At 33.8% G+C, this 125578-nt stretch overlaps 12 protein-coding genes and 1 long non-coding RNA gene across 16 annotated transcripts; 7 read left to right on the top strand and 6 right to left on the bottom strand.

Annotated features, from left to right (window-relative positions):
• The first annotated feature begins 8412 nt into the window (after window positions 1-8412).
• Window positions 8413-10690, top strand: LOC130623057 (uncharacterized). Its single transcript, XM_057438561.1, has 2 exons — window positions 8413-9426; window positions 9508-10690. Exon 2 carries the CDS (start codon window positions 9974-9976, stop codon window positions 10688-10690), a length of 717 nt encoding a protein of 238 aa, XP_057294544.1. The 5' UTR covers window positions 8413-9426; window positions 9508-9973.
• Window positions 10691-29571: 18881 nt separating this feature from the next.
• On the top strand, window positions 29572-32935 carry LOC130624055 (uncharacterized). Its single transcript, XM_057439621.1, has 5 exons — window positions 29572-29792; window positions 30352-30408; window positions 31263-31470; window positions 32446-32588; window positions 32756-32935. Exons 1-5 carry the CDS (start codon window positions 29631-29633, stop codon window positions 32792-32794), a joined length of 609 nt encoding a protein of 202 aa, XP_057295604.1. The 5' UTR covers window positions 29572-29630; the 3' UTR covers window positions 32795-32935.
• A 1644-nt stretch (window positions 32936-34579) lies between these two features.
• LOC130624344 (transmembrane protein 116-like) lies at window positions 34580-47599 on the bottom strand. 3 transcript variants are annotated; one of them, XM_057439933.1, is made up of 14 exons: window positions 47442-47599; window positions 44453-44534; window positions 44221-44264; window positions 43637-43700; window positions 42458-42604; window positions 41541-41651; window positions 39364-39419; window positions 39126-39197; window positions 38963-38996; window positions 36284-36364; window positions 36160-36205; window positions 35623-35715; window positions 35347-35444; window positions 34580-34988 (listed from the first exon to the last, which is right to left on the bottom strand). In XM_057439933.1, exons 2-14 carry the CDS (start codon window positions 44492-44494, stop codon window positions 34773-34775), a joined length of 1104 nt encoding a protein of 367 aa, XP_057295916.1. In that variant the 5' UTR covers window positions 44495-44534; window positions 47442-47599; the 3' UTR covers window positions 34580-34772. The 3 variants fall into 3 exon arrangements, with proteins under 3 accessions (XP_057295916.1, XP_057295915.1, XP_057295917.1); XM_057439932.1 differs by lacking the exon at window positions 47442-47599 and adding an exon at window positions 46762-47424; XM_057439934.1 differs by lacking the exon at window positions 47442-47599 and adding an exon at window positions 44679-44865.
• Window positions 36823-40177, top strand: LOC130624347 (uncharacterized). The gene is made up of 2 exons (XM_057439936.1): window positions 36823-37523; window positions 38392-40177. Exons 1-2 carry the CDS (start codon window positions 37142-37144, stop codon window positions 38910-38912), a joined length of 903 nt encoding a protein of 300 aa, XP_057295919.1. The 5' UTR covers window positions 36823-37141; the 3' UTR covers window positions 38913-40177.
• Window positions 47600-47815: 216 nt separating the features above from the next.
• On the top strand, window positions 47816-56036 carry LOC130624348 (uncharacterized). The gene is made up of 5 exons (XM_057439937.1): window positions 47816-48344; window positions 48689-48768; window positions 51769-51931; window positions 54218-54364; window positions 55711-56036. Exons 1-5 carry the CDS (start codon window positions 48137-48139, stop codon window positions 55776-55778), a joined length of 666 nt encoding a protein of 221 aa, XP_057295920.1. The 5' UTR covers window positions 47816-48136; the 3' UTR covers window positions 55779-56036.
• Window positions 56037-57231: 1195 nt separating this feature from the next.
• LOC130624346 (uncharacterized) lies at window positions 57232-65518 on the bottom strand. The gene is made up of 8 exons (XM_057439935.1): window positions 65501-65518; window positions 63333-63446; window positions 61634-61783; window positions 60282-60449; window positions 59526-59621; window positions 58975-59148; window positions 58319-58411; window positions 57232-57542 (listed from the first exon to the last, which is right to left on the bottom strand). Exons 2-8 carry the CDS (start codon window positions 63420-63422, stop codon window positions 57396-57398), a joined length of 918 nt encoding a protein of 305 aa, XP_057295918.1. The 5' UTR covers window positions 63423-63446; window positions 65501-65518; the 3' UTR covers window positions 57232-57395.
• Window positions 65519-69318: 3800 nt separating this feature from the next.
• Window positions 69319-74560, bottom strand: LOC130624343 (CD2 antigen cytoplasmic tail-binding protein 2-like). Its single transcript, XM_057439931.1, has 4 exons — window positions 74339-74560; window positions 73017-73185; window positions 71612-71803; window positions 69319-70118 (listed from the first exon to the last, which is right to left on the bottom strand). The coding sequence occupies exons 1-4, from the start codon at window positions 74423-74425 to the stop codon at window positions 69568-69570; spliced, it is 999 nt and encodes a 332-aa protein (XP_057295914.1). The 5' UTR covers window positions 74426-74560; the 3' UTR covers window positions 69319-69567.
• A 935-nt stretch (window positions 74561-75495) lies between these two features.
• LOC130624341 (uncharacterized) lies at window positions 75496-76949 on the top strand. Its single transcript, XM_057439929.1, has 2 exons — window positions 75496-75894; window positions 76003-76949. Exons 1-2 carry the CDS (start codon window positions 75627-75629, stop codon window positions 76947-76949), a joined length of 1215 nt encoding a protein of 404 aa, XP_057295912.1. The 5' UTR covers window positions 75496-75626.
• A 22-nt stretch (window positions 76950-76971) lies between these two features.
• Window positions 76972-79985, bottom strand: LOC130624342 (uncharacterized). Its single transcript, XM_057439930.1, has 2 exons — window positions 78410-79985; window positions 76972-78121 (listed from the first exon to the last, which is right to left on the bottom strand). The coding sequence occupies exons 1-2, from the start codon at window positions 78771-78773 to the stop codon at window positions 77361-77363; spliced, it is 1125 nt and encodes a 374-aa protein (XP_057295913.1). The 5' UTR covers window positions 78774-79985; the 3' UTR covers window positions 76972-77360.
• A 1422-nt stretch (window positions 79986-81407) lies between these two features.
• LOC130623451 (SH2B adapter protein 1-like) lies at window positions 81408-89393 on the bottom strand. The gene is made up of 8 exons (XM_057438940.1): window positions 88707-89393; window positions 88101-88202; window positions 87432-87538; window positions 86547-86638; window positions 85249-85371; window positions 84149-84268; window positions 83118-83335; window positions 81408-82664 (listed from the first exon to the last, which is right to left on the bottom strand). Exons 1-8 carry the CDS (start codon window positions 89283-89285, stop codon window positions 82314-82316), a joined length of 1692 nt encoding a protein of 563 aa, XP_057294923.1. The 5' UTR covers window positions 89286-89393; the 3' UTR covers window positions 81408-82313.
• A 145-nt stretch (window positions 89394-89538) lies between these two features.
• On the top strand, window positions 89539-96393 carry LOC130623455 (uncharacterized). The gene is made up of 3 exons (XR_008981139.1): window positions 89539-89840; window positions 94933-95034; window positions 95137-96393. It is a non-coding gene; the product is annotated as an uncharacterized LOC130623455 (long non-coding RNA).
• On the bottom strand, window positions 94316-101639 carry LOC130623454 (aldo-keto reductase family 1 member B1-like). Its single transcript, XM_057438942.1, has 6 exons — window positions 101538-101639; window positions 100919-100974; window positions 100482-100842; window positions 97125-97314; window positions 96587-96723; window positions 94316-94625 (listed from the first exon to the last, which is right to left on the bottom strand). The coding sequence occupies exons 1-6, from the start codon at window positions 101538-101540 to the stop codon at window positions 94398-94400; spliced, it is 975 nt and encodes a 324-aa protein (XP_057294925.1). The 5' UTR covers window positions 101541-101639; the 3' UTR covers window positions 94316-94397.
• Window positions 101640-103977: 2338 nt separating this feature from the next.
• On the top strand, window positions 103978-124543 carry LOC130623447 (probable cadmium-transporting ATPase). Of its 2 annotated transcripts, none has more exons than XM_057438935.1 (8): window positions 103978-105918; window positions 118826-119468; window positions 120277-120524; window positions 120756-120941; window positions 121328-121599; window positions 122334-122655; window positions 123023-123229; window positions 123419-124543. In XM_057438935.1, the coding sequence occupies exons 1-8, from the start codon at window positions 105895-105897 to the stop codon at window positions 123887-123889; spliced, it is 2373 nt and encodes a 790-aa protein (XP_057294918.1). In that variant the 5' UTR covers window positions 103978-105894; the 3' UTR covers window positions 123890-124543. The 2 variants fall into 2 exon arrangements, with proteins under 2 accessions (XP_057294918.1, XP_057294919.1); XM_057438936.1 differs by lacking the exon at window positions 103978-105918 and adding an exon at window positions 113330-113631.
• The last annotated feature ends 1035 nt before the right edge of the window (window positions 124544-125578 follow it).

Below are 125578 nucleotides of genomic sequence, written 5' to 3'. Positions count from 1 at the left end.
AAAACAACCGCATCAAAATTGAGCAAGTGCACTACATGTAAATAATTATCACACTATAAATAGACCTCCACGTTAAAAATATAAATACACAAATTATGCATTAAAAATAGTCAGTACAAAATGAATTCATGCGATTAAGTTTGCACCAAATTTCTGGACCCTTTTTTAAAACTGAAGATATTACTATTTTATTTTACGTTATATATGCGATGATACCCTTTCAATATAATATAATTGATTAGCTGATTAAAAAACTGATTTCTGCAAAGACCTATTTAATAAAAGTTAACCAGTGTATCATCTCGCAATGACCCTGTCTTAGTTTTCTACTTTAAAAAATAAAAAAACAGTTAAAGTTTGCATAAAAAATTCAAATATTAAAATGTCCAGGGTAAATGAAAAATCATGCATGACAAAAAAGAAAGTAGTAAATAATGCAGAAAAAAGATGGATGAGACAGAATGGGAGTTAAGCATACTAGGTACAAAATTATGCTGATGGTGGTGATACGAGCTAGCGATAACACAGAGTGAGTTCTGGACATAGTGTTTCTGTCAAGCAAGATCTGTGTTTTCATTTCAAACTTGACTTGTGTTGAAAAAAAACATTTTATCGAAAGAAGCAATTAGTTATTTTTCTTTTTCAAGACAGCCTTCCTGAAAAATATATCTGTTACAAAATAACCTATTTTTGTTACTGTTTTTTTTTAAAAGGAAACTTTTTTTTAAATAATCATTTACTAGTTAAATAACCTGTGAAAAATATACTTGTTCAGATAGGGGGCCAACAGTTGATGGGGACATATTTTATGTCGTCAATGACGTGATCATATTAAAAAAATTTTTTATAAATTTCTTATTATCAATTAGTTCACCTATAATCAATTAAGGAGACACGTTTTTTTTAGATATTACAACTTGTATACAAAGTTTTAAATATGCCCAGGTATCCTACCAATTGGAAGCTATCAAATAGCAAAGACTTTTGTTTTGGAAGTAAGAACTGAAATGTAGACTTCAGAATCAGGGTACCTAATATTTATTAAGCTTTTGTTCTTATTTTTATTTAGTATAAGCATAAAAGACATTTTGACAAATAATTCCAGGCTAATCCACAAAGCGATTATTTTGTTTCTAATTACGTTTTACCAATTCTCTGTACTTGTACATAAGTCATCCTTGGGAAAAAAGAGACTATTAATGTCACCACGGCCTGGACATAAACCCTAAAAAAAATAGTTAAGAAAAAAAAGCAATAACAATAAGTACACATCTGTTATCTTACTCACACAAGTACACATCTGTTATCTTACGAAAAAAAAATAACACAGCCAACAAAAATTTGACCGTCGGATTTAGGACGGCGTCCTATAACATTCTTATGCGTTTCTGAAATAAGTGCGGAGGTTTAATTTCAGTGTGAAAAAATAAAAAAAATTATTCTTATCAGATAACTTAAAACTAAAATATTATAGTAAACTTGATACACTAGTTGAAAAATGGAAATCTTGGTGTGTTAGAAGAAGGGAAAAAGAAGCTGAGGAAAAAAAAAAAATAGTAAAAAGTAAAAAAACGGATTGAGTTTGACGACAGCGCTGAAAGCAAATGTGATAGCTTAGATGAAAAAGCTATGATGAGAATGAAGAGCAGGTGGATAAAGGGACAGAAAAAGAGATGACTGAAGATTCGAGTGATGAGGAAAGTGGAGGGATAGTGGACGAAGGTATTGATGTAGAGTTGCAGCTATTTTGAAAATCGTTAATCGCACCTGAAGAAGATGTGCCAAAGGAAAGACCCATCTTTACATTTGAAAGCACTCAAACAGTTTGTGGAGTAAGGTGCACACTTTTTACTCTACACTTTTTACCATAGAATGCTATAAACTGCGCATAAATTATCTATCGTGAAACTTAGTTGGCTATTCATACTGTAACCTAATTTTACGTAACACAATACGTAAATATGTTAATTTATCACAATTTACTCTCAAATCACATGTAAATACATTGGAGTTCAATAAAGAACCTGTTCAAAGTCGGTAAAATTATGTATATATACATTACTTGTCTCATACATTACCATTGCTTTCTATGAACTCCAGATTTTCAGAACAATATTGGTTCCAGCCACTGTCCTGGGCAAAGAATCATGAAAATAACGCCAGCTTGTTAAAAAAGTGTGGAATAAAAAAGTGTGGAACTTATGTGTGAATTAGGGTTTAAAGTGCATTAATTATTCTGCACAAACACCCAAAAATAGAATATTGCATTAATAAGCACTACGGAAAAAAATTAGGATTGTCACTAACGCAAATTGAATGAGTTATATACATGCTTAAATACTACAAAGTATTCCATGAAAACCCCAATATTTTGCACGAATTTATTCTGCAATATTGACAATGATTTATTAGTAACTTTTAACTCAGTTCATACTACAATTTTATTTTTGCTTTTCCTTTTTTAAATGTTTTTTTCTTTTTATGATCAGTCTTTATCAAAACATCCAGCGTCAGCATTTTCAAAAAATTAAGCAAGAGAGTAAGAATAAAGCTTAAAAATACTGAAACATTCAACGAATTTGTTCAGAAGTTCAATTTTACATAAAAGGATTTGTATCATAGAAATTTCTAAAATTTTCTAGATCAATTTCAAAGACATCAAGTTAAAGCTTTTGTTTTTTTGAGAATAATATATGTAAAATATTTCACTAATTTTTTTATATATAGACAGTTTTTTTATAAGAACATTGAAATGGAAGAAAGCCTTCTAATGTTTTTAACGTTTTTAAAATGCAGCCAGTAAGGTATGTGGTCACGTTGGCTTATTGGTGAATTTATAGTCAGGGTTAGGTTTGAGAAATTAATTTCTGTTTACTGGGTTAGACTCATTTATGTCTAAAAGTGGGTTTTATAAGTCTACACGCTGGATTTTAGGGTACAGTAGTTTAACAGTTATGTTAACTCAGGCCTGAGGGAGGATGTACGTTCTTGTACGAAAATTAGGTGCAAGCGAGTTTTCCACTTTTGCCAAAATTTCTTTAAATTAAATTCCCACCAAAATTATTATCTATGCTTAGGCCGGAAATCTCAAAGCCATTGGGCTTCTTGTTTAGCTTAAATTCAGTTAAGTTAAATATGGAAATTGTATCAATGCTATAAAATTGTCGTAAAATGTCTAAAAAAATAACAAAGAAATAAGTTGAACTAAACACTTTTAAAAATTGGGGTAGGTTTGATATTGCTAGTTGGAAAAGGTAAAAGGTGGGAGAGGAATAGTAAACTTTGTTTGCTGTAAAGTTTGTGCAAAGCAAAAAACAGAAATCATCTCACAATGGGAAGAAAATGTGAAAACAGAGGTATTAGCATTCATAAGCAGCACATGTGGTAACAAAATACCAGGTAAGAAATTTAAGAAGTGATGAATGCTTGTTTTGATTATATTTTCTCTTTTTTCTCTCTTTTTTTCTGACATCAGGTTAATCGGCATATTAATCAAGGCAGCAGTCAACAAATAGCTATTTCAACAGAACAAAGCAAAGCAGCAGTAGATTGGGTAGCAGTAAAAAGCGCTTCATTGGGAACATCAACTCAAAAATAGTCGGAATGTGTGATAGCATTACTAGAAAATGTCCCATAAAGTTATTTCAGACAGCCTATGAATTGGTAATAATATCAACTTTGGCTCAACATGGGTTAATTCAAAACTTTGGGGAAAGTCCAAAAATAAAACAGAGTGAGATTAATAATGTATAATCATATTGTATAAATTTTTTGTAATTGCAAATAGCGAGTGATGATTGAAACTCTTGTTGTTTTTCTTTGTCTTGACACAAAACATCTCAACTTCGTTCTCAGGTTCTATTATCCTGTATCAACATATTTCTTTGTGCATCTTGCTGAGTGCTGTCGTAAATTATCAAACTATGCGAACAAATTCTAAACGAAATACCAGAAGGAAGTAATTCGTGTTCGCCATGCAAAACAACCTTCGACGCAGTCAAAATGATGATGAAGCAGCAACAAGAGATGAATACCGTATTACAGGTATTTTACAACTTCTGTATTTTGGTGTTTGCATTGTTGCTTTTTTTTTAAAACCGTGTATAAGAATGCACAGATTTAATTTATTCTAATAATTAAAAATAACTTAAAGAACAATCCCAGCCTTATAAATGTTCTTTTAAAAAAGGTGTATATTATAATAACCTTATTTTTTTTAAATTTTATTAGGAAGTTGTCCTCTCAATGTCCTATATGAAAAGGGATTTGGCTAAAGCCCTGGGTGAAATGTCCAGCACAATTGACTTTAGTCTGACAATATCAATGCCAGCTAAAAATAATAACGCCGCACTGTGTGTTATTTATTCTACTTTTCATATCAGATTGTTTTATAATATGGCTGCCGAGAAAGACACATATAAACTGAAAAATAAGAAATTACCAGACAGTGATGAGGAGGTGAGATAAACAATAGAGTGCGGAATCGTCGATATTGCTGATATAGTTTGGTTGAGTAATTGTGGATATCACAGTCCAGATTCTTAATGTTATATGCTGTTGGAGACAGCCCTTGTTTATATTAACTTGTGTAACTATTGCTGTGCTTCTGTTGATATTGATTATTGTATCTTGTTTGTTTATATGGGTTGTATACTTTTATGGTAAAACAGTTACAACAGAGACTACTAGTGGTATTCTATTCAACAAGCACAACCACCTAAGCAGCAGCAACAAAAACAAAAACAAATCATTTTAAAAAACCAGAAGCCGCATTATCAAAAGAGCCACGGCCACAACAGGAGGAAACAAAAACACAACAACAGCCAGAAGTCACTTTAGGAGCACCACCGTCTCAGCAGCAAGAACAGCAACCACAAAACGTCTTTTTAAGGGATGACTTTGACATTGTATTTCCAGATTAGCCACCTAAACCAGCTTTGCCGCTCAAACTAAAAGTCACACCAAGGATAATGAAGAAGATTTCTACGGTAGCGGAGAGAAAGGTAAAAACCGTTTTCGGAATGAACAAAATGGTCAACAGAGAATTAGTTCGGAAAGAAGCTTTAGAAAAAAAAAGTAGAATGCATAAAACAGACTGTTTTTCAACACTTCGATGTATCACAAACCAACCAAAAATTGACTAGGGCAGGCGAAGTTTTTCAGAAAAACAATGTGTTTTGACTTTGTATCTTTTTAGTCTTACCAGAACAAATTGTCCCTACCATGAGTGTTTGCTCCTTTCTTTTGTGTCAAGTCATATTTTTTGACTCTTTCTGCAGTATTTAAATTTAAAAAACAAAAAAACGTCTCAGAGTGTTTTGATGTTTCAAAAACATCAAAAGTTATATTTTTAGATTTTTTTCTTTCTTAGTTGCTTTTTATAAGAAGAACTTTTAAAAAGTTTTGCAAATTAAAAAAAATGTTTCGATGATAAAGAAATATTATATATTAAAAGTTTTAAAAAATAGCAGCATTAGTTTTTTTAAAATATTTAGACCATTAGATTTGTTTTTTTGAAAGAGGTTTGAAATAATCTTAAAATATATTGACGATTTAAATCGTGTTACTTTAAGTAGTTTCATTGTTAAAAAAAATAAAGAATCAATGGCTTTTGCGTTTTTTCTTCTGCAGAGTATCGTTTATAAGCAATGTTCTTGCTATGCTTTTGTTTTTAACACGAAGCAACTATTTTCGTGCAATTCGAAAGGAACTCGCTATGTTTTTTAATAAAAGCAATTATTTTTGCAAGTTGAGCATATGTATACGCTTACAACTGGACTGTATTGTATTTATAAAATTGTAAAAACTTTAAAATGTTTTTCTTATTTCAGGACATGAGAACAGCAAATCAGCTGAAGAGTTTAATCATTACATTGCGAATGCAGGCGTCAAAAAAAGTACAGTAATTAAAATACATCACACATCTCAATAATTTACCAAATAAAATATCGTTATTGGCACTATCATGGCAGTAACTAACCTAAAAACTCAAAAACCATGTTTACAGAGATAAAAAAGTGTGGACAGTTCATATTCATTTTCACATTAAAACACATCAAAATTTTTGACCTGTGTTACCTTTAAATGCACCCACACTGCAAATTTTAGTTTGTTCAGAATTAAGTCCTTTAGCACTTTTGGTTCGTATACATTAGGTTTACCTTGCATAGTTCGGGTGGCTTCTAGCAATAGACCAGATCTTACAGGTTGCAGAAGTGTTTAGTCTCATTTGTCTGTATAAAGGATCTAGGCCCACACTAAGGTTTTGATAATTAATATAACAACACTGCACTAGTTCTTCAAATGTGCCTGCAGCTCAACATTTATTATTTATCTGTCAGCTCAACAAATTAATAACCACTTAACATACTATCAAGCCTGAGCACAAGGACCTCCAGTTTAAGTTTAAAAAAACAAGATAAGGCCAAAGCCAACAAATGATACTCCATATTAAGAACAAAATAGTAAGTAGTCTACTAGTCAGAGACTCCTTAACATAGACCCAAAATTGCGCACAGCAGAGCAGTGGCTCAAAATCGGTAAGGAAACACTTACACTTACTGCTTTTTCTATCAAGATCGCAGCTATGGGAAAAACAACATGTGGCATTGCTCAAGATTTGGGTGCACATTGTCATAATGGCACTACTAATAAAAACAATTTTGCAAGTCAGTCTTCTTAATCTGCAGAGCCCATCATGTAGGAAATGAAAACCTGGACAACCCCCGATTCTGATTTAGAGACAAGTGTGCCAAATAATTTTTAAATTCAGGATGAAGAACCCTAAACACCAACAACAACAAAGTCAAAAAAAAACGTTCAACATCAAAAAGTAAACATTTAATTACACAAAAGAAACATCGTCTCAAGATGTTCTTATGTTTTTTTCGTATAATTATACAAATGCTACGAAGTACTTCGTTTCGTTAAACGAATGTCATACAAAGTGCTTCTTTTAAAATAAAAAATATAAATGAAGTTTACAGGAACTTTTTCAATATATGACACAAACTTAAACAAAGTTTTTTTATCATACAAAAATAAATAATACGAACTTTGAACGAAGTAAATTGCTATACGATCTTGAAACGAACTTCAAAAGTACAGGTGTAATTGCACCGGTACTTTTCAATAGGAAACCAGAAAAAAAAAAGAATCAAACCAAGATTTTTTGACATACGATAAGAAATGATATAAACTTTAAACAAAGTAAGTTGCCATACAAACTTAAAACGAATTTTTTATTTTTTTTCTCGCTTTTTTTTAACTCTTAAATTTATTAATGAAGGTAAAATTCAATTTACTTATTTTTTAGATAAAAATAAAAGACGAGGAAGTCCAGGCATACACAAGAAATATCCGGAGATAATTACTTGTGTCAAAACATTGATAGAACAAGGTTCTGCTGAAGCTCACTTACGCCACAGAGACAGTGTTATGTACACAAATGGGCTTTCTTTAAATGATATCAATATGCACGTCAAAAAAACTTTGGGTATAACTGTTAGTTGCCACACCATTCACAGATTAATGCTTCCACCCCCAAAAAAATACAGCAAGTAAAAACTATAAATGTCTGATAGACGCACGTGTTCCTGCAAAAAAAAAAATACAAAAAAAATACACAACAACTTTTATTTCACTTGTTCTCAAGTTCGCATTGTCAACAAAATGGGATATCTTTGTAAAAAAAACACACTTGTGCTGTCTGTGGACAATAAAAATAAAGTTGATGTGGGTATTCCAGCAAACGGCAGGCGAGCGAAAAAACGCACCTTTCATTTGGTTAGTGAAGCACCAAATTATAATGATTATGATTTTCCAAATCCAAATTCAAAGCATGTGCCTGCTGGCTACCAAATACTAAAGGACTGAATACAGCGGAGTCGTTCTCCTTCTCCTGCAAAGTAAATTAATAATAAACTGGCCGCGTTCTGGAAAACTTCTGGTGCAGTTGTATCCGTCACGTGTTATTGAAAGCACCAATGTAATGCACGTTAACCACATGATAAATTTGATTGAAAAATAAAGAAAAATAAAAGAAATTATTATTGTTGTGGCGATTGCTGACGAAGGCCCTGACTGGTCAGTTAAGAACATTATTACTTCATGTCTATGTCTTGCTGTGGAGAAATCTTGAGCTCGACACATTTGTTGTACAATCATATGCACCTGGTCACTCAAGATTTAATCCTATTGAGAGATGCTGGTCTTACCTGACTTACAGGATCTCAACAGTAACTTTGCTAGATGATATTGAAGGAGTAACACCACATCAAAAAGACGTTGAGGGGTGGATGAAAGTTTTGAATAGAGCTGCCAATTTATGTGCTCGATTTTGGCATAATAAAACCAATTGCGGATTTCCCATAGGTGTGGGAACATTTAAAAGTGACAATCTACTGGTATAGTTAGTGCATCTAATCGTTGCGCACCGCGAATCGTTGCGCAGGGGAAGAATATTCACCAATTGCATGGATCCCCTGCACCTATAAAAGCTGTTTATGATATGAAACGAAGTGAAAATGATCTGGCTTTGAAAATAATACAATTTCAACACTTAACAAACCGGCATACTTTCAGAAAAACAATATTTAGTACTTGAAATGAAGAAGTGATTAAATAAATACTTCCACGTGGTCCCACGAAACTTTGTCAACTAGCTTCGTCGGCCGCCATCTTTAAAATGTTTTTTTGTTGAAATGACGCAACATAGTCTCGATTACCCATGTAAATAGTTATTTTCATGTAAACCCGTGGCCGAATTGAGAAAACAGCTGCGCAATAATTCGCGTCACAATCCGCTTGTGGGTCACATTTTATTGCGCACCCTTATGCAACATCCTACCAATAGGGTTTGCTATATAAATAGTTTCGAATGGCGCCTTTTTTTTGAATTCGAAATTGAGCATGAATGCATCAGATTCATTCCTAAACAAAAACAGTTCAGGTACAGACGTGTTTTTAAAGTTGTTAGTCATTTTAAACGTATACAAGGAATTTAATTGGTATTTTAATTACAAACATGCCAAATAACAAAGTTAAGAGAAAGATTGAGACTCCGTGGACAGAGGATGATATGCAGAAAGCATTGGCGTTATATAAGTCTTCAACTTCTTCACTCCGTTCTATTGCGAAAGAGGTATATAAACATAACCTTCGTCAAAAGTACGGGGGTGCAAGTTTGATAATAGGGCAATAAGTTTCATTATTTCTCCTTGTTTTTTTTATTTTATATAAATTTCTTTTTAGTGTAAAGTTGCTGAATCTTCGCTTCGCTTTCGCTTAAAGAAGGTAGATAAAGGAAGGTCACTTTCCAAAGCTGGTCGAAAATGTGTGTTTAGTGAGCAGGAGGAGATCGAATTGAGAAAGTGTATCGCTATAGTTTGTGAAAACGGATTCAGTCCAACATTAGTGGAGATACGAGTAAATATTTCATAGTACACTTTAATATAATTCATCTTGTTTCCTTGCTTGATTTTATTTATCAAGTTTTCTTTTTTTCAGGAGTTAGTGAAGCAGTACGTGACTGTCAATGACATCAACACACCATTCGTGTCAAATCGCCCTGGAAGGACTTGGATGAAGTTATTTATGAAGAGGAATCGACTTTCTCTGAAAAAAGCATCAATGATTTGCATTTCGAGAAAGTCAAATACTGCCAACCCTTTCGTAATTTACGATTTTTACGACAAGCTAGAGGGGATTTTGAAAGCAAATCCTGGAATAAAGCCAGAAAATATTTGGAACTGTGATGAGTCTGGATTTCCTACCGACCCCGCAAAATCGAAGGTAAGGTTTGACTTAGTAATTATTCTTTGTCTTAATGCAACGACTTTTCATAACTTCCCTTCTGAGTATTAACAGGGTATATATATATTATTTCAATATGCTTCCTCTTTAGGTGATAGGTCCAACAAACCAACCAGCGTTTAAGCTATCATTTGGGGCCAGGAGGGAAAATATAACAACGATGGCTGTATGCAACGCTGCTGGTAAAGTTCTTGACCCTTTTATCATATTTCAAGGTAAAAACTTTCAGTCAACTTGGAGAGGCGAAAATGGTCTACCAAATACATTTTACGCTGTCATACCAAATGGATGGATGGATACAATCACGTTCGCAGATTGGTTTGATAAGTTTTCTGACCAAAATGCTGCTAGACCAATGTTGTTGCTTTATGACGGACACATGAGTCACATTTCCATACCAGTGATCCAGAAAGCTTTGGATCAAAATATCCATCTGTTAAAGTTCCCACCACACGTTACGGATATACTTCAGCCCCTCGACAAGCGCTGTTTTGGGCCACTAAAACGATCCTGGGAGAACTTGCTGAACGAAAGAATTAATCGTTTTGGATTGGTGAAAAAGGTCGATAAACCTGAATTTGTCAATCTTTTAGCCACTGTATGGCATGAAGGAATGAACGAGGGAAATGTAAAGGTAGGTTTCGAATCCACTGGAATCTGGCCTCTCAACCGCGAGAAATACGATACTTCTCGCTTTGACGTGCGACTTGTCCATCGCTATGATGAGTGGGTTGCTTCGGGAAAACCCTCCCTTGACTGGACAACCTGTAACAGTGGAAAAGACGCACCAAAAGCAGTCAAAAAACCTTTGACAGATAGTAATGTAGAGTTCGCTGTAGATAACACATCAACAGAAACCAAAATATCGACACCTTAAGCAAGTGGGTCGAAAATGTGTAGCAACAATACTCCTACAGAAATTCATTCATCAGCTAAACATTTTTCTAAACAAGTGATGGATACTATTGGCCCGTTCCCCTTTGATGCTCCATTAGGTTTTCAGTGGGTACCCAACGGCTGGAAGCTTGAACCAGTGGCATCAACACCAACACCAACTACTGCGCCAATAGTAAATAAGTCGTTCGAGGAGCTTTTCTTAAACAAGATCAAGCCTATGGAAAAACCTGGTGTGAACAAAAGACGCAAAATTAACTTGGCTGCTACTGTAGTTAGCGATGCAGAACTTCTGCAAGAAATTCTTAACAAGAAAAGCGAAAAGAAAAACAGTAAAAAAAAAGTAAAGTTGCTTAAAAATAAGGAAGGAGAAGAGAAGAAAATAAGTGGGGCGAAAGTTAGAGGACAAAAGAAAGATATAGAAGACCAAGATGATGACCAGGAAGATGAAGATCAGAATGAATTTGATGGAAAATTTGACCCAGGGGAGGAAAGTGTGGTTGAAGAAGAGGAAGAGGAGAGCAGGCACTAATCTAGAGCAAAAGAGCGTCCGGTATTCGGACGCTGCCCTATAGAGAAAAAAAATCAGAAATTTTATTTTTCCCTGAAAACCTCAAAAACGAGGTCTGGCCAGGGGTGGGGCGATACAGAAGCAATAAATCCCAAGATTTAGTGCCCTTTTTCTGATATGAAGTGCCCTTTTTTCACTCACGGTGCCCTAAAGGAAAATATACCACAGCGTCAACAATCTTCACGTAACATATACTTATCTTCGCGAAGAAACTTGTGTGCGCTGCCATGTTTACATTTCGTGAAAGATTTATGCATAATATACTTTGTTGTAATTTGAGTACAATTTAAGAAAGGGACTGTGGTCAGTATTTTGCTAATCACGCAATCATTGTTTCTTCGTTCGTTCATAATGGTACCGGCAACGGCGTAGTCGGCGTGACTGTTTCGTCGACTATCGTTGATGGTTGTGATGTAGTTGGGCTTGTGCTTTGTGTTTCTAAATGAATACTAATGGAAACAAGTACTGATGAGAAGAAACAACTTGGTTGAATGTTATCAAAATAAGCCTGGGAAATGCTATATTAGCCATTCTAGAGCGTTCACAAACCCCAAATTTTTTTTGGCCCCCAACCATGGTGGGGGCCATTTTTTCCACTGCCCTTTTTGTAAGCATAGGTACGCTGCCTCCAATTTCTAGATTAGTGCCTGGGAGAGTGAGTTGGAAGAAGATGATGACGATGACGAAGACAGCATGTCAAAAGATGAAGGAAACAAAATTGAGCCTCCTAAAGATGTAGAAGATGCTCTGAATAATATCATATTCAAATCCTGGGCTTCACTACAGATCTCGGCAAGTGCAGAGTATTTCGAAAACGAAGAGATTTACTATGCGGTAGTTTATATTGATCCACGACGAAGAAAATCAATGTTCGTAGGAAGAGCATTACGGCAGTGGCGTCAAGATGTAAAGGGGACAGTTCAAGCGATAAGTTTTGATTTCTTAAAGCAGAAAACAGTTGACCTCGATGACAACATTTTTGAAAAGAATCCCATTGATGAAATAGATCAGGATATCGTGCCAATTCACCAAATAATCGCTGGACCGTTGCGAGTGGTATCTCTGTCCACGGCATCATATCGCTCTAAGAGAAAGGTTGAAGTGCATGACCATCAAGCACTTCGAAAATTATATAGTTTGGTCCACAAGCTGGACCTCCAAGAACATTATAATTTATTTTTGTGTTCTGAAAATAAAAATAATTAGTTAGCTTCTTTTCTGGAAGTTATTCCATTTAAACTGTCTCGTTTTCTGAACTAACAAAATGCTTTGCGCGATTAACGGGAACGAGGTTGATAAAACCTGAGGACTGCTGAGAGAGTTGAATAGTTTCTGCAATCATGATAATTGCGTGTTCAAGGCATGTTGAGAACCTGAAATAAGAAATAAGAAATACATAATATTGGTCGCAAATGATCACAATTACTTGCGCTGCCGGCCGCAAATAGTCACGAATAGTTGCGCAAGTGCGCAAAAATATACGGCAAGTGCGCAACAATTTGTGATTCTGGACGGAAATCATTGCGCACGCTGTCTTGCGATAAAAAACCGGTTTCGCTAAGTTTTTGTGGGATATCGAGCGATTCTGTTACTTGTTACATTCGCCACTTCTATTTTTTATCATATTTTTTGTCGCATCTTCGGTTACGCTACTGTTTTTCGAAGTTTTACGAAAATTTTCTATCAAGTGCGCAACGATTAGATGCACTGACTATACCACTTTTAAAAAAAATGATTTTTCGAATGCGTCTAAGAAGGAATGAAACCCCTGGTTATTCAGAACTCGCAGAAATTTATTCCTTTTCGGTCAGACACGCTAATCGTAAAGCATACCAGTTAGAGTTTGTGAAATGCACTGACAAATCATGCAGTCATTGCTCCAATTAGCCAAAGCGTCATAACCAATTTTTGGACCTAATACGTTTGAGAGTAGCTGTCTGATTCCCGAAATAGCAATTTCCGTAAAGAGCATTACAAAATACAGTTAGCACAGTTTGTTATTTTTATTACAAAAAAATAAATAAAAAAAAAATATTTTTACCTATTCACCAATAGAATTGTGCCTTGACAGGATAAACAAACATAAAAAAAACATGCATGCAACCTTAAAAACATATATAATCAGCCTTCATAGTTGCAACGCGTAACAAAGTCAAAGTTGTTATTATTAAAAAGAATAAAAAGTTTGCATTTTATACAAAATTTGAAATCTATCCTTAAAGTTGAAGCTTGGTTTATTCTTAAAATATTCTTTACTTTTCACCCGTTTTACATCCTCGATATTCTTATAGGATATTCTTGAAGAAAAACGTGAAATAATACGCAATGATAGCCAAGCAATATTATTTAAATTTATTTTATCTGATTTAAGTGGAAGCAATATTTTAAAACATATTATTTAATCTAACAAAATGAGGTTTTTTTTTCAAAATAAGATGCAGTGACAATAGTGCAATAAACTTGTAAAGATCAGTTCCAAAAATAGTGTGACATTTTTTTTTTTTCTAAAAAAGGCCAAAAAATTGAAAATGTGCATAAAATTGACTTACTTGGTTATTTTAGCCTAAAATATTTATCACAGGTAGAAATAGCCTATTTAAATTGGTGTATGGCTTAAAAATTGCGATAGAGGTGCTATTTTTTGACTTACTACAGAAAATGACTAGGTATAGTTAAAGTAAGTCAAAAACATTCACATTACATATTTCTTTAAAATATTCATGGAAACTTAAACCTTATACCTTGACATATGTGCAAATATATAAAGGTGACCAAATTTTTGGAGGGAATTGTGCTTTTTCTTGACTTACTTTTCAACAATTATTTAAGACCCTAAAAATTAAAATATGTGCATAAAATTGCCTTACCTGGTTATTTTAGTTTAAAATTTTTTATCACAGATAGAAGCAGCCTATATAAATTGATTGATAAGTTTGAAAGTTGTAATAGAGGTGCTATATTTTGACTTACTACAGAAAATGACTAGGTATGGTTAAAGTAAGTCAAAAATATTCAAATTAAGTTATTATTTAAATTATTGCTGGGAACCTAAACCTAAGACATAGTTTAAGAAACAAAATAATATAATAAAGTGCCTTTATTTGACTTACTTTTGGTCAGTTTCTATGAACCACTAAGCCTAAAACTCAATCCCCTCCCCAAAAAAAAGATATATTTGTTGTCAAACTATGTTATGAAGTACTATCGGTATCTGGGTTCATTAATGAAATTAGCTTTTAGGCAACACTAAAGGTGCTTTTTTTTTAACTTACTACAGAATATATACAATATGCTCAAAAACTAATTAAAACTATAAATTCTTGTGAAATAAAACAAAAATTCATTAGAAAAAAGATAAGGATCTCATAGTCACTTATCATAAATAAACAAAGAGTAAGTCAATAAATGACACATGCATTTGGTCATAAAAACTTATTTTTATAACTAATAATTAAAGGTTCTAGCACTGATTTATCACTAAAAATGTTTAAAATTATCAAAAAATGTTCCACAAAAATAATAACAGTAAGTCAAATAAAGTCACTTGTATCTTTAAAACATTGTGTGGTGGCCTTAATAGTAGACAAAGTAAGAAGTGTGCAAGAAAAAATATAACCAACCTATCAAGTATTTTGTCTGCTATGGAAAATAGAAAGTAAGTCATATTTTGGCACATATAACCTTAAAAGTAAGTCAAAAATGATCACTCACTATTCACTTTAACCCGTCCAGGATAAAATGACAGAATTTTTCCCTTAAAAAAACTAAAGTAACATCTTATAATTGCCCATCCTAGTGCAGCTATGTGGTAAGTCAAATCCAAAAGTAAGTCAAAAAAAGTCACTTGCATTACCTATGCATAAAATGAAGTAGAGTAAGTCAATTTTTATTGCTCCTTCACGGCCCTATTGCTAAAGTACGTGTCCTGAGTTTAACACCAACCAAAGTTTGATAAGTCAAAAATTGTCACTTCCAGCCTACTTTAAAGTCAGAAATTGAAAATGTCACAAAAGCCTTCTTTATTTTTGGAAGTGATCTAAACAAAAAGTTTTTTTTATGATATAAGACACGTAATAACGTGAATATTTGTTAAACCAATTTCGTTAATGTTAATTTCGTTAATTAAAGTCTTTATTAAAAAACATTTTAATATAAAGACCTTAACCATCCAATTAAAATAAACAAAGTTCGTATAACAAAACAAACTTTTTAGTGTAGAAAAAATTTCAATATAAAGACTTTATTTTTATAGCTAATAAACAAACTTTGTATAAGCAAATTTTTGTATTAAAAATAAAATGATACGAAAGATTTAATAACTCGATACAAAGTTTTTTATACGAATTATACGAACTTTGTACTAACATTTCGAGACGATCCCTACGTATATTTGCTGTGCATGTGACGAAGCGTGAAGGAAACATGTGCATTCCTAGCCAATCCAACTTTCGCTATTGCCCTGAAAATAGAGACAGGTCCAACCTGCAGTCAGAAATTGACTCCCTCTGTCTAATTGGTTTATGTTCCCTCAGAATAATTACATAAAGTGTTGTAGTCTGTGGCTACGCTTTCTAAAGAAATAATTATATTACGCACATTTATTATATTGTGGTGAGACTGACTTTTTTAAACTGAGCTAATAAATCATTACTTTCAACACGGCGACATTAGCAGATGTAACAAATACCGTTTCAAAAGCACTGGCTAGCTTAAAATTTTTTATCAAGCCAAAGGAGTTACAGGCTCTACTAAATGTGTTAAATGAAGTAGATACGTTGTGTGTGTTTCCTACGCCTTATGGAAAAAGTTTGATTTATCAGTTGTTGCCATTTGTATGTACCAAGTTGCGTGTAGCTGCATCTGGTTTTAGTTGTGTCTCCTTTAATTTTCCAGACAGAAGTTTAATTAGCCAAAGCAAATTCTTTGTCTGCTTGAGATTAAAGGCTTCCAAGTTGGATATGTGTTTTTATGAAAAAACTTGTTGTGGAGAGTACAATATTCTTTTGGTACACCAGCATCACTGCTCGATAATTTAAAGTAGAGAGAATTTTTATCAAGTAAATATGTGGTGGATAATGTTGTTTGTCTTGTGGTGGACAAAGTTATCAATGTTATGTTTATACAAATAATTGCTAGTTATATCTACATTTTGATTTTACCAGTGTCAAATTAAAGCTAAAGAATCAAATCATTTTCTATTTAGGAGTGTAGCAGTGAAATAATGAACCGTTTTGTGAAACACTTGGTAAAATTAGAGAGATCAGATCAATTTGTTGTCAAAATTTGTCATTACATAAATGAAATATAAAGTACATACAGTAATTCATGGATATAAAAAAGAGAAGGATACACAACGAGAAAAATTCTATTTAATTCTCGTTAATTCGAAACATTTTTTGCGTTTGTCGGTATATTTTTAACGAAAATAATAATTAAAAATAATCACCAACAATTTAGCTGGAGTTTCCTCTTACTGATAGGGCTCTCCCCTACAGTAATTACTACAAACTCAAACTCTTATTCAGAACAAAAAATATTTGGGGTACAATGTAAAAAATAAAACAATATTTTAATATTTTTGTGAGGCATGATTCATGTCATGCTGAATTTACTAGTTGCAACAGTGTAAGTATTTTACGAAAACTACAGTTGTTCAAAGCTATTCTGACATTTTGTAAGTAGATTAATATTTATTTTATCTATTGGCGTCAGCAATTTTATCAGAATTAAAGTCTAGCCCAAAATATAACAGTTTAAAAGCTTTTTTACATTTTTCCAAAAGAATTCCGAAAACTGAAATTATTAAAAGCACTGAGTATTACAATCACTTTTTCGTTTAAACATGGCTGCCACTCAAATAACCTTCAATTTATTTCATTATTTTTAGGTACTTTTTACATTTATGTAAATAAGTCATTGTGTAGAATTTGTAGAATCGAATCAAATTTAATTGAAAACAAAGAAAACACTCAACCAAAAATTGATGTACATGACACAAGGCTACCAAGACAGATAAAGAATAAAAAAATATGACTTTTTGCGTTCATATACTTGTGTATTTTTATAATGGTTTTACAGTAAAAAAATAGTTTGTTGATAGTCCTGTAGTCTGAGATTACAGGCGCTTTCTTTTACAGCTTTTATAAAAGTAAAAAGGTCAATCTCATTTCCTCAGCCTTTATTGGCTTCATATGTGTTGCGTTGTAGATCGATGTGCATATTTTACATGGCTAGCTTATTTCCAGGAGGGGCCATCGCTTAGATGGAGAGTCATAGAGTATTTAATGTTCATTTTGAGCTACGCAGACCCAATTAGTAGGGCCAATGTTCTACTAGACAACACCATCCAACGGCCCACACAGTGTGCCATCTCCTCAATTTCCCTCACATGGCTTAGGTAAATGCAGGGCTATTTTAACATTCACTAACCCATGTTGAATCGCCATCAAGAGGCTGTCTCTGATATCAAAGTGAAAAAAGTCTATAAGAAACCTTCATATATCAATGAGGATGTCATCAGGCATTTAAATCTCAAAACTTTCAAATTCATTGCCATTTTAAAGCAAAATTATATTTATCTCAGTGTTCTTATCCATTTCATATTCTGCAAAATAACTTTCTTTAAACTTTTCAGCAGCCAGCCATTGTTTTCTTCTCGTAACAAACTGAATTGTCATGAAAAAAACAGCAAATTACTACTTACGCGCGTGATTTAGCTACGCTCCCATTGCCATATGTTATTAAATATGCCATTTATGAACAATCGGGTTTGTTATAAAAAAAAATCTAATTTATTTTAAAATTGAATTGAATAGACTAAACATGCATAAAACAGAGATCTGATGGCATTGTATATCTTTCTCCACTTAGTATATCTATGGGTAATTCAAGCAATGTTATATTTCCGATAATGGGCTATTATCTAACTTAACTTCGAAAAACACAGGGGTAAAACATTCTGATATGGCCACAAGCAAAATTGGAGAAATTATGAAGCTGTTTGGTAATATTATAATGGCAACTAAAATTAACATTATGTGAAGAGGGGGTGTCATTGTCAAATAACCAAAGCATATATTGCTGCACTACTATACAACCCTATACAGTGCTGACACAAAACCACAAACCACACAATTAGAAATTAATTCATTGACTATTGCGACAAGTATTTGTCTGTATCTCTTGTTGTTCACACGAAGCCATAGAGTCATATCACCAATATTGCAATCAGAAACAATAATGGAGGTCTGTCCAGATATGATACAATGATGATTCGAAATTAAAAAAATGATCTCAACAAGATCAAGAGATAAGTACACAAGTGGGATGACAAAGAAATATTCATGGTACATGAAAAATTATAGTTTAGCAGTCAAATGATTTTGTCTGCTGTTGTTATCTTTGGATTACCAACCACCTGTACACTGTCAATTATAAGGTAAATTTGTATATACAAACAGGATGGCACACATGTTCAGCAAAAAAGAAGATGAACTATGTTATGAGTTTGAGCAGCTAGAAAAAGGGAGACTTTAAAAAATAAGCATGCACTATTATTGAAAACTTTATTAAAATGTTGATATTGTGATGATAAAAATTGCTTGTTTAGGCTACCCTTGGATAGCTTTAGATCATTGCAAAGTTATTATTTACTAAAGTTATGAATTTACTATGCATCATTAAGGATAATAAAAAAACTGATAAAGCAACATTAAATAGAAATTCCCCCACCTTAACTCAGATACGTAAATTCATTGCATGCTGACTATGTTTTATACATTTACCTCAAAACACTAAATTTTTTATGGCTTAATAACAACAAAAATCCTAATCATAATTATAATTTGTATAAATCAAATAAGAAATTCCTTACTCTACGAATCATCCAGTAATACAAGACTTTTTAATCTGGTTTCTTTAAAACTGTCCTTCTTTGATTTTAAAACCTCCACCAGCTGGATTACAGTTATTAGTTTTTTTCTTGTTAATGAAATGTATGAGATTTTTTTAATTGACTAAAATTGACAATTCATCTTGCGGTAAAGACTTTATTAGATATGTTGTTGCAGCCATGTTAACACATGAAAATTGAATCAGGTTGTTGAATAAATATTTATTATTCCTCTGGATATAGCACCTTTCACCACAGTGATTGAACATTTCAAACCCATAACTTTGATTTCTAATCATTAAAAAACTTCAATTCTGTTTTTATTGCTCTTGCCAGATGGCAGTGAAAAAAACGAAAATCTTTTTGTGAGAAGCATTGGAAGTACCGATATCTTCTACTTGACAGATCTTTTACCTATGAAAAGAAGAATTGCTTAGTTATTGTTGCGAAAGGGAACAATAAAATAAAAAACAATGCACAATAATTTGGATGAAACAGATTCTTAAACAAAGAGAATGATTACAAAAAAATTTAAAGAGACACTGGCAATAAAAAAGAACAATATAGAATTAATAAAGAAGAAAGAAGAAGTCAATGCATTAATGAAAATGTATTTTATGAAAATATATATTAAAAAAAATTAATTATATACTTGTTTTCAGCTATTATCATGATTATATTTTCACCATAAATTTTAGATATATATACTGTACGATTAATTGCTGTAGTTCCCAATAAAAACACAAGCATGGAGTAGAAAATTTATTTCAATTTTGTAAGAATAAACTGAGGATCATTTGGCGGAGTCAGGTGAGGATGCTAGGTTGGAGAGAAGATATTGTCTTAAGCTCACGTGCGTGTTTCCAATCAATTCGCTCTTCTCCACTACATCTGGAGCTCTTCTCCTAGTAGTGTTTTCTGGTTAACTAATCTCTCAATCACATCCGGGGCTCCTCTCCTGTGATTCCATTTCTCTATCATACCTCACAAGAACCTACTCTCTATGAGCTCTAGCTTCTTATGCATTTCACACCTGTTATTAACCTCTTAGTGCCCCACCACTGACTGTCAGCGGTGCATCCCCCTGCTATTATTTCCCCAGTCATCTGTCCTGCTCGTGTAGGGGACTGTGGTTCATTTCCTCGCACCTGTACTTAATGCACCATACTCTGCCAGGGGTACACGCACATCTCTACACTTTGTGGCTGCCCAGGGCAGCCCAGCACCCCCAAATTTCCCAAATGAAAATTCATGATCTATGAGCCAATATTTTTGAAGAGAACTACGACGAGATAATTCAACATGCCATAACAGGCTTAATAACTTGACATGAAAAATAAAACTACATGCAAGTGCCTATAAATTAGCCTTTTACAATTATATAAAGACATTATAACGCAATTATCAGAAATTGACATCCCACAACTTAGTCACCTGATAAAACGAACAATGGACCAGCTTTAGCCCCCCGAAATAACAGGTAATTTCTTAAAGCTTTTACTGGGCAAAATTTCTGTGCAATCATTGCAAGACGAATTGTGACACCTTTCCTAAATGGATCTGTTTTGGATGCCTTGATGGTTAGCTTTACGATTGTTGCAGAGGAAAAAAATTCAATGTCTGAAGGTGACAGGTGAATTTTAGGATCATTTTCGATGGTGTAAGGGGTCGTCTACAAATTTCGTATGATAATTTATACGAATATATACGAATTTAATTGCTTTTAATTCGTATAAAAATCGTATACAATTCGTATAGTGTTAAATAGTTATACGATTTTTAAAAAGTCTAATACGAATTTTATACAATTTTCATACAAATTGTCATTCGAATTATATTCTCTTTCATACAAATTTTCATACGAATTATATTCTCTTTTATACGAATTTTCATACGAATTATATTCTCTTTTATACAAATTTTCATACGAATTATATTTCATTTTTAAACTTGTAAAATGCGATCTAAAAAAACATTTCTATCGCCGTTTTTAGTTTTAAAACTTTTAAAATGCGATCTAAAAAAAACATTTCTGCCGCCGTTTTCCATTTTTAAACTTTTAAAATGCAATCTTAAAAAACATTTCTATCGCCGTTTTTCGTTTTTAAACTTTTAAAATGCTATCTTAAAAAACATTTCTATCGCCGTTTTTCGTTTTTAAACTTTTAAAATGCGATCTTAAAAAACATTTCTATCGCCGTTTTTCGTTTTTAAACTTTTAAAATGCGATCTTAAAAAACATTTCTATCGCCGTTTTCCGTTTTTAAACTTTTAAAATGCGATCTAAAAAAACATTTCTATCGCCGTTTTTTGTTTTTAAACTTTTAAAATGCGATCTAAAAAAACATTTCTATCGCCGTTTTTCGTTTTTAAACTTGTAAAATGCGATCTAAAAAAAACATTTCTATCGCCGTTTTTCGTTTTTAAACTTTTGAAAATGCGATCTAAAAAAACATTTCTATCGCCGTTTTTCGTTTTAAAACTCTTAAAATGCGATCTAAAAAAACATTTTATTTTGAAACTCATATACGAATTTAATACAATGTCAAACGATTTTCTTTTTTTTAAAACCATACGCATCTAATTAAAATCTCATACGAATTTTTTGTTAAACTCGTACGAATTTAATTTAAAACTTATACGAATTTAATTTAAAACTTATACGAATTTTTTTAAACTCATACGAATTTAATTTAAAACTCATACGAATTTTATACGATTTTAGAAAAATTTCATACGAATTTAATTACTGTATGGCAAAAGAAAATTCGTATAGCATATACGAATTTTTTTGATACGAATTGCTACGAATTTTGTAGATGACCCCTAACAAATTCGGATACAAGCAAAAACCCAAAAAACACGAGAGCAGATCACAATGCTTTGTCATGACAAGTAAATGTAGATTCATGAATAAATTTTAACATTTCATGCAGATGAACGGGTGTAATAGGCAATCTCGTAGTGCGGGAATGTGGATTGCATCTGCGGATACCTCGCATAACGTAAAATAATTTAGCCATTGAAGATATGTTTTCTTTATAGCCTTGCATCTTGCTATGATATTGTATGCCAGACAAATAGACTTTATGGTTGAGAATTTGATGCGATCTTCCAGGTACGACACAAAAAATTGTAAAGTTAACTCTTCAAGAGGAAACATAGGTACCATGACGTTTTGACAATAATTCACAGACTTTTCAATAGATTCCAAACAGATGAAGGAATGGCTGTGGGACACCTGTCTGCTTTCGTGCATTCTTTTTTGAAATTGCTTACCTGCAACCGAGAAAGTAAATCTGCATAAATATTAGAACGACCTGGGACATGACAAAGCAACAGATTTATTTACAACAGTACCTTGAGAGGTAAAAAAGAATAAGTGACATTTGCACGAGCCTGTGTGCCAGATTTGCACAATAGCTTCATTGTCTGTGCCAAACACCACCTCGTTGTCCGTCCAACCTTCTCCCCAACAAAACGTAGCTATAACAATGGCTAACAATTCAAGGAAACTGATGCTATAAGTGCGCTAAGATTGAAAGGGCAATAAGAACCACTGGCCATTATAGTATCCCCCTAGTCCTACTCCTGAGGCATCAGTGAACAGGTCAACTTTGCTAGACAAAATGGTGTTTGTGTGAAATAAAGCAACCCCATTCCACGATGGTAAAAATTCAAGCCACCATTCTATGTCTTTCCTAGCCTCTGCACTAATGTCGATCTGATGATGCAACCTATCCACTTTGGTGGACAGGTCAATCAAACGTTAAAAAAAATTCTGCCGCTCTTGACTACTTTGCAAATGAAAGAAAGTGACCCTATTAATGATAACAAATCCCTTTCTTGCATTTTTTCCTGCCGTGCCATTTCCTTAACTCTGACATGAGATTGCAAAATTTCTGATGAGGTAATCTCAGAACTAAATTGATGGTGTCAATTTCAATACCGAGATAAGTGATTACTTGTACTGGTCCAATAATTTTATCTTCTGCCAGAGGGACACCAATTAATGAAAATGTGTGGATAATGGCATCAACAACAAATTGGCATTGAGATTTAGTGCAGTGAGCTGTTATAAAGTCATCAAGATAGTGTTTTAAATTAGTAACAAGTATAATAACAATTAGAATCCATGTTAGTAGATCCGCAAAGTTGTTAAAAATGAAGGGTGAGGATCTTCCACCAAAAGGCAGAACAACATTATAATAATACCTGTTTTTCTATAGGTACCCCAAAAGATGCCAATCATCGGCGTGTACGGGACATAACCAAAAGCCGTGTTTTATGTCTAATTTAGCCATGTAGCAGTTCGGGCCTAAAGATTTTATGAGATTGACTGCTTCATCAAATGATGAGTATTGTACAGAGAAGTCTTCCTTGCTTATCCTGTCATTGACAGAGAACCCTCTGGGGGAAGATAGGTCAAGAACTACCCAGACAGTGCCATCTTTTTTAGGTGCTGCATCCAAAGGAGAACAGTGTAAGTTATCCAACGGCTTAAAGTCAAATGGTCCTACAGTGTGGCCTCTGTTTAATTCCTTTAAAATTGCCTCATCAACTAAATTCTCATAAGTAAAAGCAGATTTGTTATTTCTTGTAGCCGAGGTTAAGGGAGTGTTCTGGCTGCATCCTAACCTAAATTTGTAGGTAAAACCTGATACAATGAAATCTACAAGATCCCTGTTGGGGTGGCATAACAAAAACTTATTTAGAACCTGAACCTTAACTGGTGTGTGCACAAATGAGGGTATGGGGAAAAAATTAGTTGGGACCGAGCTTAGAGGACCTGGATGGACAAAAGATAACAGGGTGGTTCTTCTGACAGAAGTGGCAACAGTGGGAAAAGGAACAGTTTGGTCGGCAAGGAAGTGCTTTGTTGAAGAAAAAGCAAGCAGGTCTGTCTGGTGGCCATGATTTGCTTGGGACATTCCAAAACTGTGTTGATGATTCTGCTGGACCAGTGGATTTATTGGGGCATTGCGCTGCAAAGTGCCCAGAGCCCTGACACCTAAAGTGGAAGTGACTTTGTGAACAACGTTGATGGCTGAGCACCCCTAAGATACATATTAAACAAGGTGCCCTGACACCTAAAGCACCTGCCTAGCCTGGATGGAAGTGACTTTGTGAACAACGTTGATGGCTGAGCACCCCTAAGATACATATTAAACAAAGTGTTGTCAACCACTTCACATCTGCTACTAGCAGGGTTGTTGGCCAGTTGCATACGATGCAGTTGATCATATTTGTACACAGAAGAGAAGACATATTGTGAAGCAAACTGGGTTATTACGGTTTGATACATCAACATTTGATGTACAAGATTGGGTTGAAAACAAACCACACACCTCAAATAATTTGTCCATGCTGACACCCAGGAGTTAAAATCTTTCACTCTCCCTTTCCCAGTGGTCTTCTGGGCTAACGAAATCCTAGGAGTACTCTCCACATTACTGATGTTAATGTCAAATTTCCCACCCTCACCCATCATGGGAAGAGAAGCACAGGAAGACGCAGCAGAAGGTGGCAGAAGAGAATCAAAATTAATGTACTCTCCCTTCGTAATCTTTTCTACAAGATGTTTGGGGATTGGAGGCAAACTAACAGTGGTATACATGTCAGAGTTAGAAGTCCTAGTACCTGCATAGAATGGAGCCCAATGCGAGCATTTTCGGTGACGTCTTGAAAATCAATCTTCCCATCTTCACCATTATTTTTGTTGGTAAGTGATGCCTGCTCACCGGCAAACGAAAACAAAGATGGCGCTTTGGCAGTGGGCAATGGCGTTTGACTTGACGGCAGAACTTTGTCAGGTGTTATAATTTGTTTTAACTCATGCCTTAAAAATATTTTTATGTCGTTTGAAAATTTATGTAAGTTAATATGAGTTTTCGTAGGTTTGATAATCCTCCTATGTTTTGTTCTTAATGTAGTGCTTGCCGCTCCATTGCTTTGCTGGCTTTCTTCTGCCATTTCACCACTGCTTTCCATGATGTGTTGTCCCTTGCCAATTTGGGAATAGTATTGTCAAGGCTAGCTTCTGGACGGTCATAATTTGGCAGAGTGCTCAGACAAATTTTTGAAATAATGCTTGTGCCATAGTCATATTTGATAGTCCTTTAACTGGCATGTTGTGTGAATTAGATATCAAAATTAAGGATTATTTACCGAGTTTGGCCCATTCCTCCACTGTTCGCATTTGAGGCTCCCTCACAACATCAACAGGCTGAAAAAGTTTTTTCTTACCGCTTCCTTGATTACTTTTCTTTGTAGACATAATTGCTACAACCAACAGGATGAGGGGTAGCAATGTCCAAATACGAAAATTATTTCAGTTAAGCAAGTTATTGCTACTACTGGTGAGAATTATTATTTTTCATAACAAAGCAGAGCTTCCTTGTTATACCAGAGAATTAAGTGCTGAAACTCATAAACTCAGTTTGAAATTGCACAAAAACCACTCAAGAGACTTTAAAAAGCATTAGTAAATTTCTTCTAAATTTTTTGCTGAATTAATTAGAAATTGCAGAAATCACACAACTCTTGCTACAGGAATAATTCATAGAGGGAAGAGTTTTTTACGTAGAAAAACTTTCCTAATGTAAAAATAATTTTTTGTTTCTGTAATTGTATACTGTCCGTATTACGTAAATGTCTAGCTTTTGTATTGTGTAATATGCGATTCTACTTTTCTCACTAATGTTTTTTATTTACTGGAAACACTGTATGGCTATGACCTGGTATCTTCTGCTGAAGTCTAGGATCTACCTAGTACCAATATCACCAGTACTAAAACTTAGGTGCTTTACATTTCCAGGAGGGGTCATTTTAATTAGAGTCCACGCGATACCAGACAACTCTGTGCAACATCCAATGGTCCATACAGCGTGCCATCTTCCCAATTTCCCTGGCCTTCAGCACAAAGTGCAAGAGTTATAACCAATAAGACCGTCATCAAAAATATGTTGTGTTCGCGTCCTCCAACCGACTAAATTTTGGTAATAAAAACCCGAGTCGGTACTTCGGAAAAAGACATGGAAAAAATTTCGCGAAATATTTTTCAAAAGGAAAATTTTTTTTCTCCAGAACTTATTTATTTATACAAAATTTACTAAAACTCACAAAAATAAATTTTGGTAAAAATTAATTTCTTTAGGGCACTCCTGTGACTACTGACAATTTACAGGGCAGCGAAAAATGTTCTACAAACGATATCGAGTGTCACTATACTGTCTTGGCCCTGGGAACAAATTTGCTTATTCTGATCTGAAAATCCCTGGAAAAAATACGCCTGACTGCCCGACTGACTCATTTTTGCGGTGTCTTCAGGACGCGAACACAACATATTTTTGATGGTGGCCTAAGCTACATACAGCTTGAACATAAATAAGGTTACGCCTTGATAATAAGATATTAGCGCAGTGGGGTTTAGCGCAGTGGGGTTTTAATGCATTGTAATTTTTGTAATCATTCATTAAAAGATATAAAAAAGACACCTATATTAATATGAAAACTGGAAAATATTTTATAAAAAACACCTTGTGGGCTTTCCAACACAGATCCTCTTTGTTAATTCACTTCACTAAATTTTTCTAATGTTGCTCCTCCTTTTCAGCAATTAAAAAGGCCAATAGCTAGCTAGCTAGCAACATGTGAGACAAAAGTAGGAAAATATTTTATCATAAATAGGCTTTGCGCGGCCCATTCCCAAGTATTTTTTCAAAATTGTTTTAAGAGATAGATTATAGTCAAAACCATAAAGTTGTGGAGAGTGGAGTTGCCATTATCACTGTATAATAGCTATAGCTCTGTTTGAGTGCTGTTTGTTTAGATAATGACGCAATAAGAACAATAAATGCTAAGCTGGCTAAACTAAATTGACCCGAACTGCTGTTAGACACTGAAGCATACGAGACAATGGTAAAAGAGCAGGCTTTGCATAATTTTAATTTACTCTATCTTAGCAAGTGCACTGAAAAGTACGTACCAACAACTGCAATGCAAACGCACCACAACTCACCTTATACACGTCGTTGTGTTGCAGATTTTATGAGATGCACAAAAATCTTCATTCTTTATACCTAGCTAACTCCATATCTGGATATCTGGGTTGCATATATCCAATGAAAAAATAAAAAACAAAGAAGTGTCAGGGCCAAAATGAAGCGAACTTTCTTTCACGGTCGCGGCTGCCATTTTCGTATGATCTTTACATTTTTTACGCCCGGGGCGTTCATTACCAAACCACGTTTTGAATCCATGGCACAGAGCCCGAGATTGAGATCGATTAGTGTTTTTTTATTACTTGTAGAAAGATATGTTGCGTTTATTAAAATCGATCGATCGTTGTTTTTTTTTTTTTTTTTTGCACACTTAATTTTGCATAAATTCCCTCCCTTCCGTTTATTGAATCTTCAGTTGAATCTACACTGGCCTGCCCTGGCTGTTGTTATTCGGGGGTAACACTATGTGGAAAAGAAATTGAAACTTTTACCACGCTTGTGACGCATGGATGCAACAGTAAGGATGATTCAGGGCAGATGTTATAGTCAAGATACTTGGCCCATCCACCCCCAGTTCCGGAGTTTCTTTTGTTGTCGGGTTGTCAGATTATAAGGGCTTATTTATCAGGTCCATTTGGTTATAGTAATTCAGTCGACGTCTTTCTGTATCAGAACAGACATAAAGCAGTATTACTATATAAGTTGCACGTCGTGTGTCGGGTCAACTTATCCCGGTTCTAAATTAAGACTTTGCCTGTTCATTCCTTGTTCTCTTCCTTGCCCTTTATTTTGGGCAGCTACTTTAAATCAACTTCTTCTAGGACAGCTTAGGAAGAAAGACCGAGATGGTTCATGCTGGGTAATGTTGGGTAGCCGAATTCTTCTTCTTACTAAAACATCGGTGCACTCTCATAACAACCCACCTTTAGTGGTTAAGGTGGTCTAACTGTGCCGAACTTAAAACGTTATGATTACAAGCTGGATATATTACCACTACACCATCTCCGCATCTCCGCCTTTGAATTTAAATGCACGCTGTGCATAAAAAAACTAGTAAAAGTTAGCAAAGATTATTTAAAATTATAAAAGTAAAAGCAAGATAAACCCGCAAAACTGTAGTAAAGAAAATTTAATAGTAACGCAACAACCATGTTCCCAGCGCTTGTTACGTTTTATTCCGTTTTTGTACCAGTTAAAAAAAAATTCGAAAGAGCATACTTACCTTTGGAGATTTGTGCTTTCTTGTTAAACTGTGAAATTTATTTAAACTGTACCAAATTAAATGATAAAAGACACTGTCACAAGGAAAACTTCCAAAAAGGTTATCTGTGTTAAAGTAAAAACTAGAGCGCGATATGTGGAATTTAAGTTTATATTTTTTAACGTACTTATAACTTATTTTAAAACGATTGCTCAGAAAAAAATAAGAGACAAAATAAAACAGTCTCGTGTCCGAAACACATCTTGTGAATATATTGTCTTTCAAAGATTTTCGAGAAGGTCAGTGGACATGTAAGATATGGTGTTTAAGTGATCTAGTTACCAGAATCCTTTTTACGTCTTTGAAGAACTGAGTTTAGTAATAATATGAGCTAAGTTATTATAGGCGTCTAAGATAAAAGTCTTGGAGACGAGATTGTCTGTGCAATGTTTATATGTTTTATCCTGGTATTTAAAAACGGTACAAAACCAAAAACGTAAATCCATTCCACCCAACACCCTACAATTAATTACGGAAGAATAATACTCACTTTGCTGGATTTTAGACGTCAACGCCGCCAAATTGACGTGGCTATATAGTGGTTACTAAGCAATGTATTTTTGCCACTGGTTTCACTTATTATCTATATTATACCCGTATACGTCTCCGTCCGTCCGTCCGTCCGTCCGTCCGGTAGCTTAGCTGCGCAGGTAGCGAGACGCACGCAATGCGGTATAAAAAGGACGGGCGAACCCGTGGATTTTTCCAACGGCTAACGACTAGTTAAAACATATTAGATGTGAAAACAAAAATGGTTAAAAAAAACTTTGAGTGGGATAGATATAAATCGAGCAAGTTATGACTCATGCTAAATTCACTTTATAAAATCTGATAATCAAGACGCAAACAGGCATTCAAATTAGCCTTTGTTGTTGTCATGGCTACGAAAATGCCAAAGCTTTTTAGTAATTAATTCTCAATTATATTTTTTGTTTAACATAATCCATTCTCACAACGGGCATTATATTAAGAATAGTCAATGCATTGTGAGACAAGCTAGTAAAGAAATTTTAAAAATACTGGTTTTCATATAGTTATAGCGGATCTCAACAATAACAAGGCTACAAAAAAGATCCCCGTGAGAACCAGGTAACAAAAAATGCATTTTTATTTGTGGCTGTTATAAGACTTATGAGTAATGTCGATTTTGCTTCTCAATATGATGATGACAGAAGACGAGTGAGCTGTTAAAACAAAATGACGATTTTACTGCATAAACAAATATGCCAAGCGACTTGTGTTCTGGCGGTGTTTGCTTCTATTGGAGCAACCGCTGCGGTTGTCGCCGGATTTATTAATTTGGGTACTTTTCATGGAACTTCGTTAAAGGACTCGGTTGCAATATGGTGTGGTTTACTGGTAAGTAACTTGTATTTATGTTGACAAATTTTTTTTGTAACTAAATCACAAAATCCTGATTCTTATATTTCGCTAAACGCAAAATTAATTATAAACGCCACTTTTCCTGTTTTATCAAATATATAGCAAAAAAGTTATACGGAAACACGACCGTATGTAACAACCGTTTTTTGATGGGGTGATGGTAATGGGAAAAAGGAAAAACAAAATGGTATATTTCATATTTAAATTAACACATCACATCATTCACAAAATTGTTCTTAACGTAACAGTTGGTAATGGTTTGCGAAATAAAAAAATAAAAAATCCTTGGGGACTTTTCCTGTGTGACAACGTGATAAATTATTATTTAGAAAGTTTAAGCACCTCCAGTGGTTTAAGAAACGAATGTGTCGAGAAGAATGATATTCAACTTTGTCTCAGTATTCACAAATCTCAAACTCGTCCCCAGGACTATTTGCTTGCCGCAACGGTAAATAGTGCTGGGTTCGAGCTTGCACAAATCCTCGAGTTAAGAATTTGCACGACAAAGTAGAACTCCTATCTTGTTTTTTTATAGATGTTTGTACATGTTTTTATGGGATTGATGATGATGGGGACAAGACATATGTACACGGTAAGAGTAGTTTTAATTTAATCTATACCTAACTTATTCAACCTCGTCCCCAGGGTTTTGTGATCCCTTAGTTGTATTACAAAGTGGGTAGAAATGCCTTGGGAACGAGGTTGCAACTTTTCGTGTGTAAGCGAAAAATAGTAGCTACGAGTAGCTGTGGTAGAATTTTTACAGATATTTAATGGGCTAACGACTGGTAGTTTTATAAATCCGCCAACCTCGATCCTGGGACCTGTTTTCTCTTATCGTATATCGGACGACGAGACGGTGCGCGCCGATGAGAGACAAAAAGCCCTGGACACGATGTTGTAAGTCCGCGGGTCGCTTTTTTACAATGCATTTGTCATTTCCAATATATCCATATTGTGTGTATTAACTCAAATATGTAATCACACAGAGACAGATACAACTAGTATGTTAAAATAGAGACTATAAAGGGTGGAATTAACGCCCTGGGCGTGTTGTGATTCAAACCAGAAGGGAAAGCAAGATCGTATTTGTGATGTTTTTCTTTAAGAACCATCCATTTAGGGAAGGGTTAATTTTAGGGTGGTCGTATTATTGAGTTTTACAAAACATACAGTTGAGCACATAATGTGGTCTCTTGTTGAGAGTTAAAAAAAGTACAGATATCTGTAAAACTGACCCCCGAAATTAAACTGTTCGACAAACCCTTGGGACGAAGATTGTATATAGTCCTTATAAGGTCAAGTAATTAAACTTACGTCTTCTCTTTCATCCTCATAATAAAAGACCTCAAAGATATTCGGGTCAAGGTTGGAAAAAATGTCCTCCATGTCAACTCATGTCTAATAATTAATCACTGCGTAAGATATTCACCACTTCTCTTCCAGGCTGCAATTTACATCTTGGTGAATATAGTTTGTCTTGGTCTCAACGTTTACGGCATTTTCATCAGTTATGACTACTATGATGATTTCAAAGCGTTCAGAGAGTACCACGAAAAAAAGAACGGAGGAGTGTGTTCTCTACCAACTTTAACGTCACAATGTGTTTGCACGGTCAATGGTCAGCCTAAGTCCTTCAAAGATGGTTATTCTGGTAAGCTATTTTTCTGAGCCTTAATTCGAATTTTGCTTAAAATATTGTTTTTTTTGTTTTGTTTTTTCCAAAAAAACGTTTTCGTGGCACGTTTTTGTAATTACCAGCCCGTTTCTGATTGGTTAATTTTTATGAATCTCGATCCTCTGCAATTATATAAATACATGCTCAACATCATTTTACTTTGCCCGATGATGGGAGAAGGATCTCCCGAAACGTCGCCTACTAAACTATCATGTTCAAGAAATGATAAACTTTCCACAGTAATTGCAAAGCTTTCGTTTGTACAATTGACACAAGTGTTTTTATGCACGTAATTATACGTAAGCTAGTCGATAAAGCCCATGGAAAAATCCTCGTAGACAAAAGAACACTAGAAAAATAGGCTGTTTTAGATTTTTTGCTTACGTCAGCAGTAAAGATACAAAAAACATTTGGTAAAGATTAGTTCATTCGCTGCCTGTAATAAGTAGAGGTTGAAACGCTGGTCTAAATAAAAAGTATAGAATCGTGTGTCCACTTTGGAAACGTCACACACAAACAGACAGAAGTTCCATATTATTATAAGAGATACAAAAATCTTTAAAATGACAAAACGTGTTTTCCAATATCCGTGAAACCCAAACTTTCTATTCTCAGGGGATCAGTAGTAAGATAGAAACATCTTTTGTAACACAAAAAATTAAAAGAGAAAATTCGCGGTATTAAAATTTCGCGATTTAGAGGCTGATCCCGATTTGACGGCAATCGAATTTTTTTTTTCATTTCTTTAACCCATTGGTTTCACGGGTTACGGCCAATAGATTGCATGTTGATATTTCAGCCTTGCTCTGAAGTACGTCGTTTGGCGTGTAATATTTCAAAATAGCAGTAGATAGTATCTATTATTTAGGCCTCTTTTATTTGTTTTACAGACATCTTTCTCATTAAGACACTTTTTATATTTCTTGATGTCAACATATTTTTCTTTTCTAGTATCAAACTGCTTGTTGTTCTCATTTGGTGAGGATTTATGGCTTTCCATTCTCATATTTTTGTGTTTCTCAACACTCATGGTCATTATGGGCCTCATCCTGGGTTGCATCTCGATCTGCTGGGAAGTGATGAGCGCTCCAGAGGTTGGTTAAAATATTACTATTACAAAAAAGTTCATTTCGTTAACAACCTGATCACCAAGACTTCTTAGGTCTTATTATAAAGAGTCAAAAGGCCTGGGGACCAGGTCGTTTCATGATACAGTGTATTTTTTTACGCAAATATGAAAAACTTTTTTAAATCGTTTTAGAAAAAAGACGCTAGACGAAAATCGATGAGAGTGATGTGAACAACACACAAAAATGCACTGGTGTAAACGCAGCACAAATAGTATTTAACTTACACAATCACTATTTGTTTAATATTAATCTTTCTTTGTAAACCATTTTTTACTTGAATTCTCTTTTCAATAAACAATATTTTACTTAAATCCCATTACTGTTTTATTCACAGTTCGTTTCTGAATTCCATTTCTAGTCTACCTCGCCAAGTTAATATACTAAACTAGTCGTTAGCCCGTAGAAAAATCCACGGGTTGACCCGTCCTTTTAATACTGCATTGCGTGTTTCTCGCTACTTTAGCAGCTAAGCTACCATTTTGCGTGACGGACAGACGTATACGAGTATTTTAATGTAGATATTCCTAGACCTACTGATAGTTTTAGTGCTAACCACATATCAGAAAGCGCTAAAGAATCCGTGAAAACGAGATAGAGTTCTTGCTTCCTGATAGTAAGGGAATAAAAGAAAGTAGATCACCAAATTAGTGTTGTAAATTTTTTTTTCAATCGCTGCTTAGAGGAGGTTTACCCAAAAATTATTTTTAGTCAAGTAATCTTATCATGAAAAAATATAACTAATTAACTGAATGTCATGTTTTTTTCGTAAATATGCATCCAAAACATCAATGTACAGTAATACGTAATAGTTATAGGTGCAAAAAAAATAGTTGATGCTAGGTCCATGTATCCTCGTACCCTGTTCTTTTAAAAGGTGAAAAAGAGGCTTGATGTTCATTTTAACTGATCTTGGTAAAAATACTTAAGAAGTGGAATTAGTCTCACATTTGGAGCATGTAACTCCTGAAGAGAAGATTGTTGAAACGTTCGCCCCGTGTTTTAGAAAAAGGATGTATTGGACTACCAAATGATACTAAAACAAGAACCTAGGTATTGTCCTCAGTCAAATTTCCTGGAGCTGACTATGTGTTGACTAAAAACACAGAAAGGGTTAAAATTGTCATTTTCAGATAGGAAATATCGGAGTTTCGGAATGTCACCATAATTCGCCAACGCAGCTGCCGTTAAATTAGAAGCATATTAACCTTAGCCTCTGGGCTCTTTTTCACAATCTCGGACGACGAGAAGATACGATTTCATTTTCTTTACAATACTACACTCTATCAAAAATGTTTCATGCTAACGATTGCAGTAACATCGATCGTATAACTTCTTCTGTTTTGTTTCTAACTCGCCTCTGAGGATAGTATTTGTTTCCAATTCCTAACTAACTAACAAACTAACCCTGTCCTAAATGGTCCATTTCAACGTCACAGATGTAAACTTCGTACCTAGACTCTCTAAGTACTTAGAAGTCGTCTAAAAATGACGTTTCAGGCCAAAATTAGTATTTGTTTTCAACAAAATTTGACCCAGTTAACAAATAAAGTATGCTGAACATGATGGTGACATCAAATTTTTAATTGTTTGTCAACTAAATGTCATTTTAGGATAAAATTGGTCCAAAAATTAAAGCTACTTTATTTTCGACGAAAATTGGGACAGTTAACAAAAGAGTATGCTGAACATGATTGTGACATCAAAATCTTGATTCTTTGTCAGCTAAATGCCGTTTAAGACCATAAACGTTTCAATCGCGCGACTTTTAAAAGAATTGGGTCGTATTGTCGATGTTTCGCAGAAGTTGTCCATTTTTTCGTAGAAGTTGTGCATTTTTAATAGCGAATAGCAAAAAACAAGATGCAGTACCTGCATCTTGTTTTTTTAAACAAAGCAAGGAGGTTTAAACCTGTTTGGACAAAGGGAGGAACATTTGACCAAAAAATTAAAACAAGTGAATAAAAATAATAAAAAGTTAAACTGACATAATTTACACTTTATATATTTACAATACTTCTTTACTTCGCACTGTTGACATTGTGTCAATACAAAATATTTTGCATATTTATATTATGTGATTCAAAAACTTTACATTTTTATTTTTGTGCACAAAAATGAATGAAAAAGTAGTTCCATTTCAGCGTTTAATTACAATGCTAATGGAGTGTAACGTCCGCTCTCCTCCATACTACTATCTGCTTCCGGATTGTCATATGACGTCACAGAAGGCAAGTGGTCATAATACGGAGTAGCGAAATTAGGGTTTCGATGATTATCAGATGGGCTAGCAGCGTTACGAAATGATTTTCGTGTCCAACCATACACCAGACTGTTTAAGAAGCCTTGTAAAGGTGCCAAAATAGCCTGAATAAACGAGAAAACGAATCAAGCTTGTGTGAGCAATAGTTTCATATTGTTTAATTACAGAAATTTAAGAATGTTTTTAATGGCAGACAAGGCGCTTCTTCCAACATTATAATCTCCGAAAATTTAGGCGTCTAAAATATTTTATGACTTCGTGTGTAAGGCAAGTAACTTTGTTTATCACAAAAAGTCTTTATAAACCTTCATGTCCAAAAATTTTTGTAAAGCTATATGTCTATTCACCTAATGGTGACAGTGCGCTCACATTAAATTCAGAAGATGGTCACATGATATGGACTAACCGTCGGGTATTTTGATTCTCTTGTACCTGCAACAGATATAGGCGATATAGACGTACCTGCAATAGATATAGATAATAGAGTTGCTTCAAATCGTTTTTACTATCATCTGTGTTGTTTCTTAGCTCATTCCATTTGGTGCAGGATATAATCAAAGCTAAAACATGAAATATAAACATAGGTGCAAAAGTCGGATAGTAAAAAAAATCTTGCATGATTTGAATGGATTACTGCTCATTTTAGTACTGTTCATTTTAACGAGGCTTTCTATCGTTCCATAAAAAACAATAAACGGTGATATCTATTCTCTTTTATAGCTACATAAGACATCTTACCTGGAGCCCAACAAATCAAAAAAGAAACCATGTAAAGTGTTACTCGAATCTGCATGTTTGAAAAAATTTTTCGCTCTCGGTCTGTACGAAAACCTGAAAGAGTAAGAACCGAGTTTAAAAAGAGTCTTTCCATTGTGGGAAAAAATTTCAGGAAGATAGAAGGTGTACTCGGCATATAACACATGACAAAGACGATATCTACAACTTTAGAATTATGACCTTTTTTGGTCATTGCTTGAGACTGAAAAACAGCAACGTCCGAGCAAAGCTCCGCAACTGGTAAGCTGCAAAACTATACTTTGAAAAGCGTTTAGATCAAGTAAAAGTGTAAACTCGTGTTATGAAACACTCCAAGCCACGAAGATTCGACAACTAAGGAATGCTGACATCGGCAAAAATTAATATCGTCAAAATTTTGACTCTAAGTCATAATCCTGTCGTAAACACTGACGTGTTTGAAAGTGTGACTTCGCGTTTTTGAACATATGCTGTTACGATTTTTAAAATGTGACCCTAAAAGTAACAACAATGCCAAACCTGGGACAGCTTTCCAGTAAATTTTTAAAGTTATACAATACAGAACCTAAAATAGAAAAATAAAAACGAGCAAAATGCCTCGATACACCAAACAAAACAAATCAATATGACCAATAAAACTTACCGAAATTGACACAATTGAAAAGGATAAAGTCGTGGCAAGGATGATATAACCATACTGTCGCTGAAGCTCGGTTGCATTCCCCTACAGCAAGAAATACAGCGTGTGTTGTCTTAATCGCTTCTCAGTACTGACTCATAGGGCATTAAAATTAGCTTTAAATTTTTGATTAAAAATAAGACCCCTGTCCAAATACGTGCCCGTCTTTATTGTTAAAAGAATTCATTCGTGTTCAGATATTTAATTGTTTTTTTTTACAATAAAAACACATATCAGTAGAAAACAATGGATATAACCTGTTATTAAAATAGGACTCAAAGATTTTTGTGGTTCGTGCGACCTCTTTCCTTCAGCTTAATTTTTAGGTCCAGCAAAATCGACTGATTTCCTACCACATTATATCTGAGAACTGTTAACAAGTAAATTATGTATGTACTTCTCCACAATCTCCTAAATTGTGAAATTTAATTAATTCAAAATCTACACATATACTTAAAATGGTCTATCGGAAAATTTATCATTAAAATCAATAATTTATGCACCGATGGGTAAATTATTAATTAAAACGATTATCTCCATGTTGATATGTAAAACCCCCTGAACTTACTGATCCAAATTATTACAAAGTAATAAAACGTAAAGGTAAAAACGGGGGGTAAAAATACAATTATTGAATATCTTAATTTTTCTAAATATTGAATGAGTTAAACTCAAACAAAAACTTAAATACATGAAATAATAACAAAATAATAAAAAAAACTACGTAAAACAGTAAGAAAAAACAGGTCTACCGAAGACAGCATAACGATAAAATTAACAACAACAACAACAACAACAACAACAAGGAAACATTAAGCAATCATGCATTCTAAAGACGACTATCTAATCCGAAAATTCCCATGGATGACAACTTTAAAGAGAAGCGTTATTCTGTTATTATTTGCTGTCGTCAGCACAATTGTTTTTTACAGTGTGGAGGAGTGCCTGCAGCATAACAAAACACAAGTAAAACCATACCAAGCTCAAGAAATGAAAAGATGCTTGGAAATAGTATTCGGAAGTCATGTTGAGCGTTTCGCAAAGGAAAACAGTTCATTGATAAATATTACGTCAGCCGACTTCATATCACAATGCCAAAAGGTTATTTTGCCGGTTTCTGACAATGAAAAACATCACTGTAATTTTACATGGAAGCAAATCATGAAATGGGCGTACCACGTGGTTATCAGCTTGTTTGGAATAGGTAAGAAAAAACTAAACTTCACCACCCACCAACTTCACACGCTCTAAGCTTTTCAATGAAAACTCATCTTATATGTAATATAAGAAGTGAAAAATACTTCTGTTAATACTTTATTAATAATGGATTTCTTTTACCTTAACCCTATTTTTACAGGGGAGGATTCCACCAACTCGCTAAAAATAACAGGGCTATAATTTTTTGTTTCAAAATCTATGAAATCAAATTTTTTAAAGTTGTCATGGCAACAGTGTTGCTAAAATTTGTCCAAGGAACAAGCCCCGTCTTTTTCAAAATTGTAATAGTTATCCTTTCGCATTGTCCCAAAAAGAAACATTTTAAAGCGCAACAACGTAGGACCCATTTACCAAATAAAGCACTCCCAACACTAATCTCAACAGCTCACAAAGGTCTTTACTAATAACACCTGCTTTCAGGAATGACAGCATAGGAAAATTGCTGATGCCCGCAAATTTTTTTCCAATCATTTTCTTTTATCTTATTTTATAATTCTGCCCCGTTCCATTAACAGAGCTTAGTCGTTGAAAATTATTTATCTATATTTTAATACCCATAATACGCCTGCTGCCTGTCTGTCTGTCACGCAAAATGGTACCTCAAGTAGCGAGACGCACTCAATGAGACATTGAAAGGACGAGCGAGCCCGTGGTTTCTCTATGGGCCACCGACTAGAGCAGTTAAATCTCTCTTCAAAGGATACGATACCCGAAAAATCCAATGTAAATAGAGCAAGATGCAAAATGTGTAAAACTAATGATGGAAGGGTTTTAGCTTTTGTATTCATAGAAGAGACCATTTTAATAAACAAGAAAAGTGTTTAAAACTGCCTTTTATATTTACTATTTTATAGGTAGAACAACTAAACATTTGACGGGGTTATGGAGTCAATTCTTTAACGTGTTCTTCATTTTCTTCGGTGTTATCCTAACGACGCGAGTGTATATGTGGGTTGGCTTTATCGGCGTCAATCTTGTCAACATCTTCTTGAAAAGAGCAAAAGAAATCGTGAACTATAAGTGGATACCACGCCAAAAATTTCAAATTGTCGTCCTGTCTTTTGCATTGTTGGTTACATATGCTATCATATGTGCAACTATTACCACCATATTTTCAAACAAGACGTTTTCATTTCACTTGGTCTACACGTGGCTCATGATAATGTTTTGTCTTTCAGATGAAAATCTTCTCGCGCATGCGTATAAAAACAAACCGGCTGACATCATTGTCCCGATATTCTTAGTTGTTGTTGGTTTTACTTTCACAAGCACGTTAATAGCAGCGTTAATAAACGTTAAATATCGATTGACTTACACGCTTAAAAAAACTATCGTGAAAAGCAAGAAAGGGAAAATGCAAGGTTGTCTAGTGTAACAAGGAATAAGAAATAAAAAAGAAAGAAAGCTGGAGTTAATAGGACTTACTTTCAAGCGAGGAACATCTATCAGAAGAACGCATCTATGAAAAAAATATTTAAATCAAATTATTATCAAATTTATCGATTATTTTTTGGTCTTGTCAAGACCAAAGAATAATCTGCATTAACACGTACGAAAAGGTACAAAGTAGCATATAATATAGACTTACTTTTGACAGAGAGATATGTTCTCTGGTTTAATATTTACAAAGATTGGAATAAGTAAAATCCAGGGAAGCATCCTAGTATATCAAGACATTTTAAATAAACGCTAAATACAGTGAGAAAGTAGCTCAATGTGTTACTGTAATAGCATGCTTATACGCGTGCGCGTATATCTGTTTGTTTATTGATTTTAAAATGATTAATAATCCATAATGGCGGATTAAAAATAAACAATAAACATACCAGGAAGTTAAATATAAGAAATTTTTGATTTTTTGTTCATGTGTTGTTTCCATCAACTGTAGGAAAAAATATAAGAAAGTTATACAACTAAAATGGGGCAATGTACCCCCACAAGCTTTTCAGCTGTAACTTTCAGACTGAGTAAATGAATTCGTCAAATTTTTTCATTTTTCTAATAATTTATTAGAAACAGAAGAAACAGCTTTTAAGTGGTTTTTTATAGAATCCATCCCAAAACAAACAAAAACAAAGCGTAACAAAAATGATGAACTCGTTTTTTTTTAGAAAAAATAGCAAGAAAAAAAACTAGTTAACAAGGTATAGGGAATAAAAGTTATTGTAGAGATATGAAGTTTAAAATGATCTGTTTTTAACCACAGATAAACCTCAAATTACAAGGTGCCAGGTTGCAGCCCGGTATGTGCAGACCTTAACTTCTTTACCGCAACCTCCCTGGTCGAGCGCTAAGGAAAAGGAAGAAGACGTTCTCTCCGTTCGGCCGATATTACCAATAAGCTAACTAACTCAACTTAACCTCAGGAATTGAAAAATTAATAATACATGAATTAAGAAAAGAGGAAAATTTTCTTATCTACTTAGTCTTCAGATATTTCGAACAAGAATTTTTCATTTAAACTCTTAGATTTTTAGGTAGATTGCAGACACACCGGCTTTCATTCTCTAATAATATTAATCAATTTTGTTTAATCATTCAGACTTTAGCAGAATTATTAGTTTACAGTGAAATTCACTCTTTATGTATTATTATTCCTTTATGTTAATTTTTAGGATCATAATAGAACTTTAGTACAAGGTAGCGTTTCATTTAATTTCATTCCCATGGGTCTAGTGTAAGTATTACGTATAATTTAGTGCTTTCAGCTTAAAATCAAACTTGATTAAACTACTTATTCCTTGAAAATCGTTAAATAGCTTTATTGAAAGGCAAGAAAAATGAATTACATAAAAGAAAGACCTTAACCCTATTCGGTCCGGGGTTTTTCGAACATACTATGACCGGGGGGGGGGCGGATTCCGCCCTCCCCCTCAATAATTTTTCATAGGATTATTCAAATTGAATCAAACTCGGCACACTTATAGTACGTCATAAAAGGAACAAAATGGCGGCAATAAATTTTTGCTTGCGTCAGCACATTTTCTGTGACGTCATCAGAAGCTTAAAAATTGTTAAAAATGCCACTATCTGCTTAAAATATAATTACTTTTGTTCTAGAGCGAATTTTTACATTCTGTTTGAAGTTTTTTACATGAATCGGATAAAAAATTGCCTGAAAATCCGTTTTTTCCGATTTTCGGGTAAAATCCGACAAAATCGGGAAATCGGATTAGTCACGTGTCAAAATTATTCAAAATGATTCTTCTTGATGAAACAAAGTTGTGTTGCAAGTTTCAAGTTCTAAGGATAATCTTAACAGGAGTTACTATATTTTCCCCATTATAAGGATTTCATAGAGATTTTAGGGGTAGTTTCGAGTAATGGCCAATATCAAAGCCTCTGAAAGGTATGGGACCTAAAAACTTAGCATGCAGGTGTCTAATAGATAAATGTTGAAACTCAGTGTGTATCATAGCCATATAAAAAAGCAATCAGGAGTTATTAAAAAAACCCGTCAGGGGGGGGGGCGGAATCCAGCAAGCAAGGTTAGTTGCTTAGAAACAGTTGCTTGGAAACAGGTGTTAGAACTAAATTTTAGAGTTTCTTAGGGTGATGAGTCTGTTATTAGTGTAAAACTAAGTTGTTATTAAAGAACATAAGGTAACACGGCTGATGTATTTAGGTTATATTGTGGTCGTCCTTTGTGTAAATCATGATAGCAACTGTAGAAAAATACTTAGGACAGGTAGCTTAGGGTCCTAAATATACTCATGTTCCTAGAATACACAAAACCACCAGACACCTATTCCAACTAACAGAACAACAAAAAGATGTCAGAATAGGTGAATTAACATGAGCATGAAATAACTTAAGTTACTCTAAAATCTTATATTTGGATGAGCTTAAAACCAGGGAAGTATTTGCACTATAACTAGTAATTAAATTATGAACGAACGAACGAAAAAACGAAAAAACGAACGAACGAACGAACGAACGAACGAACGAACGAACGAACAAACGAACGAACGAATGAATAAATAAATAAGTAAATTCAACATACGTTTGCAGCAGAATCGTGGATGAGATGTACACGTTCTATTTTCTTCTTCATTTGTAAATACACATTTACTGAGTAGTTGACAGTCAGCAAAAATGTAATAAGATGAATTAACTGAAAAAAAAAAACACTTCCTATTTTTAAAAATTTCTATTCCAAATTAAATGGCATCACGGTTACAAATTGAAACTGCAAACTCCTTGAACTACTGTAAAAAATGAAAATTTAGTTACAAGTGTGTTGAAAGAGACTGCAATATCCTTTTTGAGAACATTTCTGAAGTTTTAATCTTTGTCAATATTGATAAAATATGGATAAAAAAGTTCTACTTGACCAATTAATTCTAAAATTCCTAACATTTTGACTATATGTAAAAATTCAAGACACTCCTAATTTCTTTGATAAAGTGGACACCCTGATACCCTAAGTTCACTTGGATCAAATAAATTGGTCCTGTTGGACTCTTATTAGACCAAGTTTTTTTTGTATACAACGACAATTAAAAATTTTTCTTTATCAGCAAACCTCGCTAGGATGTTATCAAAACCTGATCGTACAGATAGAAATATCACCGTATATATTTTATTATAAATCATAACTTTTAAGGAATCTTATAAATATTATATTTTTAAATTACTCTTTTCCGCTATGATGCATGGTTATGATACTGAGTTTTTATATTTATCTCTTAGACACCTGTATGCCAAATTTTTATGTTGCATATCTCTAAGTCTTAGATATTGGCCATTGCTCCAAATACCCCTTAAGACTCTATGAAATCCTTATAATCGGGAAAACATAACAAATTTCATTAGAATTGCCTAGCTATTCTAGCTTCTCCTCAAGGCCAGAAAAAATTCCCCAAGTATTTTAACTTTCTTGTAACATTCCAGATATAGCAACTAAGAGGTCAATCTTACCTCAGTTAGCAACTGCCAAACAAAACATATGTTAGCATGCGTTTGAGTTTGCTTTTGAAAATCTTGTGTGAGATAGGATATGGTTGATGATATCCATAACAATGACAACAAAAAGTCTGCTATTGACAGGTGAAGTAAGGGGCGTACCTAAACATTGAATGAATAAATAAATAAATAAATAAATAAATAAATAAATAAATAAATAAATAAATAAATAAATAAATAAATAAATAAATAAATAAATAAATAAATAAATAAATAAATAAATAAATAAATAAATAAATAAATAAATAAATAAATAAATAAATAAATAAATAAATTTTTGAAACATTTACATAACATACTATTTTTTTCCTGAAAAATAACTGGTACCCTGAAAAAATAGCATTTGACTGTAAACAAAGAAAAATGTCCTCTGTAACATATATTATATCTATAATATATATAATACTAGTCGATAGTGCCCGTGGAAAAATCCACTGATGAGGCAAGATAAAAATAAAAAGGAAGCGTCATTTAAATTTTGATGATATCAGCAACCCATCTGCAAAAAAAATTAGAACCTGGTTTTTACGTTGCCTCTATTGTGTAGAGCTTAAAGCGCTGATCAAGAAAATGTATGTAATCACGTGCTTTTGATGAATGGTTAATGAGATGTAAGGGTTTAAAAATTTTGCTGACGTTAGCAAAGTCCCTAATAAAACAACAACAAAAATTTTGACGCTGATCAAGAAAATGTATAGGACCATGTATCTTTGACAAACGGTTACGGAAATATTAAGGTTTAAAGATTTATTGATGACGTCATTAACCCGTCCATTCCGAAACGGATTTGGGGACCCATGTTTGGGAAACTTACCCAAATTGGTCCTAGGTGGTCCCTAGTTACCCACGCGGTGAAAAATCATTGACGTCACCACCTCGTTTCCAAGTTATTTAGCCTCAAAGTTTTAGGTGCGCTGTAATGGTTTCAGTAATTTAGTATAGGATATTAACGTTAAAGTAGTGTTATTGACGTTGCGCCATAACGTCAGAAAATTTAACATATTAGACATAACTTTTTCGGCGACATCAAAGGAAAATGACGAAAATTTTTGTGTATGTTACCATTTTTGTTTACTAACTTAAAACAAAATGCGTAACAATCTGGTATTGTAGAATGAACTTAAAATAACTCACTTCCTTTTGAAAATACAGTCTTTTCCAAAGAATAAAACCAATTATGGACACTGTACCAAGTATACTAAAAATGAAACTCTTTAACAATACTTGAAAACAAAACTAATCTTTGTCAAGGCTGGAGGTATATGTATAGTGACAAAATAAGCCTACTATTGAAAAACGTTTTAGTTTTAAAGTTCTGTGCATTTGTAGCCAGAAAATTTAAAAATTTTTTTTGGGTGGGGCATTGAGAAGTCATTAATCTTATCTATAAATATTTTAAATTCGTTAACTTGCCTGCGTGCATTTTTTGCAATACTTGCAGGTAGTATAAAAACTGTTTCAATATTTTTTCATTATGCTGAGCATCGTCTTTAGTAAACACCCTTGTAGGAAGTCATTTGGAAGTTGATTGAATATATGGAGCATGGACCATTCTTTTTGTTCCATGCTCCATACCCTTAAACAATTTATGAGGTGCATCATAAAATGTGTACTAACATGTTTAATATCATGAACTGTTTTAATAAGCAACAACCATGGCATGTTTTCCTAGTTTTTGTATTCTAAGACAAAAAATTAAATCTTCAATAATAACTAACCTCAATGCAGATGAAAAAAATCCAACAAAAGCAATAACTTGAATCTAAAAATAGTATTTAAAACATTTTTTTTATAAAAGAAACTGTGCATCTACGAGTTAACCCCATCCCACTGAAATAATTGAATAAATAAATCGATAGATAAATAAATGAATAAATAAATAAATGATTGAATAAATAAAAGAATAAAGGAATGAATGAATGAATGGTGTATAAATAAATTCATACATACATTATCCAGGACATTATGGTCATATATAATGCAACCATCCATTTTGTTAATTATTGTGTCATCAACTGTGTTAACTGTCAAACTGTGGGAAAAAGGTATCAATAACATTACAATAAAATTACAAAAACATTTTTTAAAATCAAACACTTGCAAGTCTGATTACACACTCTGATATAACTCTCAAAATTGGGTGGTAATATATTTCAGTAAATATGCCTCTTTTTACCTGAATAATAGGAATTCTTTTTATCTAGCAAAATTTTTTTTTGTTAACAAGCTAGGTAAAAACATGTAGACTGGGTCCATCAACAAATCCATCTAATTCATCAACAAAACAGTCTGGGTGTAATCCAGCATTGCTAATAGCCGTTTAACGGTTTCCCCATCGAAGTTTATCTCTGAATTTCCCAATACAATAAAATAATAATAGAATTTTACATAATACTAAAAAAAAGTCAGGACAAACAGATCATAATCACAGTACGAAGCACAAAGTCAGCAATCTTTTCGAGGCAACCTCTGGAACAATAGGGGTCTGATGGCCCCAATTGGAAATTTCTAGATTACACCCTGACATTGTTTGTACAAACTATGTACACCATTATTTCATCATATACAACCAATACATTACCCATGACCCACTTTAGCCAATGTATTTCTGTGTTATCATGAGAAAAAGTGGATTAATACTTGTCCTGCAGACTTTAAATTTGTATGGTATAAACGTTATGTTAAGGTAAAGTATTTAAAGAAGATCTTGTCTAAGAATGATTATCCTAGTATGCTTCTTGACTTGTATATTAAGGTAGTGGTATGGTAAATAATTACTTTTTTATTTTTTTCTTTAAGGAACATTTTACTTTAAAAACTGCTCTTTCCAATGAACTAATTTTTGTTCCAAAATGTTTCCTAAAAATTGAAGGATTTAGCGTTACAAAATGTTCCAATCCATATGTCGTTGTTTTGGCGATCAAATATTTCTGTGCACGAAGTGAGTTATGACTCAAGTTTACTAAAAATAATCTGACCTTCAGCATTGAGAATTTTCTATTTATGCATAAAGTTTGAGATTTACGTGAGTCAAAAAGCACTGGAGAAAAAGTTAAATTATATAATATAGTTGTTTCTTTTTCTACAGTGTTTTATTTGCTTTTGGCATTTTTATATTCTTATTGTAACTAATATTTTCACAAAACAAAAATGAAAGTTGAACAGAATCATTTTCTCGATTACATTTCCTGTTTTCAAACATTCATATCCATATTTCACCCTAAAACTCCCTGCCATGAGAAAAAATATCATCATATTAGAAACAAATGCTTTCAGAATTATTTATTTTGCTTTATTATGATGGGGGTATTCTTATGCAAAAAAATTGTTGAATAAGAGTTCCACAAGTTCACTTTAAATAACTAATGAATAATTAAATATTCTCTTTTCAATTTCTTGTAAACAATCACAGGTCGAAAGAAAAAACTTTGCTAATGAATACCTCTGAATAATTTTTTTGTAAAATTTTCGGCTGCCAACTCTTCTTAAAAGGGATCTGTCTTAAAAATACATTAGATGAAATCCTGAAACTTTCTTTTTCGGCTTTAGGAGTGTTTGATCTCTACTCGCGTGTCTCATTTTAATTTTTGGTCAGCTAATTTGGATGCAAGAGTGATTGAAAGAAAAAGGGAAAAAAATTGAGTGTTATTTTTATGATCTTATAGATGTTTTACGGCATATTTTCAAAACGATTAAAGTTAAGAAAAAAATGAGACACACGATTTAAATTCAGACTATGCTGAAGACGTGGACATATATATATTTTTTTCTGTTACAACATTTTAATTTCTTTTGTTTCATTATTAATTTTATTTAATAATTATTAGTTATTGCGATGCTATTAAATCAAAGCCAATAGGAGGACTCAGCGATATCTAGCACACCAATTGATTTTTTTTTATTATTGCAAGCCACAAATGAGATATCAGATAAGTGTGCAATACTTAACATCACAAATTATATGATTTCTCTTTTAATTTTAATAGATTGGATCCTATAAACCATTCTTTACATCATGGCCAGTCAGTTTATCAATTTTTTTTAGTTTAAATAAACATCATTTCTCTTGCTTTATGTACTTAATTTATTTACATATAAACCTATAAAACCTCAAAATATCTTGTTTATTTAATGCTTATTTTAAGCTACACTTTACGAGACAACTTCCTGCAACATTCCTCAGCTAACAAAGTGTTTCATTTCCCCTATTTCCCTCACATGCATAAGATTACCCAGTGGCTATTGTATCAATCACTCACCCATATTGAATCATTGCCAAAGGTAATAGAACCCTGATCTTCAACACAAAATGCAAGAGTTAATAAATACTAAGCTATGGCGTCACTGGTTGCAATGTTGTACAGTGAAATAAAAAAAGATCTGAAGTAAAAACTGAGTTTTTTAAACAACATGTTTGAGACATGCTTGATGAGAACAATAAGAACAATAATTTATGTGTAAAACAAGAGAGTTGAAGCTATTTTATGATCTTATTCCCAACTCACTATGGAAGAAAAAACAAGTTTGATTATGAAACTCTTAAAAATCATGATTATTCTATGTTTAAAATTTGTATGTTTACTAAAAAAATATAGTAAAACAATCAGTAATGCAGTACACAATCAGTCCTCTTTAATAGCAGGATATTGTAATTATGGAAAATAGAGATCCTATTTTACGCAAAAATAGTAAAATATATACCCCTTGTCCAAATTTTATTACTTTATGTTATGAAATATGTTTGACGGGCAATCCCCTGTGAAATTTGTCAGGAACGGGCTTTCAACTAATCAATAATGTGCCAATATATTTATTTTAATAATGAAATAAATCCATAGCACAAATAAACAAGACATAGCTAGTAAGCAATCGCTTCACATATGATGAAAATGTAGAGGCAAAACAAACCCCACCCACAAGCATACAAAATTTATCCTACCTAAATGAACAGTGAGTACAATAAGCAATACCAGAATTTCTTCCGAAAATCCAACCTGATCTGTTTACTTTGATCCTTGGATTTCTGAGAATTGCATGCTAATAGTCTGCCGAATAGGTTAAAGTGGATAAATAAATAAGTTTTATTGAAAATGGCACTATTTTAACCTGTTTAAAAGAATTATTATATATAACCCAGAATAAAAAAAATGATACAAATAAAAGTTGAAAATATTTGAGTGATTTAAGCGAAAAAAAGTTAAGTTCTAAAGTATTTTTAGGAAATCTAAGAGGGTGTTATATCTCATATGCTTTTTTCTAGTCAGAGGAAAAATAAAAGGCAGAGATGGCGGCTTTGTTTTCAATTTTGGTTGCTCGATTTTAACAGGGCCTCTTCCTTTCACCTTTTTTTATATTCAATAATATGGTAGAGTTATCGTTTATGCAATTAGGTTTTGTTAAGCACACTTTTGTAGCTAAGGTTTATATGATCACTGACTAAGAAATAAAAATAAACGGACCAACAAATTATTATTCTTGATGACTGACGGCGGTCGTAGTAGAGAACACAAGCGCGCGCATCTTGGTAGGTTTGTGCTGTGTGCCGTGTTAAGGAGGTAAAACATAGCACAAGGAAGTGGAGTTGGAAAGAAGTATATATCTATAATAAACGTTTAGCTAGCCATATTTTTTATCATGCCAACAAGTTGCTGTGCTGTGGGCTGTACAAATAAGCACTCGAAGGACGTAGACCTTTCTTTTTACAAAATTCCAGCTAGAAAAACTCCTTTTGAAGCACGAAGACGCAGAGATTGGATTCGTGCTATCAACCGGAAAGATTGGGACTCCTGGACACCCGAAATGATATCCAAGGAAAGAATATGTGGTGCCCATTTTGTGTCAGGTATTTAACTGTCTGGGGAAACTATTAATTTGACCTGCTGATTAGCAGTGTATTAAAGTCTAATTTAAGTAAGGAATGCCTAATATTTTTTTGCAATAGTCAACAAAATTGGAAGTATTGTTCAATCTGAAAAAGAGTACAATGGCATTTTTTGTTTTATTTCATCTGTGTCATGGTGTCAACCATGGTATGCCTTCAACTATAAAACTCTCAAGAACCAATGTTTATAAAAATAAAAAAGGCATATTTACACTCTAATGAGTAATTTAACTTTTAATTTTGTTATTAATTGTTAGTTGTTTGTTAACTGTATATTGTAAATAAAACATGTTTTCTCTTTTTAGGTAAAAGATCAGATGACCCAGAAAATGTTGACTGGGCACCAACTGTCTTTAATCATGCTGAGTCAGATGGTTATCTTTCTGTATGTTTTTTCACCATTAAAAATTTTTTTTAAATACAGAGAATTGTTCATTATTTGAACATGTTTGTGTAAAAATATTGTAGATTTTAGTTTTACTTGCCTTAATTTCAAAAAGCTATTTTTTTAAATGCTTTAATTTAGAGACTGCTGCAATATATGTAATAACCTTAAATAGGTAAACATTTTTTATTTATAAATGGTACAAAAAGGAAAAAATGAAGTTCTTATCATTATCATAAAATAAGACTGCAAGCAGCGCACTTAAAGTGAGATTCACAATGGTGATTTTAGCAGAGTTATGCCACAAGTTATTTATCATTTAAAAATTGTTAAGCTCTTTTTTTTTGTGTTTATTTTTTTGTAAAGTAGTGCCTACATTTGAAGTTTTTTTACTTAACCAGGTAACTTCTGCATGGTTTAAAATTGATTTTTTTTTTTTTGGTTTCCTATAGCGCTGATGAAAGCTATGATGTAAGTTATAAAAAATATGAATAACAAAAAGCAAATTTATACAAAACTTCTAGATAAAATATATATAAAAAAAACTTTGTAAAACAGACCTCAGATATAAAGAAGCTTCAAATTTTTGTCTGTCTTTGTCAAATTTTTCCCTCCTTAAAAATCCTTGTATTATTCATTTTCATACAAAATACTTATTCCAGCCTATAGAGAAAGTTGAGTTCTTTTAAAATATTTATATATCAAATTAATGGTAAGAAGATATTGTAATTTAAAAATTATGTTTACTTTCCCTAAAAATATTCTTAATAACAAAGAGAAATATGTTGGTAAATCATACTGAAAGAGAGTGAAATATTTAAATAGACTCCTCTGTGTCGTCATAAGATTGTAATGTTTACTTACTTTGTGTTGCATGAAGCATTGGACCTGGCTTGAACAAAATTGGTGACAGTAAATGTTTTTTCACCTAAATATGCATTTTAGGCCAAAATTGAAATATATATTCACACTGAGCACTAATTTTGTTTGTAACTGTGCGAGAAATTTTAATAAGGCAAGATTTTTTAAGTTGTGCTATTAAGTTAAAGTATGCTTGTGGCATCTAAATAACATTAGTACAAACCTAAGATTTAACAAAGGATAATTTGTTCAGATCGTTAACGTGGAATAAACGTTTTTTTGAACAAGGCCACAGATAAATGGTATGCATTTAGTTTGACCTTTCAAAATGGTCTGGGAATTTTTTCTGTTTTGCTGTAAAGCTTTTGTAAATAACGTTTGTTTACCTACCAAGTTGCGCGCACATGTTTATGAAATTATGTGACATAGTACTCACAAGGTGGTCTATAGCTTGTTACTTTAGGTACAGTACCTAATTTAAATTCTTTTACTTTTTATGTCTGTTTTTTTCATTTTTCATGTATATTGAACTATAACACTTAGTTCACACTAGGGTTTTAAGTAAGTTTAACTCGATTTATCTGGTTGTTTTAAAATTAAAATCCTAGTGTGTATGAGTTTAAAATTTGCGGCATAAATTCAAAGATACTGACAATGCCTCAAATAATTTGACAAAAGAAAATATTTTTAAAAATGTCAACAGATGATGTAAAAAGTCTTTCTTCAGATATTTGTAAATCATAAAGAAAAATATTGTAGAGTTTATGGAAGGATTATTAAAAGATGTTGGTTTGTATAGATATAATTGACTGTAAAAGAAAACATCACCAGTTTCATCAATTAAATATATTGACGACGTTTCGGCCGTATACTTATTATTGTATGGCCTTTTCTGGGGAATATATCACTGAGACTCTGGACTCCTTTAAAAAAAATATTCTTGACATTTGAAAGTAAGAGCCCATGAACACATGGGGATCTCAGCTTGAACCAGAAAAACGACCAAGGTCTTTATTTTTTAGCCCCATCCTAATATGTTTTATACTATCATTCTAGGCCTCTCGATACTCTCCATCGGTAGGAACAATTACGATCTAGAACTGAAGGAGAGTTAATTAATCCATAGGGATAAACCTGCTTTGAATAGAAATATTGCTACTTTTCTGTTATTAATATTTGCTGATTAATATGTCGTATGATAATTGTATCGTACAATCGTAATGATTAAATAATCTTTTACGTAATAGTATTTGTAAATGACTTGATAATACAGCAGAAATGTCGTCAATATATTTAACTGATGAAACTGGTGATGTTTTCTTTTACACTCGATTATTGAAAGCTCTGAGATCCTTCTTTTAATAAAAATCAGTGTAGCCTAAAACCAGTTTTGTGCTACTCTGTTTTTTAACTGATTTAAGATTAAAATAGTTTTAACTTATAGTGCATATACACAAGTTAAAGTTCAAATTTAAACTCATTTAACTTCATACCCACCAAACTCACTTAAACCACTAGTGCAAACCAAGCTTTAAGGCTCAGGTAGGTTACATCATAGTTTCTTTTCCTACAGATTTTTGAAAGCATAAGTCTTTTTGTTGTTATTAATTTCATTATCTTGATGGCCCCATTCTGTCAGTTCAGTCAAAATGGTTGTGTCATAACATTTTTACTTCCTGCAGAGTTCTTTTAATAAAAAACCCACACAACAGGAAAAATGTTATAGTGTAAAAAGTTAATCAGTATGCATTTATTGGTTAGTTGGGCATGAATTTCTCTGATGACTGTTCATATCAATTTCAGCCTTTCTAATTTAATTTATTTCACATCTACAAAAACTGCCAATGTGAAATGCCATTTACCCACCTCACATTGGCAAACATAGGTTTCACATCAGCAATATATATTTTGTTTTGCAACTGATAGCTCCCATACCTGAACAATAAATAAATTTAGAAAAAATAAGAATTACCAACATTTAAAACAATGTTTATGCATGCCAAGGAGAGGTAATTTAAGACTATCTCTAAAAAAATTGTATCATACTTGCATGTATTATTCTCGTTAGCAGTAGTGTTCATTACTATTATTTAAATATTTATTATGTATATATTATACTTGTTGTTCCATATGGTTTAGAAAGCAATGTCAACCGAACAAAATATAGTGTTACAGAACGTGCCATTAACTTACAAACCCATGTTACAAGGACACCAACGTACAGCATCTCCTGTTCATTATGCTACACCTGCACAAGTCACAAGACCTGCCTCATCAACACTACCTCCGCCTCCTCCACAAAGTAAGTATGATTTTGGTGGCTAATAAATACGTTATCAGTAAATAAATATCCGTCATTCTCTAGCTGAAACAACTTTTTAAATTATTTTTTCAGAAGCTGAAAATTCAATAATTTAGTAAAATTAGTATTTGTCTAGCATAGCTTTTAAAAAAAAGTTATTTTTGAAGGAACAACAAAGAATTTAATGGCATAAGATATAAGATATAATTCACAAATTTGATTTCTTTTGCAAATAATTTGTTTATTTCTACCAATTCGGTTCAACCTTTCTTGCTATGGTCCATGGCCTTGATTTTTAAGAATTTTCAGGCCCCATGAGCCTCTACCTGAAACTTCCAGTTAAAATTCTATGAAATCCTTATAATAAAAAAATCAGATTTATTTCTTCATTTTAAATCATTCTATGAAGTTTGGAAAAATGAATAACCTGATTTCCTAATTCACACAATCTTCAGGAATGTGTGTTTGGTTTAGCCTTCCTTCTTCTCCTGAAAAAAATAAACACATTGGTGAATCTTTTACGCAGAGCCAATTCAGGTGTGAGATTACATAAAAAACTAGCCGAGGCGTTAAAATTTTTATTTATAAGGCGGGTCGACATTGATTTTCAAAAGAATGTTTTAATATCTAGTACTCATAATGTTGTATTTATTATAGTGTAGTCAAGTTTAGTTTAAGATAAACCTATTTCATATTCCTGTAGTTATTGACTCACACCTTAGAGTGTTTGAAACGCAACTTCAGGAACGAAAAGTTGTTTGATGACATGCTGTTTCTTTATTTTTGCCCAAAAGGCGCTTCTTTTGCTTTCCGTAGAAAAGTTTGGCTGATTTTTTCTGCCACTTTGAGTCTTATTGCACATGACATGTGTTACTTGTTGTACACTGGTTACTTGTTACTTGTTGTGGATTTTCATGTATATGTATTTAGTCCTTATCTTAGTCTTTCAACTATGGTTTTACATTGATTTCATATCATCTTGAAGCTTTTTTTGAGTCATTTTGATTGCATCATTTAAAGAACTTATAGCTAGCTAGCTAGCTAAATCATTTGCATTTTGGAAATTCATTCTGCGGACTTTTATTCTATTCTTTTATTCTATAAAGTTTAAAGTTTATACCAGTGTTGCAAATGGTTTTGTATCTTCATTATGATGATAGAAACATCTTAAAATTTGTCATTTCAGATGATTCTTCACCCCACAGTGTTGACATCAATTATATATATATATAATTGTAAACACAAGTTATGTTATTGAGATTTTTTAAATCGAAGTGAAGTAACCTGCATAGCTGCTTTTTTATTATTTAGTATAGAGCCTAGCATGTGTACCGAACAAACAAACAAACAAACAGCTCTAGCGTATAAAATCCTTATTAGATCATTAGTAAAATAGACTTTGGCAATAATTCCAGTGCATCTCACATTGGAAAAAACACATCACAGAATTAAGACGTGAATCACGAAATTAGGACGTTTCAGCTGATTCCTTTTTTGCTAAACCCAGGGAAATGTCAATTGGGTATTTTCTTTTTCTATTCATGGTTTCTGAAAATAATTTTTTGAAAGAAAAAGAAAATATTATTATCTTTGTTATTCTAAAAGTACTTTACAGCGTTTTTTTTAATGTGACATCACCCTCTATATGCAAGTACTGCTGCTACCCCTTATGATAGAACATTTGCACAAAAGCTTAGACAGTTGAAAACTTTCTTGTTTCAAAAGTTGTGAGAAGATTTGTTCAAACCGACAGGCTTTCTTGTATATTTTTTAAATTGGATTTTCAGGCAGTTTTTGGAGTTTTTCATGCAAATAATTTAAAAACTGGAAAATATATTAAATAAGTTTTATTTGGCTATCATTAACAGGGTGTTAAAATTCTCTCTAATATTCGCTAAAAAATGCTGACATAAGCAAAAAATTATTGCTGTCATTATGTTCCATTTATGACGTACTATAAGATTAATTTGAAGAAGTCGATCAAAAGTTATGGAGGTTGAGGGAGTGGACAGATTCAGCGCCCCCTGGTCATAATATGTTGGAAATACTTATGCCAAATAGGGTGAAGATTGTAAGAAAAAGTTGCAGGCATTTCAGAACAAACAATACCCCGTTTAATTTACGTTGGCACATACCGATGCAAATGCCTACCTATTAGCATTTTTTTGCTTTTACGTTAAAAGATTTAAGATTAAAATGCTGCAATATAGTCTTTCATGTTACCCTTTATTTCCTTCCATGCTATCCTTTTATTTTAATCAATGGTTTTTGGAATTTTATTTACAGATGTTAGACCTCCAGCTGGTATGCTCTCGTCATCTATGTCTTACCAAAGCAAATACGGTGAATTACTGAATGTCATTGAAGATTTGGGACGTGAAATAAAACCAACTTATGCTGGAAGTAAGATGGCACAAGAGAGATTAAAGAAAGGTAACTCCAACTTTTTTAAATAAGGGAAATTTTTTAACTACTCTAATTATTTTTCTATTAAATTCATCTTCATTTATGAATTATTTGTTGCTTTTTCATCAATTTTAAATTATTCATGATGGGCCTAACTTAGTAAAAAGTGAAAGTGGTATTGTTTGATTGCAAGAAAGTCTTGTTATTTCCGTATAATTTTTATTTGTTTTATTCCAATGCTGCTAGTTTTCTATTTGTTCCTTTAACCTATAAGCTTTGTCTGTTAGAGAGCGTACATCGAGTTTATCAGTAAAATTATTTTGCAGCTTAAAAATCTGATCTTTCTACACGGGTTTTTGAAACGCTAAATATATGACTGAAAAATTCTCCCTGTGTTATTACCCCCACCGTCCTGGGCAATTTCCCTTAGAAATATACCTTGTATCCCCCACCTTCCCTCCAGACAACTTCCATGCAGAATAATAGGTAATTGTATCCACCTCAAATCATAACCCTAAAAAGCTACTCATACTTATTAGAATGTGCGGTTCATCCAACCTTCAATACTATTGGGGGGTGAATAATTACAAATTGCTACATTTAGGGGACCAGAATTGTCGGGAATTATTGGTGGGGGACCCTTTATGGTAAATAATAGTTGGAGATCGCGTCAGGCTATAACTTTTTTCGCCGTAAAGCCCTAAAGGGGTTAAAGGACTTCTGATGGGTGTTTACATTGACAAGTAACTGCATGCTTCTTGTTCCGTGATTTTTTGATTTACCTTTTTAATAAAAACCTACAAAGTTGCAGAAAATTCTTCTTTGTGGGTGATATGACATTTTTGTAAAGAGGCACGTACCCGCACTCAAGGTGATAAGGAGTGTTATTGATACAACATGCAAATGACCAAATTTTAAAAAGTTACCTTATACAGCACGCTTAAAAGCACGCCTTCAACACTTGTATGGATACTAAAAATCTCCCTGGAAATGTTTTATGATTGTATCATATGATATCACATCGCACACAAACATTAGATAAACCACATGAAAATAATAAGTACGTGCAGAACATCCTCGAAATATTAAGTTGTATAATTTTCCACATAAAATCTACCAAAAACAAAGTTTTTAATAAAATTATAACCGTTAGCTTTACTTTGCCATTCTCCAATTTTTAACACGACATGTTTTTTTGGTCCACTTTGTTTTCATATTGGCAAGCTTAAAATATTAAATCAAGTAATTTCATCGCATTTTGGTGCGTTGTTAAAAAGGAGAGGGGTTTATCCAGAAGCAGCGTGTTGTTTTAAAATATGGTTTTTAGTTTTAACACACAATTGTTTACACAATCATTGTTTTTTTCTATTTAGGTATCATGCATGCTCGAGCCTTAGTGCGAGAATGTTTAGCAGAAGTGGAGAAGAGTGCAAGACAATAGAAGATTGATTGATTTGATGGAACGCCCCACACAACAACGACTAATGACAATTTTTTATCTGAATTAACTTCAAGTCTCAACTCTTTGATTCATTAAGAAAACATTCGCGTGTGTTTTTGCTGTGTTGAAACCAGCTGAGACGTTAGTCATTTTATGCTTACGAAGAATAGACATGTGATGCGATAGGTGACAGAAGATGTATTTATTGATAAAAAATAATTTTATTTCTATGTGAAAAGAATTTGAAAGAAATCTAAAGTAGTTTATTCTGCGGACCATTTTGTGTGCGTACAAAAATGTTTTATTGTTGATATGTCCCCTTCTTGATTCAATTGATTTATTGATTGTGTCAACAGCAGTTGTCATGGCTACAGTCTTACAATAGTCTTACGACTGTCGATCATTGAAGCTTTTTGGCCGCCATTTTCAAGTGTTTTGTACGTTGACAAGCGCAGCAAAATTTGCTTTCTACTTGCAACGCATTTAATTTGTCAGTTATTGGGGCGGGTCGACCTCCAAGCGCTTTTTAAACAGCCAATAAATATTCCGGAAACGATACCATCTTTTCTTTACATTAAAGATGGTATCGTAAGCGCTTATATTTTTTCTCACGGGCGAAAGTTTAATTCACACTCAAAGTTTCAACGATTCGTGTTTTCTTTTGTTTGTTTTATTTTCAAGATTTATGTTTCCTTCGTTCAGCGTCAAAAAATTAATTTGATAAGTATCAGTGTTCAAAAATGTCTTCTCGCATGCGCAAAAAGATGCACGTTCCGAGTCAAGAATTATGTTGGCAGAAATTCGCCTTAAACCTTAATTTTATGACAAACCAATGTGTAACCCAAGATTTATGGTTATTGGCAAATGTTTAAGAGGACCTGGGACGAACAAAAGAGGCATTGTGAAATCGGTTTTTAAAAATATCCAAATTTCGCGGAAATTCATTTTTGCGAATAGCGAGTTTTCCAATAATTTTTAGTAAAATTAACAACAACTCGATTAACAAAATTATTTCCCGCGATACTGACTGAATGATGGCTTTGTGATAAAACGTAAGCCTTTAGTGCAAAAGGAAAACTCCTTTCTGCTTGGTAGTCAGCATGAAAATGGGATTGATTGTCTAGTTGATCGAGTGGTTGCACGGTTTTCGTAGCTCAAGTGGAAGTTTCAAATATGATGGTGTTACGACATACAGAACATCTACGATGAAGATCATCCTATACTTTACTTGTACAAAATATTTGATGTTAGAATATATAGAGACGATAACGATAAACTCGTGTCTTATGAATATCGCAGATAGAACTAGGACCCCCTTCACCCCCTTTACGGGACACTCATTGTAGTACCAATAAGAAATGAAAAGGCTATTTTAAGTAAATACTGTGTAGACACGCCCCGTGTTGTCTTTAGAAGTATTGATGAATGCAATGGGTAAGAAAAAGACTTATCGAGTAAAAATTAGAATTTATTAAATTTTTTATATAATCATTTTCACAGTATTAACTTTTAAATTGAAAGCTATTGTGATTTAAACTGATTTGGCGTCCTATCACGTCAAGTTGTAAAATGTGTATATTTAAAGAAAGAACAGTTATAGACGGAACCGCAGGAAATTTATCTGCCACTTCTGACTGTATGCTTTATCTTCAGACAATCAACTTTTGGACTACTTGCTCTCGAGTTTGATCCGACACAAGTTTGGTAATTGGCAATAGCTTTCTTCACGTCCAACTTGCTTTTGCGTAAGATTTCGAAACACTCCTAAAAAATTATTAATAGCAAAGTAAATTTATCATTCAGTGGTCAGCGGTCGCGCAGAGATCGTTGATGCGCGAACTTTAGTACAGAATAAAATACGCGGGGATATACTTTTTTCAAGAAGCAAAACTGATTGACACCACCCTAAATCTTTTTATTTTTGGGGGGAAATTCAAACTTTTCGTATTGCTATTACTAGACGTTTTTGTTTTTTTGTGTCAACATTCCATAAATGTTTCGTCAATAAAAGGGGACCGGTTATAGAGGGGCTACCTAGTAACACTGTGCATGTCACGAAAACATATATTTATGTCGTATGAGATTTTTTTAACAAGGAAGTATTACCCACAACGTATTCTTCTCATTTTAAGATGTGGTGTCACCTTAGTTCTACTGTTTCTCTTCAAATGTTTTGTATTATTGTTAAAGAGCTGTTTCTTACTAACGCCTTTCTGAAAGCAACATGAGCCTTAAATCTATCATAAAAACAAAGCAACGTACAAACAACAAATCTATAATACATTAATAAGCAAATGATGGATGTCAACAGTCAACTAATATCAAGCCCAAAGATAGAAATTATCTGTTGCTTATTAAGAAGAGCGTGTATTTGATTGTTACTTGCCGTGTCAACAACAGTTCCATAAAGCAAATGAGAACCTCTATGTAGGGAGAACATTGTTATTGAAGTTTTAATTTACTATTTCGTAAATTTTTGTTTGTAAAAGTAAAGTGATATGTCCTTCTCTACTTATGATGTAGTTGCTAAAGATAGATACCTTTTTTCTGTCATTAGGTGAAGGGAGATCAGCCAAGCGAAGGTCCAACACGCACTGTATAAATTGATTGATGTCACTTTTTCCATCACATGCCTAAAAAATAATCAATCTTTATTACCTTAGGTTCAAAACACAGAAAAAATGTCTAAAATCTGAAAGAAAAAGAATAATTCCTAGCTAATATTCGAGTTGTAAGTGTTTTTGATGATTTACAATAACTGTGATAACAACTAGTTTGTTTACTATAAAATTTAACCACGAATGGTGGTTATATTAAGAACTAAATTTTTTGGTGAATAATGTTTCGGCGGAAAAACTTTCGGACACAATTTTAAAATTAATGATTACGGGAAATGACACAAGGAGAAGGCTAGAAGCATTTGTAGGTAGTGTACATATATTTAATCAAGATCTTCAGGATTCAACTTTATAGATAGAGCCTCAGCAAAGTGCGAAAATAACGAAAATAACAGTTTAAAAAATTAGAGAAACCAAAATTTCCGGACAAAAAACTTTCAGCAGACACAAATTTCGGACGGAAAAATTTTTGGATAAAAAAAATCCAAAAGTTTTTCCGTCCGAAACTTCCGTTCCTAATGTATTACCGCCGTACGAGAACCGGGTCTGACGTGGTTAGGGCATGATTATTTTGTTACCTGCACATTCTGTAGATCATGTGTTCGGAATAGTAATGGTACTTTGCTGTAGTAGGCTCTATTACATTCTGTGCATCGCGTGCAATCTGGCTCGAAGCACTTATTCCAAGCATTTTTACAAAATTCATCGGTGCTTCCTTCACGTCGGCAATGAAGCAATTTATGAAAACAATCCTAAGTTGAAGAAGAAAAACAAGAGATTATTTAAATGATACATGGACAAAATGAGAAAAGCTAGCAACGCTGGACTGGAAGTTAAAATAGTGATTTTATTTATTTAGTTGTGTAAACATAACATAAACTCGCGCCGACCTACTTCCATATGACACAAACTCGTTCCCACGGTTTTATTTCCCTTTTTACCAATTTGGTAGGGCAAAACGAAAAGACGTGGAACTATGCAAGAAGCTTTCAATTTACGTCATTTTAAGTTAAGTTACCAGAGATAATACCAAATACTTCAGCAATTAGTAAGAGGCCTGAGAACGAAGTATACACCAGTCCACATTCGTCGAACAAACTCGCACCAGACTTCACCTAAGATAACTTACCCTAACCAACATAACCTCAACTTCTTTGTGATATTCTAACGTGCAACAATATTCGTTGAGTTTCGTGTAACACTTGACATGATTTGTAACTGCTACCTGGAAAGTATAGTACAAGAAAATGTCGCAAACATCTCCACAGAACAAAATAATGCTAACCTTTTGGATACACGTTAGAGACATTAGGGAAGAAATTCTCACTTTGATGAGCAACATCGTTTCCAGGGTCCTTTTTACATTCTCTATTCCTGATACCAAAAGGTCCTCGGAATGAGGCTGTTTGGTGAGATAAGTGTAGTATAACAGAAAGTAAATATATGAGCAGTAAAAATTATTATTCTTCTTCCGAATATTTATACTGGGTATAGCCCCTTCAGTGTTGAAACAATGTTATTATTGTGGATCGTGTGTTCCTAATGCATACATTTGCATCGGCATTGCCTATCCAATTTTCCTCACATGGCATGGCTTGACCCGTAACTGTGGTAAAGCTTGCTAAACATGTACGCGCTGTGGACTAAATCACGGATATTGTGATTACGAAGCGAACTCCATAACCACAAGGCCACACGTCAATACGCACGAGCTGCTAGTTGCTACTTCGTGGCGTTTCCAACTTATGGTATTCCAACTTATAGTATTTCCACTTATGGTAACCACAGATCTGTCTGTGAGTTAAAGATGTTAGCTGCAAATAGCGAATTTTCAATAGACAAATGAATAGTTATTCTATTATGTTTTGAAAAACACATACTTTACCTGTATAGCACGCGGAGCATCGCCCAACCAAGCTGATTTTGGCGAAGACTGTTGTAAATATTTTCCATGGCGCAACGTACACCCAAACATTTGAAGTTTACAAATTCTAACACCTGTTTTGTTTGTACCAGCTACCTTTAAACAGCTTGTGAGATCTTTGAAACAACACTAAAATGAAGAAATAAATGAGAGATTGATTGGACACCGGACTAGTGATAACACCATCTTGGTTTAAACTGGAGGCTTTTTACACCGGTTCTTACTGGTGTACACCGATTCTTACTGGCGTTATTCTTCAAAACGTTCGCCGTTGAAGTCTTACAAACAAAGTAAATCTCTTGCGCGATTATAAAAAGGGATTAAAATATAGTTCTAAGCAAAATAAAAATTAAAGAAACATTGTTTAGAGCAAACATTTTTTAATCATTGGAAACTAGAAACACTTGTTTTTATGTTAGCAGTTAAAGCAATTAGCCTAAACAACTTATAAGTGATTCTGGGAGTCCGGCTACTCCCAACACCCCCTTTTCCTCCCCTAATTTTAACGTCGTTAACACATGTTTATATTTTATTAAGTGAATGTTGAAAATAAGGGAAGGAGGTTATACGCTGTAAAAAACAACTCTGCAAAAACTTAATCTTAAAGCAACTAACAGGAACTTTTACTGAGGGCGTGAAAATCTTATCTTTTAATTTTATTTATTTATTGACTTTTCTTTTATCGAAACAAAAAACGCGCGAGCTTATGTCACGTCCATTTCAATCGTTAAGGACCTATTCATGTGTCAAAGTTTATGGGCTAGCTTTATTGATATATCAACGCCCTCTTTATGCATCAATGCCTTCTCCAAGCGTCAACGCCTTCTCTAAGCGTCAACGCGTTCTCCAAGCGTCAATACCATCTCCAAGCGTCAACGCGTTCTCCAAGTTATTTCTACGGTGGGATTTGTCTACAGGCTCGTTTTCATTTTTTTTGTTAACGCTTTTTCTTTTTATAAGAAGATGCTTTATAAGAAAATGAGGCTAGGATTTTAGCTTAAAAAACAATAGTTCTATAGTTTAGAACAGTAGAGGAATAGAAATAATGAACACCGTAGTTAGAATTTTAATAATTCTATGAAAGAGGGTTTTTTTTAGTGGAAAAAGCTCATGAGCTGATCTTATCAAAGTGCGAACACGCTAACAAAAGGCGAAAAATACAGTCAATTTGAAACAAACCTTAAATGTTATACCCAAAATCAATCAATTCGACCCAAGTGTTGATTTTCGCTTTAGTTTTTCAGCTTCATAAATGTTAATTTCTAAATTCTTTAAGTACGTGTGAACATGGTGTATATAAAGAACAAACTTACCTTAAAATTTAACATAAATACTTCTTTGCTAACTGGTATTGTATCGTGTTCGTTTTGTTTAGAAGTGTCAACGCAAGTTATGAATGTAGAGCGACAAACATCTGGAGTCTTGCTGTCTTTAAAACACTTAAAAAATTCTCTCTCGCAAACCTGTAAAATCAAACAAAAGAAACGCGTTGTTAAAGAACAGGCAAGTAAGAAACTATTTTGTGACAGCCAGAAAATAAATTTTAAGCGAGAGAAAAATATATATAGAGTTCTAAATCCTAAAATCTGCTAAGATAATTACTATAATACCAAATAAAAAACTATATTTCACGACTAACTACCTATATATCTTTCTAACAATATTTTTACAGAAATTCCATGGCTGTATGGGGTGAAAATAAGTAGGTTTTTAACGTACTTTTTAATAAACATCAAAAATAACATCTTTTGCTTAAGATAACCAAGAATATTTTACGTACTATAGTAGTAACAGCTTTTTATAACCTTTGTTTAAACTTCTCTGAACTAAAGAAATATCCGTCAAAACCAACAACAATATTTTTTAATGTTTTGAGTTCCTTTTCCACAACACACTACCAACTTCGAACGATAAAATTTGTTATCATTAGATGGCGCCAAATTTGAATAAATATACAGACCGGAAACCTTCAATAGCAAATCGAACGTGCAATATGATGGCTTCTTCTTTCTTCCTTGGTTATTTACTTTCTTTATCTTTACTCGCTATTTTATTCGCAAGCTAAGTAGTACAAAGTAATAAAAATATGTTCTTTACATATTGTTAAACATTTTTTCTATTTTGATCTTCAACTTTTTCCTGTTAAATCACTGTGTACATTGACTCCGTGATCATCACGATGAAGAGAAACATATCCTATTGTTTTTTAATTTAGCTACCCGTTTGACAAATGTGTAAAAATACTCAATTATAAATAATTCAGCACTCACAAAAATGTAAACAAAATGATGTACGGTTTATAGTTATAGTTCATGGAGCAGGCGAGAAAGCCAATCAGTCTGGTCTTTAAAATCAACACTTATCATAAACTTTTATTCAGCAGCCGTGCCGCAGAGCAGTTCGCCTCTCCTTTAAATTCTGTTAGATAAGAAAAAAAAGCGCACTTAATTTTTTCGGGATAGAAGTTGCATTACCATTTCGCTTAGTGGAAAATTTACTAGGGATATTTGAATTTCATAAATCGATTGAGGGCACCTCTTTAGGTAAGCGGCCTTGAGAACGAAGTTGATAATAAATTCGCTTTTTTTACGAACCAGTCAAATATACCATAGGCTGGCTGTTCGTATTTCTAGAATATCTTTAGCCTTTTAGTTCTTACTTTGTTTTTAATAATAAGAACACTCATTTCATTTTTTTTTCTCGAATTTCGTGGAAATTTATATGTTTACATAAAAAATAGGTGCTTTTTGTTGGAACTCTATAATTTTAGTCTACAGGAAAAGAAACGACAAAACCAAAAATTAAGAATTCACTTCTTATATTATTCTTATTTTATGGTGCTATTCCAATCGGGTTGTTCTTTATTTGAAAATGATGATTTTAAACTGATTCTTATTTTGTTCCTGACATTAAAATCGTATTCATATAAATTTGTTTTTATAAAAAAAGGCGTTCTTTTGTAAGGGTAAAGAAAACATTCCAAAAAATGTCAAAATGCTGGTAGATTATTACCTCGATGTCTTTTTGTTTGGTTGGTTGAGACGAGCATATTCCAACCCAGCAGATAACCAAAAGTGTCAGAAATATTTTTGTCATCATCATCACGCTACAAGGATCGCAAATGTACTAAAAAAAGTGATTAACAAATATATTTATACAGCTTGTTCCTATTTTGTTTATTTAGCTTAACACGTTTTTTGATTGACAGAAGACTGACAAATAAACAACAAATCTACCATGTGTATGTCAGGTCATAAATTAAAGGGCTAGTTTACATGACCTACATTTTCGCACAAAAATTATCTTTGTAGAGGACTATGTTAATAAGGGTCGCCTAATCCTCCGCTGAAACAATCATACAACATCATGGAGTTTGGGTATGAAATTACTTTCCTCTCAAGGGTAATGAAGTTCCTGATTATCTGAAGTGCATCTGTCAAGTCACACTATTATTTTTTACATTTATTTTACCATTAAGACCTGAAAAGTAAACATATAGTTGTTTACAAACTGAGTTACCAAGTCACAGTGCTAGAAATTCGAAACATAAAATATGTAAATCCAATTGGTGACAAGTTAAATTTTTGTTTATATAATTTTGATGATGCAGAATTTTTATCCAAATAAAGAAAGAAACAAAACAAAACATTAAATTAATGGAAAAAAAGGCTTTATGTATTGTATCAACGCTTGATGAAATGATCATATTGCAATAGCGCTTTCCATAGATTAGTAGGTAAGCATTTGAAGCATCCCAGAAACTATTACGGCCCTGTTGTTACGTAATATATATATTTTAAATTCTCAATTTCTTCCAATTTGCATTTAAAATTTAGGAAATGCAACCCATGCATTTTCATTTACTTTTGCTATGGAATTTATTTTTAAATAACCGTGTAAAATAAATTTCAGTTTTATTTACGTTAAAAATTTTTCTGCACCTCTATTTTGTTCTGGCAACTTCACAGCACATAAAATACATATAACCAACAAAATTTTGGACAGGGTGGTCTTTTGAATTCCCAATGGGCGGGTGGTGCAACTACATGTTGTGTCACGCGCTAAAAATAGTTTGGGTTTTATGAAGTTGGATGACAAAAACTCAATTGGTATTATACCTGTGTTTATATTAATCCATTATAGTATCCCGTGTCATAATTTTATGCGAATAAGATTAACGTCATTTGCATAATTTTTTTGCAAAATTGGAAAAATTTTAGAAAAATTTAAGTTCGTACGTCAACAAAACTTAAGATTTTTTGGCGACGCCCTTTTAATGCATTTTGCATTGGTTCATTTTTGGAATTTCTTTTTAAGAAGTGTATTGTAAGTGAATTTGCGAATCTGAGATATTCAGTGGCAACGTACGGAATTATTTTAAAAAAAAGGTCAAAAACCCTTACTTTTAAGAAATTAAGCCCATCATATTTCTTTTGATAATTTTGTTGCAGCTCAAACATTTTTATATGAATCGCTAAACTCGCTGCATGAAGTTCAATGTAAGGGATCAAATGAAAGCATGGAAGCTATTTTAGCCTGCAAGAAAAACAACTATCGGAAAATGACCTGGAAAGACAATTTGTTTTACTAGAACGTTCTCAGATAACTGATTTCTCAGTGGTTTTCAAGTCATAAAAGATGACACAATTTTTTACTTGAAAACATTATTTAAAAATGATAGGGAACAATATTTCTTTTGTCCCTTGGGACTGCGGTCCGTATTTTTATTCAGACTTTTTAGGCAGTTTGTGGAGGAGAATTTACAACAAATTTATAAAAGGGACCAGCTTTAGTAAAAAAGTCTGTTAAAAAAGCCGTTTAAAAAGTCAACAAAAACTAGTCACTTCGGCGAAAGTTGGTCACATCTTACCCCATTTTTACCAGATAGGAATAAACCGCTTGTACTATCGGTTTGTCGAGATCGTTAAGTAGCGGTTTTATAATCATTGTTGGAACTTCCTTCTGAAAATACCAGCCAAGTAATTTCTTAAAAGCTTTTTGCATTTTCGACAACGGATTACCTTATTTAAAGACTTCTACTCTATTTCAAGTTAGGTATTTTAAGGGCACAATTAAAATTGCGATACAAGAATCCTTCTACCCAGTCCCCAGATTATTGATAAATGTAATTTTTTTCACGTGAGAACCGGCCCTTAGGTAGAAAATTATATAAACCTTACCGTTAGCTGCAGTCACCAGTGGGCTTATGATCAACGATAATCCACTTCTGAAAAATCCAGATTTAAGTTCAACGGAAGTTTTTATAACAAACACACTCCTCGTAGGCGTTGTCATATTTGACATAACGACAATAAGAATAACGATTTCACAGTCAGGGCTTTGGTTATTGCGTAATTGCTCCATGACCTTTTTTTTGGCATATTAAAAAAGGATTGGTGTCATTTCACATATACGAAAAGTTGTGCAAAAACAGACCTGTGTTTTCACCGAAAACAACATAGCGCTAATATTTGTAAACTAGTCGTTGGCTGTGGAAGAGTCCCCAGGAAGTCTACTCGCAGACAAATAGAACAGTAACAATGTATTTTTACAATTTATTGCTGAGAGTGTTTGATAACAGTTGCTCTTAATCCTAATGATGCTTGTAACATCCGGAGTGATTGCATTTCTGTAACAAGCGCATAAGTTGACAGTCACTCAACATCATTACCACTTCTCAATTTACACTTATTATTGAAAAAAAAAACATAAAACAAGAAAATGTAATTCAAATGCCAAGAAATTGACGATTTGCGGTTTGTTACGAAGAAATCCTATTTCAAGAGATTTAACATGTCGTAACACACTGTTTCAGAAATTTGCCATGTGCTGCACAGTTGAAGAAGATAATTAATTGTACCAAGCTTTTTCACAAAGAGAGTAAAAAGCAGAAAAATTAATAACGACAAAGGTTATTCATTGGCCCAATTTTTGTTGGCTCATCGCAGTAACAAAATTGAGCGGAAGTGATGAAGATTACTACCGAAGCTTCAGTGAAGGACTAATCCTCTCCACAATCCTTACTGAATTAATTAATAGATAATAGAATCAAGCGCTCGTAGTTCTTATTAATTTTTCTGATAAAAAAGCGCTAATTATGGTTATTTTCTCAAAATCCTTAGTACTCGATTCCTGTAAAAGCGCGGGAAAAAAGCTTTTGTAAATATTATTCCTTCCTCAACCATAATTTTACCTTGTACAAAATAATAAGAAAATGTTGAAACCAGTGGGAAAAGTCCAGCTGCATTGGCCAGAACAAGGGCTTTAAAAAAGCTAAGGCCGGCGGTTTTAGCATGGTACTCAAAAATACTGACAATTATTTTTGCATTTTTTTTTTGTTATTTAAAAGCTAATTTTTAGAGGCAAAATTGTGTTTCAAAATATATAACATTTTTCTTGATTGTTGGCGGAAGTTTTGCTTGTTGGCCGATGACGCAGAAAGTAGGCTTCGTTGTTTAGATAATAAACCAAATTTAGTTACCAGATCTTTTTCTCAACTATTCAAAAATGTTAAAAAAAAGATAAAATACCTGGTTGTGAGGTTGATTAAACTGTAAGTATTTAATTTTTAAAACCTGGTCAAATGCTTCGAAAACCGCCTAACAAAATTCATCCTAATTCACTGTAAAAACGTGATAAACGCTTGGTAACGTCATAATATAGTCGTTTTGTTTTCCAGTGAAATTTCATTAATAGAAACAAGCAATACAAATTTTCTTATTTAACTAAATAATTTTTTTAGTATACGAACTAATCGATAAGGTCCGTGAAAAAAACCACATTGGCAAAAGAACACTAAAGAAGATCCGTAATGACCCGTCGATACACACATTTTTTTACATACCTGTTGCCTTCATCGTAGATCTTCAAACGCTAATTAAGGGTATGTATAAGATCATGGACTTTTGACGAACGATTACAGAGATATTGGGGTTTAAGAAACTTACCCAATTTGCTCCCAGGGTATCCCTAGTTACCTGGGTGGTGAAAAATAATGACGTCATTACCTCATTTCTGAGTTAGTTGGCCCCAACGTTCTATTATAAAAACGTGAAAACATTTCAGTTTCTGTTGAACTTTTTACTTTCTAACTTGATTGCTTGGGTGGCACTTTTGGGCTTCACGAACGCAATGTCAAATACGTAATGTGGGCGGAAAAATTTACTCTTGGTAAATTACAAACCCTAAAGCTTTAATCTTTAATGTTTTTGTATCAAACAAACATCTTTGTTATAGTAACCGAAGCTCTATAATCCCTAAAAATATTCCGACCTGTCAAAAATGCGATTATGCATCTTATTGACCGACTTCTCAAAAGACAATCGAATCAACACATTTACACTTTGACAGGCGCCATCTTTTAAAGGATAAAAGCTATCCGATTTTAATTTATTACAATGCAAAAAGGAATCAAAACTAAATAGTAGACAAGAGTCAATATTTTTATCAGTCATGTTTCAAAGCCAGAAAATAAATACACAGCACTTCAAGACCCCTTACATGAACTAATTTGATTAACTATTCGTTAGCCCGTGGAAAAAACCACGGGTTCGTTCGTCCTTTTTATACCGCATTGCGTGCTGCTCGCTACCTGCGCAGCTAAGCTACGATTTTGCGTGACAGACACACGGACGGACAGACGTATACGGGTATTATAATTTGACTAGTCGTTAGCCCGTAGAAAAATCCACGGGTTCGCCCGTCTTTTAAATTTAATGGTCGCAACAAAGTGGACAAAAGTATATCGCATTTGGTATTGGTGCGCATTTTTAAAATTTCGTGTTTCCGTTACGGGACGCGGCTTTCGCAAACACACAGACAAAATACGGCTATTAATGGTTGCGTTGAATTAACCAATCACAGTTCGCTGAGCTATTTCCGCATCGTGTATAGTAGACATGACATGACTTGATCGAAATACACACATATTCTTTTTTTACAATGGGATTCTCCTTATAGATGAATATTTATCATAGCACATCCTGAGAATGCTTCACCCCGATCAGACCTCTGATCATGACGGGCGAGTATAATCCGTGTAAGTCATATTGACTTTCTCCTTCTTACGTCATACGCCAATTTTAATGCATGGGTGTTGAACAACAATATGTTTGTTCAAAACAAAAGCTTTTGAAAATGTTTTTGACTTTTTAATTTGCTTGTCATTTCTATCACATAAACGCCGCCATATTGTATTTTTTTTTTTGACAACGTGTTTATTTACAACGCCTCTGCACGTTTTACTTTTCAATAATTGACAAAATAATTGACTTATTTATGAAATAAAACATCCCTATAGATATTTTAAAACTTCTCATAATGTCAGTCGACCTAGCTGAAGACAAAAATTAAAATTAACATATCCAAAAGAAAACAATAAAACAACATGAAACGGAAAATACATAACAAGACCCCTGACTTCGTCGTTGTTGTTTTGCTATGGTCTGAAATAACATAACGTTACGAAGAAAAATGCGGGTGATGTACATGTGGAATGCAGGAATAACAAGTGACAGCTTTGCAAAAAAATAAACTTTTAAAATTGACCAAATATGCTGGACATGACTTCTGCACCATTTTTAAAATATCTGCTCTCACGCCATCTCATTCAATTTTTTAAAACACGTACGAATTTTTTTCTTAACAGTCAAAAACATTTATCGGTCTTTTGAAGCTTGTCTCTCGTCTATTGACGTTTGCCGGGGAAATTAAAAATTCCGTTGTAAAAAGGACAAACGTGAAAAGAAAATGTCGGACAAATGGATATCTTTTCTGATAAAGATAGATTCGGAAATTTTGGTCAAAAACTTAACGGATGGATGTTTTTTGTCTTTCGCAAATTCATTATTTTAAGATTTTCCCTTGTCTCTGTTTTCTTAAGAAATGATACTCGCTTTCCCAAACCAACAGTTTAACAGAAGTATTTATGTAGTACTGTCTGACGTGAAATTAAAACCAAAATTTGCACACGTAATGCGTCAACAAACACAACCCTGCAGTAAGGATGAGAGTCAAATTATGAAAATTGAAAACAAGAGAAAAATAAAGGGATATTTACATGCCTATCTTATATGAAGCATACATATAAGCAGTCCGAGATCCAACCTCTTAAGGGAGCAGTAGCTGCATCACTTCACAACATCGTCTCATTGTGACTGTCCTCATTATGACAACTTTCCGTGCGTCGCGACGTCAACAAAGGGTTTCAGTATCGTGTTTACATCTGTGACGTGTTCATGTGAAGTCGTCACGAGTACAAATCAAAATCAATTCTGCGCGAATTGTAAAAACTCCCTTCGCTTCCTTCCTTTCGGCAATAAACGCCTTTCTTGAAGCGTCCTTCTTCTGACCATGTAAGCATTTGTGAGTTTGGAAACGGTCCTAACAACTTACTTTGCTCTGTATCCTCTATTTTATAAAACCATCTGACTTCTTCCTCTTCTTTTTCAATAGACTTTTTAGGTTCTTCTACATTTTTCTCCTCCTCAGAGGCTTTTTTAGCCACCTTAAAAGCAGCCTCTAACTCATCATCCTCGTCCTCCACTGCATCTTCAAACTGTGCTGCTCTTTCTTTTATTTCGAAATTTAATTTCTCAAATGTTTTTTCGTAAATTTGAAAGTCGCCATTTTGCAACAAATCATCAGCCAAACCAGTCAGTTTCAATAAATCTACTTTGCTTTTTTTCGTTTCTTCACTCTCAGCTTGATTAGCAGTTTTCTTTTTTTTCCATCGATCGGCTGAACTTATTGGCTTTTTATTTCCACCAAGTCTCCGTAACGCCTTTAGCACGTTTTCACCTGGTAATAGAAATAGAATAAAATTTAGCAAACCCGAGTTACATCATCTCATGTCTTCTTTAATTGTGCGCGTCATCTTCAGCAATACAGCACAGTTAAAAATATATTATAAATTCTAAACGTAAGGTCTAACAAATTTTATATCTGGAGTCTCTGTACGATTTAATACAGAGATATCTTAGTCCAGTTCCCTTCTAACCTTACCTAATATACGCAGAAGTGGACGCGATTATCCACATTGTTCTATGACATACTTGTAAATTTACACTAGCTTTCCCCAAAGTGTAAAAAAGGCGCGAGAAAAAGAGCGCGAGAATGGCGCGAAAACTAAATCTCGCGAAAAGAACCTGAACCTGATTTACAAAAAAATAAAATATTATTTGCACAAACCTAATGGAACAGCATAAGATATTTTCGCTATGATTTTGCACAGAAGTAATGTACATCCATTTTCGAATGGTTTTCGTAGGTTTTCAGCAGGTTTTCAGCTGGTGTACTTAAATAGATTTCTTTGATTCTAGCGATAGAGGGTATTTTAAAGCGGTAGAAGAAATAAAAAACATTTCTTTTTTAAAATAAACTTAGAATTTTAAAAAATAGAATTAAAAAGCGATTGAACTTAGCAATAGACATTAATTTGTGTCCAGTGAAAGGGCATTCAAATTTTAGCAAATCAAAAAATTTCTATCGCCTTCAGTTAGTACACGTCATAAGGTTAATGATTTTCAGTGTGTGCAAAATTAGGAAAATAAATAGACGCAAAATTTGTTTTGATTTAATCGTCTAAAAACTACACAATTCACTTCAAAAGGATCCATTTCTTTTGAAGTGATGACCCAGAAATAAATCACAGTTATTAAAAAAAATAATTATTTCGACTAAGACTTTACGAAAATTGAAATAAGACTAAAGGAATATAAAATGAAAAGATAATTTTTAGCTTTGTTGATTACAATGAAAGTGGTGTAAAGAGGAGAAGTAGAACAAAGCTTATACAAGCAAAATAGATAGATAGATAGATGTGCATATTTACATGGCTAGCCTCACAAATATCGAGGGATATACCCTGTCTATTATTTCCAGGAGGGGCCATGGCTTAGATGGAGAGTCCTAGAGTATTTAATGCTCATTTTGAGCGACGCAGACCCAATTAGGGCCCGCGCTCTACTAGACAACTCCCGGCAACATCCAACGGCCCACACAGTGTGCCATCTTCCCAATTTCTCTCACATGGCTTGGGTTAACCCGGGGCTATGGTAACATTCACTCGCCCATGTTGAATCGCCGTCAAGAGGAATCGAACCCCGGTCTCCCGCACAGAGTACAAGAGCTATAACCACTAATCTACGGCGCCAATGATTGAAAAGACGTATATCAGACTAATGAGGCTTCATTGTACGTCTTCTTTCACATATAAACTCTGTCAAAGACGTTAAGAGAAAAATTTTTGGCATCAAACTTCATACTTGGAGTAGGTTAAGATAGTAACATACCTGGCTTCATTAAAGCTACCATTTGAGTTTTAACATTCATAACATCTAACGCTGGTTCATCCTCCTCCATTGGTTTATCTTGGTCACGTGATACATATTTTACTTTGTTCCAGTCCACCGAATCTAGCCACTCGTCAGTAACATTCTCATCAGTTTTATTTGCAATGTAATTCCCTTGGGCATCGAAATGACCTAAAAAAGCAAAAAGGATGTGCGTTGTTGTATTGGAATGTGGGATTGCATCAGTTTATTTAAAATTTGGCAGAAAGCAACAGGGAAATTAAATTTTTACGAATTTATTCATTATTTTTTTACAAATACTACAACTCCAGACAATATATATCAGTAAAGAGGGTGAAATTTCAAAGATTGCAACTACAAGCAATGAAAAACGCTGTTTCCATCTAAGTAACACCCATTAATTTACTTTTACGTTAGCAGCGAACTTGGGAATTGGGATATTTCGCTATTTGGTTAGACTTAAAATAATAAACAGTACTAATTTTTGCTAACGTCACAACGCCTTAATTCCTTTCCAGGTTTTGGAACTGGTTGTGTGATAATGCGTAGAAAGTGCAGCTAGCGCATTTTCATCGTTGGTTACTTAACCTTAACACCTGCCAAAGTATAACTTCTGCTGTCCGCTGCAGAGTACTGGCCAAGTGGTGCTGTTTATACCACCTTCGAGAAAGAGCTTAAAAACAATTTCCCAAATATTATTTGTAAGGTTGTACGTTTCTTTCCTAAAATCATTTTTTCTGAAAAAATTTTATGCCTTTGCGAAACAATACAATGCCAGTTTGTCTAATTCAAAACAATATGTAAATGAAAGTTGATAAACGATATATTATATATCCTGATTACAGTAGCAAATCCATTGTAGATCATTAGAAACCACAAACTTGGTTTAACCTTCCCACTACAAGTTTTGCCTTTTTTTCCAGGTTTTGTTAAGGTTTTAAAACAAGCTTAAATTAAAGATTTTCTACGCACGAACTCTAATAATTGGGACACAGTTCTCCTCCTGGGTGGTCGTTTTTCACCACACACCCTTTTCTTATGGTAGGACACAACGTATTTACGCAGGAAATATAATAAACATTAGCGTTACCAGGACGAATTTATCAATTAAAATTTTCAATATATGAAGCTATGTGCATGTTATCAATAACAAGAATAATAACAAAGAAGGAAATTGTAATTATTATAAAAAGTTTGTATATATTTAAGAAAGTTTGTATATATTATTTCCAATGGTAATATTCATCACATGCTGTGAACTATACATTTGTCATTTTCATGCTTTAAAGCTCATATCACTATTTCATATGTACCAGATACCTTAGATAAAATAAGGGGAAAATAACCAAACTGGTTAAAACTGTCCAATCAAAATTCAAACTACCTTCTTCAAGCTCATCCCTCAAGTTGAACGGAGTAACTGTGATCCCTTCATCATTCCTGATGGTTTCTTCTTCCTGTCCTTCAATATCATCTTCATCTAAAATATCCTCATCTTCGGCTTCATTGCTTTTTTGTTCAGCCTCATCATCACTATCCAACGAATGATTTTCCTGCATATAAACAAATAATTACAACTTCTGTGCAAACTAAGGTTATAATAAACCTTTTAAACTTAACCTTGCATGTAACATCCAGATAGACGTTCAAGGAATTTTGTCAGTATACGCTAGCTAGCTACAATATTTCTGTACAATAATTTTGATTTTTTTTTAACTAGAGTGGGTTCGCCATATACGCCATATACGGCCAGTGTTTAAATCTACCTTTGAAACTTGTTAACGGCTATGATAAAAAACTATCAGCTGGTCCTGATAAGTACAGGTATGTTCGTGCACCATTATGGTCATTTGTCACATGTACGGCACAAACAGACCCTGGGTTTGTATAAGCCCTATATGTAATATCTTAAATATTCTCTAAACGTTAATTTTTGACCATTATTATTTAATGATTGTACCAACTTCGTACAACCTAAATAACTGTGTACGAGGTTGGGCAACGTCATTGCTCCCACCGAAAACTAGATTCTTTTTATCCATTCCAACTTCGTACGACTTCAAATACTATATACGAGGTTGGGCCTATTTAACTTCTTCTAATTTATTTGAATTTTTCTGATTCGAACCAACTTCATACAACTGAGATAACTTTGTACAAGGTTGGGCCTACTTCACTTCTTCTACTTAGGTGGAATTTTCTTTAACAATACTAACTTCGTACAACTTAAATAACCGTGTACGAGGTTGGGCCAACGTCATTTCTCCTACTCAACTTTAATTTTTATGAACAATACCAACTTCGTACAACTGAGATAACCGTGTACTAGGTTGGGCCTACTACTCCACTTCTTCTACTTAACTTGATTTTTTTTAACAATACCAACTTCTTACAACTGGGATAACTGTGTACGAGGTTTGATTAACCTCATTTTTTAACTTGAATTTTTCTGACTCGAACCAACTTCGTACAGTGAATGACATCGTACGGAACAGATGCTTAGCCATCATCTAGCTAGATTTTGCTTCAAAAAATTATCTTTGCTCAAACTTCCTAACATTGTTCTTAAAACTCCACAATATGTCCAGCTCTGCACTATCTTCACCTAAAATACGGAAACTTTTCACCTCCAAAAAAATTGTTATGATGTCAAACTGAATCGCCGAATTGGCACATAAAAATTGTAAAAATAGCTACAAAAATAACCTTAAAACGCCTTGCTTTTGGTTCACTTGAATCTTCATAAACAGCATCTTGATCTTCCTCCTTGAATGTAACTTTCCTTTTTGTCATTCCGGTTACTTTTAGCTAGCTAAATAGCGATATAGGTAGAGGTTTTCTGTTTCTCTGTCATTAATCCAGTCTGTTTCGTTTCTTCGCGCTTCGCTTTTCCAACGTTTACAACCACCATCTTTCAGGCGTAGTACACCACTATTGAGTTAACTTATCTCTCGCCCCTCTCTTCCTGCACCCCCTCTTGTATCCCCAGGGACCACATAGTAAAAAGGGAAAAATTCCTGCTGGGAAGAAAACTAAATTCAAAACCCCTTGATTTAATTTTATTGGCCTGATTGGAATTTTATATTTAAATGTATGTACGCTATGCTTGATTGCTATAGTAGACCCTTAACCCTTAGCATGTCGCGAGAAAATTATTGATTTCTGCCAGCGAGGGCAAAATCTTTAAAATCGCGTGAGGAGATAGATAGATAAAGACAGCGCAGCTAGGCTGGACGCCTGAAATTTATCCAGGCTAAAGGCCCAAATCCTCGCTTTAACCGATTTTTTTTGAGAAAGAGGCTAAAATGTCTTTTAAGCCAATAAATAAGAATCCTAACAGTGCAACAAATTGTTTTTTATCCAATGAACAATACTTTATTTTAAAGTTTATATGCTATCGAAAGTTCAAGCTCGTGTGCAGTGTAGCATAATGAAGATCGTCTTATAATGCGCCATCTTTAGTGTTATTACCGTTTCCCTTTAATAACTTTATTTTTTTTTTTTTTTTTTATTATATTTAGAAATTATAAAATTACATAGTATCATCCGTTTATTCGGCTTGATACCTTGAAAATTCAAACATACATTATTTTATATAATTTTGTTTTGGTCTATTTCTATAGCGAGAGACCGCCGCTCAAAATATATAATATATATATAATACTATTTCGTACGATGGCCCACAAGGGTCACAGTGCGAGAATTTTTTATACACTGCGCGAGAATTCTAAAATGTGCGAGAATTTTCCACTACACTGCGCGAGAGCTTATAAACTATGCGAGAATTTTTTTGTACACTGCGCGAGAATATTCAACAATGCGCGAGAATTTCCAAATATTGCGAGAAAATTTATATAGACTGGACGAAAAAATATTTTAAATATCGCAGGCCTACATATCATCGATCTGGTCTTTAAAATTAATTTTCTTTCGCGCTTTTTTTCTCTTTTAATGGAAACAGCATGGACTTTCGAAAGCATAGCTCGAAGCCATAATGCCTATACCAACGCACTTGCCATGCATTTCAGTGAGTGTTAACAGTGATCGTGATTCTTTGATATCGCAATACTTCTCTCAAGACATGACAAATCTTGAAATAATATCTTTTCTTGCAATTCATCACAGTATTTACATAAGTTTGTCAACATTGAAAAGAAGTTTCAGAAAAATGGGCTTGAGACGACGCATTGGTCAGTACGAGTCCAGAGAGGAAGTGATTCAAGCGATTTCAAGTGAATTGACTGAAAGTGGAAAGTCACTAGGTATTATAGCATGAGTATACGAACAGGACTTAAATTTTTTAATGTCTTGTTCCCAAGCATTTTCTACCAGGCGTGAAAACTGTTATTACAGTTGTTTACTTTTTTTAGGCTACAGAAAGCTGTGGAAGGCCATAAAGGCAAACGGAATACCAGCCAGAAGATCATCTGTCATGGAAATTTTAAGAGAGTTGGATCCAGTAGGAGTTGAAAGTCGCGCAAAGAAACGGTTGAGGCGCCGAATCTACAGCGTACCTGGGCCAGATTTTTTATGGCACTTGGACGGGCATGACAAACTGAAGCCCTACGGTTTCAGTATACACGGTTGTATTGACGGGTTTTCCCGCCGATTAATTTGGCTCGAAGTTGGACCCACAAATAAACGACCAGAAGTTGTTGCCAACTATTTCTTAGAAGCTGTAACCCAGTTGAACAGACTACCTACTAGAATAAGAAGCGATGACGGGACCGAGAACAGCATAATCGAGGCCATTCAGATATGCATGAGGGCTGATCACACGGATGAGTATGCTGGTCTCGGCAGTTTCATCGTGGGATCCTCTCCGAACAATCAAAGGATTGAATGTTTTTGGTCGCAGTTGGCCAAGGATAGACCAATGTGGTGGAGAGAGTTCTTTGCAGAGCTTTCTGGGATGGGCTCTTTGGATGGTGGCAATGTATTGATTGCTCAATGCGCTCGTTTTTGTTTCATGCACTTGATTCGAAAAGATTTAGATGATATGGCGGTGCGCTGGAATCAACATATCATTGCACCGAGCAGAGGTTCAACCCTACCACGCGGACGTCCAGATACCTTACATTTTATACCAGAGCTATACAATAGCAAATCATACAAGAAATTTGTTGACATTAGTGACATCAGCGAATTCAACGATCCTACATTTGCTATTGCTGTTGCAGACAACGAGCCTGAGTTTATTGAATTTGCAGACACAGTCCTTGCAATGAAAGGACACCCAAATGGACGTCCAAGTACAATTCAGCAAGCCTTAGAAATATACTTTCTTTTACTTGATGCTGTAGCAGAATTTATGTAGATAACAATGTAACAAGTTGGTGTTGAAAAATACAGATGTAATCTTGAAATCTTCAATCTTGAAACAAAATGTTTAATACATTTGAAACAGCTGTATTAAAAGTTAAAATAAAAAACAAAATAGAAGAATGGTCCATTATCAATGATAAAAAGCACTGATTCATCTTCATTAAAAATAAAATACAGAACAAAATAGAGGAAAGAAAATCTGTGTCATTCAGAATTAAAACACAACAAAAACAGAAGACAAAACAAAAGACACCCCCCCCCCGTGTCAACGGCTATGAGAAACACAATTCAAGCATTGTCGTGGCCAATATTTGCGAAGCTGAATGATGTTTTAAAAAATATGCTAATTCAAAAAACAATAGAATACCACTGATAAAATATACTTATCAAACAACAAGTATTTTTAAACAATGCCAAAGCCCGGCGAATTAATAATATCTTCGGTAATGTTTCTAGAAAATTTTGACCCAGTATATCTTGGTACAACCGGAAAAGTGAGCTGATACTGACATGTCGAAACACTGATTCTTCCCTTTCTAGTCATATGATCAAAAAGAACTTTGATTTTTTCGTTATTAGGTACAACAGTAGAGCCTGTGAGAAACATCATAACATCGCCTAGTGAAAGTTTTTTCTCTGATTTAGCACTCTCTTCTGTTTTTTCATTCTCGACATCAGATACGGTGAAAGTTTTAACAGTGATAGACTTACCGTGACCCAATTCATCGAGGAAGTTTTTCCAATTGTAAAAAATATATTCCTCTAGGGCAGCTTTATCACTTTCGTTCGAATATGTTACATCAAAACAGGACTTGATAACCTCAGGATCAACAAGATCTTGGTTGTAAGTGAATAACTTCATGGCTTCCAAAGGATGCTTTCTAAGCAGATCAAGAACACCAAAAGCTTCAAGTCCCTTTAAAAATTGCTGAATTTCCTCTAATTGCATAGATATTATGATGTGGTGAGCAACCTTTTGCAATAAATCAGTTTTGTCTGCTAGTTTCGGACATGGTTTGTTGTAACCATAGTCAAATCGTTCATGGAAACGTTGAACTTGAGACTGAAATTCTGCTTCTTTATCACAATATCTGATATTTTCAAGTTTAATTTTGAGGTCAATGCTGGGTATGTCATCAATGCAACATAAACAGTCTTTATGCCCTGAAATAGATTAAATAATCTTAGGCATAAACAAGAAGTCAATATCAAAATTTGCCAAATAATTCACTGAAACACATGCAAACAAGGCCTTTTATAAAGCTTCAATACATCAACACTAATGTAAACCAAACGCCACCTTGGAAATCACATGTTAGTTAATCCTTAGACTCACCGACCCTGAACCTTTGAAACCATATCCCCCCCCAAACAATGTCGAAATGTACATATTTCATGAAGCAGTAAAATGACATGAAGGCAAAAATAGGTTTTCGTTTTTAAAGAACTCACCCACTATAAAGCCACTGAGACCAGCACTGAAGTATGGTGGATTGCAACCATGTAATAAAGATAATGACACAAATTTTCCAAAAAACATATATTGATCTTCTGTTAACTTTTGCAGATCATGGATGAAAAATTCATTATTTTGAAGGCCATATGTAAGTTTACCAATCGTGCTTTGATAAAATAGCGATATTAACTCACGAGTAGGACCACCTGTGTCTACACCAGCTTCCTTACCACCCATACTGGTGAATTCTACCTTGAAAGGAGACAATTCAGCATCTGAAAAAAACACCTCCATTTTTTGCATAACATCATTAAATACACATCTTCTTCTGATATTAAAAGTTACTTTACTTTTTTTCATGAACTTCGCTGACAAAACATTCCTTCTCCAAGTTTAATTTTGGTGAATTACTAGATAAAGCTTTAATACGTTGTTCTCGCAAATTTTCGATAGATCTGTCAGTAATATTTTCATTGGATGGTTCTTCGGATGTTGATCCACCTTCAGAGTCAAATGAATTCTTTTGACTATCTTTCTGCAATGACTGTTCAAACTCCTTATCTTGCTTACATCTGATGTAAAACCTGAAGTAAGTGCCCGAGCATGTGTCACAATTTTTTCTTTTCAAAGCAGGACCAGCAGCAGTAATAGGCTCAGAATCAGAGAGTGACATACAATCAACATTGTAATCATAATCAAAATAATTTTTAAGCTCTGGACCATTATCATTTAAACTAGTTCTCAAAACAAACCATGTTTTTGATTGAAACAAACCCCTTTCTTTAAGATAATCTGGAATACTGTCCCGTAAGTTGACTGTAGTACCGGTAACATCTTCCAGTTTTGCAGTCACTTACTTCTAGTCGGTCTTCATTGAAACAGTTCTTTCCACACACACCAAAATAAACATCCAGACTTTTGGTCAATAAATGTTTGAAAGTTTGATTCTCCTGATTTAAAGCAATGAAACGGCTTCCTCCTCCCTCTGCTTGTTTCACATTTATCCAATTTCCTCCAACCTCTCTCATCCACCTTACTTGGATTCTAATATCCTTTTTATTTGTTGAAGCATTGCCAGCAGCACGAACACTTTTTTTGGTTATCTTTGTCAACAAAGTGTTTAATCTGGTAGTGATGTTTCCATGTCTCTTCTGTTCGTTCTTGATATCACTGGATTCTCCATTACAAGCTTGGTCTTGGTCTTGTTTTGACAAAATACTTCTTTCAATTTCTTCTTTCACCTCTTTCCTGACTTCTTCATTTTGAATTTGGAAAACAAACAGAACAACTTTGCTCTCACCCCGAGATACCTAAATAAATCCTCCATAAATGGTATGGGAGGCGCTGTGGTGGAGTTCAACCTCGGTTCCAGGATACTGCAGATAAACTTCAGACCAAGGTCTGTAAAATAGCATAAATTTGATTTTCATAAGAAACTTTCTAACACAAATATAAATTCTCGCGCACAGTTTCGAAATTCTCGTGCACAGCAGTTAGAATTCTCGCGCAGTGTATAAAAAATTCTCGCACTGTGACCCTTGTGGGCCATCGTAATTTCGGCTATCGGAATTCCCTTATTTCCGATAGTGTGTTGGTCAAAGACATGTCGATATCAGATATGTTAACATCCCACCGCAATGATCTTGATCCACGCAGGCATAGCAATGTCGATCGGAGTAACGAAAAGCAAATTTTCGTTCGGACAAACGTCGTAGCGATAGACGTTGGTATACCACGTTTATCTGCTATCAACTCAGCAAGACGTTGATTCCCTTTAATAACTACGTCATTTCCTTTTGCACAATTTCGCAAGCACGTACACTAAAGCTGTATTCCGCAGAACTAATTAATCATTTATGAATTTTAATTTAAAGAGGAATTGTTGAGGCTGAATGTTTTTGGTGAAAGATAATGTATTATAGCTAAAAAAACCGTGACAAGTGTGTTATAAAAAAAAATAAGAAGAATATTTAGTCTGAAAATAACCTTTCGTAACTGATTATGTGAAAAAAATTGCTGCCACCTTTAAAGATATTTTCCAAGTTGTTTTTCAGAGAAAAAGAGAAAATAGATAAATTTTCAGCCTTGTCGTTGTTCTTATTTTGTTTTTATTGTTCATCAATTTTCAGGTTTATTGTTTTTCTTTTAAAAGTTTATTTAAGTTAAGTTAGCTATGATTTACAGTTACAATAATAATCAAAAATTGAATTTTAAAATTTTAGAATATTCAATGATTTTGTTCCCCTATATTACTCAGCCTCTTTATAGTTCAGTACTTTTTCAGATTATTGCTATTGGCGGAAATCTTTAAGCCGCAGCTTGTTTTGAATTCACAATGCTGGACAGGCTCTCTTTCTTTCTTCACAGATTCATATTCTCGTTGCGACATTTATAATCAACATTAAATTCATTTCTCAAATAGTCCCTGTTTTTTTACTCTCGCCAGCGCTGCGCTTAGACCTGTCAATATTGACGACAAGTTCTTCCCATCATCAGATATACAAAATAAGGAAAAAACAGGCATTCCAGCAACGAATGTCAAACACACGTTGTTTTAGAACGAGGGAGCCACTTTACCCGTCTCCTTTTAACAAGGCGACAGGACTAAACAGCCTTAAGTTTTCTGTGTATTCAGGTGATAAATTATTATGTCTAAACAACAAATGATGCGGGAGGCTAGAATAAGATTAGCTATATGCGTAACATTAACGCAAGGCTTAAAGACGGTTCTCCACTAGCAGTGCATTGAAAAAGTTTGAGTAAATAAAAGTATACCTTATTTAGAGGAAATTTGACACAATTGGCGCAAAACGGTAAAAATGCAATTCATGGCGAAAACCTCTGTTTCTAATAAAAAAAGAAGCTAAAAACACAATACTAATAATCATTTAGGGACTCTGGTTCCTTGGTTTCAGGTTCTTCCCTGCTTGACACTGCACTTGATACGAGGTTGACCAAAAAGTGGGCGAACGCCAAGCAAACAAGTAAAAAAGATTATGTAAATGGAATATCAATTCCGTTAAAAATTATTTTTAATATACATATTCCTATCTACAATCTATCGATCTAAACTCTAAACAAAACACATTTTATAAGATCCATGTTAACAGGCGAGAAAATAATTTTAAGCTAACTGCACGGATACTTCATCTCTAACAGAGTCAGGTCTCCTAGTAAAGTCAAAAGAAATTAAGATTAGAAAAACTGTGTGTGACGCACGTCTTATTTCTTATTAAAACCCGTATTAGTATAAAGGCTGCTCCGTTTTAAAACAGGAAAGAACAACAATCTTCTTCTCCGGTCTTTCTTTTTTGCCTTTCCTATGCCGGTGACTTGGGTGAAATAAAAGAGATGGAAACGAGGTTGGTTATCACAAGTGTTACAGTTCGGTTACCGTGTCATTGTTAAAAGCACTGGGGCAAAATCCGGTCACAATTTTGATAAAAAATAGTAAAAAAGAGATATGATTAAAAAATAAAAGTTTGTTCAATGCATTTTGAAAAACAAAAAGATAAAATTTAAAAATAGTAATAGCGGCAAATTTAGATTTCCATGGTTGTTACACAAAAGTTGTTAAAACACAAGATTCGGATTTAAGAAATATTTTTAGAACATAGGGCCGGAATCAACACAAACATGCAGCACTAAAAAAATAAAATTACAATTACAAAGATACAAAACTTCAAAGAATTGCCATTTTTAAACGAAATGGTACGCAACTACCATATGGGGTCATTTCTGCTTCTATGGGGTTGAATTTATATTGGAAAGACATAAATTCAGTGCTTTAAATCGCACCACTATTCAGACCGTAAGACGGAAATTAGATACACATTTCTGCATTATCAAAGGTACGCATAATGAAAGCATAATGTAAACGTTTCTTCTTGCTGTGCTATACTAAATCATAGCGTATTGATTGCTCACAGCCTTCGGTCTGTTGTCTGTATCACTGCGAGGTTGTCTTACTGAACCAGTTTGTATTCTCGCATTTTGGGCAATTCTACTCATTGCACCAGTATTTATAGTGTTTGCTCTGCGCATTCGACTAATCTCTTCCGGATTTGGTCTCACCGTTTCCGGTAACACTTCATCGCAGACAACAAAGTTTGTTAAGAAAACATCCCCTGCAGCGGCGTTCTCTAAAGGTATGGGATGAGTACGGAAATGCTCCAGCATATCGAAGATGCTTTGAAAATTTAAATGTTGCACGCGACAATTCCCTTCTGGATTCAGTGATAACCGTAAATGCTATAAAAATAAACAGGAAAAGAAAGTTGGTTAGGATTGTTGACAATCACTATTTATTTCGGTCGCGAATAGTAGGAGTAGGTTAATCCCTCCCTAAGTTTTCGCAAAAGAATGGGTAGTCTTGTAGTATGTTTTTTGCTTTCGGTTGGTGACAACGATTTTTTTTTCAAAGTACACGAAACACTTACCGCTGACGTCAAGAATAATTTTAATTTTTTCTAAACTTCTAATTTCAACAATTTGCAATATTTAAAATTATTTTTGAAAAGAAATACACAGTAACGTCGTTTTTTGTACTGCAAAAATTTGTAAACAGATAAAAAAGGCAAGCATCTAAAATCACAAACTAATAAATCTACACTACAAAACAACACCAGGCTCACCTTCTAGAATGTATAACACGTTATTAACCAGACCCTTCTACAAGACAACACCCAAACATTATTTACTTACCTTCGATCGAGCTTGCAAATTAAACGTTAGCACATATTCACCACGACGTGTTTCACTTTGACGAATTAAGAAGACGCCATCCCACGATTGACCACCATTAAGCACCAACATTGATGCTTGTATTCGTGTAATTGTACCATGAAACCACGGATAGACGCTTAATGGATGATCTTCATTTGATATATTCGTCCAGTCCAATGAAGAAATTGTTCCATCGTCTAAAAGTAAAATGGAAAGTACAGTTGAACCAATTGGTCGCACTCTCCAGAAACATAGGAAAACAGTTTGACTTAACAAATGTCCTGGTTAATCACAGCTCTGAAGTCATACTTTTTTCTTTTTCATTAGCAACTAAGGGCAGGATCTAGTATTCCAAGTTGCACACGGATGTAAGAGTTTTAGCTTTTGCCTAAAAGCTGCGTGAACATTGCTGCGCTTGCAAAAACAGCAACAACAACAACAACAACAACAAAAACAACAACAACAACAAAAACAACAACAGCAACAATAGCAAAAACAATAGCAAAAACAACAGCGACAAGCAACAAACACAACAACATCATGGAAGTTACTTACGTGTTTATGTACACACTTTTATTGAGAAATATTTCCGAAAGTGTAAATAAGGTTATACGATCTAAGATTTCTTAGCAAATTTGTAACCCACTTATTCGCATAAGTTGGTTACAAATTTGCTATCCAAACCTTTACTTAACAACTCTTCTAGATACTTCTTTAAATAAAATATAGAATTTTAAGTTGATCGTGAAATTTTTAAACTACATTGAAACGGAAAAGCAGGTGAACCAATCAGATAAATTATGTGGTTACAGTACATAAATTAGTTCACTCATTAACAGGTGAATTTCTTAAAAACAACATATAAACATGTGTATTTTCCTTCCTACATCTCACGCACGCGGTAATGTCGGTCCTAAACGGTCACTGAGTTGAGTTTCTGACTTAGTGAGAACCGAGTCCCCTGTATTTAATTTTCTAAAACGTTTTAAATGCTAATAACAAGCAAGTACCTGTCTCTGTGGGAGTATTATCAAAAGCTGTTTCACGGTTTTCAAAACTAGGCGAAATTACACCTTCATCTTCTTCTTCAACAACCTCAGGCGGAGTTTGGACGATCATTAAGTTCGGATCTGCAAGAAATTTACAAAAATTTAGATATTTGATAAAAAAAACCGTAGCTAGTCTTCTCAACAACTGGTATATGTTTTAAGTGGTCAAGTTGATCTGTTTAATTTTAACATCTTCTTTAGAACAAAATAAAAGGACATAGCACTCTAACAAAACATTTTTGTCGACCGTGCTTAATATGAGGAGACTGATGCAAAGGATCCATTTTTACCCAACCAAGGAGATTTGAGTCTAAAAATTTTGCTCCAGTTTCCTCTAAAAATTAAATAAATTAAATTTAGAGTCTGCTTTGACTTTGAGATATTTTTATAAAGACATTTAGTTTCCCAGTATCCTTGTTACTCTTAAGAACAACGAAAATATACTTATTGAATTACCATTATATGAATCCTATTGACTCGTTAAATCATAAGATGATCACAGCATTATCCATCATAACTTGGAAAAAATCAAACTCTTATTCAAATCAAATATTGCTGCAGCTGTAATCGTTTTAATTTTGTATATGCGAAAATTTTAGGCAATACGAGAATTTAAAAAGAAAAGAGTCTGAATTAATTAAATACCCGCTATTTGTAACAGCCGGCGGTTTTGTAATCGAAAACGTCGTTATTTTTCGCCCTTATAATTATAGTAAAAACACTGGTCTAATCAAATTGCCGCATTTCATGTAAACAGGTGGCAAGGATGCACGAAATAGTGATGCAAATTCCTACAGGTTAAAGAGATTCAAATAAAATAAATGTATTCGGACTTTCTTTTTTATTTTTTGGTACATGCGAGCATATATAAAGTATTTAATAATATAAAGTTTGATATTGCAGAATGTCATAACTTTTTTTAAAAAAGGGCAAGAAATTACCTTCCTATTCTTAAAGAACAAAAACAACCAGGAACAATGATAAACATAATTTTGCAAGGGAGCACATAACAGATCAAGGTGAAAAACTCATATGGTAGATAATAAGTAGGTAACACACACCGGTCAAATCAGCACTGCAAGTAGGTGATGTAAGCGCTACTCTTTGTACTGCCAGAGGTTCAGATAGTTGTCGTGAAATTTTCATTCTTTGGTTAGATGCAGTTGTGTTGTTTGCAGTAGTTTCTGAGAAAAAAGCATATAGAACATATTTGATACTGCGTACCAGCATACAAGCTTAGATGTAAATATAAAGAAAACTTATGGATCTATAACCTCTGAAAAAATTTTTTTTACATGACCGTTCCCACAAATAGAAATTTAGGCTATTTCTATATTGAATTTACATTGAAGAAGAACTACTTTGTTCATCACTAACATACTGCCAACCAGAAGTGAGAGCCGCAGACGAACCCACTACACTACGTGCGGCAATATGTTAGCAATGAACTCAGATAGTTTTTCTGTATTTCATTCTCAACCGAGAATGCTCATTCTCTTTTATGACAATTCGGCACTTCATAGGATCGTAATTCCAGCATATTAGTTAGTGCCACTAATGCATTCTAAGCACTTTTTAGAATCCTTCTTTAACTCAGTTTTTTCATTAAACCACATTTTATTATGCTGTTTCTTTACATATCGATTTGTAGATTTTTTAATTTTTGTAAATTAACTTATGTTTTGTTCTATACAATGTTTTTTCAATAAAATTAGTAAAAGTTATTGAGCTCTGAAGTATGCTTATCAAAATATTTTACGTACATATCGCTGGAGAACAAGACTATGCTATGTCCGAAAATACAAAACTGAGAAAAATCACATTGAAAATTTTGTTTAGCCACAGAAATAGTTTCCACTTGTTAGGTAACTTAATTATAGCAATTTCACTGACTCCAGTCATCACTTTTATTGGTTTTTCAGGTGTTTGTCCACTTCATCATAATTTTGGATTTTTTAGTTTGCCAGAAGTATTGAGTCTAGTGTAAGGTATAGTAAAAGCATGAAACTGTCTATGTCCAACTACTTGGAACTAGGACTGTTTTGGTGTCCAGAAATTTACATACAGTTATATATAGTTATAGCAAATAAGGCCAGTTATTTGGGCATTTGGCAATGTTTAATAGCCTATTGTGGACATAGCATTGTTCAGAATACAGCTTTCAATGCAGAGAAAATTTTCCCAATGAATTCTCAATTTTCACAAAAATGGACATAGCACAGTCTTGTTCTCAAGCGATGATATATAAAATGTACAAAGAGTTAGCAATGTCTACTTTGTCAAGTTTATTTAAAATTTTAAGAAATTACAAATCACAAACAACATAAAATCGAGTTTGATAGATTTGATTGTTTCTTACCTTGCTCTTCAAATTGTATCAGTGATTGTTGAATTTTTTTGCTGTCAAATGAAAATGCTGGTGAAGGATCGGGGGCTGGATTATTTGGTGTGCTAAAAGAAATCAAGACATGTTTTTCAAAGGCCTTTACCATACACACAAATGGATGCACATTTTCTATAATAATACCAATTTTCTGCTCAAAATGGTAGCCAAAGTGACATTTTGTGTTTAGGATGCACAAAATAGTGATGTCTGGGAAATGTACAATAGGTGAAAATTGTGATGTGTGGGATTACAATGGGTGAAAATTGTGATGTGTGGGATATGTACAATGGGTGAAAATAGTGATGTCTGGGAAATGTATACAATGGGTGAAAATAGTGATGTCTGGGAAATGTACAATGGGTGAAAATAGTAATGTCTGGGAAATGTATGATGGGTGAAAATAGTGATGTCTGGGAAATGTACAATGGGTGAAAATTGTGATGTGTGGGATATGTACAATGGGTGAAAATAGTGATGTCTGGGAAATGTACAATAGGTGAAAATACAGGGATTATGATTTGTACCATTTGCTGTCTGTCGGTAAAAACCTGGGTCAACTACAAATGACGCATAAAATCTTGAAGCTACAAACAACAAATTTGATGTTGTTTCATTGACTTTACTGTGATGGGCAAACTCCTGCAGATTTTTCAATAGTCATATTTTGTGTGTTAAGTATGGTTGTGCACAGCTTAATCCCCGCCCTTCCACCCACCCCATATAGTAATTTATTACCCTATATGCTTACCAGAAAAAAAAGATACGTTAAATACCAATGGATTTTTGCAAAAACTAGTGCACATAAAAGTCAATGAATTAAGTACAGTGTAAGCATACAAGGAATAGTTTGCAACTTACTTAGGAGCAGATGAATCTTCTTCCATGCATTTATGTATAAGTTGAAGCCACTCATTCATCTCTTCTTCATAAGAAGCTGCGAGCATATATTCTTTGTTGTTAACAGCCTTGAAAAATTAAACAGTAAAAAATATGAATAGTTGTAGTTATTTGTACTTATTTTTCGTACATACTAATTTTTGTGGATAGTTTATCAGGCGAAGGCAATTTAATTAGTTGTTCTACAGGCCTGTTGCATTCTCAATTGAACTTCAAACTCACATTTTGTGTGTTCTTCAAACCACAACAGCATTTCTGACATTTTTTGCACTTTTCCAGCTATTTTTGCACTTTTCCAACTATGGAAATTTCCTACCTTGGATTTAAAAAATGTAATATAAACGTATTTATTGAACAGATTGGTTAAAAATGATTGCTCTTAATTTTTAAAATTTAATCACTGCTATTATTTTGGAAAATAATGATAGTTCTGATTGACCATCTAAACCCTAAATTCCTGACATACTGTCACTTTTCTTTACTTATTTTATTTTGCATACTGACTGACCCAAAAAATATTAAATTGCCTTTTAATTAAATTAGAACTGGAATTATGTGCAAAATATTTTGCATACAAATTAAGTGCATGCCTGACCTGTATTAAAAACATATAATACTATATTTTCATACCTTTATGATAAAAACACAGTCAGAGTCTGGCATTTCCAAAAGAGATGCCTTCCTCGCTTCGTGGATTAAAAAACAAAATACTCCAGTTCTCGGTTTTGAAGCCTATGGAAAAAGTAAGCAAAGTATTAATAATATTAATAAATTGGATATTGTCATGACTGGTTTAACTGTGCCCCAAATAATCTCGATTTTAAGCCTCCATCAAATTTTTAAGCATTTACAAAAAAAGGTAGTTTATGCCGCATTCTACTAAATCACATATAACAAAAATTATTTTATTTTTTGCTGTACAGTCAGGACTAAAAAAAGGCTGTAAACAGCTTATTACAAGCTATAATTGACTGTTTTTTTTTTACCCTTATAAAGATTGTTAAGTTTTAAGAACATGGAAAGAAAAAACTTCCGTTTCTTTAAAAATGGGGTTTCCAGTTTTTATAAAAAGCATATCCTGAAAATCACATTATCAGCAATAAGCCACTGCAAACGTATAATTCTATTTTTAATTTCAATTTGCTTTATATGAGCAAGTATACTTATTTAGTCACTAATGCTCTATATAAAACATTCTTAGAATGTAAAGTCAGAAGAAGAATACATTTAACAAACCTTTGGGGGGACATAAAACTCTAGCATAAATCCACCTGGAGCTTTTGACATAACCAATCTGCATTTTTGCCATGTTAAACCATCATCACCTCGACCCTCAATATTAGCCAGCTCATGCATCAATCCTTCTTTTACAATGTCGTGACCAGCACTGTTTTTATCAGTTAATGTTTCTACAGGGTTTACTGGTTTCCCTGCCTCAACATGGCCATTTTGGTTGGGTTCTTTATTCTCTTTATCAATTGCTGCAGTTCTTTTAAACATGTTTTTGACACGAAGAGACAGTTTTCTATTACTTGCTTTCTTGTTCTGCGCATTTTCCCTTTTTGCTCGTTCCTCAGTTTCCTGAGCAATACGTTGCAATTCGCGTTCATATTCAACATAAAACGTATCTACAAATTTTCGTGGAGCCTTGTTAAAAAATGTACTACTATTATAAACCTCATTTTGTGAAACAAACCCAGCAGATTTTCGTGCAAATTCTATTGCGGCCATAGTGCCACATTCAGTGCAAAATTCTTCCCATAATGTTCCTGGCAATCGCTGTGGTACAACTCCAACTCGCAATGAAGAAGACATTGTTGCAGTCCTTAAATTTTTGTGTCTTTATTTCTAAACACCAGTAAATTCTTGGGGATCATTAAAATAAAATTTCTTTTACATAGCTACAAAGTTATACATAGTAATTTTAAAATAATAAAAAAACACAACATATAGATATTTCCTTATTTCCTATACTGCTAAAAGCTATATAATTAATAATTAAAATCAAAGTCTTAAAAATCGAAAAAAAGCAATCAAAAATTTTAGAAATTGTTTTACAGGAGCAGCTGTTAATAAAATGGTTTATTTCATAACTTTTGCAAAAAAATATATATATCAAAAAAAACTTTTTTATCACAGATCTGAATATGTATTAAATAACGGCTTCAAAGCCATTAACGGCTTTCAAAGCCATAGGCATACCTAATTTCAAGACTAAACTTGCTTTCACTTGTATTGAAATTTTACCTATATTTTTTGACAATGTGACCAGATAGAAATTCAACATTGGGACTAAATGCAATAAGAAGAGACTATTTTGGTCTTGTATGGGTCATTTTGAGAAACTATACTCTTTAGAGTTAACAGAAGGTAAGGTATCACTTCTGTTTTTACATTCAATGGCTTACACCAGATGGGGGATGGGGGGCATAATAACCCTTCTTTTTTGACTCCATATATAAGTGATGGGTTAAGTGCAGTAGAATATAAGGCCTGAATTTTCCTATTAAGCATGTGTTTTTATAAATTTGTTGAAAGTTATGTTAATAAAATTTATTAACAATACTTGGTTCCTTGTGAGATTTTGCAATCATGTGACACAGTTTATAAATAAGCTTTTACTCTTCTAATCACACATCAATAGTAAGTTAAGACTAGCCTTATTACCATAAAGTAAATAAATGCAGTTATTTTTGTTAAATATATGAATAAGAAACAACAAATGAAAGTCATAATGCAATGTTGATTGACCTTAAATAATAACCATAACAGTGTATCTGTAACAATGAAGTTTGGATGGGTTTTTTTTATTATTTTACATATTTATTATCCATTTTTATTTTATAATTTAGTGTCAACGAAAACATTATCTTCAGCAATAAGGAACACATATTTGAGTCTCTGTCAAACCCAAATACAAACAATGACACCTGTCACAAGAAAACAAAACTCCTGGTGCTGGTTATTAAACATGATTAAAAGTTAGCTGCTCTCTTTAAAACTACCATTATGTTGAAATTCTCAGCCATGATCAAAATTGGAATTTACAACAGCAATTAGCTTTTGATGGTATGATTGTCCTCGAAGTAAAACCTGACAACGGCAAAATTTTGTTGTAGCGTTTAGATCAAACAAAAATATACATACTAACCTTTTCCAACTTATTAATGTATTGCTAGCTATTTTTTTTATAAAAAAACAAGACTTTGTTAAAAAACATACTGCACCAGTTTTATTAAACAAGCAAAAAGCACTCATTTTAAAAGCGCAATAAAATACATAAATTAAGAAAAATAATTGACAAAATTCCTTTGTCCCTGTACACGGCACAGAGGTTGTTGGTTTGACGTTGGAAACAAACATAAGTTCCAGTTATGTTTACAGCTGAGAATTTCAACCCATGTATGATAATATTGTATCTGGACTCATTCATTAAACTTTGTAAATTCTTGTGGAACAAAAAAAAATGTAAAATAAATGATACAAAGTGTTGACAACGTTGATGAAAATCATTACATAATAATATTCTGTTCTTTTTTACAGTTATATATTTTATTTTTCTCCAAAATTGACACACAATAACGTGCACACTCTGGTCAAAGAATTCTCCATGAAAGTAGCACCAGGACATCTTATGGAGCAGCTTAAGAATACTATTGCAGCTTTTAAATTTGTGGCCAACAATGCAATGAGCCAACGAGTCAACGACCCAACATAGCCAACGACACAACAAACCAACTTAGCCAACAAGCCAACATAGTTAACAAACCAACATAGACAACGAGCCCTAACCCTAACGTTATGTTTAGTGATTTCGTGTTGTATTCTTCCGCGGTAGGTTGGTGTCTACCACATGTAGGAGGGGATAGGGGGGACTAGGAGTCATTGGATCGTTGGCTCGTTGGTGAATTTATTCTAGGTAATCTGAAAAATTGGTCGTTGGCTCGTAGGTTCTCATTCTTGTGTAGATCATTTTTTGTGATGGTATTCTAAAGTTTAGCCCATCCTATTGCACCATAGTGTTTTTCAAGCAAAGTGGTCTCTAGAACGAATGTCTACACAACATGATCAAGTTTATTTTGCAAATGAAACTACCACTCAAACCAACTGCAGTGAAAATGTTTAACTGCAGTTGTATATTATGGTCACCAAACTTTTATTAGTTATTTAATAACTTAAATTTACAATAATGCTGTTCTAAAAATCATATGGTAATCACTTCTCATCTTATGATATTTTTTGTTTTCTTTTTTAAAATGATGTTACCCGGATCTAAGAATAGCCACAAGAAGAATAAAATAGCTGGCCAAACTTCCCTCTAGATAAAACAGTCCTAAACATTTGATCTTCAGCAAAAAGAGACATGCTATAATGTGACCTCAACAGTTTGTGTGTACATTCTTCTCAGCCGCCATTTCCATTCTCCCTTCCATTTTTGGGATTATTGATTGACTTTTGCGACCCGTCCGTCAGCACACACACAGGGAACGCTTGTTGCAGAACAGAAATGTTAAGAGAGGGCTGCGCCGTTTGAAGCCCCGGTGTAAAGGTTGATTCTGGCAAAGATAATTTTAGCAAGTCGAAAACCAGATGCGTGTGTTTCCATCCTTACCAGTAGTAAGATGCATCTCGTAGAAACATCGGCGTATCTCGTGTAAACGCAACCCTCTTAGCGAATCTCGTAGAAACGCTTACATCTCAACTAATCTCGTGGAAATGCATACATCTCAGCAAATCTCGTGGAAATGCCTACATCTCAGCAAATCCCGTGGAAATGTCTACATCTCAGCAGCTCGCTTGAAAATTGCATACATCTCAGCGAATCTGGTGGAATCGCCCACACCTCAGCAAATCTCGTGGAAATGCCTACTACCTGCTATGGTGTATCTCGCGAAAACGCAACTCATTTGTTAAGACAACAAACGCATCATTCCCACCGGCGCGGGTCAACAGTGTTTCTACCTCTGGACAAAAAACTTGGCCATCGCAAGTAGCCAAATTTGGATCACCAAGAAAACCTTGAGGCAAGAGCACTGGTGCAAGCGAGCGCGCGTCTTTCATGCCAATTGATTCCTCTATTTTGTGTTCGTTGCGTGTTGGAGTTTGTTGAAGAAGAACCTCAGGGGCTACAGAAATTGGTATCGTATTTACTGGTCATGTGTCAGATGATGGTGCGATTATCGAGATTTGGGTCGTGGTTGATTGTAGAATTAGTTAATATGGTGACAGTTGTGGACATTAATGAAAAAGAAAAAATATATAATAAAGGGTGGGTGGGTGGGCAAACCAACTATTAGCAAAATGTAATAAAGGAAACTAGTTGACTTTTATGGTTTGGCAAGGCAATCTTAGGGGCCTGGATCTACAACAGTATTGGTTAGTTACCTTGAGGGCCTGAAATAAGGAGCATCCTAGTGTTCATGCCCTGTGACCACCCTATTCACTAGTCTACCATTCTAGATTCGGAAGAGCATTGGGTTTCTAAAGTATATCCTTTAATGATGATAGTAGCCATCTTTGTTTGCACTTGAATACTGAATGCAATCAAAGCCAAGCTACTTAACAAGGTAATAAGTGCTTACTGCAGCAACTGCAATTAACCTGTGGTGAACTGTTGGTCCACCACCACATAATTATAGAATTTAAAAAGTTGTTTAAAAAGTCTTATTTTTTTAAAAAACTCTTTTGTTCTTACTTGTTAAGAAAGGGTTATGAAGTCGTGTTTTGATAAGGTACAGCAAATTTTGATAATTTAAGAGTCTTTGGTAGTTTTGGATCTGTTGTCTCACAAAACGAAGACTGTGTGAACTCTAATAGGCAGGGTGTCGATCGTCAGTTTTGAAGAATAGAAATTAGCGTCGGTTTCTGTGTCCTGGGGGATATGCATTCAACAAAAAACATAGAAATTATGCCAGAATGACACTTTCTTTGCCGTCCCAGGTTTCCTAAATTTTTTTCAATAAACCAATTAAAAACTTGCATTGATGATAATAGTTGTGAAAAAATTTTCGATTGATTCGATAAAATTAAATCTTAATTTACCCTTTTGCCTTTTTGATTATTTAATAGCGGCTCTCCAATAACGGCTTAAGGGATCAAGAGACTCTTGGTACGAAGATGCGTTAAAATCGATTGTAGCTTTGAAGTTTTGTGCGTGGTTTAGCATGGCCCAGTTTTGCTGACTAATAGACAAGCTCATTTGTGAAGTTTACTCCCGCGAAATTCTTTTAACGAAACATCCGCAAGTAAAAAATACGACATTCCGTAATGGTACAAACGGAACGGATAGATCAGGTTCCGAAAGATTGGTTCGTGGATACAAATACCAACGTATGTTAAACAGATTCTCCGAATTGGCAAAGTTAATATTTTTAAGATTTCCCATCTTTATATCAAGAATTTAAACAACTTGAAAACGAAATTCCGAGACCAGAACAAAGCCTAGGCCTGTTCCGAGCATGCGAAGGAAGACGAGTTAAGGCGGCGATACACGAGTCGATTAATTGCTTTAAAAAATGTAAACATCCCATAAAAACGTAATAGCATGGCCAACATAGAGTTTCACAGACTAGAACATTTGGGAAATGTGGGAGCCGAAATTCATAAATATAAAGTGAAAAGATCTTCCAACTGGGCAAGAAAAAAAACGGTTGGATCCATTTGAAAAAAGTTATAAAGACATCTACCTCGCTTTTAATAAAAATTTCGAATGAAAATGCAACTTTCTGCATGCAAACAACAAATAATCAACTCGCGTATCGCCGTCTTTAGACTAAGTATATCCCCGTGCCCGGGATAGCCCTCTACACATCGTTAGAGGGAACTCAGAAATCGACTATAGAAACTATAATTTTATTGACTATTTTGTTACGTCAATACATCAAAATAAAGAGCTATTCTAATATCATAAAAACGGTGATAACGCCATTATCGTAACATCTCTCCATCCCAGATATCCTTTTCATGAGTCTGACCCTCCTTCAAAGCCCAACCTTGTTTACAATATCGAAATCGTGTAGTAATTGCGCTAATTTTCGCCATATCTTCATCATCCAAGGTGACCTTCAGATTTTCAAAATTCTCCTTGATACGGCTTTCTGTGACGGATTTAGCCAAAACGCCAGTTCCACGTTTCACATGCCACGATAAAAGGATCTAAAGACAACACTAGGTATGAATGCTGAAGAATTTGCTGACATAAGCTATTCTTTTAAAATTCCTGCCGATTACTAAAATTGATAATGTGAAAATAATTTGTAAGAATAATCGCAAAACGTGCAACAACCCATCCAAAGCTACATGGTAATTCACAAAATTTAAGGTTCTAGTACGAGCAAACTGGTGTCATTTTATTTTAGTAACACTAAGACGTTTGCAAAGTTTAAATCTATATCTTGTTACAGGTGAAAAACAAGAATAATAAACTACACTGGACAATAGAAAAGTATTGACATTTCTTTAGGTCCAACATGACAAAATTTATGCAAAACAATGAACAAGCCCATCTCAATAAATATTTCAATAAACAAAACAGCCAGAATAAACATACTAACATGAAAACGAGGTTAGTTTAGAGACAATTTTAATTTTCAACCGAAGTGATGCACATATATAATGAACCATTGGTAAAATTGTTAGATTGCATTCTTTTTTTTTTTTATTTTAGATACACTAGCATTGGTTACTACTAGCTAGTTGGAGCTTTAATCAATGTTATTAACATATATCTTTTATATTTATGACTTGGTTATACTGAGCGTGTTGGTATTAGACTGAATATTGGTCCTCATCATGTTATATATTTAACAAAATGTAATAAAAGCAATGCTTATAAGTACCCTTAAAAATTATAACCTGTAAGAAAGTTACAGTTGTTACATTTTAAATTCAAAAAATGTTCTGTCAATAACTACCTAGCTATATTTCATTTCATATTGTCATTTACTTGTACCTAGAAGCAAAGGTCAAAAAATTTATGCAAACATAATTTTTTACAGGGTACTCTTATTAGACAAATCTAATGAAATTAATAAATTAAAATGAAATTTAAAATTTTTGGATTTTATATATACTATTCGAATTTAAGCATTCTCAGAAGTTCTATTTGTTTCATTCTACTTGTTTCAATGCAATGACATATTTGGTCAGTTAAGCTTGCCAGCACTCCCTAACATTATGTTTAATAATCAATCAATTTACCACACTAACTTAACATGATGCCCTAAGAAAGTTTTAAATATATATATAAATAGCCTTACAACTGATAAATGACTTTGTTTTATATTTCTGAGGTTATGTACCTTACAAGTTTACCACTGTCATTGTCAGAATCGTTGATAGAGGCCTAATATTGCTCTGTCATGATAATTTTAAAGAGAATTAGAGCAATTTTAAGAACGTTAAATCTATTTTCTTAAAGAAGAGGGCTACACTACACATACTAAATATTTTTATTTATGTCAATGTGTAAGGTGAAACAAAAATTTTTTTTTCATAAGAACAGCAGAATATTCGGTGGTATTCACCTTCTGAAAATTTTTTATTATGCCAGGACTGGTACCACACCAACAAACAATTTGTGGTTAGTACTGTAGGTTTATTATTTCTTAAATATGTTCAAAAAATAAAAAACCTACAATACTAATATGATCTGAACAAACAAACCAAAACAAAGAATTTGTGATTACTGAGTACACTGGGTTGAGCCATATGCTTATTGTAAATGTATACTAAATAAAAGCTAAAAGCATATTAGCATATTATAGCAGGGGAGTGTGACAATAGTAACGATATATATAAAGTTGCCATAAATACACACTTAATATGAAAAAATATTCATATTTTTTGTCACACTACAACTAATTATACTCTCTATATATACTTTTATCCACTACAATTCTCCAAATATGGCATTTGTTTATAACTAAGTCAGAACAGCAAGTAAACAACTTGGCGTCCTGAACTTTATCTAAACTAAACTAAACTCAAGTTTTTATGCAATGTTTTGATTTTTTTGCCACTACAGCACTAATGCAATATTGAAAAAGGCTACAAAATTAGTTCAAAATTATCAATCGCCTCCTATTCCCTTTAACATGTACAACCCAAAAATTTACCTGCGCCTTTGTTGCTTTGTGTTTTTCAGCTATGGAAGCTATAACAGGATCTTCCAACAGAGAGGGTTCTTCATCGTCTTTGAACCCAGCAGGTCGACCTGGGTTTGACAGTGGTGAATAAGCAACGATAGAAATACCTAAGATGCAAGATGTCACATTAAAAGACGATCATTGTAATGATTTGATCCTCTTTGTGATTTTTCAATACGCATTAATTCAAAAGAAATTGCAAAATTTCACCAAGAATAGAAGGTGATTGATGGCAGATGTTGCACAATCTTTTAAAATAATTGACGATACTGCTAACAATTCAATATGATTATTTAGATTTACAGAACTGGCCCTAGGTGTATTTAAGTTAACAACACAGTAAATGTAAATTATTTCAATCTGTTGTGTGTCAATATGATTATTTAGATTTACAGAACTGGCCCTAGGTGGATTTAAGTTAACAACACAGTAAATGTAAATTATTTCAATCTGTTGTGTGCAAATTATTTGGTCCTGCATACTATAACTCCTACATAGTTTACCATACCTTCGCTCCTACATAGTTTTACAAGCTCATTTTGTGGAAGGTATGGATGCAACTCAACTTGATTGCATGCAGGTTTAATTCGTGGTGATGAGGCCAACAGATCTTTAACTTTTGTTGTTGTGAAATTACTGATTCCAATAGCTTTCACGAGTCCTTCATCCACCAATTGTTCCATGCATTTCCAAACTTCCTATTTAGTGCAAAAAAGTAAACAATGTTTATAGTCAAGTGTGCCAAAAGTTGGTTCTAAATGTGCGACAGTGAACCATCTTTAAAACCAACTACCATTTTTTACATAGCACTACTTGCGTTGCTTATTTCAATATTTTAAGAAGCTGCACATGTTTTTAAAAAACTGCAAATATTTATTCCTTGCTGTAGGGGTTGTTTTTTGTGTCAATTTATCAAAACTGTTTTCTTTTCAAAAAACAAACTTTTGAATTCTGCGACTGCCATTACAGTTATTAATCAAATTAGATCATGTGTGATTTACGAAGGCACCTATTCATGCGGTGCAAATTGCATTGGGGAGACTATATGAAATCTGAACACCATAATTGTCTATGAAGTCTGAGCCTGCTCAGCACATCAGAATTATTGATGGACACACCTTTGTTTAGGTGTTAACTAAAGCTCCTATTATTTGATTTAAGCAAAATATACTTGAAGCATTTTATATTAAACTTTGAAACCAGTTCCGAATTAACAGGTCGACTCTAAAGGTTATTGTTGTATCATAACAGAGTGACATAATTTATGACAAAACCCTTTTACTTTTATTTGGGAAACGTTTTTAACTTTTAGTGTATTATCGTACTAGTTTTTTTTGTTTTCTCTGTCGTGATAGCTTTCTGAAATTATCGAAATTAGGAAAAAAGTGAAATATGAAGTCAGAGAATGATTTAAGAAGGCTTTACAACCCTTATCGTTAACACAAGTCTTTTTCATGTCTTAGAAAACTGCTGAGTTAAAATGCATAAAAAGAAACAAAATAATGAATTATTACAAATCGTCCCGTCTGTAACAGCGCCGTACTGAAGATGCTTTCTCATGTTTTTATAATTTCATTATCCATTTTCATCTAACCAACCAGGGTGTGCATAATAAAATGAGTGGCAGTAATGGGGAGGATAAAGTTTCATGTGCCTTATTAATTGTATTTTTTACAATTCGTTTTTTACATTTTTCTATGCCACCTGTTGTTTGAAAGTAGCAAATATATAAAAAAGAAAAGAATGAATGAATATCATTCAAACTAAATTGCTACATTTTATACTGTTTTTTAACAGCATTTACTGATTTAGTCCTTGTGAAATACCTAAATATGACACCTGCTATACTGCTCTATTACCAGAAGCAAATCATTTCAATATGCTCAATGTGATTGCAAAGATATAAATAGATTGGAATAACATTCAACACAAGAAATTGACCTCCAGAATAGTGTTTTATAAAGTGAGGAAATCGTTATTGAGAGAAAAAAAAATTAAGCATGTAAGTGAAGTAAGTATTAGGCTCTTTTAAAAAACTTTAAATTTGTGTCATTTGGTAAAGGAAAGCGGCAAATATTTATATGTTCTGTTCAGGTAGCGTTAGGGTTTGTAACTGTATATTTCAAGCTTTATACATTTATAATCGTCTTTCAAAGAAATAAAGTACAAAAATAAAGGAAATAAAAAAAATCTTTGAGAGTAACAGAATATTATTACTTTTTCTTCTTGAAAATTTAATTTTTTTAAATCGCACGCGTATAGTATTGCACATGCAAAATTATTGACCTACGTAAAATCCTACGAAATGGCCTGTTTAAGGGACAACAACGTCAAATCAAGGTTTAAATAAATTGCAATGAGAGATCTTAACAAAATAAAGTTCCTTAACTTGGGTAAGTATGAGGAGCCAAGCATAAGGGCACACTCCATGCTAAACCTTTTTAGGAGAAAAAAAACAATACACTTACAATTAGTTGAGTTCACTGGTAAGATCAGTAATTTTAAAAGAATTAATTATTAATATTACCTACATACCTAATATTATTCTGAAGAAATTTAAGTTGTGCAGGCCTTGCCATGAGTCGCGAGCAATTGCTCGCGTCCGCGTAGTGCTTGCGTGAATGCTTGTTACCCAAGCATTCTATTGCTCGCATAAATATTAAACAATTGAGATAAGTGTAAACATTTTTCTCAAGAATTGATTGGTCTTTTTAACAAAATTTCTGCATGAACGCTTAACCTGAACCTGAAAAGATATTTGGTGCGATTATTTTCCACCCATCGTGCAACGGTTCATTCACCATTTTGTAAAACACGTGCAATACGGCCAATCTTTGTTGGACATTTATTTTGCAGTAGGAAAGTGGGGTAGTTTTTAAATCGTGAACCCTAAACACGATGATCTCAATCTTAATTTCCTCTTCTACATGTCTGAAATAGTATGCATGACTATACTGTTGTTTTCATAAATTTAATGTTTATTTTTCAGGTCTTTACAAGCAAAAAGGAAAAAAAATATGCTTCGTTTTCAAAATGAAAAAAATCTTTATCCGCGTGGTTTAAATAAAACTAATAAGTAAAATCTTTTTGTAAAAGGTACACGTGAGGTACATAAATTTTATACAGAAAAAAAATCATACCACACGTGGGTTTCGTTTTTAAAATTGTTTGAATGACAGTTGCAGCATAAAGAAAATAATCCATTAAATTTGGACCTGCTATGGTTTCCAATTGTTTCGTCAAATGAAGAAATTATCTACAATTAAATCTATAATAAATTGTCTGTTCCGCCTATAAGTGCAGGTTTACAGACTCATCCGTGCTCTGTTGGCGTTCACCTCCGTATTAGTTAAGAACTGCATGGCTGGATTTCTTGTGTAAGACCTGGTTACCAGCAACGAAGGGGCCAGGCAAAAGAGATTTATGTCTACATAGTTTTTTAACTAAGTCAGGAGTCAGTGAATTAGCTAGGATAGTCAGGTTGGCTATGAATAGGCTTTCTCGTGGATTAAAAGGACTAGGACTAGTCAATAATTCTGAGATCTAAAAGTGTCCCACCAAGACGAAAATCTATTGGATGTTTTAATCGATGAAAGTTTGAAATTAGCTACGGACATGTCTGACCAGACTAGGAATGTGGCGATTAATCACACGTTTGAAATAATTTAGGTGTGTGCCAAGGTGCTCACCTCTTCTGAAAAAGATGCCCTGAAAGACTAAATGTAAAGTTTTTTTAGCAAAAAATAGGCAAGCAAAATTGCTCGCGTGGACAATTATTTGCTTGTGAGGTTATTTGCTCATGGCAAGGCCTATTGTAATCTGGTTTTGTCTTAATCAAGGACAAAAATGATTATTACTAACACACCTGGATACGTTTTGCATCATACCCAATCACACCCTTTCCAAGTTCGGATGGAATCAAACTCTCCAAATTCTTCTCCAGTTCAAATGGCAAGTGAATTAAATATAAATCCAAGTAATCCAGTTGCAAATTCTTTAATGTTGTTTTGCAGGCTTCTTTGACATTGCAAAAATCTTTAACCCAAAGTTTGGATGTTACAAAAACATCTTGCCTTTTAATGTTACCTGATGAAAATGTTGATTGGAAAACCACACCAATCTCTGGCTCATTACCATACACAGAAGCACAATCAATATGTTTGTATCCCAAATCTAATGCCAACTTTACCGAGTTTGCAACAACACCAGGAGCTGCCAGCCATGTGCTAAATAATATTACCCATAAGTTAGTAGGTAAAAGTAAAATAAATTTCATATGTACAGCATTAAAATTCTATTTACCCAAATCCAAATGCTGGCATGTCCTGTCCATTATTCAATGTTACAGCTGGTTTTGCCTTTTAAGAAAAAAAAGGCAAAGCAAACATTATACTGGTTTCTTATACTAAACATAGACATTCTAAATTAAAGGCAGCCAACACAAAAGAGCGAACCTGGTCCCATTTTTGCATCTGTGACAGCTATTCCATCATATTTGTTATTATTATTATTATTTTGTCATGCAAATAGCCAAGAACTAAACCCCAAATATATTCATTTTAATATTTAGGCTTTTTAGTTAATCTTTAATAATTTGTTGTTAGTTCAGATCACCTTTTAGCTGCCATTGCAATTTTAACCTGCTACTTCATAAATCAGTTGTTAGTGTAGTAGGTGACAGAGCCAAAATAACTTTCTGCTAAAAATGTATAAACAAAGGAATTTATCTGTATGGAATACAAAGATTTTAGCTGCAACTAGGAAGATTAATAGACTTATGGCTAAACTACAGAATATGTACAAAAACAATTATATATGATTAGAATGTAAACTGTACAACGCAGATATACGCACCCACTTATTTTAAAGGAAGTAGTACTTTATCTTTATCTGAGTTTTAAAAAAAGGAAATCAACCCTACCATGATTCCAAGTATAGCGTGTGGATGTTACAGAAGGAATGAAAACAATCCCTGTGCAGGACAATGCCTTTCTCGTAAACCACATGGTTTTTACTCTCCAATGATAATAAAGCCCCACAAGTCGCCCTCCCCATGTCAAAACATGCATGCAAAATAAATTCAAATTTAATTATTATTCAAAAGCACATTCTAAGTAAAAATCGAAATTAAATTATTTTGGTAATCATTTTTTTATATTCGACTTTTTTGAGCAAGGAAACCGGGTGCACTTTCCACTCTTGACAGAAAGCATTTGAAACGGAGAGTGTCTCTAGCATGTACGTGGGTCCAGGGTCCCTTGCCTCACGTCTTACCAGACAGGTGTTCAAGCTCAAGAGGAAATTGTCCGCGGAACAAAACTAAGAATGCGTACTTTATTATTATTATTATGTATTATTATTGAAATTATTTACCCAGGATAACCTCTTCAATTCCTACTGATACTGGTTTTCAAGAGAGTCCTGCGAAGGGGTCCTTAACGTATTTAAAGCTCCCGTTTAAACTACTAGACAACCGCCTAAGATATCAATCTTATTCTCATGCTGAGCGCTAAGCAGAAAGTACAGATTCACACCTTTATAGTCTCTGGCATGACTCGGCCGGGGTTTTAATTCAAAACCTCCCGCACTGGAAGCGAACGCTCTACCACAATGCCACCATTCGGTTTAAAATATTTGCATCATGTGAACAAAAAATTCTCTACTGCTTCTGTTTCGTCTATTTCGTTCCGGGCAAAGTAGAGTGAAGTTTAACTTTTTCTTTGCGTTGTGTACGGAAACGAAGTAAAAAATTAGTTAACCAATCAGATTATTATATTTCGTGGAAATTGTGGTTTAATTTTTGCATTGAAATATGCGCAATTTTATGAAGTGGAAATTACAATAAATTTGCTATATTGTTCTGTTCCTATTCGTTCGGTTCCACGTAAAATTTTATGCTTGCTGTTTTATTTCAAACTACATATCACGACTAACGTAAATCAAAAACATCACACACATCACGTTCAAGTATGTAGCTGTAGCAAAGCAACCTCGTTCCCGGGGCAATTTTTCGCTTTTTTGATATCCGAGACGGCGCGTCCGAGATTGTCAGAAAGAGAAAAATGGGCCTGGGGACGAGGTTGGTAGCAAAGGAGATTGGTAAAGACTAAGTTATGTAAATTATTTTGCTTTTACCCACTTGTTTTAAATGATTTCTAAGACGCTACTTATAAAACAATGTTTCCCATAGTTAAGAGGGCTAAATCTTTATGACCTTTTTTGTCTAAACACATAATGATTTGGTCCCATGGATTATGGTGGCTTTTTGACATTGAAGCAGGTGGTGAAGAAGTTATGCGTAACTAAAAAAGTTGTGTCACATAGCACCCCCGTTACGCAGTAAACTGAAAGCGCTCTGTCAAAATTGTCAAGAATAACTTTATTACACTACCCATGGCCCTCAGGCTTTGAGATTTTCCTCTACTTTTTATCCTTTTTGAGCGAGAAAAGCTCTTGAACAAGAGAGGGTGGTCCTAAAGGAGACCAACTGCAGCTCTTTTTAATTAAGCGAGGTATTACAAAAAATTATTGAAGCTCGCGACCTGCTTTCAAATTCTTTTCCCACGTCTACTCTTTCTTTTACACTGCATATCACAACTAACATAAATTAAACGTTCATCACATATTTTCTTTTAAGGACACAAACCAAACATTATGACGTTGTCGTTTTTGGTTCTTTGTAGTACTTTTCTTTTCTATTTCGAGTTGTTCTATTTCTTTGAAGTTGGAATCAACTTTTTTGTCATACACATTTATATCGCCTTGCACAAATTTTAAATTGACGCTACTATTTTTAGCTTAGTATTAAAAATCTCTTTGTTTGTAAAAAATATTAAGTTACAATTCTGATATCGAATTCCCGAAATCATCGTCAACATTGTCCAGATAATTTTCCTTTTAGTGGTCTTCAGATAAAATAATTGCCGATGAATAGGATGCGAGGGAGAAGAATAGTAATTAAAAACGCAATAAAGAGGGGATGGGCAAAACAGTGGCAGGACATAACACAATTATCCTCGTGAAAATTCTTTGACTTTGGCTGACATCTTATGTGCAGTCGAGGAGGGTACGAAGCTTTCAACGTTATTTTTTTATTGCAAGTATATAGATACCCTTTAGTCAAACATAGTGGTATGCTTACTACCAAATTTTACCACAAAAGTTGGTCATGCAGATATCAATACAAGATACTGCTGCGAGTTAGAATATAGCTTAATGGAGAAGCAGAGAGAGGCGCATTTGATTTTATTGTCACCAATTAGATTTTTTGTTTTGTTTTATTGTTGGAGTAGTCTTAAGCAAAATAAATTGTAGAAAAGCAACGACTTAAACTCCTTCAACCACGAAATTAGGTCAATGCGTAATTTTTCAGGAAGGGCTTTACCGCAAAATAAAACCGACCCGAGATGTAAAATTCTAGTGGACCACAAAACTAAATGCATGGGTAAGTTACAAATGTGGATGTGCTGTGGTTAGTCTATTTGTATTACTGATAGTGGTGAGTCGTGATATTTCAGGATTATTTGTTAGTCATGGAAATAACTTCCGTTTTGTCAATTGCTTGTTGATGAGCTACACATTTTTGTTCACGTGACATTGTAGGTTGTTTTAATTTGTTAGTTCGTTTCGAATGTTTGTAGAGTGTGCAAGAAAGTTTAAATTGGCGTAAATCTCTTCTAAAATTCCTTAGAATGGGGTAGTATCACCAATTTTGTTGCAGAGGTGAGATTTTTTCGTTGAATGATGATTTTTGTTTAATGTTCCAAAGGAATTTTTAGTTGTTTCTTTTCACCAGTTGTTGCATAGGTACTGATGTTGATATCTAATATACATTTATTGAATTTTTGGGATAGCAGCTTCTTTTAGATAGTTCGAGTGAAATTCAAGCATAAAAATTGGTGTCTGGTAAATAAAATCATGTTAGCTAAAAGGTACACTCAGTGATTTTTAAATCAGCTTTTCTAAAATTTTATTTCATTTATTTTATTAGTTGTTGGTCGTGTTATTGTTGAGGTTTTTCGACAAGCTCGTCCCCCAGGTCTCTTTTTCTCTTCCTAACAATTTCAAACGGCGAGAAGAAATATTTTTTTCTGGCCGTTAAAGATTGTCAGAAAGAGAAAATGAGCCCTGGAGACGAGGTTGGGTTTTCTCAGTGTCAATAGACGCTATTTTAATAAGCAATACGACATTTTTGGTTGAGGCTCAGTTTTATGTCTCTGTACAAGATCAACTGTACTTTTTTCTTGTTGGTTATTTACTTGAGGATCATATTGGCGCGTTAATTTACTTTAGTGCGCCCTCAAGTTGATTGAAATCAACTTTCAAGTTATTTGCATTTGTCGTTGTACGAAATTTAAATATACATAATTTTTAGGTCAAGTTTTGGAAAGTATTATAATCCTGTTGCTTGTACCTTTTCTTCTTATTTCCTTACTTCAGATTTACTGTCGCTTTCTAATTATTTGTTTTTGAAGGATTTGAATCTCTTATAAGGTTTCCTTAAAAAAAATGTATATGTCCTCACTATTATTCTTCGCAGCAGGATAATCGCGAGTCGCATAATTTTCATCTGTTCCTGAAATAATTCTTAAAGCACTGTTCACACCGTATATCGGTCATTTATGTTAGAAGTTTAGGTCATGAATGGCAAAGGCGGTTTTCAGTGAACTTTCCTCTTACAGGGTGGTTTGATGATATTCCCTATTTAATTTTGCCTAAAAAGTAGCGCGGATCATGCAATTAGAGTGATTTCTTGGGATGACAAGTTCTGCTATATCCGCGCATATTAAAATATTTTTTGCTTTTATTTGACGTAAATGGGGTCTTAACCGATTCGCATATTTGATATTTTACATGTGTAAGAGGCCTTAAGTGATTCGAATGTCATTCGAACAAAACGTAAACAATGTCCTATCGTTTTGAAATTTTATAATCAGGGCGTCTCTGTTGCTGGGACAAAACGTCGAGCAGAAAACAAGTTCTGTAAATTTTAATACAAAGAGTTGGAGAAAGAGTATGCTCCAAAAAATTGTTACTGCCCTTTTCAGAGTACCTGCAAGTACATTATGAATGTGGAAACAGAACAAAAAGAAAAGAAAAAACCAGCTTAACAATGGGCAGTTATCAAAACGAGTCAAGCCATAAAAATATGAAGGCTGTCCACAAATGGTTCCTTATGATACGAAGTGAGAATGTTCAATCAGTGGGCTGATGCTCAAGCAAAGAGCAGTAGAATTTGGTGAATAATTTGGTGTTGAATCATTTCAAGCTTCTGAGGGATGGCTCACAATATGGAAAAGCAGGTAAGTCAACTATTTATTCTTATTTTAAAGAAAATTTCATAAGTTTTACAAAAAAAAAATATTAATAAAATTTTCTTTGGCGAGAAAGAATAATTTGCATGGAACTTTCACCCCAAAGCCACACCAGCATTTATGGCCTTCCCAGTAACTTTTATCTTGCAACCATGGATTTTATCAGTCCTCAGAAAATAAAAAACATTTTTTGAGAACTGTTCTAATTAGATCACAACATTTAAAAATAATTCCTTTGTACAAGAAAGCAAACTGCAATTTTTGATTTCTTTTTTTTTAAAAAAATCGTTATGCTAAAATATTTAAGAGAGGTAGTGGACAGAGAAAGATTTTGTTACCATTCTACATAAAGAAAAAAAATGCTAAATTTCCAAACTCTCTATTACTTAACTCGAATGATGAATTTCCCATGGCTATAAGAGAGTCACTGTAATAACATAAGTAATGCGCAACTCATGACTTTTAGAGGCACGTGAAGGCTTAAAAATTAATCATGAGTGATGTATAACGGATTTAGCGCTTAATACAGGCAAATCATGAAGCAAATTTATGTGAAGCGCTTACTGCAGTGCACATTTTATTAAGTTATGCCCTCTCAAAAAAATAAATAGAAAATCCTGCAATAACCTGCCGTTACCCTGCTTAGCTCAAACCGTCACCAAGCAATTTTATTTTGCGGAATAAGTTTTCGTAAAATTTGCCAAATTAACAGTATAAATTCGGTTGAAATAAAAGAAAACTGGCTGCAACTGCTGTCGTTACGCTGTTTAGCTACAACGGTCATCCAACCAATTTAATTTACGTTTATTTAGTTTATTATAGGTTTTCGCTACATTCACATGCATAGAAGCGTATTGAAAAATTCTAGATTGAAAAATGATTTGGGCTAACGTAACGTAAACAAAACTTAATTATTATTATTGAAATTATTTACTCAGGATAGCCTCTTCAGTTTCTATTGGTACTGCTAGCAACGAGGGTCGTGGTCCTGCGAAGGGGATTCTAGTGCATTAAAAGCTATCATTCGAGTTACGAAAGACGTGCAAGTACTGCAATCGCTCAATTAGACAACTGCTTAAGATACCAATCCTATTCCATGCTAGATTTAGATAGCTAAGGGGCTCCTGAACACGAGGTACGTTTGTAGCCAAAATGTTAAAATCGTTGCGTTTATGCCTATAAAACTTGATAAAATATTTACAGAAATTCAGCTTTCCTCCAAAACAAAGTTAAGCGAGAAAATAATTCAAGAGCAGATATCAGAACTCCAAGAACATCCAAGTCAGCATCCAAATTGATAGTTTCGTCATTCGCTAAAGAAAATAAAAATGTGTCATTTAACCAGAACAAAAAATGCTATCCCAAAAAATGTAGTCCCTCGCATTCGTGTCCCTCCGCGATTACAACAACGCGAGAACAGTTTCGAGCCGTTGCTTGAAAAAATATTGCAGCCTTTGGCTCATTTACGCGCACTGCGGAACGTTGTCATTATGTTGACGAAAACCACCGCGAGATGTTTATTTTTAAAGATGGACGAGGGTTATGCATTTATAGGTTGTGATCAAATTTGTAGTTAAAATAACACCCCGTTGATGCGACTTTTTATTATCATTATGGATTTCACTCCGAGAAACAGATATAATAAAATACAGATATTATTAATACTACTCGGCTTCATTAACCCATGAAAAAGGACACGGTATCCATTTGCTGTTTGGTGTGCCAGTAGTAGGACTTTTTTATGTGCGCACAGAGAGAGGAATACGGCTATCAATAAAAGAGACTAGTCTTCAACCCATGGAAAACTCCACGGGCTTGCCCGTCAGCAAATTAATTACTATGCCGGAATAAAATTGCTAAGTGCCATTTTAAGAAGGCAGATTACGGCTATTATTGTTGAGACTGAATGTGTGAACCAACGTTGAATGCCAGAGTGGGCGCTTAAATGCAAATGAACCATGCTGTACCTCCAAGTTTAGGCCATTAAAATGCTTCTAGTTGCATGGAATAAAACTTTCGATTAGGACACTTCTAAAATTTGCATCTGTAGTAAGTCACGAATCTCTGCATAAATGCAGAGATATTTGACTTATTGCATATTTTTCCTTATATTTCCAAGCACTGTTACAAGCGTCAACAGTAATACGATCATTAATTTCCATTTTGCTGAAACTCAAGTATAAACAAACTTCCAAGCTCGAAAATCGCTGTGGTCTTCTGATTTCTCGTTATTTTCTAATTCGCTGCGCTCAACCGAAAATAACCTTATTTATTTTCTTATTTTTGCGACAAGGAAGACTCAAAGAACTTCGACTAGTAGTAGTAGTTATGTGTAGTTTGTCATCTTAGTTAGGAACCGTGTGCTATCGGTAGTCATAACACAATATAATACATCTATATTTCCTACGAACTAAAATACAACCACTAATTTACAATCGAAACGTTTCCGTAGTCGTGGCTAAGCCGGGTGAGAAAAATCCTATTTTATGGGGAAACATATCCTTAGACCCCAGTGCTACAGCCACTAACCCTCCAAGGGTATCATTAAAAAATTACACTGTTATTAACAACAACATTATAAACTATTCAAAATAAAACTGCTTATCTTATAGATAATCAAACAGTTTTAACGTGCACGGTTCAAGAACTAATTGACATGTGAGCGCTTCCATGCCTTGTACGCCCTTTAAACACTTAAACCACGTGACCGGCATTGGCCATACATACGAAATTAAATTTAATAATGTTTTGTTTTCTAAGATACTTTAGTCGTCCGGAGATGCATTGCGAAAGCGGGAAATTAAAATTAGCGTCGCTATGGTGAAAAGATCTATATATCTATCAATATATTATTGATGTCAAGAGAAAAATATTTTAAATTAACGTCATATGCTACTCTAACCCTTGCTATACTTAGGACAATAAAGGCCTTTTATTAGACAGCTTCCGGTTTTAGAGGTTATTCTTTGGTGGCCTTCCACCTAACGAACAAGGAGCGTTATTTCTCTTATCACTGGAAAGTAATTTTGTGAAAAAAATACGGTAAATCAAAAACGAATTAAGCTTTTTAATTTCGATGTTTTGAACGAATTGTTTTATATACCCTAACAAGAATAGACGTGATGACTTTGCTCTTAGAAATTGGCTTGTGTTAATTGATTGATTGCAATTAGGGGTTTGCTCTGTGATATTTTTTGTGTCTGAGCTTTTTTAGAAAGTGGACTAGATTTTTTTTATAATTGTTCTACAAATAATTTATGATATGGTTTTTATCTAATGCTTTGTGGTGCATGGAAGGGATTAAAAAAGCACTCTCGATAAAAAGATTCTTATAACAGGCTTTTACTAGTTCAAATAAATCTATTAAATCGACATTCCACTGTCACAGCGTTTTTTTTTATCTTTGTTAATATAACGTAGATTGTTTTTATCGAAAATGATTGAAATAATACACCAGCTAGCCGTTATCATGCGTTACTAAGGAGATACAAAGTCTTTTTATATATATTAATGTACCTTTTTATTTATACATAAATATAAAGAAGAAAAAAACTACTGTGACGTTTTCGCTGTCAACGCATTCCCAACCTCATCCTCAGGCCTTATTAACTTTTTATACGCTTTATTAGAACAATTTTATAAGAACAATGAGCAACCTCGTTCCAAGGGCATCCTGGCGGAAATAGGTGTATTTAAGAACACCTCAGGCTAAATTAAATTTCCTTGTTCTTATAAAAAGATTTATAAAAATATTTATTAAGCAAGCCATGATTTACTTAAGTCACGTGGTCAATATCTAAGAAACCGTTTTCATCTCTATAATAATAGCCGTCGTCTGTCTGTCTCTGCGCGGATCCCCCGCTGAGTTAGAAAATCATGTTACGGGAATTTTTATCCACTTTGCTGCGACGGGTAAATATAAAGGACGGGTGAACCCGTGGATTTTTCCACGGGCTAACGACTAGTCTCTATAATAATAGCCGTCGTCTGTCTGTCTCTGCGCGGACTCCCGCTAAGTTAGAAAATGATGTTACGGAAACACGAATATCAAATGCGATATATTCTTATCCACTTTGTTGCCACGGGTAAATTCAAAGGACGGGCGAACCCGTGGATTTTCCCACGGGCAACGACTAGTCTCTATAATAATAGCCGTCGTCTGTCTGTCTCTGCGCGGACCCCCCGCCGCGTTAGAAAATGATGTTACGGAAACACAAATATCAAATGCGATATATTTCTGTCCACTTTGTTGCAACGGGTTAATTTAAAGGACGGGCGACCCCGTGTATTTTTTCACGGGCTAACGACTAGTCTCTATAATAATAACCGTCGTCTGTCTGTCTCTGCGCGGACCACCGCTAAGTTAAAAAATGATGTTACGGAAGCACGAATATCAAATGCGATATATTCTTATCCACTTTGTTGTCACGGGTAAATTTAAAGGACGGGCGAACCTGTGGATTTTTCCACGGGCTAACGACTAGTCTCTATAATAACAGCTGTTGTCTGTCTGTCTCTGCGCGGACCCCCCGCTGAGTTAAAAAATCATGCTACGGAAACACGAATATCAATTGCGATATATTTTATCCACGCAAAATGGTAGCTTAGCTGCGCGAGTAGCAAGAAGCATGCAATGCGGTATAAAAAGGACGGGCGAACCCGTGGATTTTCCACGGGCTAACGACTAGTCTATATAATAATACGCCAGTTCTGTCTGTCTGTGACTTTTGCAAAGTGGATTATATTCTTCACAATTTTCTTTAACAAATTCTATAAAACATCGCCTATAAAATTGTTCTGTAATTTACCAAACTTTAACGCTAAAATAGCATTGACGTCAAAGGAAAGTTAATTAAGATTACTGAAGCCATTACAGTGCACCTAAAATTTTGAGGCCAAATAACTTGGAAACGAGTTGGTGACGTCAATGTTTTTTAACCGCGTGGGTAACTAGGGACCACCTGGGACCAATTTGGGTAATTTTCCAAACCTGGGTCCCCAAATCCGTTTCGGAATGAACGGGTTTATGACGTCATCAAAAAACCTTTAAACCATAATATTTCCGTAACCGTTGGTCAAAAGTACATGATCCTATACATTTTCTTGATCAGCGTTTCAAGATCTATATCTATGTGTTTTCACGGGCCTTTGCTGACGTCAGCACAATTTTTAAACACTTCTCTTTTTAAACATATCTCTTTTTGCGTTCCTCGAAAACATATCATCCTACACATTATTTTGATCAGCGTGATTCAACCTCTACACATTACAATAAAATAATAAAATAAATTTCTCTAACTTTTTTGGGATCTTCACTGCTGACGTCAGCAAAACATCTAAAACAACCTATTTTTCTATTGCCCATCTGCCTAAGTGGAGTTCTCCACGGGCCTTATCGACTAGTCTCTTATAATAATACAGAGACTGTGTCTGTTTGTAACAGGCAAAGCGGATATCGTCATTTTCCTTTGATGTCGCCGAAAAACTTATGTCTAACATGTTAAATTTTCTGACGTTACGTCCGCTTTAACGTCAATGTCCTATATTAAATTAATAAAGCCATTACAGTGCACCTAAAACTTAGAGGCCAAATAACTTGGAAACGAGGTGGTGACGTCATTGATTTTTCACTGCGTAGGTAACTAGGGAGTACCTAGGACCAATTTGGGTAATTTTCCAAAACCTGGTTCCCCAATCCATTTCGGAATTGACGGGTTGATGACGTCATCAAAAAACCTTTAAACCCCAATATCTCTGCAACCTTTTGTCAAGAGTACATGATCCTATACATTTTCTTGATCATCGTTTCAAGGTCTATACGATGAAGGTAACAGGGATATAAATTTCTGAAAAATTTTTTTTGCGTTTTAACGGGCCATTGCTGACGTCAGCAAAATTTTTAAACCCTTTTATGTCCTTTGCCGTTCGTTGAAAAGATATGATCCTATATATTATTTTGATCAACGTTTTAACCTCTACACGTTACAGGCAACGAATAAACTAAATTTCGCCAATTTGTTTTTGGATTTGCAATGCTGACGCCAGAAAACCAACTTTTTCAATGTTCTATTGCCTAAGTGGATTTTTCCACGGGCCCTATCGACTAGTATACTCTATAATACAGTCATAATTTTTCTACAATCTCTATAAAAATAGCCGTATTTTGTCTGTCTCTGCGCGGACCCCACGCTAAGTTAGAAAATGATGTTGCGGAAACACGAATATCGAATGCGATATATTTTTATCCCCTTTGTTGCGACGGGTAAATATAAAGAACGGGCGACTCCGTGGATTTTTCCACGGGCTAACGACTAGTATACTTATAATTTGTTAAAATATCGTTTCATTTAATTTCATAACATTGTTGCCATAACAACGCTAGCAGATAATGGATCTATTGTCAGACAAACAAAAGGCATTAGAAACCAGATCACCAACAATATTCTTAAAATCAAACTCGTTTGATTTTATTCAAATATTATAGCCATGCAGCAAATTATGAGGTTATGACGCACATGTCAGGTGTTGAAATTATACATATTATAGCTATATTATAAGAAATTATAACTCTATTTTAAACATATTTTAAGAAATTATATTGATATTATAAGGTATATTTCAGTGATATTGTACAAGTGTATCAGGTCCTTTATAGTAAGGGAGTTGATGACACAAATAGTGGTAGTCAGGGCGAAGGTTAAGAAGATTGGTCATAATTTGTTCCTTAATACTCACATTTTTTAGAGAGGTTTAGAATAAATGCACAAAATTTTGAACTTTAGTGTATCAGGCCCAATTGAGAATACTCAATGAATCTCATATCAAAAAGAAAAAACTCTGGGTCAGGAATTTTAGAAGAAAAATTGTTATACACTTTTTTTTTGTCGTTCAAGGTAACCACACAAAACAGGTAATCTTAGGGTCTTCTGGTCTTGCATTCGTTACACCTAGTGTTTAAGCAGAATCGAATTTCTAATCGAAATTTTGCTTATCAGTTCTTTTGCCAAGAAATTGCCAGTTTTGCCCTGTCTGCCAAGGACATACGTGATGCTGAGGGAACATAAACATATATAGGTCTCCTCGTTTTTAATATTTAGAGTGAGTAATTTTACCTACTCAAACAAACATAACTGACACCAGAACTATTTTTGCGAGGGTGAGATGTAACCACGCTTGTGCACACGTGTGTAATACTTTGACTTCGTGCTTATTTTGGTCGTTTCAAATTCGGGGTTTGCTCTGAGGAATCAACCTCGAACCCAGGGCTTATGTGTGTTTGATAGAGGATAGAAAGCGTTGAGGTTGCTCAGAAATTCGTTTATATTTAAGTTTGTTATAAATGAAACTTTCAAATAGGCAAAAAAGATTTCGAGACATGTTACTTTAGCATTTCAAAGTGAAAAAAATTCTGCGTTTAAAATGAATCTTAATAAAATATTTTCCAAAGTGTACGCCGGAATTGTTTCTACGGCTACGATTAAAAGCTATTTTTACGCATTACGAGAGTTCCCCGGTGAATAATTTGATTGCTTAATTTTTTGTTTAGTTTGTTTAAGTTTGGAAGAAAGAAGGTTATAATAAAAGTTTTAATAAATTAGACAAGTCTTGGATGTATGACATAGGAAATTTTTTTCTGGATTAAAAATAAAACGTTAGTTGAAGTTGGCTTCAAGGTTTTCGATTACAAATCAGTCATCAAACGTACGTATCACTTAATAAATTTTCTTACAAATTCTTTTTATTTACAAGAACAGGGATTTTTAAAAATCAGGTATCACTAATACGGGTAATGCTTTAAATTTGATAGCTATATGTTATATGATGTGTTATATATTCTTAATGTTTTTAAAAAATATTATTTTCAAAAGAATCTCATTTATTTCCACTATATTTTTCGATATGTTCTCAAAAAATGAAAGTGTCAAAAAGAAGCTGTACATTTAGTATAAAAATGTATATAAACGAAACGAGATTGCTTTTTCTGCTGCCGCGCCATAACTAAGTGTTATGCATTTTTTAAAGCATATAAGTTCCAAACATTTTTGACCAGAATCGTAGTACATACACTTGTCATAGTTGAAAACTAATCAACTGCATGCTGATAAAAAATCAAATTGAAAATATATACACAACAATACTGCCTTGTCAGCATCGAAATGTTTAGGGTCAATAATCCCTTAGTATCATTCAAAAATTCAGTCATACTGTCTCAACCTGGCGAGAAGGCAGAAATCTTGTTAAGTAGAGAAATGATGTGATGGAGAAATAGAACTGACTAAAGGGACCAAAATATTTATTATCAGGATGTATTCGAGATAAATAGGGCCTACTTTCAAATAAATTTTTTAACAACATAAAATTTATTTACAAAAAAAAGAGCTTAGTGCTGTTTACCATTTCTCTCTCCTTCGTCTATTGTTTTTTTAATGCTTCTATTAAAAAAAATTATAAACACTTCGACAGAGCGTAATAAACAAAGGCAAAATGTATAAAAACTCCAAATGTTTGATAAGGGATTCAAAAAAGGTGGGGCTCGGGATCCCAGGACTTCAGTCGGAAAGCCCGGCGGAACCGAGGTTTAATTTGTTTTAGAAATATTCCCAAGACCAGGATAATATATATTTTCCCGTCTGTTGTTTTCTACATAACAACAGAGAGAGATGACACATAAACTGCTTCGTTAACTCGGTCGGTGCTTTAGTAATTTTAGACTTCACTATGCATCGTCAATATCTCAAGCTAAACTCTTTCTTAGAAAGAAGAAAACCAGAGTTTATGCAGTTTAAAACATAAATGTTTTAGAGCGATTTATTTTCTGTTTTCAACAAAAAGATTGCAAAGGCTTACAAAATTTCCGCCACAATTATTTCAAAATACTTTCAAACAATCAGGTATTGTAATTAAGGTTAAAACAAAAAAAATTAATGCTTAAACAATTTAAATACTTGTAATCAACTTATTGATTACTGTAAGCCTGTAAGGCAATTAAAAAATCGTTGGTTTTGTAATCAAAAATCCCCAACCTTGCAAAATTGTTAGCCATTCCGTAATAACGGCTCAGGGGCCACAAGACCCTGGGGACGAGGCTAAAAAAATCCTATTATAATTGCACCTATTATAGTAATAACCCCCGTCCAAGTAAATTTATTGCTTCGTGCTGACAGACGGGTACAGATTTACGAAATAGCGATCCGAGAAATATGTACGACGAGCGGTCACCCGTGAAATTTTCCACGGACCATCATTATAAATGATTCAGTAGACAGTTTCGCCTACGGAGATATGATCGCCAATAGCTATTTAGTTTTTTAATTTCACAAAATGCTATAAAAACAAAACAAAAAAAGGATATGAGTTGTGATGGTCATTCTAAAAAAAGAAAAATTGTGCAGAATTGTACTTTTTTCTACAGACAGGGCCCACGCCCTGTCTCTCTCTAAAGCTTGTTTTTCACAAACACAACCCTTTGCGAACTCCGTAGAGAGAAGTCTCTTAGTCGAAATAACTTTAAGATCTTTTGAACTAAATAGTTTAAATTTCGCTACTTTAACGTCAGTAACACAGTAAATACTTTGTCGTGTGGCAACAGCCCGGTCAGGAAGTTACAGCCCATTCAGGTAGTTCCAACTTGGCCAAGTAGCTACAACCCAGTCAAGAAGTTACAATCCGGTCAGGAAGTTACAGTACAGTCAGGGAGTTACGACTTGACCAAGTAGCTACAACCAGGTCAGGATATAAAAGTCGACTTTTTCTTACCACTATCAGATTAGGAAGCGCTTGTCTCATCCCGGTTGTGAAAAAACTTTCATAAGAAAGATAACTAGAAAAAGTCGGTAAGTTGTTGCGTCATCGAGTCCAACACCAAGTTTTTGAGAAATTAGCAAAAAAACTGATCTAAGAAAAAAGATTTTCCAGATTTTCCAACGTTAGAAGAGGAATTAGCTCAAAAATTTTGAAAACTATGCATCAATTTATTTCAATAAAAAGACATTTTTAATGTAGAGAAAGCAGGTTAGCCATTACACGTCCTTCAACATTACCTGGTTTATGAAAGTCTAGAATGGGATTTTGTGAAAAAGTTAGGAACATATTAAGATTGAAAAGTGCGAGTCTAAATTTTCTGAAAAACTATTTTTTTACATTTACTAACATACATATGTGTTTGCCGTGAGACAACTGCAATACTATTTTGATTTCTCCCAATCAAAGTCTTCATTCTCATCCTGAAATTAATCTTTTAAAGTTGCTCTGTCTTCAGAACTATCTTATTTCACAACCTCTTCAGAAGAACACATGCAAGAACATTCGGGGATAAAAAAAGTGTAAAAAAATAACAATTTACATCCTGCCTCAGATAAAATTTAGATGCTCTCATAAAAAAATTGTATCAAGTAAAAATAACTTACTTTTTCAACAGGTTTTCCACAAGGACGTTGCTTGCCAGTACATTTAATAATTATTAAGTATAACTTCAAAGTAAAACAAAATTACAACTCACCAAATACCATACAAGTTATGCTTTTTGCACTCTGTACACAAGTTAATTAAACAACGCTACGAAGTAGCTATAGTTAACGAACCGAAACATTTTAAGCCAATTAAAAGTGCTCCTTTGTGTGAAGTGTTTGTCTCTTATTTTGCATTCTTTTGCTAATTTGCTGTCTTCTTTACTAATGGTCACATGGTATATGATAAATATTGAGCAATCAAGGCACAATTAAAATTAATTAAAATGTTTTCAAGTTAACCATATCCCAGCGTCTTTGCTTTTATAAAATTGTTCTGATAAAAAAACATTTTGTTTGTCTTTTTGCATTCCCTGTGCAAACTTAAATATTATTGAAGAATCAAAACGCTACCTGATCAGTACGCTTTTTTGGTGGCAACTCCATATTCAGGGTCAGGCTCTATTTGCGATAAGGATAAAGATTATTGTGGTCTTTATTTTACTTAGTACCAAGATAAAAAGACTACCATTATATACATAGCTCGCTCATATTTTTTTTTTTTTTTTTTTAAGTTCCTCCATGATGGCAAAATTGCCCTTCTGTCCAAACTTCAGCATCGTTATTACGCGGCTGGTTTTAGCTGTGAATGACCATATTTTCCGCCTGTGAGCCAGAATCGTTGTCGACATCCAAATTTGATTAACAATGTTTATCTGAGAGAAACCTGGGGACGAAAATGAATAAAACTTTCACCAAGGCGACGGTAGTCCTTGCAGTGATAATAGATCAGTTGTCGCTTCACTTTTAATTATGTGTCTTAATATAGCACAAACCCTCCTGAGCGCAATAGTGTTCCGAGTTGTTTCTGGATTCGACTAAATCACTACATGTTCTCGCACACAACCTTTTTATATTTTGACGGCTTGGGAAAGAGGTTCCAAAATTTAGGTATTTTGTCACACAAAGTTGCATCTTGGCCAAAATTAGTAAATTCAAAATATATTTTTTACCTTCACTAGGAGCAAGGAAGTACAGTTACTTGCCAATATTTCTGTTTTAACATAAATTACTTTTTCTTCTAGTATTGTATTATTTCTCTTACAATTTCGTTTGTATAAAGAAACTATAAGTTAATCTTAAAACGTTTATAACAGAGTAGTATTGAAACACAAAAAGCATTTTTCGAAAATACGTATCGTAATTGGTTGTTTCCCTCGTCGGTCACTTCTCTTTCGCCACTATAGCTTTTTTTCCAAGTTGTTTGATTTGATCCATTTTAGAGGTCATTGTATTACTCGACGTACGTTATTTTTTTCAAGTCACCAAGCTATAGACATTTTACAACCGGACTTTCAAGACGCACATGTTACCTTATAGGTAAAAAAAAAACTACGACTTTTTTTTACCGATAAGGTGTTCAGCTATTTCGTTTGTCGTTGAACAGCAGAGAATCATATTGTACCTGTTTTTTTCCTTCAAATGGGTAACCATGCTGATCTATCTATAATTTTTTGTTGTACTTTATCGAATAACTTGAGAGAAAGCAGGCCCATGCGATATAGTAAATAAAAGTCCGTTTAACAAATCACTCTCTAATACGTCAGCCTCGTCCATAGGGTTTTTTGCCTCTCTAAAATGAGAGATGACGTCGTCTTCACTCATAAAACCCTGGGGACGAGAGTGTCTAATACGTCTGATGCTAGTGTTGCTTCAAATGAAATTAATAATCCCGTTGTTCCTCTCGCGATTTTAAGTTTATCTACTTTTTAGGCACAACTGTTTCTCACTGATGGCTTTTTGACTGTCTATTTGAGCAGACCAAACTGACGGTTGTTGCTTGCTCAGTTAGGTTGCGCAAATCGAAATTAAACTTTAGTTTTAGTCAAGATTTTTTGTTTAAACATGTCTTTTAAACAAAAACAACTCGGAAACCTTTGTTGTTTTTCGTATTCCCTGGTTTTGCTATTTTTACTTATTTACCCAGTTCAAGTTGGGTTGTTGTTAACTACCACCTTTTTTTTAACCCTCGCTGTTGCGTTTTTTTTAAAAAAAGCATTTGCTACGGCAGCCGATTGTTGTTGCCGTAACAAATACTTTTCTTTTTTTATGTGCTGTCCAGAATATATTTTTATCACGTGACAAAACCCTTTTAACGTATATAATCTTTGTTTACTGTCACTATTTAAAAGTAACTGTAGCCATTGAGTTTTACGGTACATTCAAGATATTTGCGCAAAAAAACTATTGATTTTCCTAAAATTTCCTCCTTGAAAAATATGTGTCCATATGTTTATTATGTTTTTGTCGAGAAAAAAGAGAAAATCAGGAAAATATCAGCCTGTTGACATTTTTCTTATTTTGTTCTTATTTTACACCCATTCCCACCTTTATTGTTCTTCTTTCTTAATTGATTTTTATACCAAAGTTGTATTTCCTTTTTTATTTAGAAAATAATGGGCTATAAGTTGCTGAAAAAGGACCACGTTTCGAATGCCAATCAACAAGGTGGCAACGTTCATGTGTTAAAGTTAAGAGCTCACAACATATGCTGTGCGAAAGAAGCTAATTTGATCAAATCCAACCTTGCAGGTGTAGATGGGATAACTTCTGTAGCTGTAAATATCATTGGTCGCACAGCCACTATATCACACAATATAGATATTATTTCGGCGTCAGATATAATAGACCGCCTAAACTCTCTTCACCTTGGTATAAGTTTGATAGAGAAAGGGCAAGTTATTGATAATGATGACAAGCATGCTAAATACTTAGTGTTAGCGAAAATTTTTAATGTTGTTCTTATGACATTGTTATTTATAGCAGTGTTGGTTGCACATGTTAAAAACTATTCCTCTGAAAAATGGATAGCAATTCCTATTTTTATTTTGGGAGGCTTGCCCATGCTATGGAAAACTTTGATTGATTTCAGAAGAAAGGTATTCGCTAGTGTGAATTTGTTAATGTTGATAGCTGGATGTGGGACAATAGCATTGCATCACTGGCTAGATGGCAGCATAATTATGTATGTTTTTACGATAGCAGAAAGTTTGGAGAATTTATGTCAATATAAAGTCGAAAAAGATATAGCGGGTAATTTTTTTACTTCCCTTGTTGGTAGATTGTCTCTAAATAAGTACAATTATTTTAGCCTCAACTTACTCTCTGAAATTCGACTTGGAATCGGTAAGAAATTTGCAAAAAAAGGTGTATTTACCCTACTCGTTCGCACGTAAGGCTTTGTTACTACGCACAATTTAGAACAGAAATTATGCGTGAAAATTTAGTCCGTGTAAAAATATAATTCCACAGTTTACATAACGCATCTCTATTCTTTCTAAAATCCAGAATTTTTTTTTTCTTCTTTTTCTATTTTTATTTTTGCTGTGGAGGGATTTAAACATGTCCGCAGATTAATAAGCGCGAAAATTATTACAAATAAGGTAAGGGTTCAAACGTCGCACAAGATTCACAATCACTTAAACAACCAACAACGACCAACCTCATTTCCAGTGCATTATGCCTTTTACATATATTTAATAGCTCCGTAATAACGTCCTAGGGGCTACAAGACCCAGGGGACGAGATTGGACAACAACCATACTCTTTGGTTCCCGTTCACGCTATTTTCCTGTCTCGCCTTTTACGTAAACAGTACCTACTATTCAATCAACAGCCTAAGAGATAAAAGGCAAGGGTGCTTATTGGACAGTGAAAAAAATATTTGCGATTTAAATATAAACCGTCACTTGAAAGACGCAGCGGAGATTTCTTAAATACAAAGTAGACGTCATCAACATAATAATTTTTTTTTAAATTCAGTCGTCAATTAAGGGTACGCAAAAATTCTTTACTTTATTAGCGTTTTTTTTTTACTATTCATGGTTTTTATTGTGTATAGGATTGATGCTATCAACACCTGAAACTGCTGTGCTAGCTGAATCAAATGAGAGTGTTCCTGTGGAAGATGTAACAATAGGAACAATCATTTTGATATGTTCAGGAGAGCGTATACCTCTGGATGGGGAAGTAACAAAGGGTAAAGCTGCAGTTGATGAGAGCTCTATTACTGGTGAATCTATACCAGTGATGAAAGTAATTGGTAATTTAGTATTTAGCGGAACCATTATTCAAAGTGGATATTTAAAGGTTTGTTGTTTTGAAAAGTTTATTTTCAGTATGTCTGCAGCAGGAAACTTAGCGATTAACGTCTTTTACTTTTCAATTATTCTAACCACTATTATTTTTTATATTTTTTTAAAGTGGGTGGATGAGAGCGGAGCTTTAATGAAATGATATTGGGAGTGAAAAAAAAATAGTTTTTGGCCTAAACAACTTTTACTGAAATTTAATTGGTTGAAAATTGGTCTTTGTTTTTAGGTAAAAACAACAAGTGACTATAGTACATCCACTGTTGCACGTGTAGCTGAACTTGTGGAAGAAGCAAAAACACGCACTTCTCGAACAGAAGAAATCTTGAATAAATTTGCAAAATATTACACCCCATGCATACTTGTTACAAGTTTTTTTGTATTCGTTATTCCGTTCGTACTTTACGAAACAAAGGTTTGTTTACACTATAAAATGCATGATTTCAAACTTTGATGGTTTTCTTTTTGACTGAACTCGGTTTATATATATTTTTATTGTACACCTGGGAACAAAAAAAAAATCCTCTTTTTACTGTGATTTGTTTAATCTTATAACATCATACATTTTCGCGAAATTACCATGTGAACTTAAATTTGCGAAATTAAATTCCGCCAAAAAAGCAAATCAGAGACCATTTTAATTAATATACAAATAATTGATGTTAAAATTTTGAACATCGATTCGCGAAAATAAATCTTAGCGAAATAGATCAAATTTTGCGACCAAAGCGATTCGTAGACGTTTCTAGACTCCAATTCTCTGACATTAAAATATATAAACAAGTTATATATTTTCCATAGCGAAACGATTTCTCGGAAGCTGATTTCGAAGTGTGGACCACTCGTTCAATAATCATTTTAGTTGTTGCATGTCCTTGCTCTCTCATTATGGCCACGCCTATTCCGATGATATGTGGTATCACTAACGCTGCTAAAATTGGTGCTCTTATCAGAGGTGGTGCAATATTAGAAAAACTTGCAAAAGTCAATACTGTTGTCTTTGACAAAACAGGAACTCTCACTGAAGGAAGATTTCAAGTAGTAAAAGAATTTGCTGCTAAAGATGGAAGAAGGTAATTAATCAACCTCGTTACCAGGGCTCTTATTTTTGGCGTGTTATTAATTTTGCAATTTAATACATTTGTCATCGTCGCAGTTTTCTTTATTCAATTTCGTTGGTAGGCCATTTTTTGCAGTTTTATTTATTCTAAGTGGAACCGAAATAAACAAGATAGAAATTTGACAAAGGCGAAGGAGAGTTCCATGGTCCAGTGCGTCAAGCAGATTTTCTTATTCTGATTTCTTGAGTGACATTATATTATATCCATGTTTGAGTTACCAGAAGGGGTCTCCTTTTTTTTCGATTTTCAGTTTTCTTAATTCATTAAGCGAAGTCCTAAGAAAATTTTTATTTTAAACATTACAATAGCATTAATAAAACAATTAGATTTCCCTAAACGCAATAAAAATTATGTATATCTTTATCGGTCAGTTTTTTGTTTAATTCGAGTAATACACGTGAAAACTTAAAACGTTTTAGGAAATCTCGTCCAACCCTTGTCAAGATGGTGAAAAAACTGCATATCAAAATTTTTGATCTGGATTTTTCTCCCTGTGCATATGACGCCTTTTCTAATAACGCCGCAAAATTAATTATGCAGACATTTGCGTTATTTCTTTATAATGAAGCCAGAAAATTACGTTAGCTTTAGGTCACTCAAGTTGACCTTTTGAATATAAATAAATTTCTTAAAGTAGCGTCATTAAAGTTTATCCAGAATTATTGTGATTACTTTCCCTTTCACAGGGATGAAGCTGTGGCATTTGCAGCTGCATTAGAAACAAAATCCAGCCATCCACTTGCAGCAAGTATTGTGAACCACTATTCAGGTTGTATTACAGACAAGATTGATGAACTTGGTTCCACTGTAGGTTTACCAGACGTCACTGGATTTGAAAATGAAACTGGCATGGGTTTAAGTGGAATAATCAATGGTAATAAAGTGTTCGTTGGAAACACTGCATTAATGCAAAAACACAATGTTATTGTTGATGTGGAGTCAAAAAGTTGTTTTGAAGAATGGTCTTTAGATGGGTTTACCGTGATATATGTTGCCATTGAACAGGAGGTAATCTTTACATGATTGCTTGATCCATGTACGCTTTTGTTTATACTACTAATTCCAGGAAATCAACGCGATTGCTTATAACAACCTTTTAAAAAGAATGTTATAAACACGATTTAGCTGACTTACAAAAAGGAATTAAATCAACACGAATCAGGAAATGTGGTTATCTTTATTTTTGTCAATGAGTTTATTCATTTTCTCTTGCTTTCTTTAAAACGTTTGCAATATCGGCTGCCCTGTCTTTAAATTACACGCTTTTTCTTTTATAAGAATATGCTTTGTCAGAATGTCGATTGGGCAGCCATGTTAAATAGTCTACGGCTGATGATACAATAGATTTTGTAGTTGTTGTAATATTTTCCTCTAGCTTTCGTTGGTACTAGGTCTTGCTGATAAATGTCGCCCCTCTGCACCACTTACTGTATATACATTGCTAAGCAAGGACATTGAATGTGCTATGCTGACTGGTGACAGTCAAGGACCTGCTGAGATGATTAAAAAGAAAGTTGGCTTGTCTACTTGCAAGTTTAACATGAAACCAAATGATAAGTATGACTGGATAACAGAGAAAAAGGTATGTTTTTTGTATTTTATTGTAAATAATACCAACCTTGATCTTCAAAAGTACGACCTTACAGATAGAGCTACTTGCTTTTGTATATACCTGGACGGCGTCCCGATAACAAAGAGAGTAAAAAAAAATACTGGGGTCAAGGGTGACCGCAAATATTACATGTTAAAACAAAATTCTTGCATGTTTTAGATATCAAAGAATAAGTCAGTAATCGCAATGATTGGTGACGGTGTAAATGACTGTCCATCTTTAGCCGTTGCCGACGTTGGTATTGCTGTCGGTCCGTCAGCTACTGCGCTTGCCGTACAATTGGCAGACATCTCCCTGATGACGGATAACTTGACGAAAATACCAGAATTGTTTCTACTGAGTAAATATTGTAGAAGGATTGTCTTTCAGAATATATTTGCTGGTATTTCCATTAAAATAGTTTTTGTGCTGGCTGCTCTCGTTGGCAACACTGCATTATGGGTTGCCATTTTATCTGACGTCATTGGATTACTATTTGTGACTTTGAATGGATTACGTCCGTTATACTGGAAACCGTGTCAAATGGACGGGACGTGGAGTGTAGATGGTGATAATGAAAGCATCACGACATTGTATTCTCCAAATAAATCTAATGTGTCGTCCTTTTTTATACGCATATTTATGGACTAACTTTTAACACTACTTTTTTTTAACTTCCGCGCACATTTCGAGGGAGAAATTGTTGGATATCAAAATTCTATCTGTTCAGCAAAACTCGATAAAGCACAGACATCTTATTCCTATTATTTATTTTTCGATAAATTTTTTTTTGCGTTACATTTTCTCGAATTTAAGAGAATTTAATTCCCTGTATACATTGCTTTGTTTTTGTATTGATCGTTAAAATCTCAAAAACTTTATTTCACTTTCAATGTACAATAGTGTATATTTGCTAACTTATATAATCACTTTTAACGTTCGTAAATACTTTCTTATATAATAGTCCGATCAACTCGAACCTCGGATAATTTGGATATTCGTTAACTCGACCCATTTTAGTTTTCATTATAGATAGATAATTCATTTTGCATTTTGCTAAAATTGCACCTTTTCTATGTTACTGTTACCCTACTTTTTAAAAAAATTGTTTCAACTCGAACTTAATCTCATTTTAGACTAAATTTGACTTAACGGGAGCTTTTTAACTCAAACATTTAATAAGTTGACCTATTTTCCTTAGTCCTTAGAAATATTTCGCAGCTAAAAATATCTATTCAAATTTTGTATTGTTTTTAATTGCAATGGAATCATAGGCTCGTCTCAACTTCGTCCCCAGCACTTGTTGGGCTTTTGTATTAACAAGTCCTGGGGACTAGGTTGAGGCTCGTCTCGCTTGTTCGAGTCTTTTTTGCAAAAAATTTGACCAATTACTTTCTTCTAACAAACGGAGCGCGGTAAAAACAACTGATTGGATGTCAGATTGACTTTCATTGTGCATTTTGTAGCAATAAAAACGTTGTAAATACCTTGTATCTTGGTACATCAACAAATCACATGAGAAAAGTCATGAGGAGGGCTTAAAAATCGATAAATAAAGACATCGCGCAAGCTCAGGATGCTAAAACGCTGAAAACAGTACTTTTATTTAGCTAAGGTGCGCGCATAAATTATCACAAACCATGCTTGAACTTAAATTTAATAACCTCGGGTTCTGGGGAGAGAAATTAAAAAATGTCATGTGGTTCTGCTGAGATTGGTGGATAATGTTGTTTTTTTAAGCAGAGTGATTTATTTATTTCTATTTTTATTATTTTTATGTTTGTAGCAGTTGTGCAGAGTAATGTCTGATGATCGCATTAAAATACAGATTGTAGTCGAGCAACAAAAAATGCTATTCTTTAAGTGTAGCTGTTAAACAAAGTATCTACATTTTACATCTATATTTATAGAATACATAAAAAAAATTAATTGTCAGAAAATTCTAGACAGGCAGGAAGAGAAGAAAAGAAATTAAAGACAGCTTCACAGGACTTTTTTTGATGATAAATTATGAGTATGACCCGCACCTACACGTTAGAGATAGAGAAATGTATGTTCTGGCACAGGCGCACATCGCGCACACACGCACGCCCTCAGTCAACCACAACAACCCCCTACTATTCAACACAAGTACTACCATGCCATACCAGTCCAACACAACAATCACTGATCATCCAACACAAGTCCTTACCATGCTGTGCTTAGTCATGCATATCAAGGTAAAGTCCCGAATCGTGACTTTACCTTGATATGCATGCCTAAGCACAGATCATGCTGTCCCTCTGCTGACGCGATCATGCTGTCCCTCTGCTGACGTCATCAAAAATCAACGCAGGCACA

Source organism: Hydractinia symbiolongicarpus, chromosome 13 (assembly GCF_029227915.1).
Source record: "Hydractinia symbiolongicarpus strain clone_291-10 chromosome 13, HSymV2.1, whole genome shotgun sequence".
Taxonomy (NCBI): domain Eukaryota; kingdom Metazoa; phylum Cnidaria; class Hydrozoa; order Anthoathecata; family Hydractiniidae; genus Hydractinia; species Hydractinia symbiolongicarpus.
The sequence above is the reverse complement of the archived record's forward strand: the minus strand, read 5'-3'. Positions and strand labels throughout refer to the sequence as shown.

Excerpts from the sequence above, each read along its gene's own strand:
- LOC130624342 (XM_057439930.1), bottom strand. The coding sequence starts at position 78,773 with ATGAAAAAAAGTAAAGTAACTTTTAATATCAGAAGAAGATGTGTATTT. Across the intron at positions 78,122-78,409 it reads TCTCAGTGGCTTTATAGTGG|GGCATAAAGACTGTTTATGT; the intron begins GTGAGTTCTTTA and ends AATCTATTTCAG.
- LOC130623454 (XM_057438942.1), bottom strand. Across the intron at positions 100,843-100,918 it reads ATGCCAGCATTTGGATTTGG|CACATGGCTGGCAGCTCCTG; the intron begins GTAAATAGAATT and ends AATATTATTTAG. Across the intron at positions 97,315-100,481 it reads ATGATGCAAAACGTATCCAG|GAAGTTTGGAAATGCATGGA; the intron begins GTGTGTTAGTAA and ends TGCACTAAATAG.
- LOC130623447 (XM_057438935.1), top strand. The coding sequence starts at position 105,895 with ATGGCTCACAATATGGAAAAGCAG. Across the intron at positions 121,600-122,333 it reads GCTGCTAAAGATGGAAGAAG|GGATGAAGCTGTGGCATTTG; the intron begins GTAATTAATCAA and ends TCCCTTTCACAG. Across the intron at positions 123,230-123,418 it reads ACTGGATAACAGAGAAAAAG|ATATCAAAGAATAAGTCAGT; the intron begins GTATGTTTTTTG and ends TGCATGTTTTAG.
- LOC130624344 (XM_057439932.1), bottom strand. Across the intron at positions 44,265-44,452 it reads ACCATAATGTCCTGGATAAT|ATTCAAGTTATTGCTTTTGT; the intron begins GTATGTATGAAT and ends TACTATTTTTAG. Across the intron at positions 36,365-38,962 it reads TAGATGTTCCTCGCTTGAAA|GGGAATGCAACCGAGCTTCA; the intron begins GTAAGTCCTATT and ends TTCTTGCTGTAG.
- LOC130624343 (XM_057439931.1), bottom strand. The coding sequence starts at position 74,425 with ATGACAAAAAGGAAAGTTACATTCAAGGAGGAAGATCAAGATGCTGTT. Across the intron at positions 73,186-74,338 it reads CAAAAGCAAGGCGTTTTAAG|GAAAATCATTCGTTGGATAG; the intron begins GTTATTTTTGTA and ends GTTTATATGCAG. Across the intron at positions 70,119-71,611 it reads GGTAGCTTTAATGAAGCCAG|GTGAAAACGTGCTAAAGGCG; the intron begins GTATGTTACTAT and ends TTCTATTACCAG.
- LOC130623057 (XM_057438561.1), top strand. The coding sequence starts at position 9,974 with ATGGCTGTATGCAACGCTGCTGGTAAAGTTCTTGACCCTTTTATCATA.
- LOC130624348 (XM_057439937.1), top strand. The coding sequence starts at position 48,137 with ATGCCAACAAGTTGCTGTGCTGTGGGCTGTACAAATAAGCACTCGAAG. Across the intron at positions 48,345-48,688 it reads TGGTGCCCATTTTGTGTCAG|GTAAAAGATCAGATGACCCA; the intron begins GTATTTAACTGT and ends TTCTCTTTTTAG. Across the intron at positions 48,769-51,768 it reads AGTCAGATGGTTATCTTTCT|AAAGCAATGTCAACCGAACA; the intron begins GTATGTTTTTTC and ends CATATGGTTTAG.
- LOC130624347 (XM_057439936.1), top strand. The coding sequence starts at position 37,142 with ATGCATTCTAAAGACGACTATCTAATCCGAAAATTCCCATGGATGACA. Across the intron at positions 37,524-38,391 it reads TATCAGCTTGTTTGGAATAG|GTAGAACAACTAAACATTTG; the intron begins GTAAGAAAAAAC and ends ACTATTTTATAG.
- LOC130624055 (XM_057439621.1), top strand. The coding sequence starts at position 29,631 with ATGACGATTTTACTGCATAAACAAATATGCCAAGCGACTTGTGTTCTG. Across the intron at positions 30,409-31,262 it reads GGACAAGACATATGTACACG|GCTGCAATTTACATCTTGGT; the intron begins GTAAGAGTAGTT and ends CTTCTCTTCCAG. Across the intron at positions 32,589-32,755 it reads AAGTGATGAGCGCTCCAGAG|AAAAAAGACGCTAGACGAAA; the intron begins GTTGGTTAAAAT and ends AAATCGTTTTAG.
- LOC130623451 (XM_057438940.1), bottom strand. The coding sequence starts at position 89,285 with ATGTCTTCTTCATTGCGAGTTGGAGTTGTACCACAGCGATTGCCAGGA. Across the intron at positions 88,203-88,706 it reads AGTTTTATGTCCCCCCAAAG|GCTTCAAAACCGAGAACTGG; the intron begins GTTTGTTAAATG and ends CTTTTTCCATAG. Across the intron at positions 83,336-84,148 it reads TAATACTCCCACAGAGACAG|ACGATGGAACAATTTCTTCA; the intron begins GTACTTGCTTGT and ends TTTTACTTTTAG.
- LOC130624341 (XM_057439929.1), top strand. The coding sequence starts at position 75,627 with ATGCCTATACCAACGCACTTGCCATGCATTTCAGTGAGTGTTAACAGT. Across the intron at positions 75,895-76,002 it reads TGAAAGTGGAAAGTCACTAG|GCTACAGAAAGCTGTGGAAG; the intron begins GTATTATAGCAT and ends TACTTTTTTTAG.
- LOC130624346 (XM_057439935.1), bottom strand. The coding sequence starts at position 63,422 with ATGATGATGACAAAAATATTTCTGACACTTTTGGTTATCTGCTGGGTT. Across the intron at positions 60,450-61,633 it reads TATTTATGTTAAATTTTAAG|TGTTGTTTCAAAGATCTCAC; the intron begins GTAAGTTTGTTC and ends TCTTCATTTTAG. Across the intron at positions 58,412-58,974 it reads ATGATCTACAGAATGTGCAG|GCATGTGATGGAAAAAGTGA; the intron begins GTAACAAAATAA and ends ATTATTTTTTAG.